The sequence below is a fragment of the Callospermophilus lateralis genome, chromosome 17 (genome assembly GCF_048772815.1).
Source record: "Callospermophilus lateralis isolate mCalLat2 chromosome 17, mCalLat2.hap1, whole genome shotgun sequence".
Taxonomy (NCBI): domain Eukaryota; kingdom Metazoa; phylum Chordata; class Mammalia; order Rodentia; family Sciuridae; genus Callospermophilus; species Callospermophilus lateralis.
In genome coordinates, this window is record NC_135321.1 from 2,295,042 (window position 1) to 2,436,310 (window position 141,269).

Consider the following 141,269-nt stretch of genomic DNA (forward strand, 5'->3'; position numbering starts at 1 on the left):
TCTTTTAAACTCAATACAAATACTTCTGAAACATCTAGTGATGTAAGAAGTATTACTGAGATAGTTTTTGTTTTTTCTTTACCCTGAGTCTTTGAAACTGGTGTGTTCTACACGTGCAGCCCCTGCAGGTGTGGACGAGCTGTGGGCTGCCCTCTGGAGTGATGTTGCCCTGGGTGGCTGTGGCTCACCTGGTGCCTCACCGGGCTCAGGCCGGGCATAGTTGAGTCAAAACCTTCATGCTGCAGATTTCTCTGTTTGTTTCTTGTTTGCTTTCAATCAAAGGGCAAATATATCACTTTTGAAATATCTCAGAATCCTGGGAGACTGCAGGGATGTCTGGAAGCTGGGTCTGACCAAGACCTGCCCTCCTGCCTGCTCTTGGAACAAAGAACCTCCTTCTAAGGTTTCCTTGCTCTGTGCCCAAGCCCACCTCTGGCACAGTGTCTGATAACTTGGATTTCTTGATTCTGGTATTGCAGTTGTGCAAAAACACTCAGCACGGTGGATGCTGCTTCTGGCTCCTGTCCAGCATGCACCCATGCTGTGGCTCTGACCAGTTAGGAGCTGTATACCTTTCACTCCCTCCTTCATAACACAGGACAGGCTGCCCAGTCCGCTGCAGAGGCCAGGATGGATCCCGGGCAGCCCATAACAGCTCTGGATGGCAGCAGGAATTATTGCAACCAAGTGATCACACAGAGCACCTGAATCCCAGGTGCATGTGATGCCCGAGAACTTCAGAAAGCAGGAGGAAAATTATAGTGCTGTGATCATTCTTTTCCTGAACATTTTTTTAAAATTTAATTGGGGACTGAATCCAGGGGTGCTTTACCACCGAGCTGCTCTTGGAACAAAGAACTCTCCTTCTAAGGGTTCCATCTTCTAAGGGAACCTTCTGTCCTTTTCATTTTTAATTTTGAGACAATGTTTGGCTAAGTCTCTGAGGGTCTCGCTAAGTTGCTGAAGATGGCCTCCTGCCTCAGCCTCCCGTGTGGTTGGGATCACAGGCTGGTGCTACTGTGCCTGGCCCTGATCAGTTTTTGTTGTCCTTTGCTGAGAAGGGTGGGTGTGTTCACCAGGACGGCCCTGTTCTGTGCTGGAGCACCAGGTCACCATGCCACCATTCAAACACCCAGAAGTCACATTGCTTAAAATTGTCACCAGGGCCTTGGTTGACAGGTGGAGGGGTCCTAACGATGATTTCACAATTTGAAGTGCGTTAATTTTTCTTGTAATTTGCAAGAAGTAGTTTTGAACCATGGATGTGTGTGTGTGCTGTTTTCATCTGCTCTCGATTTTAGATTCAAAATATAAACCTTATGGGATGTGGTTATTCCTATTTTTTGTAGATGTAAAAACAGTCTGTTGATGTAAGAGTTGAGAATGGTGGTCTAATTCATTTAGATGTTATTTATATTATATGTTGAGCCTTAAACCTGTTTTATTTTTTTAATAATTTGGATGCTTTCATTAACCTTTCAGTATGAAAAGCAACTTTACAAAACATGGGGGACTATAAACTTTGCTTGGACTTGAGGTACACCTGGAGCGGAGACCCCCGGCAGAGCTCATTAAAAAAAAAAATGACTGTAAGCATTGTAATGCATAAATAAATAAACAAGTAAACAAATAAATGAAAAATCACTGTAGACCACAAGTACCACAGCTTGCTCTTCCCCCGAAGGCTCAGCAGTTCTGGTGGTGTGCCCCCCTCTCCATTGTACATGGAGGAGTTGTCACTCTCCTCTGTCCTCTTGGGTCTTGGAAACGTGAAGTACAGTTGTTGGATTAGAAATCAGTGCCTTTCCGTTCTCTGTCGAGTTTGTGAAAATACTTAGGTGCGGGGATCTTACTTAGGGCTCCACTGTGGAACGGCAAGCCTCTGTCGCTTCTCTTCAGATGGCTCTAAAGCAGCGTATGTTCATCAGTCTCCTAAAAATAGGGCATTAAATAATAAAGAGTGGGGACAACGCTGGTCCAGAAAGGCCGCCTCGGAGGACGCGGGGAGCAAGTGACTCAGCGCGTGCAGCTCTGAGAGGCGCAGTGCCGTGCAGTGAGCTCTTGTTCCTTGTCTGGAGCATGTCTGAGTGTTATTTTATTCCTGTGCCACTGGGAATCCTAATGAGATGCCAAGAGGGACATTTCACAGGGCCATGTCCTGAGTGAGCTGGGGTGATGATTTGGAAGCCACATGGAGGGAAGGGGGAGAGGCCTGAGTGGAAAGGGGAAGGGAGCCCCAAGGTGTCAGCCCAGCCATCTTGTGTTGGGACAGGGCTGCTCCAGCCATCTCCCTGTGTCTTAGGACTGGTCGGTTAACTGTGATCTTTTCAAGGTGCAACCTGGATTGCTTCCTCGTCCTGGGGCTGGCCCCGTTCCTGGAAGTAACGTCAGGGTCACCCACTCCTTCTGCTTGTGGATCCAGATGTCCTCGGGGCAGGTTTGTTCTCAGGCTCTGTTCCTTGCTGGATTACTTACGGAAATGCTTCTTTCCAGAGGTGAAGGGCTTTGGGAACAGACTGGGCTGTTAGTTATCTTTTGGAACCACCGTATCAGTGTTCAGAAAACGCATCAGGCCTTTTAGTGTAAAACTGACTAGCACTCGGGTAGAAGAGCACAGTCCAAATCTGTATTGCTCAGCCAGGATGGAAAGTGCTGTTTCTCCTTCTCTGTTTCAGTGGCTCAGCAAACAGCACTGTGCACAGATGCCGTGTAGGCCAAGGACATATTTCTGCCGGAAGGAGAGACGAGGACCCTTACCCTGTGCCATTCGTGAGGGATGGATTGGCAAGTCCACGAGTTACAGTGGGTTGGATTAGAGACGAGGACCCTTACCCTGTGCCATTCGTGAGGGATGGATTGGCAAGTCCACGAGTTACAGTGGGTTGGATTTCATCAGTGGGTCCTTGTCTTGAAGGTGATTTAAGTTTTTAGCCAGTCACCCCTGTTGGCCATACATCTGGGGGTGCAGAGTTTAGACTGTTCCGACCAGTCACGTGAAATTTATGGCTACTCAGTTGCCTTAGGATCTGCTGGTCAGATAGGACCTGAGTATCACAGTAAATCAAAGTGTTCTGATTAAAACATCGCTTTCTTAGACAGACCACAACTTTTTGGAGGTTTAGTGGAAAACAGAACTCTAGGCTTACACAGTTAAGCACGGGGGCAGGGTTTCTTTCACAAGCGTTTGAGAGCCACTTTGTTTAAGACGCTTTAAGATGTCTGAAGCCGGGGCTTAGAAAATGGGCTGTGTCCTATTTTTAAGTGAGAAGTTGCTGTGGCTGAGAACGAGACTGGTCTGTGTCCCTGCAGGTCTGTGAGGTGGACTTTGTTTCTTCTCTAGAATGTCCTTAGCTGGCAGGGGGTTGATCTGAATGCCATTATCCCAGAGAATTAATACGAAGTGACACATTTTAATTATTGGCAGCTGTACCCAGGGTCTTACTGTCTGTTTTTCTTGCCGGAGGGGAGAGAGGTGGAGGTACTTGTTTTTAAGACACAGAAATTTTCAAAGTGAAGTCTAATGTCACAAAATGGCAGGAAGATGCACCACTTTTTCTTTCCTATAGTAAAATGGAACGGTGTTTGGAGTTTGCTGCAGGTAATTCATGACTTGGTTTTCCAACCACAAATTTATTTTGGTAACTTAGTTATAGTTATATAGGGCAGCATCCTCCTTGCCCAAATTAAACTATTTCTTTATAAATAATTATACAAAATGTGGAGGTCATAGACTATAATGACCTCATCATCTTTACTGTCCCCTTTACAATTATTGAAAGGGGAAATTGCGTTTTGAGGAAAAGCAATGTGTTGGATATTTCACAACACGAAGGTGATTTTATGCAGACTGCTTTTTATTTATTGAGTGGCTTTTATGTGCCAGTCACTATATTAGAGGTGTGCATACTTTGGCTTAATGAGTATAGTAAAGTTTTAAATATGTGCACTTTTACTGTAAAAATTAATATAGCACCATGTCATACAATTTTTCTGTAACTTTAAAAAAATAACATGACAACCTACTGTTTTTTAAATTTTTTTTTTTTAAGTTGTCAAGGGACCTTTATTTTATTTGTTTTATCTGTAGTGCTGGGGATCGAACCCAGCGCCAAACACATGCTAGGCCACTCTACCACTGAGCCACAACCCCGGCCCACAGCCTACTGTTTTTAGGGCCCAGTTTTAAAGCTTTCTGTTGTAGGGCACTGTTGTGTGCACACACCCCGTCCGCTCCACATGCCCTCTGCTGTGGCCAGGGCAGACTTGGCCTCGGCAGCCAGGAGGAGGTGCCTGTGCCCTGTCTCTGACTTGTGGGGGACTGCTCTTTTGCCGTGCTCTCTGCGGCTGGTTGCTCCCACTCTTCCCTCGTGGGCAGGGGGCTTTTCTGATTCTCCGCTGGGAGTGCCTGTGGGAATAGTTCTTTATTCTCTGAGGGGGAATGGGCTGTTACCGCCAAACTCCAGGACACGGTCACATCAGGTACCCTTCCTGCAGGAGAAGGGGTGTGAGTTGATGTTATCAGTCTTTTCAGTCTGGCCAGCCCCATGGAGGAAATACCATCACATTTAACAATGATAAGTGATGGCATTTCTTAGTGCTTATTGGTCACGTCTTTCCCTTGAGAATCACCATCCAGTTACTTGGTCCACGTTTCCCTGCGATACTTGCAATATGTTGGTTTATGAGAACGTCTGTTTTTTTGGGGATAATAGCTACCTGCTTCTGTGTTCTAAATATCTGCTTGTTGGGGTCTTTTTTATGTCTTTCTTGATGTATTTTTGCCCCCCAAACATTCAGAGAGCCTGTGTATTTTTTTTTTTTTTTTTTTGTGTGTGTGTGTGTGTGTGTGTGTGTGTTTAAAGGCATGGAAAGTTTTGGGAGTGAACTCTACATTTTTTTATATGACTCCCCATTTGTTTAATTTTTTGTATTTTTGAATACATTTTGGATATTTATATTTCACTAGAAAAATCTATTTTTTTTTTTTTATTCCTTAACAAATGTATTGCTTTCCAGTTTGAGGAATAGTCTTATATGTTCTTGTGGCCTCTGTCTTGGTCACTGGGGCAGTTACAGAGACAGCAATGGGTTTTACCTATCAGTTTTTACTGTTTGTTTTTTTTTCCCAACTTCTTTTACTTTTTAAAACCAAATTGGAGCATTCTTGTTCGTGGTTGTTACTTTGTGGTTTGGTTTGCATTCGGAGGCTGACTTTTCGATACTGTAGCCATCTGAGCTGTTAGCTGTCTTCTGTCCCACAGGTCTTGACATGGGTGGGAGCTTCACTTTGATTTCCTCTGTGTTCCCAGAGTCCCTATGGAGAGTTTAGAATTTCCCTGTGGCTGAACTGTGGGTAGGTTGTCTCTGGGCCCGAGCCAGTGTTGGTGTCCTGGCTGTGCCTCCTGGGCTCCTGGTCTGGGTGGCTTCTGCCGTGCTTTCCCGGGCCTCCCTGGGCAGTGTGGAGGCTAGCCTTCAGTTGCCAGTTTGGAGTCTGATCCTCCCGTGTGAGATAGACCTTGCTTCATTCTTCAGATCCTCTGTTCTTATTATCCTTTGCTTACTTCTCTGCCAGGCTTAAAGAGACCTGTTGGTTTTCCCAGATCCATTTTTCTCTGTTGCTCTATGTATTTAGTGCAGCCGTTGCTTTTTGCAGTTTATTCTGCATTATTTGTGTTATTCCTTGCTGTGTGACCTAAAAGTTTATGACAAGGACATCTTTGTGATTTCATTACCCTTTGTAATTGTAAGATGACCTTTAGTGTAAGTTAGTGCTTTTTCTTTCTTCTTCTTCTCCTTTTTTTAACCAGGAAATACACGTTTAAAAACTTCTTTTTAGTGCCGGGTTTGCATCCCAGGGCCTCCAACGCACTGGTTCCCGCCTCGGGCCCTGGATTAACATTTCCCGGGTGTTTTCATCTTTTGCTCTTGTTTGCATTTTTCTGATATATTTTTGTCTTCTTGCACAGTTTTCTGAGGTCCTTGGTTTGAGGTTTGTCTTTTATAGGGAACAAATAGTTGGGTTTAGTTTTTAACCCTGTCGTGGGGTCTTTTGAGTTTATTCCATGTACACTTATTTCTAAGCAGAGTTACTTGGTCGTCTCTGGTATTAAAAAGCCACTTTGTTTTATATTTCTTTGCCTTTTCCCTTTATTTCCTGTTTGTTGATGATTGACTTTATCTTTCTTTTGACTCTTGAAGCCCCACGGTGTATGGAAAGCATCGTCTTCCTTGTTCCACCAGTGGATATGTTGGAGTTTGTCTTGGATCTGGGTCTCTTGGAGGCACACCTCAGTGGCAGTGTCTCTGATTGTCTGGGAAGCAAAACGCTGGACTCTGTGCCTCCTGTTTAGTCACCCTGCCCCCCCCCCCCCCCCCCCCCCGTAGCTCGGTGCTTTTTGGCTGTTTTATGTCCTATTGTGGACTTATTATTTGTGCAATATATAGCTTTTACTTCGAGAGATGTAGTCATTACTGTTATTCCCTGTGTAGTCGCTTTGGTTTAGACTTGATTCTTTGCTTCTTGGAGTTACTGATTTTTGCTGGCTATTTTTTTCATTTTCATTTTTCTTTACTTGGACTCCTTTTTGTTTGACCAGGTTACTTTCCAAGTGCATTTTTAGGGCATGTTGATGAGGACCTCATGTTCTTGGAGGAATAGAGAAGGGAGCTTAGGTGAGAATCCAAGGAACAGAAACAAAGGTTGGAGCCCAAGAGAGCAAAAGAAATTTTTGGTGTTGCTAGAGTCTAGAAGTGTGTGTGTTCACATCTCCAAGCTTGCATATGTGCAAGTGTGCAACCCATGTATTTAAGTGTGTACAAGTGTGAGTGTATAGTGTGCACAACATGTACATGCAGAGATGGGTAAGTATGTGCAGGTACGTGTGTGCAAGTACATGTGGTTGTGCCCACCTGCACACGCATGTGCACGTAGCGATGTGTTAAGCACAGGTCAGCATGTGCACATGTGTGAGTGCACAAGTGCTGGGCTAGCTGGGCACTGGCACAGCGGCCCAGAGCTGGTGTTTGAGAGGTCGTGAGACCAAGTGCACAGGACGCAGTCATCCTGAGGACCGCTGCGAGGCCGGGAGGGTGCGTTGCTGCATTCCTCAGCCAGCCTGCGCATGCGCCACAGAGGCTGGAGAGAGCCCAGCCAGGCGCCTTCCATGGCCAGGCAGTCCTGGGAAGAGGGTGAGCTTGGGCTAGTGACTGAGACCTGGAGAAAAGCGATGTGACTTGCTCTGGCTTTTGTTGGGAGGAGGAATCCACGTGGTGTGGCCATCTGAGGGTGCCACAGCCGGGGAGGGGCTGAGAGATGCCAGTCTTCTCCCTGGGAGGGACTGCAAGGGTGGCAGTGTCATCGGACACTCGCTCCTGGGGAGACAAGATGAGGGGAGATGTTCTAGGCAGATATATTGGTTGGGGGCCAAAGGACCCTGGATGGCATTGGGGCTGTAGGAGCCTCACTGAGAGTCCCTGGGTGCTGGACCAGGACCCTGTCAATCTCAGGCACGTGGCCAGCATCCCCCATTGACATATGGTGCAGGATCTCATCTCATGAGACCGTTGCAGCCAGAGACCCTACCACTCCTGCCTGGACTGTCCACTGGCTGTGGGCCCACCACAGAGCTTGGGTCAGAAAGATTCCTGTTTTCCTCCACTCTAAATCACTTGTCACAAATGAGGGAGTGAGGGCCACCGAGGCTAAATGATGACTGCACGGCCACACACCTGCTTAGAGAAGCAAGACAGGCCAGAAGGCACTGCCTTCTGAGGAGACTCCGTGGCTGGGGTGGTCGACTGCACCACCATCGCCAGGAGGGCGTGGTGCAGAGCACCCTGAAATCGTGCGTCCTTTCTCCTGTGTTTGAGGATGAATAATAATACTCTGCACGGCCGCCAGCACCTTGCATACTTCTGAAAGGATTCCCTACAGTGTTTCATGTTACTGGTATTTTTATCGATGTTTCTTACTTCCTCTGGCCAATAGGTTGTTGATGTGCATAAAGTATCTGGAAGGTGTTTTCATATTAATCAGCTAATAAAAACACCATCAAAGAACAGGAATTTTAAAATCAAATTAAAAAATCAACTTTATAGAACCAACTTAGAGGTGCACAGTAAGCGTTGCAGTAGGCAGGGCTTTATGGTAAGCCACAAGTAAGAAGTCCACAGTGCTTTTGGCTGAGGGTTGTTGTAAATTATTTGTAACAAAAATCAAATGGAGTATAATTCCCAGAATGAACACAAGAGCACAGAGTAGGGTCTGTGTGGAATTTCCAGGCAGGAAGGACAGACCCATCCCCAGCTGATTTTTGGAAGCCCATTGCATGAAGACCCCGTGTCATTGAAGGCTGCCCCCGATACAGCGGCCCCGAGGTCTCCCAGGCCGTCAGAGCAGCGAGAGGCGTTGAAAGCACGCTGCGCTGGAAGGAAGTGCAGCCCGCGGAGGCCTCTCCTAGGTGTGCGGGGGCCGGGACTGCGTCCTCACCACTCCTGACCGGATCCAGAGCCAGGTTAAAAGTTGGGATGAAAGCAACACTAACACCAAAGGGACGCTCCTTCCAGCTGGCTGGCTCCAAGACCTGAGCAGAGCGAGGCGTGGTCCTTCAGCAGGTGACTCCAGATTGGGGAGCGTGGAAAGGGGCGCTCATCCAAAGAGGTGTTTCCTTTTGCTTTTTCAAACAGTGCATGGTTTTGGGTGAAGGCTTCTGACATCTACAGGTCTGACTATTTGGGATAAAATCAATGTATTTCAGGTAGTACACTTTGTGCAATTTTGATGATGGATTACTTGCTTGGTGTCTTGTAGATGTTATTCCACATTTTATGCTGTGGTGTCTTGGGGAGTTCAATATTAAAGCATTTTAAATGATTTTAAGCATTTAAGTCATAAATTTCTTACTGTGATAAAATGTACAACTTGCCTTTTTAGCCACCTTTGCGTGGACAGTTCTGTGCCAGTGGTACTGTCCTCAGGGACTGTTCGTTAAAGGAAGCCTAGGGCAGCCAGGCCTGGGGTTGCAAGTACAGTGGGTCAGCCTTTCGGATTCCATGGATTTCTAACAGAAGATGAAAATAGAAAGTCAAGTCTATTTACTCCCAACATTAAATTATATTTTCAAAAATTTTGTAGCTTTTGGTCAGAAGACGGAAGTTTCCAGGTCTCTCCCCCCTTGCCCTGCCCAGGACTTTGATTTCTTCTGGTGTTGAAGAAGGTGCTCCTGTTCCCGGGCAGCTGTGGGAACTGGCTGGCCTGGCTGTTTAGCGTAGGGAAAGCCCATAACTGAAGTCCGGGCGTGTGCTTCAGCTGGCCCCGTGCACAGTGCATACATTCAGAGACCAGCATCCAAACTTATTTTTAAAAGCCTCTAAATATAAAGCAATAACGAGTGTGGCTTTTTTAGTCATATAAAAAATAGGACAGCAAGTTCTTAATAATATTAAGTTTGGGTGTAATTTGGACCTGGTGACTTCACCAAGTGCCCAGTTGACTAATCTTACATTTTACTGGGGGAAGGCAGAGTCTAATTTCGGGGAAAGGTCGGCGAGTAGACCCGAGTTGACTGCATCAGAATTTATGCTGGGGCACACAGAGCTGAGCCTGTGGGGACGCTGTGACTTCATTAAAAGAAACAAAACCACTTGAGGATGAACTCTGAAGCCTGGGAAGGTGGCAGGAACTTGCAGCATGGGGCGCCTGCAGGTGCTGTGGCCCTGTCTGAGCACAGTGGTGCGGTTGAGTGGGTCGGGTCCTTCTTCGTCAGAGCGACACACAGGTATGTGGAGGACGATTGTGAAGTCCTCATAATGCAGGCTCTTCCTTCGGAGGACTGAGCCATGATGGAGTGAGCGGGGACTGAGGGATTAGCCTTTCAGGGGGATCCCTGGGAAGGGCGGGTCTCCCCCTGCAGCCTCGTGGCCAACACTGAAGGAGGCTGCCGTCTGTCTCCCTTGGCTGTCTGATTGTCTGTGCAGGAGTTCTCAGTGGCCGCCCTTCTGATCCGTCAGAGGTGGAGAAGCTTCAAGGACCCTTGAACTCAGTGGGCTCGGCTTGCACGGCCAGGAGGGTTGTGTTAGCCACCACAGAATCCACACGTGTTCCTCGATCTCCATGCAGAAGTCTTCTCTGCTAATTACGATCATCTGAGAGGATGTCTGGCACCACAGAGGGCTTGGGAATCAGTAGATGGGGCCTAGAGGCACTGCTGTCTGTTCTCCACGTATTCCTTCATACTTTGTGGCAGCTGCCTTGAGAGGATTAACGTGCATGCTATTATTTTACACCAGAAAATGGATTTATCTGGTAAAAGAAAATCAGGAATTGAATGCACTTACAGTTTGAATGTGTTCGCAGATGCAGGAAATTGCTAAACTTCTGCTTAGAAAATGAGGTTGCCCATGTAGATTACGACACTTTTGAGGCTGGGGCTTTTGAGAGTGGTGGGCCTGTCTTGTCCTGTCCTGTTCGGTTGTGTCCTGTCCTTCTCAGGATCACACTGGGAAGGCGCAGAGTGTGTGTGAACTGGGGTCCTGGCCAGTGCCACCTCTTGGCCCGTCATTTTCTCTGCCACTGAGCACCTACCTGGAGCTTTTGATAAAGACTGGTGTGGGTGGGAAGTGGAGATACCATTTCTACCCCTGACGCGCCTGAACCCTAGTTAGAACTCTAGTTAGGACCAAGCCCTGGAACCCTTGGGGCAGGAGAGGCAGGTCTAGAATCCTGTAAGTTCCTCCTGCTCAGAGATTCTGTGGAGTCCACTGTGCGGGGCCCAAAGTTCCACTGACCTATTTCAGCTTCCGGAGGCCAGAGCCACAGTCCCCACCCCTGCCTCTCCCGCCCTCCCGGCCAGCCTCAGCAGTACTGCCCTGGGTACTTGCTCCTTGGGAGGAAGGCCTGAGGATCTGGGTCTCCAACATCCCCTTCACAGCTCAGGGGGCCACACTCCTGGCCAGGGACTTTGGTGGCTTCCTGTTTCTTTCCCAGTGAATCGTGCAGTGATCTGGTGTGATGGCCCTTGGACTGTGTGTCCCCCGACCCCTCCCTCTGCCTGCCTCGTGTGCTGGTGCCTGTGCTTAGCCACGCCGCTGAGACCCCAGATGTGGGACTCCTGCCGCTCCCTGCCCTCCGGCCCCTCTGGGAGCTGCCTGAGAGCCTCAGCGGAGGACTGGCCCTCAAGATGGTGCCCTCAGCGGAGGACTGGCTCTGGGCCCCTCAAGATGGTGCCCTCCAGCCTGGCTCCGCGTTGAGGGCGTGGGTCAGGGCTGCTCATGAAGCTGTTTCCTCTTCAGTGCTCCCCATGCCCACTTCCGGCTTGATCCTGGTGGACACAGATGCTTGCTGACCAAACATGCAGAGCTGGGTCCCTTGCTGCAGACCATGTCACCTTGCAAGGCTCCGTAGCAGGTGGCTGCTGGGCAGTGGCCATTCGTCTGCTAGAGGAACCCGGGGCGTCCAGGGGAGGAGTGTCAATGGCCAGGAGGTGGAGGTCACAGGGCTCCTGGGGAGCAAGGTCCCGGTCAGTGTGTCCTCTGTCCCTGAATTTGTTGACTGCATCCGGCTGCAGGAGAGGACAGCACCCAGGAGTGTGGGTGCCAGTGGGGTGGGGCTGCTTTGCGGGGCCCCTCACCAGAATAAAGTCTTTAACATTGTGGATAAAACTCCTTGCAGCGCTCGGCTCTTCTCTGCTCCCAGGGCAGCGTGGCGATCTCCAGCGGGGTTTAGAGGACTCACAGGGGATGTTGGAGCAGGGAGGAGGGGGAGTCCTCCCTTGCTGCTGCCCACCCGCTACCTCTTTCCTTCCTTACTTTGCAGCCTCTTTCCAAGTGCATCTTAAACACCCGCGTGTGGACCACCCTCTAAGCACCCCCAACCTGAGTGAAGAGTGAACAGACTCCTTGTCCTCTCCAGCTTGGGTCAGAGGCCCTTGCTTGGCCACTTCTGAGCTGTGTGATGTTGGTTAATGGGCCTGCCCTCTCTGTGCCCATGTTCCTGATTTATGAGTAGGGAGTATAATTGTAATTATTTCCCAGGGAGGTGTGTGGATCCAGTGGATTTTATATGCATCGTGTGTTTAATTTATTTATTTTATTTTTGTGGTGCTGGATGGCAGGAGGGATGCTAGGTAAGTGCTCCACCCCTGAGCTGCGACCCTTACCCACACTTGGTCCAGAACAGCATGCAGCAGCGGGGAGCTCTTGGTGAACTCCAGCTCTTGGTACCTGGACTCTTTGGAGGTGGCTTCCTCTCCAGGGTTTGGGTGGCTGTGAGGACCCCAAGGGAGATGGTATCCTCGTGTCCCTCAGCTGGAACCAGGTGCACAGCCCAGGCTCTCATGTGTGAGCCTGTTCTTTATTCTTTTTTCTGAATTTCCATTTCATTATCATCATTATTTTTTTGGAAATCGGGAGATAGCTTTCTACTCTCTAAGGAAGCATTTTGTGTGACTGATTTCGTGGTTCACCGTGTGCCATGCAGCGTGATTTTAAAATTTTGGGATGATTCCAGATGAGCAGAGGGTGCAGAGTTCCCTTTTCCCGCTCCCCCAGCGTCCCCTCAGGCTGACCTCTGACATTCTGAGCAGCACCTGCCGTGCTTGGCTGTCACCCTGAGCTAAATCCTCAGGTGTCACTCAGAGTTCATCTCTGAGCTGGTCCTGTGACCTTTCTGCCCCGTGGCTGATCCTCAGTCTGTCCCTGGCTTTTGTGGCCTCAGCATTCCTAGGGAGGGGCCCTGGTGTGGACTCTCCCATTCCTGGGGAGGCCCGAGTCGGGTTGGTCCTGGTGAGAGTCGCTCACCGTCTGGCCTCCCAGCGCTCCACCTTGACTCGTACTGCCCAACAGGGTTAAAGGGAGTCTGAGGCTGGCCCCGTTTCTCCCTCTCTTGGTTGGATCTGGAGCTCTTTTCTCGGGGCCTCTGAACGGTCCCAGACGCTCAGTTTCTCTGATGTAGGTCGGTTCCCTTGGCCCGAGGGAATGGTGTGTAGAGTTTTAAAAAAGGCTCTTTCTCCTTCGCTTTTCCTTGACTGACGCCTGCTCCTCCTTGCTGCGGGGGTGAAACCTCCCGTGTTTCTCCTTCCCTGCTCTGCCTGAGACTGCCGCTCTGGAGCTGGGGGTCCAGGGTCAGGAAGTGGCTCTGGCCACACGTGACTCTGGAATGCGGGGTCGGTCTCGGGCCTGTGGATGAGGGGGAACCGTGGCCAGAACACATTGGTGCCTAGACATCGAGTGGCCCTGCTGTGGCGTCTGGAAGGCCTTGGACGGGGTCGTCCTGTCTGTGCAAGGGCAGGGCAGCCTCACGTGGCATGGGGCGTGGCCTGCTGCACACTTCAGGTCTCTGCTGGGACCGTGGCTCCCCGGGGCCTAGGTGAGGAGGGGACGGGTGTCCTCATGTGGCACCTGTTCCAAGTAAATGCAGTTGCAGTTCTCTGCCTGTCCAGGGAGGCTTGGCCAAGTCACCCCTCTCACCTGGCCCTGTCCCAGCCTCCCGAGGGTCTGATGCCACGTCCTCAGGTCTTGCGAGACACCTCGACCACAAGAAGAAAAGGAAATGTTTTAACCTCACGTGAAACACGTCCTGGCTCTCCAGGCCACCGTGCCACGTGGCGCAGCGCTCAGGGGCTCTGCAACCCACCGCTTTATGCAGCCCATGGTCCCTACTGCAGAGACTGCAAGTGCGGAATCACCGAGTGGTCAGGTAGAGTAGGGGATGCTTTGGTGGATCCCTGCATCTTTTATTTCAAAAGAAGTCTGTCTTAAAAACTTACCTGAAAAATTGAATTTAAACGTCTTGTGGCATTGAAGATGGACCTTCATGCACTGCTTATTGCTCATGGGGTGGAGATACTGTCCATCTCACGAGGTGCTATGTGAGTGTCAGTTCTGAAACTCGCTGGCACAGCCACTGGGAGTGACTTTCAGGTCTGGGAGAGTGGCCGCACACCAGTGACAGAGGAGACAGAGGAGTCCAGATTCCAGTGGAATGCAGGTTTAGATGGGCAAGTCAGCTCTTGGCTGCAAGCTACCCCTTGGCCATCGCTCTGCTGTAGGTGGAGGAGCGGGTGGTGCCCTGAGATCCAGGGTTAGGAAGATGGCTGGTGGTGGGATGTGTGCAGGCACATGGGGTGTGGTAGGTGTCCTTGGTGACATTTTGGTGGCCTGGATTGACACCTGCTTGGCTGATCAGAGCTGACACACCAGGAGCCTCCTAGGTGCTCCTATTAGCTTTGGCTGGGCAGTGGGCTGTGTCTGCTGGCTCGGCGGCTCACGCAGATGTGGGATCATCTGACTGTTGTGATTTGCCAGTGGCTGCAATGTGGGGCCTTCGGTTTGTCCCCAGGATGTCTGCTGTGGATCAGGAAGGCCTTGGGCATATGTATCATTACATTTTTCTTAAAGAAAAGCAACAGCAAGCTTTTCTTAAAATGAGATTGCTTTCACACCCAACTTCTGATCGTCTCAGCATCTTAGTGGGGACGCCGAGTGGGTCTTGGTCCTTCTCTGAGCATTGATCTTCTCCTAAGAGCAGTGCTCAGTCCTGGGTCTTGTGCTCCACTGGCCTGTTCACTGGGAGGCATGTTTGGAACAGTGAGAGTACCTCTGTGTTCAGTCTGTGGGGCTCAATCTGTGGGGCTCAGCGTCTCAAACTGGTGTGGCAGTCAAGCTAAAAACAAACGTTTTTACTTGACCTTGGCATAGGATCACTTTCTTACATAGCTAGAAAGACGTCAAAAGGAGTTTGATGATAATTAGAAAAGTTATTAAATAAGAACAGGTCACTGTAAAGCGCCTGCTGCTGGGTTTTCGGGAGGGCTCAGCCCGTGGAGTGCAGGGGTCCCTGGAGCATGTAGGATGGACTTCCTTGGGGGCAACCTGTGGGAAGCTCTGTTTGAAGGTCCTCCTTTGTACAGCAGGAGGATGAACTTCTTTCTCACCAAGTTTGCACGCTGGCTGCTCTCTGGGAAGGGAGCTTTTGCAGTGTAGACGGCTGGTGCTCCCTCCTGGGAGGTGCAGCTTTGGAGTAGGTGTGTGCCTGTAAACAAGGGAGGGTTACGGGTTTTATAGGCAGGTCATTGATAGACCCAACCTGATCTTTTCTTAAAATTGGGAGCAATCTCACCACAAAGCCATGAAAAGATAATTTTGGTTTTACTATAAATTACTGCAAATTCTGAACCTGCTTGGAATGCCTGCCCTGCCTTGAACTCACCCATGCCTGGCTCTCTGACCAGATAGCAGCCCTCTCTGAAACTTTAGTGATGCCTCACAAATCTTGGCCTTCCCTGGCCAGACAGTGACCCTCTCTGAGGCTCTAATGGTCCTCATAAATTCTGATGGTGGGGCCAGCCAAAAATGTCAACTACCATTAGTGTGATGCTCAGAGTTCTGTTATCTGTAACCCCCCTTTGTGTAACTTTCTGGGCTATAAAGCTGGGCTGCAGGAAAGCTGGGGTGCTGTCTTGTTCCCGCCGTTTTGGGAGGGAGAGGCAGCCCGGCTGGTTGAAATAATAAGCTTGCTTTAATTTGATTTTAATTGGAGTCAGTGGTCTTTTCTTGCGTCCTGGTCTAACAGTCATGAGTGCCATGGCCCTGGTCTCGCTCTGCATGCCACTCTGCTGAGACGTGCCTCCACGGTGCCCTGTTCCCACTTGAAGGGACATTCTGGGCATGTGCGTGTGTTAGGCTCCAGTGTCTGAGGAGGCCTGGGAGGTGGCGCACCGTCTCCTGTTCAGCTCTCCCGTGTGCCGTTGCTTGGCTCCAGTGGGGGCACGGATTGGTGGAAGGAGTCTGGTCTTGGAAGCCGAGTGGTGGGTCACAACCTCACTCTGTGGCCCTCTGTGGCCAGGTGCCCTCCAGAACAGTGCACGGCAGGAGGGTGCGCTGGCCTCTGTCACGGTTCAGCTCACCTGAGGCTGCAGAGACACTTTTGTGACAGGTGCTGGGGTGGGAAGTGTTAAACTTAGTGTTCGCCTATGATGTCTCCATGGACCAAGGGGGGAAAAGCAAGCCTGTATGTTTTATCTCAGGATTTGAGTAGGCTCAGAGGTGAGGCCTGGGAATGGGGCCCTTCTTAGCTAGTGGAGAGGCCCGAGTTAGGCAGGACCTGCCCCGGAAGGGGCCCTTTGGTGGAGCTTTGTGCCTGCAGCTGGCCCAGCTCCTGGTGGGCGCTCGAGAGATACCTGTTGAGTCTGGTGACTGGCTCTGGTCTCCTCACCAGCTGAGTGGCCCCGGGGGCTCTGCGTTGGGCTGCAGCACCCACACTGCCCGAGCGCTTGAGGTTCATTTCCTCATTTTGCATTTAGCTTCTGCGATTGTGTAAGTTCACTGTCCTATAAGTCCATTTCTGACAGCTGCAGAACTTGTAGGTGACGCCCCACCCCATTTCATTCAGAGACCACTTTAAAGAGGGTGAGCCAGGTCTTTGGAAAGCCATGTTACTACCCAGAGGGGCCACGGCACATGAGACGCTGGTCCCCATGGCCTTCCTGGTCCTGTGTGGAGTGTAGATGGCCGCAGCTGTGGCCTGGAGGAGGTCCCGTGTTGTTCTGGGACGGGGTCCCCTTGGATGGGGTATCCTCTTGATCACCCAGTTGCCAGAGGGTCGTGAGCACAGTGCCAGGAAGCAGCTGAGTCTCAGCCACAAGAACCTGGTTCAGTCTGTCCTAAAACATCCCCCTGTTACTTCTGGAGAACAAAGAGAGACACCGTCATCCCTCACGCACCAAGGAAGCGGTCACAGAGTGGGACTTCGTGGGTCGGGAGGTTCAGCCTGTGCTGTCACTGCGGCTTTGTCTTGGTGACCTCTGTTGGTGGCGCTCACACAGTGGACATTGCTTCTGCTGCCGCCTGAACTCTCAGCCCTGATGAAGCAGGGCAAAGGGTCTCCTTTCCTTTCCTGAACTACCTGAACTACAGGAATCACTGAGAAAGAGAAAAGCAGTCACCTGCACCTGGTTTCTGTCGCTGGTGGGTGGCTGAGGTGCCAGTGACTCTGACCACGGCTTCTCAGTCCAGGCTCCTGCACTGGGCCTTCGTGGTGGTCCCCGCACACTCAGTGGAGGCCCAAGTTGGCACCCTGCCCTGATGTTCTTCTGTGTTTCGATTGCACCTGTGTGTTGGGCTGCCCCTGAGTGGACCATTCCTGCACCTGGTGGTGGGCTTGGGGACAGGAGGATGGAAAGGAACCAGTGTGTGGCGACGAGGAAGGTGCCCAGATGCTCCACCCTGTGTGTCCTTGTCTAATCGAGGTGCACCCTGGAGAGACTGAGGATTGCCAGTGCGGGCAGACCCCGCTGTCCACGGGCTGTGGGGCTCGCCCTCTGCCAGGCGGTGGGAGTCTGCTCCTGGTTGTGGTTGGTGGATGTGTCCACAGCCATCAGACCCCGTGGGGGACTCAGGTGGTGTTTCTGGGTGGTGTTCCCATTTTGGGTTATTCTGACAGTGGCAGAGGCAAGATGGTGATTTGTGATTTATTTGGACCATGAGACCCACCTGCCCCATGCCAGGGAGCCACCTTTCCATGTGATCACTGCCTGGTTTTTCCTGTCTGCTGCTGTGCCCTGTTTGTAGTGGGCATCTTTATCCCTGTGTTCACGGAACTGCGGCTGCCCCTTGGGTCATTCGAGTTGCCACAGGAGAGCCACCGCTCTCCCAGGAGGTGCCTGTGTGTGTTTCCCCTGCTGCCCATGGCTGCTGCCTCGCCAGGCCCTGCTGCGGCTGAGCGGGGGTGCTGGGCAGCGGTGCCCCTGGCTCTGTTTCAGCCCAAGGAGCTTTATGCTGGGTGTGTCCCAAGTGAGGGTGGGAAGCCTGTGTGTCCACAGTCCTTGGGGTGTGCACGGGGGAGTGCGCTGACCAGGGGACCTTCCCTCTGTGGCAGCCCTCCTCTTGTCCTCCTGAGGGTTTCCCGTCCAGGCTGATTTTCTCTAGGGCTGTGGATACATCAGGAATCGGGGCTGTAAGTAGCGCCTGGCTAAATAAGTGATGCTCCGGGAGAGACGCAGCCTTGCAGGCTTCCCCCCAGGCCTGGTGCAAGAGCCGCCCAGCGTTGGGGTGCTAGGCACCCAGACGGCGTGAGATGTCCCCGGCTCCAGCTGTGGCCAGCATGGCCCAGGAGGAAGCTGTTTCCCGTCAGGTCCAGGGAAGTGGCCACCTTGGTGTGGAGTGTCCTGGCTAGATCCGAGGCTGGTCAGCACGTGCCTGTGGGCTGCCCCGGCACCGTTCTTTGCTGAGGTCCCAGCTGGGTTGTACAGTGGTGTGGTCTTCTGAATCGGGAGGGTTTCCCCTTGTGAAATCTGAGGCATGCTTTGGGATCTCACTTGCCAAGAGAGCAAATAGGATGGAGGCTTCAGTTTGAGAGGAAAAACAGCTCACATGGGTTGCAGTGTGCTTTTCAGGAAGGACATTTGTAAGTGCAGGGAACCAGGTCTGTTTCCCGGGCTGTATGCATGGTATTGTAGGTACATGCATGAAGTTATAGGTTCCCACGAGGCTCAAACATCAGCGCCTGCTGTCTGTATGCCCCACACCCTAGGCTGCCTGCCCCTTTCTTGCCCCCTGTTAACTTAGCTCAGCCAAGGGACAGCCTGAGGCTGCCCATCCTGTGGCTACCAGGGTCACAGACAAAGGGAGCAGGGCCTGATGGAGATGGACTTGCAACTCAGAGTGATTTTGGAAAACAAGACAAAGCAAAAAATTGTAGCATTGAGATTTGTGTTTGGCTGAATAACTACACACAGGAAATTTCTGTGCAGCTCTGAGAAGCCAGTGGTATTCGCATTTAGGGTTGGAGCCCTGACCCTGTACTGACTGAGTGGCCTTTTTGGGGACTGGGGATCTAACCCAGTGGTGCTCCACACTGAGCTGCACCTCCAGCCCTTTTTATTTTATGTCCACTCAGGGTCTCACTAAGTCGGCCAGGCTGGTCTGGAACTTACGACCCTCCTGCCTCAGCCTCCCGAGTAGCTGAATTACAGGTGTGCACCACCATGCCCAGGGCAGTAGTGCACAGCAGCACAAGGGTCAGCTTAAACCCCGTGCTTGGTTCTCTTGGTCCCAGGGAAGATGTGTCACTCATGTACTCCTGGCACACCTGGCTGGCAAGAGCCACTTGAGTCACGGCGGCCTTGAGAATGTCCTGTCGGTCCAGATGCCTGGTGGCTCCTGGTGAGCTGGAAGCTGTGGGCCAGGAGGGCCAGGTGCCCCAGCTGCACCGTGTCACTTGCATGAGGCTACGAGTACTTCAGCTTGAGTTTGTGGATGGTCAGCTCATTGTCTGAGACCTGTGGATGAAAACAGATGAAGGTTCTGGGCCTGTGGTTGAGCCAGGTCTCCTGCATGCTCGTTGCCCGTGGTTCCTAGTCAGAGGTCCAGATTTGCTTTGTAACGAGGTCCTTGAGTGGCTGCAGGGACAGGAAAGCGGGACAGAGCGCTGTTTGAGCAGGCCAAGGAAGGTGGTCAGGCGCAGGAGGGAAAGTGAGCATCTGTGTGTTCCTGTCCACTGGGCTTCTGCCAAGAGGGAGGAGGGGCGGGCCCGTCTCCACCTGAGAAAGGATGGGTTTGGTGGCTGCCCGCCCCGACTGCCCTCCAACGGGAGCCCATTCTTGGGTGGCCCCGGGTGGGTGACAGTGGTCTCTCCCTTGGTCCCAGTTGTGTTTATTAAGGAGTAGTGCGTGGAGCCCCCTCAGGGCCACAGGCCTTAGGAACATGCATCTCTAGGTGTAAAGTGGTGAGTGTGTGAGTGACCTCCATTCACCAGCCAGGAGTTAGTAATGGAGAACATAGAATAGTGTCTGGAGATAAATGTGGGCATCCCAGGCCCTCGCTCCCCACCCGCAGTCCCCACCTTGTTGGACATGCTCTTCCCAGGCTCCTCCTGTCCCCAGCAGCATCTTTAACATGGGACCAGAGCAGGGGTAGGGAGTTGTGTGTGTGCCTGTGTGCTTGGGGGTGCCTGTGTGGTGGGGGACTGGAGCTTGGGGAGTGAGAGGGGGTGGACCATCTGCAGGGCATGGATGCCATCAGTAGACGCTCTGGACAGTCAGGCCTTAATTTAAAATGTGGACCTTGCTGTGACAAAGGGACTATCTAAATGGAGTCACTGATCCGCGGGCCTGGGAGAATGTTTTAAGCATGGTGTGACTGTGGCTCCGGCACTGTGCTCCTGGAAGTGTACACTCTGCTCTGGGTCCAGGCCGGACACTCTGGAATCCAGCAGCCCGCCTGGCTGTGTTTTCTACTGGCTTCCACCCTGCATAGCTGCGGAGTTTCTGTGGCGTGTGATACACCCTGCCTCATTCCAAGAGGTCATGTACCATCACCTCATGTGTAGCAGTGTCACCGCGTCACCATGGGGAGCTCCAGGGCCAGTTTGCCTGCTTATCCTTTTGTGCTTCATGCGAGGACAGCATGGGTGGTCTTCTGTCCTCCAGACTCGGCACCTGCTGCAGCGAATCCTTCCGTGCTCTGCACACTTTTAGGAGGCCCAGCGGGCACTCCTGTGGCCTTGCGACGCCGTGTTCTTTCCAGGAGTGGCTCTTGGTGACCATTCCTGATGGATGGCTGTCCTTCAGCAGCTGAGATGTTCAACGACTTCTGAAAGTGCCAAGTGTCAGTGATGAACCAGGTCCTGTCACACTCGTTGTTGGCAGAGAGCTCTGGAGGCCCAGCCGGGCATGTGCTGGTGCGGGCGGAATCTGGGCACAGTCGTCCTCTGCACTTTTGTTCGTCTCAGAGGATCAGCTGGTGTTGGTGGGGTGGCAGACGCGGTCTCAGGGCAGACGTGCCTTCCAGCTCCCTGCCCAGGTGTGACATTCAGGTGTGCTTGTAGCAGGCGTGCGAGTGCTCACTTAGATCCCAGTAAAATCCATGATGGGATGTTGATTTTCCCCTGTGAGCTCTTAGTGAAGGGGTGTAGGGGCTGCTGTGTGCTACCCAGGACTGCCTGCAAAGGTAATGTTTAACAGACTGTTTTATGGCTTACTGCACATAATTATCTCTCTTTGTATTCCTGGGCACAGTTCTTTCTTTCATTACCTGGTGGGGACTTCTAGGCTATTTCACAAATAGCAGAGGAAAGAGATCCTGTTGGGGAGGTGTTGGTGGGATCTCTTTCTCAGGCTCATAGTAAGTAGGTATTAGTTGGGGTCTGCTTTCTCATGCGCATGCATGTTGGATAGGTGTTTGTGAGATCTGCTTTCTCACGCACACGTTGGGGAGGTGTTGGTCACATTTGTTATACTAGGGACATAAGCTGTTTTTCGGTATGAGTTTGGATGGTAGGACAGTGTTTGTGTTGGTCAGACAGATACTGTTCTCGACTCTTGATTAACATGGCATAAAACACACAACTTGTTTGTATAAGCAGATTTTGGGGGAAAAATTTTGCATTAAGCTACTAGAATTTTAAAAAATGTCTGGTAATAACTAGGAAATGTTCCATGGAAGGGAAACGTGAGTTCTGCACGGTTTTGTTTTCTCTGGTTGCTAATTTATAAAAGAATTTGGGGAAAAAAAAAGTGTTAGACTCTGTGTTGGTACCAGTTTCTGCACGTTCAGGCTCAGTGACACTTTTTATTTTGGAAGGCCTCCTGGTTTTCCATGTTTTAAAAATAGATATTTATGAGTCTTCATCTTTCTGTGTTACCGCCAAGCTTTCAGGGTTTCAGAATTGTGTGCAACGCGGGTGTTCACGTTGGTGGTGCAGGAGGGAAAGAGATGAGAGCAACACCATAGAGCCCACCTGGCGCGTTTCATGGGAGTGTGGGATCTGCCGTGCAGAGCGGCCCCCAGTGGCCCGGGACCCAATTTGGGATGATGTAGGACTGTAGTTCTGGAAATGGGGCTCTAAGATCGGGAAGGTCCCACCAGGCTGCCTGGATTTCCCTCCGCATCCCTCATGCCAGCTCCTGTGGTGGCTGGGGATGAAAACAGCTTATTTAGAGACCATGTGGAGCCGATTTCCCAGTGACAGGTGGTTGGACTCACTTTTCTCTGAGGCATGGGAGGTGCAGGAGTCATTGGCTTTGGGGAGCAGAAGGGAGGTCTGGGGGCCCTGGGCCCTCAAGGCTGTGCCCTGGTGGCCCCACCAGCCCTTTTGCTGCTCCGAGAGTCACCAGAGCCTTTCAGTTTTCAAAGGTGTATTACTAATAGCCGGGGAAGGAAAACCCCTCACCATTCTTGGGCCCTTCTGAAAGTTTTCAATAATTATACCCCCCCCCCCCAATAAGGTCAAGTTTGAGTACCAACCTTCATATTTTAGTAAAAGAACATTTGGGCAGTTTCCATGTGAATGCTGTTTCACGTTTTCTTGGGAAAGACTTTGCTGTGGGATCTTTACTGTTAGTAAATGTTTTTGTCTTACATCTGGAAAATAGAGTCTCTTTAGTTTTCCTGAACCAGGAGTATATGTATGTATTTTTGAGTTTGTGGTAAATAGCTTCTTTAAAGTAACCTACTTGGAAGAATGACATTTAGGTCATATATGTACTTTTGTTATAAATAGACAGTGGCTTTAAGGCCGTGGTCTGAGTGCAGATCTGAATCAGGTCTGAGGGGGCAGAGTCTGGGTGATAAAGCCACAGTGTGGGCATTTCTCTGCATCTGGGGACAAACCTGTTGGCCCTGGCTTGGATTTGTTTGAGGGGTGCAAAATTTTCAAAGGAAGCCTTTGAAGGCAGCGGGTTTTGTCTTCCCCTCTCCCACCACTTCCTTCCTGAAGGAAGCCCCCGTGGGGCCACCTTAACATGAGGCTTGGTGCGAGTCCCGAGCCCACCTCTGGGTGCTCCCGGGCAGGCTGGTGTTGTGCAGCCTCTGCCTCCCAGCCTCGGCTGCACTCTGTGCTCCTGGTCTGTGTCCTTCCCGGGTGGGGCTTTTGTGAATGCAGCCGATTCTGATTCTGGATGCTGCTCGTTCAGTCCTCCTTGCTGGAGTGGAAGTGTGGCTGGTTCATAATGGATTATTGATTGGTCTGAGGACAGCAGCCGCCGCGGGCCTTGTTGTCAGCCCTGCTTGTTCTCCCAGCAGTGAATGCAGTGATGGAGCTCGTGGACCCTGGTCTGGGGATTGTGAGCCTCGATTGTTAATCTCCCTCGGAATGGTTTGTAGGGAGAGGAACTCTTCATTGTTGTTGGGGAACTTCCCCCATTTGTGCAGATAATAGGCCTTTTGTCTCCGTGGTAAGATAAGCTTGTCCAGGATGTTAATGATGTATTTTAATTCCTGGCTCATAATGCTACAGTGTAGCTCGTGAGGCAGATTCATTGTCTGCAGGAGACAAACTGGCACAGTGCGCAGCAGAGCCCGCTGCACCCACTGAGCCACGCCCACCGCAGGGCAGATCCCAGGCCTGGCAGGAGTGCCCTTCCCAGGGTCCCCCAGTGAGGTGCTTGAGAGCAGTTGCCCTTTTCCTTTCATGAAAGGGAAAAACAGGGTCACGTGCCTTCGGAGCCCTGATGCTCCTGGCTGTCGGCCCTGTGGATACCGTAGGCCTTCTGTCTGTGAGAGCTTCTCTTCTGGGGCCTTCCTGGACGGGCTTCGCCTGCCCTCACGAAGCCATCAGATTCCCCTGCAGGCCACTCTCACAGTCTCCGTTCCCAGAGACGGTACCCGTGGCCACGGCCCCTGGACAGGCTGACCTGGAAGTTCAGCTTCTCTGCAAGGGGCCTGCAGGGGAGACAGCCAGGGGCCAGTAGAGCCAGGCAGCTGCAGGAAGCCAGAGCGGTGCCATATCATGCCAGGGCAGTGAGTGCACGAAGACCTGCCTGGAGAGCACTGGGGGTCTCCAGTGCTCCCTTGGGGGAGCAGGACGTGTATGCCTTCAGCTCCACGGGCCCTTTGCTCGTGATGCCTGCAGGAGTCTGACTTGGTGCTTCACTAGTTAAGAGTTGGGCTGTTTTGGAAATTACTCTGTATATTAGAGTTCAGGCTCAGATTCCGACGGTGGTCTTAACGTCACTAGGTTCAGCAAGGGCAGTTCAAGACCCTTCAGCTTTTGTTCTGGTTGAATTCACAGAGTAGAAAACGGTAAGATTTCCTATCCGTTCACAGGCATGCTTATTATGTAAAAATATATTTACGTCTTTCCCTGACGATGCCATTTAACTGGCCAGAAAATCATTGTTTAAAATATGGAAGGAAACCCTTCACAGCCTACTGGTTTTCTATGCTGAGAAGAGGGAAGGGGCCGTGGCGAAGGCCACATGGAACCCGGCTCACTCCTGGGCTGGCGCTCACTGGCCTTCCGAGACGACTTGCAGCTGGGCTCATGGGTGGACCTCTCCACCGTCTCTGGGCGAGTCTTTCAGACGCCAGAACACTGTCTTTAAAGAAGAATCCGTTTGAACAAGTTCTTGTTGGTTGGATTTTTCTTTCTTTGACTTTTGAAAACTAGAATGAATGAAAGGTGGTTTCCCAGCCACCCGCCTTAGGACCCTGGAGCGTCCTGGGCCTGGGTGGGGGTAGGTGTGGGAGGCTGAGCAGCTCTGCTTCCCCTGTTTCGGAGGAGCAAGTGGGGTTCATTTGACTTCTGTGTAAAACTCCCAGATCCTAAAAGTGCAGAGTAGCCGTGGAGCACCAGTGGACACATGCACACTCACCGTGAGGGCCAGCCGCTCTCAGCATGTTGGTGCATTTGCCTCCTGGCTCTATTTTTGTGAGTCACCTCTGAACATTTGATGACACATCTCCAATACTCAGGAGCTTCTGACGTATCCCCAGCTTCACAGAGGAGCCGTGATTCCCAGACGCTGCCGGACACTAGGGCTGTTCAAAAGCTCAGCTTTCATCACAGGCCTCGAGGCCAGGCGTGTTTGAACGTGTCTGATGTGGGTGGTCCCAGTCACATCAAGTCACCTGCCCTGTAAAGGCTCGAGCAGTTTATTTAGATGTTTCTCATTGGCTTCCCAACTGCTACTCTTGTCCCTTTGGATTTATTCAGTCAGATATTGTCAGTGCAGTGACCACCTGTCTTTGAACCCTGCAGACTCTGCGCTCATTTCTTCAGTCACGGCGGAGGGTCCGGAGGCGCTCACGTGTGCCGAGGGCCGTACTTCACATGCATTAACTTAAACCTTTTAGGAGGATTACAATATAGGTCTCGTTCTCTCTTTACATTTTGAGATGAGAAATAGAATGAAGAACAGAGAGGCCATGTGCTCGGGGTCACACAACTGACCTGAGTTGATGGCAGGGCTGGATTTTGATCCAGGTAGTCTGACTACCCCGTACAGCAGTTTTTGGGTACCAATCGTCCATTCGTCTGTCCACTGAATGGTTAAAGTGGGTGGCAAGGCCATACTTGTGATGGTGGGCAGGATGGCCACAGGAGGGTCAGGGTGCGGGGGTGTAGACTGGGGGTGCACACCACGGTGGGGGTTCAGGTCCATTGTAGGTCCGAGTGCAGTGACTGGGCTCATGTTAAGGGTGGGAAGGGATTGGTGGGAGTCTCCAGGAGGTCGGATGGGCCTGGCAAGGGCAGGGAGGGAGGCCGCGGGCACAGGAGACTGCATGCTCACTCATGGTTGCCAGGGGGCGTGCAGCTTCCTGAGTCTATTGTTCAGCCCACACTGGTCTGACTCCCAGACTCCTGCCCTGGAAGGACCTGGCATTCCTTGTAAACACAGCGTTCCTCCCTCCCTGGCCTCCTGGGAGCTTCTCCAGTCTTAGGCATGTGGTGCGTTTATGGTGGCACGTGCACAGGTGCGGTTCCTGCCTGGCCTGGCAGTGACCCGGGAGGCCTGGAGGCTGAGCCTCCTCCTCAGCCTTCCACTCCTCAGCTCCTGCCCTGCTGAGGGAGGGTGAAATGCTCCTGGGGAGGGAGCTCTTGTTTGTGCCTGGTCTGCCTCAGAAGGTGCTGGAGCCGCTGAGAAGCGTCTTTCTACTGGAGCCGGGGTCGCGGAGGAGGCTGCCCGTTGCAGTTGTGCTGTAAACGTCCTGTGGCTGGTCACCGTGCTTTTCCTTCCAGCCTCTGCATCTGAGGTGTCAGCTGTGCGGTGTGCCTGGGGGCTCTGGGAGCCTGTCACCACGGTTGCACTGAGGTGACAGGGCTCTGCCATGCTGGTGCCCAGGCTCTGCGTGCCTGGGGGGAGCTGTTAGTTGGAACATGGGCCCATAAATTCATCCTGGATCCACCGAGTTTCAAGAGTGTCAGGTCGCTTCATCCGTGTGGTCTGGGCAGCGAGAAGGGAAGCAGGCCCGGCTGCGGCATGCGATGGCTGGCCCACGAGGCAGGGCTGCGAGTGGCTGGCCCGCGAGGCAGGGCTGCGGGAAGTGAGCACTTCTTAGTGCTGTGGCATTTCGCCTTCACCTTTTCTGTTTGGTCCTCCCTCTGCCTCTCCTCTACTGCATTGTCATGTATTTTTTTATGTAGCAAAGATACATTTTTCTTAATAAGCATTTTCTTTTTCCCATTTTTTATAAGTGTGATTGAATTACCCAACTTCTTAAAAAATGAAATATGTTAGTTTGAAAATTACACAAAGCATTTTAAAAAAGTATTTTCACACCGTTCGTCCCCTCACCAGAGAAACTCATGCCCACAGAGCAAGAAGTCCACTGGAAATCTATTTTAACTCTCTAATCGGCAAGTCTTTTTATGCCAAAACAATTAAATTACAGCCTCTTCAGCAAGTTCCCAGCATGAGCCTTGGAAAGTTTGTAAGACATCTTACAATGAAACCAAAAAAGAGTTCTTTCCCGTGAGCCCTGTGCTTGGCGTGGTCCCGTGCTTGACATGGTCTCGTTCTTGACGTGGCTCTGTGCCTGGCGTGGCCCTGTGCCTGGTGTGGCCCGTGCCTGGCGTGGCCCTGTGCTTGTGTGCACGTGGGCAGCAGCCTCTGCGGATGCACGCACCCTGCTGTTCTGCTCACACTTGCGTGGCTTCGGGCTTGGGCTCTAGTCTGCTTTGGGTTGCTAGTCGTGTGGACTACTTGTATAAGGTTTGCAGCTGTAGGCCAGCGTGTCTTAGGGAACCCTGGCGAGCAGCTCATGTTGGGCCTGATGGTTTGAGAGGCAGCAGTTGGTGGGGGAGACCTGAGCTGTGCTCTTCACCACAGGGGGCTGCTGTGTGAGCCCCTGGCCCCGAGGGAACAGGCAGAGCTGCTGCAGACCCTCCTGGCCCACTCGGGCCGGGGCCTCGGAGGGCCAGCCAACTGGAATGGGACCGGCATGCCCTTCCAGTGGGTGGCCACCCACGTCATGTCCTTCAGGTGGAAGTTCTCAGGACTGCATTCTTGCGCCTTTTTATTTGGAAGCAATGCCCTGGTCTAGGTAAAAATTTTTTGCCTGAAGCCAAAAGAAAAAAGAGTTTGGAGATCTTGATCTGGCCCTGAGTCACCTGAGGAGGGTTGCCTGCGGGAATTGGTTTCTGGCTGTTTCTTGTCCCTGGTACTGGGCCTCTGAGCGGACACAGCCTGCTTCACAGCAGATCTCCTTAGCAGGAGGGAGCTGGGGATCGAGCTGTTGCTACGCTCTGCACTTCTTCATTAAGCATTTCTGGTTTTTTCCCTGTAGGTGATTGTAAGTGCTTTACAAACTCCTCTGCTGTGATCTCACAGGGGTTTATGGCAGGGCTTGTTCTTGAAAGATGGGGGTGGGAAGAAAGAAAGTAGAGAACCGGGCAGAAGAGGGCTGTGCGTGTATGGGGCCCAGGCCTCCCGTGCGCATTTCCTGGTGAGTCGCGGGGTCCTGCTGGAGTTTGGGCAGAGCTTTAGGCTAGTTTGGGGGAGATCTAATGGACACAGAAACTTTTCCAGGCTCTGGGCGGGGAGGGCAGGTGTCCAGCTCTAGCTCGGTCCATCCAGGCTGTCCTGAGGAAAGGGGCAGGGAGTCTAGGGAACGGAGATGGCAGCACGGGGCCTTCTCCTGTGGGCCCTGGGGAAGGATGGCAGCAGTGCACTCATCCTGTGGCCCAGCTGGGGACCTGGCCGAGGCAGCTGAGCTCAGGCTGTGTGGGACAGGCCTGTGGCCCACTTCTTGAGCAGGCCTGTGGGTGGCAGGGCAGGTGGAGGGGCCTGCTGGGCTGCCAGGGCCTGGTGAAGTCTGTGTCCTCCCCTGGACCTGAGCAGGGCACTGCCAGCAGGTGCAGTGGGGTTTGCAAGAGGGGTGCGTGCAGGGCTGTCGGTGCATGTGATGACCTCAGGTGGTCTCCTGACTCTGCTCCTGAGAGACAGAATGGGCCGAGTGTGTGCAGGCCCCCGTCCCATGAAATGTGCCAGTTAGTGGGGGTCCTGGGGTGGAGCATGGCTGAGTAACTGCGATGCGGAGCTGGGTCTTGAAGGCCACCCAGTAGCTGCTGCTCTGCGCCCTGGAAAGGCAGAGCAGATTGTAGAGCCCCCCTGGGCGATGATCCCTGCAAGTCTGCACCTGAAAGAGTCGCTCTGACTTCCACATGCACTGGGGCTGCTGCTCGGGACCCTGCCCAGTCCAGGCCTTGTGCTCTGGTGCTGGCTTGTGCAGTTCCAGAGGACCCGAGACGCACTGACTAATGTCCTCTGTGGACAGACATCAGTGGTGCAGCAGAGACTACGAAATCACTTCGGAGTTACCCCGGGCTTCAGGTTTTTTTTTTTCCTCCATAAATTTTATTTTTATATAGTTTTTTAAATGTGTAAGATTTTTTATACTGAATTTGGTCAGTAAGTTACATAGAAATAATACATTCAATTCATAATTATATGTATTATGCCTAATCAGCATTTTGGGAGGGTAGTCAAATGAAGTGGGGCTTCGTGAAAATCATTTGCCTTAATAAATCATCATGAAAAATTAAAAAGCCACGCAGAACTTATGTCAAGATCTAAAAGTTTGACAAGTACTTTAACTTAGTGTCTACTGAGTTGCTGTTGAGACAGGGTCGTGGTCCCCATGTGTTTTCCTGGTTAGGACTTTTGCCTTTTGCTCTGCTGTTGGGGTCACTGACTCCGCGGCCCTCTGCTGTTGAATGGCGACTGCTGGTGCGTCCTGGGGTGGCGAGTCCTGTGTGCCTGTTTTCGGATCTGCTACTCACACCTTGTGTTTTTCCTTGGGTACCTTGGCACCTGGTTGGGGGGCTTTCTTGAGACGCTGAGGTCTGTGATTCTCAGTAAGGTTCCCACCTGTGCCTGTGGGCAGAGGCTGGCGTGTGGCATCTGTGCCCTCGTGGGTGGACAGATGCGCTGCCTCCAGAATCCCTGCTCCCTGGAGAATGTCTTGGGGCGCTCCTGTCACAAGCACTGATGTTTAGCAGGTGTTCCCTCAGGATGATCACCAGCATTCCTTTCTGCGTCTGTTTCAGTGAACATGTTGGGTTGGAATGGACAGGGTGACCTGGGGCGCACTGCCTGCGGTTCAGTGGGATGAGAGCTCCGTCTTTGATGGACTTAGGTGTGGGTACACTGATGTGTCCAGTCCTGCACCTTCTGTGAAATGTACATGTGGGTTCTTAGTGCACATGAGGCTGCACCCCTGTGTTGCCCGTTCTGCACTGGACACAGCATGTGGGCCGCCAGGATGGGCTGGCCCTGCCTGTGCATCTAGATCTGGGGCTCAGGGCAGAATCTTCCCCTCTTGCTTGGCAGGCAGATAGATGGGCATGTCAGTGGCAGTGACCACCAGGGGGATGGTGTGTGCAGTCATCGGGATTCTGGTTCCACCTCTGGGAGCAGCCCAGCTTCCCTGGGTGAGCGCTGGGGGAATCTGGCCTCTGGGAGACGGGGATGAGGCTGCACGACCTCATGGTCCAGAGGGACTCTACCCTGGGATGGATTGTGACACGGTCCTGTGGCCGGAGCCTGGAGCTCCCTTTGTAGTGTGTGAGCAGGGGTCCAGGAGGGAAGGTTGCCAAAGGCCAGGCCAGAGAGGCGTGGTACCTGAGGTGTGGGGGAGCTCTGGCCAGCACCCATGTGAGTGGTGCAACCGTGTAACCAGGCAGCGTGGCTTCTGCTCTGGTCCTGGGTAGCGGCTGCACCTGGGAGCTCAGGGGCTGTTTCTATATCAGGTCCTTGCTCCCTCGTCAGCCACCTTTCTTCCCAGCAGAGGCTACTGCTTGACATCTGAGTGGCATGTCGGTAAAGTGCTGCCTGCAGCCTCTGCGGCTCACATCAGAGCCAGCGTCCTTCCCGCCTTCTCCCTGCCTCGGTTTCTCTGCCCTCCTTGTTGAGTAGCCTGGGCCTCTAGTGGTCTACACACTCTTCCCACAGGCTTTCCTTAGAGACTTGGAGTCTTTTTGGGGAAAAAAAATTATAGTTACTTACTTGAATTGCCTAACATAATTAATTACCAATAGTTGCTTAATTAGTGGTTTTTTTTTTTGACGGTACTGGGGCCTCACATGTGCTAGGCAAGTGCTGGACCATTGAGCTGCACCCCAGGGTCTCACCAAGTTTCTCTACTGTAATTACTGATTTTTAAGGAGGCAGAGAGTACCATGTTCATGGGTCTGAATTCTTGTCGGTGTCCATCTCCTTGATTCAGAGAGGCCCGCGCTTCTACGGTTGGCCCCGTGAGGCTGCTGCTCGCCCGCTGCCGCAGGAGCTTTGCTCATGCAGTTTCTGTCTCTTCCAGGTGCTTGCTGTAAGGGCCTCGTTCTCCGCCTGCTCGTGCACTGCCTCCTCGCGGGCCCCTCGCTCATTGCTGGGCAGCAGCAGCCCCTCTGAGGATGGAGAGGTAAGACGTCCCTTCGGGCCTGTGCCACCGACAGATAGCTGCTCCGCCACCACACCCCCATCCTTCCCATGGATCGCAGCAGAGAGGCCGAGATGGAGCTGAGGAGAGGGCCCAGCCCGCCCAGGACCAGCCGGAGCCAGGAGGTGGACGGGGACAGGGCCGCCTGCCATAGCTGCTGCATCTGTGGCAAGAGCTTCCCCTTCCAGAGCTCGCTGTCGCAGCACATGCGCAAGCACACGGGGGAGAAGCCCTACAAGTGCCCCTACTGTGACCACAGGGCCTCCCAGAAGGGCAACCTCAAGATTCACATCCGCAGTCACCGCACAGGGACTCTGATTCAGGGACACGAGCCAGAGGCAGGCGAGACACAGCTGGGCGAGATGCGCGTGTCCGAGGGCCTGGACGGGTGTGCCAGCCCCACCAGAAGCACCTCAGCCTGCAATCGAATGCTGAATGGGGCCGTGCAGGTGGATAGCAGCAAGATCCTGCTGCGGAGCAGCCGGAAGGAGGCCGAGGGGACAGCCGGTGCCCCGGAGGAGGCCGAGGCCGTGGCCCAGTGCTCCTTCTGCAAGAGCCAGTTTGAGCGTCAGAAGGACCTGGAGCTGCACGTCCACCAGGCCCACAAGCCCTTCAAGTGCAGGCTGTGCAGCTACGTGACCTCGCGGGAGGAGTCGCTGCTGAGCCACATCGAGAGGGACCACATCACCGCGCAGGGCCCCAGTGGCAGCGAGGCCTGCGTGGAGAACGGCAAGCCCGAGCTGAGCCCCGGGGAGTTCCCCTGTGAGGTGTGCGGCCAGGCCTTCAGCCAGACCTGGTTCCTGAAGGCGCACATGAAGAAGCACCGGGGCTCCTTCGACCACGGCTGCCACATCTGTGGTCGGAGGTTCAAAGAGCCGTGGTTCCTTAAGAACCACATGAAGGCTCATGGCCCCAAGACTGGGAGCAAGAACAGGCCCAAGAGCGAGCTGGACCCCATTGCCACTATCAACAATGTGGTCCAGGAGGAGGTCATTGTCGCCGGCCTGTCCCTCTATGAAGTCTGCACCAAGTGTGGAAATCTGTTTACAAACCTGGACAGCTTGAACGCCCATAACGCCATACACCGCCAGGTTGAAGCCAGCCGGATGCGAGCCCTGGCCGAGGAGGGGGCTGCAGAGGGCCCCCCGGACACCAAGCAGTTCTTCCTACAGTGCCTGAATCTGAGACCAGCCATGGCTGGTGACATGTCCCCTAGCGGGCAGGCTGGAAGACGGGTGGCTGAGCTGGACCCCGTCAACAGCTACCAGGCATGGCAGCTGGCCACCAGGGGCAAGGTGGCTGAGCCAGCCGAGTACCTCAAGTATGGGGCCTGGGACGAGGCACTGGCGGGGGACGTGGCCTTTGACAAGGACAGGCGTGAGTTTATCCTGGTGAGCCAGGAGAAGCGCAAGCGTGAGCAGGATGCTCCGGCCACACAGGGCCCCCCCAGGAAGAGGGCCAGCATGCCTGGCGACCCCGTGCTTTCCAGCCACCTCGACCCCCGGCCAGCGGCACGCCCCAGCCGCCGGGCCACGGCCACTGCTGGCCAAGGCAAGTCCTCGGAGTGCTTTGAGTGTGGCAAGATCTTCCGAACATACCACCAGATGGTGCTGCACTCGCGTGTGCACCGCCGTGCTCGCCGCGACAGGGGAGCCGATGGGGACAGGGCGGCACGCGCCCGCTGCGGCTCCCTCAGTGAGGGCGACTCGGCCTCCCAGCCCAGCAGCCCCGGCTCGGCCTGCGCCACTGCCGACTCCCCAGGCTCCGGGCTGGCAGACGAGGCAGCGGAGGACAGCGGGGAAGACACTGCGCCGGAGTCTGCAGCAGGTGAGTGAGCACACCCAGGGACCAGGCGCAGGTGCGCCAGCCTCGGGCAGCCTTGCCCCAGGGGCTTGAGCCCAGGTGGCCCCATGCTCAGGGGCCCCTGTGTCTGGGAACCTCATGCCCAGGGATCCCTGCCCGATAGCTCCTGTCCAGAGTCCCGGGTTGGGGTGGCCACGTGCCCAGGTGTCCTGCCCCTAGTGTGTACCTGCAGCCTGAGCTGGCAGATGCAGACACAGGCACCTGGCAGCTCCGCCGCGGCAGCTTTCACTGCTTGTCCTACGGGCTTTCACACAGCATGGACACCTGGGCTTCGTGAGTGGACCGTCTTTCTGGGCATGAGTAGTTTCTAAGCAAGGAACGTAGTCCTGGTGCTCCCAAGATGTGCTTCTCTTTCCCCTTTCCTCTCAGGTCCGTACAGCACATACACAGGCACGCACTGTGCACATAAGTGTGTGTGCAGCACACACACGCGCTTTCCTCCACTCTTCTCTCTCAACACCAGACAGCTGGGTCTAGGTCAACTTGAGTCTGTGTGCGGAGGCGATCAGCCTCCTCAGGTTCAGGTCGACCTATGGGTGTAGACGGTTAATTGGAACAGGTTACTTTCCAAGCAGTTTTCATGTAGAGGTTGAAAGTTGCTTGGTCAACTTTGTTTTCATAATTGTCCACTTTTTATAACTTCTGAACATTTTGATGTTCCCTTTGCTGTTTTCTGCCTGGTGTATTTGTTAACCAAAGGTGACATCACAGTTAGGGAACTTACAAGTCTCTCATGGAGACAGGGCTGTTCACTCTTCTGCCTGTAACCCTGCTTGTTGGTGTTGCTTTTACCTGAAGTTCGAGGATGGTAGAAGTTGGGGCAGAACGGTTGAATTCTGAAGTGAGGACGAGGTGTCCTTCTTTGGGATTAATCAGGAAGCCCTGCCGGCTTCCCTTCTGGGGGGTCGGGCAGGTCAGTCCTTGAGGGTCTGTGTAGTGTGCTGTGTGTGGTCTGCTGCACCCAGAGGCATAAAGACTGCAGCTCTTGGGCAGCAGGGCTTTTCCTGGCCCTGTGAGCCCGGGGTGAGCTCCACACATTGCATGCAGAGGTGAACCCTTACGCACCTCCACCGTATCCCACCTGTCACTCGGTGCCCACCAGGCAGAGCAGCAGAATGTGTGCCCTCTCGGGCAGGGTGTGCTGGGGCTCACTCCTGCTCTGGACCTGACTGCCCAGGTGAAACCCTGGCTGGCTGTTGTGAGGTTCAATTCCTGGTTTCCTTCTCTCAGTTTTGAAGCTCTGGCTCATTTTTACTGGCTGTGTTCTAATAACTCTGACTACTCTGTGGAGTGCTCACTGGTGAAATATTAGGCACGTCCTGTGTCTTTTTATTTTGACTTTGAAGAGAACATTTTTTCTGTTTGGTAGGGCTGTCACCATTGTGACAGCAGGCAGGTGACGTGTGAGTGGGTCCACTGAGCCTTGGTAGTTGAGAGTCTGGGAGCATTAAGTCATTTTCACCATGAAGCAGAGCTTATTCTGTTTTTTCTTCTTGGGTTTATTAAATTTTGGAAACGTGTTGCTTCTTATAGGCACTGTATATATTTTTTCTTTTATTAGAGAAATTCACATATATTTCACATGATTCTATGACAAGATATATATTAATATCTACTTGAATTTAATGCAAATTGGCCATAAAAGAAATAGGATGTTGGAAAGTAGCCTGAAGCCATGCAGAGCCGGGCCCATGAGGTCACCTTGTGATCCCAGGGAGCTTCTTCCTGCAGGTGTGGACCCTTCCCTCAGAGCTGGAGGGTGGGGTCTAAGGTAGATTGGGTGACCAGGTGACGGCTGTTCTTAAGGAGAGAGACCACAGCACATCCATTCAGCTGCTCTCAGCCTGGGCCTGTGGGGTCTGCGCCAGGCCCTTGGAGCAGCTGATTTTGAACAGAGACCAGGTGTCTTGAATGCTGTGTTCTGGTTGGCGTTGTGCCTCAAAGCTTGCACATAGGCCATTTTATATTCTCAGAGTGCTGATGGCACGACTTGGTGCAGTCCTTAGAGCAGGTTTGTAGGAATTGTCGGGCATCGGAGACTGCAGTTCGCATGAGAGTCAGCTGGCCCACGTACAGCAGAGTTGGAAGTTCAGAGCTCAGACTTGTGTGCCCATTCCCGTAATTTCCATGAATCATAATTTTAACTGGGGGGAGAAAAAAGTAGAACTGACTTCTAGGCATCAACATGGAGGCTGTTTTGGGCCCAGGCCTTTGGGAAGTTGTGGTGGGTACATCCCGTCTCCACGAAGGTCCGGTCCACACAGCGCCTTACTGACTCCGTGTGCAGTTGAGTCCGCAGGTAAGTAACTGCAGGTGTGTTGCTGAGCTGGGTATCCACCCCTGCTGAGCAGGCGGCAGATAGCACCGGTGTGGTGTAGGAGACCGTGGAATTCCACGTTTTGACCGGGGAGGAGGAGTGGTGAGAGGACATCGTGAGGTTCTAGAACACACATTTCCTAGGCAGAGCGCAGTGGGGCTCGGAGGGCTGCCCCTAGCAGAGTGGGTGCTGCTCCACAGGTGTGTGTGGGGACACCGTGTGCAGCCAGAAGGGAGCCTGCTCCCAGGGGTCAGAGCACAACAATGGCAGAATCCCAGAGAGGCTGCCAGCAGCATAAGAAGCCGCTTTCCTAGTGACCGTGTGGCCTGAGCCCTCACTTGGGGCTGCCTGGTGTGGCGGCTCTGGGGCTGGGCGCTTGGCATTACTGCACCCTCCCCACCTTAGGTCCGGAGGAATTCCCCTGCCTGCTTTTGTCCATTTCTTGTTATGCTGCCACCAGAGCCCCTGGCACTGCCCTCTGCATCTCTTGGTGCCCATGGGGACTTCGTGGGACCTCCGGGTTCTTGAGGAAGCCCTGGGCAGTCGTGGTGCTCAGACTCAGGGCAGAGGAGAAGCCCTGGCCTCATGGAAGAAGAAGGGCGCAGGTCCAGTGGTACCAGGGGAGAGGTAAGGAGTGCTCAGAAGGAGCGGGGCCCAGGGAGGCCCCAGGTCACCGCAAACAGGCCTCTCACCCTGCCGCCCGCCTCTCCAGGCCAGCACTCCCTCAGGAGCTAACCCTCGCCCGCTGCAGAGGCTGCGCTGAGTGCTCTGCCTGCCTGGTGGCCGCCTGTGTGCAGGAGCCCAGCAGGGCCGCCAGGCCTGCAGCTGCCAGAAGGTTAAGCAGCCGCTCCTGTTTCTTTTTAATAGAGCTCGTCGGCAATTAGCACAGCTTAGGGGGAAAGCGGCTGTGTGTGTCGCCCATTGACATGGGATTGAGGGGGAATCCCGGGAACAAAAGTAAGAATGTGTGAGGCTGGGGTCGCCAGAGCTCTGGTCCAGGGGCAGCCTGCTGGGCCGGGCAGCCTTCTGAGTGTGCTTACTCCAGAGTTTCCTTCGGGGCTCCGCAGAAGGAACTCTCAGGCTCTCAGGAAGCCTTCTCCCCTGACCTGCTGCGAGATGTGGGAAGGTGGCTGAGTCCCGAGCCCTGTGCTCCACCCTGTCTCCACCCTGTTGTCTGGCCCATGGCGGGCCAGGCTCTGCCTTAATGCAGTGCTCCATCACTGGGCCGGCGGAGAGGCTGTGGGAGACAGAGGAAGGGTGTGGACCCAGAGGGGAGAACAGGTTGCTGAGACCAGGGAGGTGCAGCGTGGAGATGAGCTGGGGAGGAACACAGGTGTCTGGAATCCATCCACGTGGGAGCCCTCGATGGGCGACGGTGAGCGTGGGAAGCAGGATTCTGGGCATGGTCAGGTGGGTGCCTGCTCTGCACCAGCCTGCCAAGCTGCGGGGGCCGAGGCGGTTGCACCTCTCTGTGGTTTCCAGGTGGAGCCCAGGGTCTTGCTCAGCGTGGCCCCTCCACCAGGCCGGCCGCTTGAAGGACCCTTTGGGTGTGTTTCATAGGCCCACCGGCGGCGTCATGCCCCAGGTGACAGCCGCTCTCTGGGGTGTTCTCTCTGATGAGGGTGGGACCTGGGCACAGAAACTCTGGCCCATGGAGGTGGTGATGAAGGTTGCTGGGGAGCAGGGGAGGCGTGCAGATAGACACAGAATGGAGGGCGAGGACACTCAAGGGCTGTGTGATCGAGAAGGAAGTGCAAACTGGACCTCCGTTGGGTTCTTAGGCAGTATGGAGACACAGCCTGCTCTTGAGAGGAATGCTCAGGTGTCCTTGGCAGGCAAGGCAGGGCGCCCGGAGGTCAGTGGGCGTCCAGGGCCACGCTCCCCTGAGCAGTGCTGTGCACACAGGGCACGGTGCTGCTTGTTTTGGGTGTGCTGTGTCCGCAGCACTTCAGAATTACGCTGAGAATGGCTTCTCGTAAGTGTGTCTCTTAGGCTGACTCGTTCACCACTGAGGTCTGTGCATGGCCTGCGTGCTGATGTTTGTTTGAACAGAAGACTGTTCCCTGTCCTTCCAGAATAAATTTATTGTGCTGTGAAAGATGCTGCACCCTGGAGCTATACCCTGGTGGTTTCTTGCTGCCAGTCAGGGCATGGGGATGTAGATGCTCAGTAGTCGAAAACACAGCATGCATTTGGTTTGCTGGGAAAATTCAGATGTATGATTTATTCCTGATTCTCCTTTTTGACGCAAGATAGAATCGTAGAATTTTAGAAGTGGGAGGGAACTAAGAGCTGTCTCATCTGTTCTCCTGTTTTGTCCACGGTCAGCTGAGGCACCGGGAGAGTCTCATTCCCGGTGCACATGGGGTAGGCTTTGCTGAAGGTCGGCGTGTTTGTGCACGTGAGCTTGGACTCCACGCTGGGTCTTCACTCCCCACTGCTGCTGAGGACCAGTGTGGACCCCCGAGCTCCTCAGCCCTGCGTCCCCGTGGGTGTGATGTCCTTGCCTCATTTCCTGTACCGGGCCTCACGTCCTGGAGCACAGTCCTCCTGTTGGTGCAGTCTGCCCCAAGCTGGAGCCTGCAGTGCCCAGGTCCTCAGTCCCTGTGCGGGCTTGTCAGGGGGCCCAGAGGCACGTGGCCATGCTATTTCAGTTCTTGCTCTGCTGGACCTCATGTTTCCCAGCCTGTGCTCTGTGTGCTGCTGGATCTCACCTGTGGTTAGACGTCACCTTTGCTGTGTGATCCTGAAGAAGTGGTGCTTCTGACCCTGCCCGGTTCAGGTTTGAGTGGTTCCCTGTTGCTCCTGACTTAGTGGAATGGCCCCTTGTTGTGGGTAAGCAGAGACAGCCCAGGTTGGTTCCTTTCCCACTCCCTTCCTATGAGATGCGGCATTCCACGGAGCAAGGAGGATCGCACCTGGTAGAGAAAGGCTGAAGAGAGCTGTGTGTGTCCTGGTGTCCTCTGAGCTGTCCACTGTTGATCAGCTGGCATGGGGGATGGGGCAGCAGAGCAGCAGGGCTGTGCTGGCCCCGGTGTAGCTGAGGACTCTGCGTGCCTCTGGAAGAGTCCCGGTTGGCTGTGAGGAGTGTGGGAGTCCTGCAGCCCCGTACTCACCCGGGGGGTGGGGGTGGGGCTGTGGTGCGGTGCCTGGGGCAGAGCTGTCTGGGGTCAACACTTTGCCCCTGCCTGTATCCTGTAGTTGTCATTCTGTCTGGGACGTGACACACTGACTGTACCCCTTTGTCACACCCCGTCATGTGTCATGGCACTGGTGCCGTCCAGCTGCCCTCTGTGGCACCTGGGACCCTCCCATGTGAGCAGAGTCTCCACCCTGACAGAACCGCCTGCCTCAGCCCTTCACACACGGAGCGGGCGGGACTCTTTCCTCCCTGGTGCACCCCCTCCAGCTGGGACTGTTACTTCAGGGCAGAATGACCTCTCTGTTCCCAGTTTTCCCCACTCTGCTGTTGGACACCCTCAGTGTGGCCCTCGTTTGTCTAAGTGAAGTCTCCTTCGGGGCACCGGCCACGTCCTCTGGACGCCCTGAGGGGCAGCACCCTGGTGAACCTCTATGAATCATGCTCCACTTTGCTGGATAGGTTCTTCCTCAAAGTCTACGAAGAGCTGGTGGAGAGTTGTGTCGGCAGGGATGATGTTGCCGAGTAGTTGTGGCTCTCAGTGGTCACTTGGATTGACCATCTAGAAGCTGGACATCACGCAGGGTGGTGGCACTGGTGATCGCTAACAGCAGTGACTGTGGCTCTGTTTGTAGTTGGCATTAGCTGTGACGCGTCTCGTTCCTCCAGAGTTTTGGTGGAAGGGGCTGCGTGAGAGGCAGGATCACTGCTATTCACGGTTGGTAGGTGCTTGGTGCTTTTTGAGAGACACCAGACTCATTTGGAGGTTGCCTTTCTCAGCTGTGACTCGTGGTCACTGTGTCCTGGGGCCTTTTCTGTTGAGCCATGCATACTTTGGGCCAGGAGTAGCAAGCAGCTGAGCCTGTCTGTAACACGCCATGGCTGATAGTGCAGAGTCTGCGTAAGACCTCATGCTGGGTCTCGGAGGCCTCTTGGACAGGGGTCATCCGGTCACTGAACTCCCCACTTGGGGTCCAGAGGCTCTGCCTGGTAGCCTGCAGAGGCAGAGGCGGGGGGAAGACCCTGAGAGTGTCACCGTGTGGCCAGAGTGCAGGCGGTGGGCTTTGGGCCCCGGCTGGGCTTTAGTACACCCAGGGTGGTTGTGTGCTCATCCTTCAGCTGGGCGGGACAGCGGGTCTGAGCGTGTCCCATGGCCCTGGTGTCCATGCATGAGGCCGGGGCCTGTGCAGCAGTGAGGGATGCTGGAAGTGCTCCACCCATGGCTTGAGGAGAGCTCTGGGCTCCATATTTCAGGGGCCTCCAGACAGAGCCCAGGGCCTGCTCTTCCCGCGGGGACTCCTCCCTGGGCTGCTGCCCATGCTGCAGACCTTCTGTAAATGCTCTCGTCCATGAGGATGTTCCCGGGACCCTGTAGTCATCTTTAGTCCTCATTGGTTGCTCAGAACAGCAGCCCTGTCCTGTCTCCCCCGCCTCTGGACCCTGGGGGCCGGTGGCCCGCACAGCCCACTGTGGGCAAGCTCAGGCAGGTGCTCTGCCCCCTGAGCTGGGGAAGAACCTCCGGCCAGCCCCCTCCCTCCTCTTTCAGGATGGGGCAGCCTTGCCTGGGGCCGGTCGACTCTCCTTTGATTTGCATCACCTGGTCCTTTTCATGGTGGCTACACTGAATTACCTAGGAGTTTGACTTTCTTTTAGATGCTTGGAGCATTTAGGTTCCCTTTGTGGAGTGTTTGTTGTGTGTTCATCTCTGTTCAAGTTTCATTTGCAAGTTTAGGTTTGTTTGTTTGCTGGTTTGGTGTTTCTTAGGTGATTTCCTGTGCATTGGATCTACTCTGAGACAAGTTTTCCTTGAGGGCTTTGTTTGTAGGCTCCTGAGAGGATCCAGTACTTGCGAACACAATTTGTATAAGCCTTTGCATATTAAAATAATTGCAGTTTTAGATCTGTATTTTACTAGAATTAAAAAAGGCTAGGAATGTTTATCTCTGGATTAAAGGTTGGAAAGTAGTTCTTGCATTACTGGAATTTCGGATTCTGTGTGTGAGATTACGTAGTTAGACCCATGTGAAGAGGCTAGTCCTCTGCTGTATTCACAGAGGCAGCCATTGATTGGAAAGCGGTACTTTCACAGATTAGTAAGACATTTGGGCTGTTAGCTGCCAACTATGTTGCTGTAAAGATGTGCCAAATCTGAGTATTACTCATGTTCTTTCTTTTAACTGCAGAATAATTGCTTTCAGTGTGATAAACTGTATTCCAGATTCATTGTGATCATGGTTTCACATTGGTGTGATCATTGGTTATTAAAAAGTGTCATGTGAATGATAATTCAGATGCCACGTGATGACTTACGTACCTGCTAGGAGCAGATGAAACCTGATGTGAATGGCAGATGCCTTCAAAATCGTAAAATCAGGTTTTTGTTACATGACAGTCCAGCAGATGATTTCAGTTTAGATGTTATTGCAATATTTCTTTAATGGAGTGGGAGTCAGAGAACATTTTCGGTATAGAAATGATGTTCAGGTTTCCAGTCTGGCTTTTAGTCGCTGTGTTTCCTTTGATTGAAAAGGAATCTATAGTGTTACTGGTTTTCAAAAAAACTGATTACTGTGGGATTTATGAGGGTATGATTTATACAGATTATTTTGGTATTAGACTAGAAAGTGGTAAGAGTGGAGTGGATTGAAATTTTTCATTTTTAAGAAATATTGCTTTTTCAAAAATGATGAAAAATGTCAGTCAGAGAGGGCTATAAGGTAGAGTTGGGACACATCCTGCCAGGCTCCTGGATTGGGCAGTTTAACGTGTCTCCTGGAGGTGACGCTGGGAAGTTCCTGAGTTCAGGCAGGAGAAAAACGGTTGCTGAGTGCTGGCGGTAATTTTGGAAGCTCTGAGCAGAAGCTGGAAGCTCTGTAGTTGCCATGGCGATAGCCCGCTCCCTACCTCTGAGCAAGTTTCTTGTGGCTGTTTTGAAACCCTGTCACAAAAGGGTTTGCAGGTTGGTGAGGGATGGAGGGAGCCCGTGTGTAGGCTGTCCTGTGTCTGAGCCGCATCCCGGGGACCTCAGGTCCCTGGTGCCTTTTAGAGAGCCACCGTTCTGTACCTTGGTTTTCCATTCTGGGTACATTTCTTGGTTTTTGAAAATCTTATTTGGATGTGATAATTTTGGGGTATTTATTGCCTTGGGTGTTTGTGGAGGGTCAGGACTGGGCTCAGCAGGTGCATCTGGAGTGGGGGCCAGGAGCTGGTCTTCAGGCAGTCCACACCGTACCCTCCGAGTACACAGTGGGCCACGAGCCCAGCTCCCCACGTCACCTCTGCCTCCGTTCTCCCCGTCACTGTTCTTTCTGGTGTAATGGCATGCTAACACCAGCCGCAGTGGCAGGTCCTGCTGTCAGGGGACAGTGGGTCATTGTATCCTCAAGATGTGGCTCTAGGTCCAGGCATAGAGGGTGCCCAAACTCTCTTATTGTCCCCTGGCCAGAGACAGTCTCAGGCATCGCCTTTGCCTGTATGAGGGCCAGGGGCGGTCATCATGAGCCTGCCCTGCTCATCTGGCACTTGCCATCTGGACCTCAGTAGCCTCTGCCTGGCTCAGGTCTGAATCTGTCCCTTTCTAGCTCCTTCCCGCGTTCTTGGCAGGGCAGGGTCTTCCAGGAGAGGTCAGGGGTTCTTGCCTAGGCCTCCTCACCCTCCGCCTGGCCTTGGAGAGGAGCCGAGGCAGGGTGGCCTGCAGTCCAGGCTCTGCTTGCCTCCTGGGGCCACCATCTGGGTGCAGCCGTGGGAGGGTGAGGCTGCGACTGACATTCCCAGGACAGACCCAGGCTGCCACTGCTGCCCAGAGTGTGTTCCTTTTTTAGCAGGTCCACGGGTGTTCAGGCCTGGCTGTCGCTCCGTGGTCAGGGCTTGCCTGGATGGCTTCCCTGTGCGCGGGCTTTGCACAGGTAACTAAGGTGTAGTTTGTTCTCGACTTGTTAACTTACAGGAATTCTTCATATATGGTGGATTTGAATAGTGCATTGTGCATGTCTCACCTACTTCCTCCTAGTTTCCCATTTTTTTTTTTTTTTTTTACTTATTTATGAATTATTTCATCATAGGTATTCTAGAAAGTCGGAATCATCTTTTCCTCATGGTGGTTGGTTTCACACTTTGGAAAGGCACCCCTCCCCTGCTGTGCAGACCTTTTACTGACTAGTCTGGTTGGTTTTGTTACATCTGCATTGATCCACATGGAACCTCATTTGTATTCCGAGGTGTTTCTTCATTTCCCCACAATGACGTGTGGTTTCTTTCCATCCAGGCCTTGTACCCCTGCTGGATTACTGTTTGGGGACAGGGTGACTGAGTTCTAGGCTGGGGCTTGAACTCCCCTCTGCCTCAGCCTCCCAAGTGCCTGGGATCCGGCTGGTGCTGCTGCTCTGGAGACCTGATAGGTTCACATCTGAGGTGAAACATCAGCCACGCCCAGCACTGGGTGTCCCTGTGGGAGGCGCTTTACGTGCCTCTGTGAGCATTCTGCACAACTCAGGGAGGTGCAGGGATTATTCGTCTCAAAACATTGATGGGGACCCTGAGATTTGGAGGGTCAGGAGACTTCCTCACGACCGCCCCAGCATAGGCACGTGAGCAGCACGTGACCCCAGCGGCAGAGCTTGCTCGGTGCTCTGTAGGGTGGGGCGAGGGGTGGCAGGGTAGCGCGGTGAGTGCTGGGAGTCCCCAGCCCGGGCCCCTCTCGCGGGCCCTAGTCCCCCATCCTTGTCCCCCTCAGCCTCTTCCTAGCTGTGCTCTGCCCCAAAGCCTGGCAGGAGTCCCGAGCAGGGGCTGGGAGGTGGCTGGCTCACAGCCTGTCCAAATGCCCTAACGGGGGCTGCCAGGTTCCAGGACCCTGGCCTGTCTGAAAGGAGCACCCAGAGGCATCAGCCCTCCTCATACTAGGAACGGGTCCCCAGGAACATTTGTGGAGACGTTAGGAAGGGCCCTCTGGTTGGCTGATTTCTTTGCCTTTGCCATGAATATATTCCTCTCAGTAAGTCAGTGATGTGCACATAGATGTGAAATAATCCCTCTTATACATAATGTATGTGTTCACATCAGCTTCACGCATTTCTTGGGTTATGTGTTTAACACAAACGCTTTGCTTGCAGTAACTCATCCAAATAATGTGCTTATTTTGGAAGTTAGGTTTGGCAGGTTTAGTAAATACAAATACAGTACACCTGGTTACATGCAGAGTTTGGCTAAACAGTGAATACTTTCTAGAAGAAAGTGTAAGTATATACTCGTGCAGTATTGGGGTATACTTATGCTAAAAAGTTACTTGTTGTTTACCTGAAGTTGTGTGTGTCCATGGCTGGATGTCCTGGACTTCACCTGGTGCGTGTGTCGGGGTGACTCTTGTGGCGGGGTGTGTTACGGCAGTGCGTGCAGCAGCCTCTAGTCTTGTTGGCTTACTACAGCCTGTTGAGCGGCTCTCCTTGGGCTACGTCAGGGTGGGAGAGGCGTGATCCTCAAGCCAGCAGACATCAGAGGAACAAGTGGGTGAGCTGGACGGGGAAACTTCCCGGCGGCGTCCCCCTCTGTTGGCGGTTTACCCGGCCAGTGCTGCTGGCTCATGCATCAGCTCCGTGGAGGATCCCGGGAACAGTGCAGTGGGGATGGAGGCGGAGAGGGAGGCCGGAGCGTCTTCTGTCTCCTGCTTTGGTAAGAGCTGGCTGTTGGCAGCCCCAGCGCAGTTCCAGAAAGCTTCCTGGACCAGGGCCATTAATGTGTTTCAGTGCAATTCACAGCAGGAAGGAAACTTTAAGTGTCCAAAATTGCAAAGAGGGAAGGGGTGGGCCTGCTCATTGGCCTGGTGTCACCAGCCCAGCAGGAAGCTTCACTGGGCAGGAGTCAGTGTTGAGGTTCTGCTAGAGCCCTTACTCTGACACTGTGTCACCTGGTCGTGACACAGTGCTCTGAGCATCCCTGGCGTGGTGAGGGGCTGCAGCCTTTAGCTTACCTCGTGGGATGCTGGGAGGTGTGTCGCTTCCTCGTCCTGCGCCGGGCCCTGCGGGTTCTCCTGGGCCTGGGGAGGGACTCAGTGGCAGCTTTGCACCTAGACTCGGCAAGGACCCAGACCGGACGGGGCCGTCAGCTCAGGTCAGGCTGTGACAATGTCTCTCAAATCCCAGTGCCCTGACAGGACCTGCCTGTGCTCTTGTCCCATCTCACCTCCACCCTGTGTGTTTCCCGCTCCTTCGTGCAGGGCCCTGGTGAGGCCGTCTGCCATGGTGGCTGAGAGAGAAGCAGTGAGCCCAGCTTTCCCTGCTAGGTGACACATTGGGGTGACCTTTTCAACTTTCAACGTCTGACTCCCTGAACTCCCGCGCCCTCATGCACAGAGCCTGGGACAGAGCCTTCTAATCCATCATCACTGTTCTGTGTTTTGGGTGGATGGTATTACAGATGGCACCCAGGGAGGGCCTTGTGCATGTGGGCAGTGCTCTACCTCAGAGCCACACCCCCGCACACCCCAATTGTCATTTTTAACACTCTAAATATGGGAAATGGCAGGAGAGGGAGTTTCTGGTTACCTTGGTCCCAGAAGCTTTTCCTGCATGTGGTCCTGTGACAGCTTCCCCTGGGAGTCCCAGAATTCGTGATTTCTGAAACACACCCAGTTTTGGGTTTGTTTCTGCTCCTTTCGAAAGATGTCATGGTCTATGGGGATTCAGCTGCACGTGCTGATTCCCTCATGGAGCACCCATGGGTGGCCTGCTGGAGAAGTCACCTGCAGATTTAAAATTTTCTGCACTTTTACTTTTGGACAGTTTAAAAATACATTTAAAAGAAATTAAACATTGGGGAGGACCCCCCCTCATCTGACACATCCGGGTGGAATTAAAGCGGGTAGATGCTGCGAGGGGGACATGCTGCGAGGGGGTTGCCTTTGACTGGAGTGTTTGAATCGTCCCTCTGCTGAGAATATCTAAAAGGTACGCTCTGTAGCAGCCACCGTCTTCCACGACGTCACTCCCCCTCCACTTTCCACATTGGAACGGTCCTCAGGGTGGCATGCGTGTGGCTCTGGACGAGGTGCCTTCCGGGTCAGGTGTTGTGCTGACTCCAGCAGCTGACAGCCAGTGTTGTGGCACTCAGGTGTGTGGTAAGATGACCTGTATGGAAATGGTCAAAACCAGAGGGGAGCGGCCGCAGGTAAGGACTTTGGAGGGATTCGGACGCCAGACAGGCTGTACAGCTTGGAGACCATCGTGTGCGTTCCTTGTGGCTGGAAATGGTCCGCCCTCCCAGCATGCCCTCTCAGCAGTGCCACCCGGACGGCGGGCTCCCGGCAGATTTAAGGTAAGGGTAGGAATAAGTGACTCTGGGGCCTCTCCACTTCTGATGGCATGAAGTCCAGGTAAATGCTTTGTAAGTAGGAGGTGCTCTTACTACACCTGACCGGGCAGACCTCGGGGCTCAGCCCCAGCTACCTGAAACATGCTCGGAACACTTGCTTGGCTCATGGGAGGGCAAGATCCATTACAGCCTCTTTTATAATAAAATGTGCAACATTTTTTTGTGATTTATTGACTGCTGTGCTGAAAGTTAAAAACAGAATGGTGATATGGTACACTTTTGCACCATCAGAGTAAAAAATTGTACTCAGACCTTTGGAAGCCAAAGACAGCCTGTACTGAGAATCCTCAGAAATGCAGGTGTGAAATGCATATTAAGCAAACAGCATCACGGCCCTGGAACGGAGGCAGGAGCCGTCAGATCCCCTGGTACCCAGAGGTGGCTCCAGCGTGGTCACCCGAGCGAGGTCTGTTTTCTTGGCTACATGGGCAGCTAGGGCCTGCCTTGTGGGGCCATGTCCCTGGGGCCTTGCACATAGCAGGCACCCCATGGTGTTTGGGAAAAGAGTGAACACAGAAAGAGCAGTATTTATGAAATGACTGGTATTTTTTTGTGCATATTCTGGCAAACATCTCAGATACAGATGCATTTTCTTTACCTATTATTATGTGCAAGTTAATCATTGTAGAAAATGCAGATAAAGAAAACAAAAACAAATGATAACACTGTTCAGAGAGAACTGTTGTTGATATTTTGGTTCAGCTACATCTGTCTGTACATGTTCTTTGTTTACATGTTTTAACATGTGTCGATTTAATGCATTTTTATCTTGTGTGTGTATACACATAAATTTACATAAATACATAAATTCAGCTAGAAAATGATTTTCCCCTATTTTAAAAATCTAATATATTGTGGATTTTTTGGTTTTCCTGTGTATAACATAACTTTCCAGTGTAGAGTGCTGTGACCATGTCCGGGGGACCCTAGCCCCAGAGAGCAGGACTCGCCCAGACTCTGTCTCCTGCTGTCCTTGGGCATGAGGTGGTTGGACGCGGAAGGGTGGGTCCCAGGGCCCTCTGGGGCCGCTTCTCCTGCACTGCATTTCCTTAGGTCCCTTAAATGGGAAGATACTTTTATTTCCATATATTGGTCGACTGGCTTGGATATCACTTGTTTAATTTTGGCTTCAAACCCAAGTTGGTTACACATTTTAAAGCTGCTGATCCTTTTTTCTTTTGACTTAGCACTGTATTATAGGTTTCCAAAAAAAAAAAATGAGGATTAAAATTTTATTTATAATGAAGTGATTGCTAAAGGTAGGTATTTTTGCTTCCACTTTAATTCTTTTTTCATATTTGAGGCTGGTCCAACAAATACAATCTTTTGATTACTTTTTTTTTTTTTTTTTGGTAATAAATAAATCTCAGGCCAGTTTCCTTCAGCGTGTGACCAGGGTGGGCTGAGGCAGCATGTGACCTGGGTGAAGGATGTGGTGTGTGGAAGTGGAAGACCCCACTGGGGTTTTGCCCAAGGAATGGGCAAGAGAAGTTCTAAAACTACTGTATTTACTGACATGTTCATTCCCAAAACCTCGCTTATAATTTAATGTCAAAATTCCCATTGCTTTTGACCTCCAGGCTGAGCAACCTTTGTAACTAGGTAACTAGCAAAATGGTAGAGTTTTATGTGTGATAGATGGACACTCTTGGCTTTGGATATAAATGCCATTTCCTTCTGAGGTTGAGATGGTTTAATATTTTTTAACTTGGGGCTCTCTGAAATGTCGATACAGAAACTCAATGGCAGAGTCCTTCCACAGGGCATTGTATGTCTATGGAACACTAAGGGCGTCTTCAGTGCCCGGCTTTTCTCTGAGAGCTACCAGGTTAGTGAGTTAATCACATCCCCAAAAAGAGAACCATCCTTTCAAGTTTCATTTTGTTTGGTTTTAAGTAACAGAGAGATACCAGATGTCGATTCTGAAGCAGGCTTTGGGTTTGGGGATTGCGCACCTGTTAAGCGCGTCACCGTGCGTGCCTGTTGGGTGCAAGTGATGGGCCCAGTTGCCTAACGCTTTTGGTAAAGATGAAGCGTCACCCAGGCTGGGTGGAGCAGCAGTGAGCATGGACGAGAGGTGTTCCCTGAGGTCCCGGTGCTGCTCCTGGGGCTCTGATCTCCATGTCTTCATGGTGAACAACCTGTTGAAGCCCCTGCCTCGTGGCAGAGCCCGTTCTCTGAACTGAGCAGAGGGCCTGAGAGCTGGTCGCTGTTCCTGTAGTCGGGCATTCCAAGTTCAAAGGCGTTTCCTCGACCCTTTGCCGAGTCTCACTTCAGAACTTCGCAGCAGCCGTCGCCGGGCTGCAGGCTGAGTGGCATTGTGGAAACCTGTTCACTCCTCGATATCCCGTAGTCCCGGCCTGTATTCTCCGCGTTGTTTATGGAGATCCTGTGGTTGTGTTTGCCAAGCATGAGAACAGCTAAATATTCCTGCATTCAGTTTTCTTCCTCCTTTGTCTGCCTCTGAACAGCAGCGGTAATTTGAGATGAAAGCTCCCCTGCCCTCTTTAATTTGGAAGAGGGAGAGTGGGGCATGAAAGAAGAGCATGTTCTTTTATCTGCAGTCCACCGAGGGAGGAGTGGTACTGAATGTGTATTTCCATTTTCTTTCTTTTGGTTTGGCAATGACAAAATCTCAGTTTTGCCTCATGTGAGACTTTAAACCTTAGTTTCAGCTACTCTCACACTTGGGCATGTGGACGAGCCCTGATGTCCACACTGAGAGGTGCTTAGGTCAGGGTTTTGTGGTGAGTGTTTCAGGAACCACAGGGTCCTGTTCCCCGAGGCCCACCAGAGATCAGTATTGCAATTTCCGGATCCAAATACTGTCTCGGATTCACCTTTACGGTGTGAAACGGGATTAAATATTTGACTATGACCCCAAATCCCCAGAGAGTAGGTTTGGACAACTTACACATCTTCGATATTTGGAAGAGACCACACCTTTGAAGGTCTTCTGAAGCCTGGGCAGCATTGCGGGGCCTGTGGTGTCACATGGATCTGGGTGCTTCCTGGCTTTGCCTAAGAGGCAGAGGCCAAGTGTGACACAGACGGGTGCCTCCTATGGGGAAGTGGCCTCCTTCCAGGGAGCGGACTGCCATTTCCAACTAAGAAGCTTTTATCATTTTCTTAGAACTTCTTAGTGCACAGTGCTTTTCATTACTCAGCAAAAATCTGTGTTTTCTCTGAGTCTCCCCTTCCTTTCACTGAGATTCAGGATTCAGTCCACTGTGCCAGGAGTCGACCTTCTTTTCAGAATAATCGTACATTTAGTATAGAAGGATATATTGTTAGAAACAACTTACTCTGTTAGTATAAATTAACGAATGTGATTTGCAGTTCTTGAAAGTGGCCACTAGCCGTGTATTGACTCATTTGCAAGCTGAGCTAATCGGCAGTTGAGATGGGAGTGACTATTTAAAACCATACCTTTGGCGGTAAGATAGATGTTAATTGTCAAGGAATCACCCTGTCAAAGACTGGGGACTTTGTAACACTTCATGGGAGCTGAGCTTTGGAGACTGGGAGCTGGGATCAGAAGCGTAGAGACTCCAGGGTAGACGTGGTATTTCTACTGCTCTTTCAGCCAGGCTCTCCTTGCAGTTGAAATGGAGAAATAAAATTCCTCCTGAGCTCGTACAGAAGCGTCCTTCCCTGGGCAGGTGAGGTAGCTTGTCCCAGAGGGCCACACAGGCTTTTCCTTCCACCACACTGTGCGAGAGCCCAGCTCCTGGTGTGGCAGCCCTCCTGCTCTGTGGGACCACCCGCAGCCGAACCCTCAGGTGATGCTTTGGAGAGAGACCCTGCCAGCTGACACGGAGGTGGGCAGGTTCCCTTTGTAGGCCATCAACATGAAACCTAGATGTACTTGTAGCCACGCTTGCGGTGGCTGTCACAGCGTTAGGTCATACATGCCAAGGTGGCTTGGTGAGAGCTGCAGGTGACATTGATGCCAGAGATGCTCTTCATCAGGCTCTTTCGAGGGTGTCTCCTCGGCCGCCTCTTGCCTGTTACTGCTCACGGTGGATCCCACCGTTCCACTGGGGAGCGCATGCTGAGTCCTCATGCAGGCACCAACCGCTGACTCTGCTGCAGTAGTGGAAGCCAGATGCACTGTGTTACTCTCAGACCTTTCCTGGGAGCACGAGGAGCAGATGCGTTTTTATGTCATCCTTCTCATGATGTGTCATTTAGGAAATTAAAGACCATAACTTAATGCCAGTATTTATTTTATCTTTCACACAAATGGTACTTCAGTAAACCAGTTTGGAAAAGAAAAGTCCCTTCAGTAGCTCAGTGATACAGAAGTAAGAAACCTTGATGGCTCAAGCCTGGATGGACAGTCATGGGTGCTTTCCTGGGGTCTGTGGGGGACCCCCTTGGGTGCTGAAATCCATGAAGGCCTGAGTCTCTTGGAAAACAGCGTCGTGTCAGTGCACAAGCCCCGGGTCTTCTCCTATTCCTCTCTCTAGGTCACGAGCAGCACCTGACACAGGTAGAGGCCATGTTAGTGTGTTACCATGTGTTCCTCGGGGGATAATGACAGGGAGAAAACTGCACCCTCCGTGCACAGGTGTCTTTTTCCAGATCTTCCATTTGCAGTGGCCAAATCTATATGCAGAGCCCGTGGGTGTATGGCCCACCTGGGGCCATGGACAGGGGGTTGAGGCTCAGATGTTTGACTTAAAGGTCACCACATGTGGCATCCAGCCCCTCTGCCCTGCATGACAGCTAGTGCACATAGGTGTTTGTCTCCTGATGAGCAGCAATTTAAGAATTTAACATTGAATTTTACGAGTACCAGCTTTAAAAAAAAAGATGAGGGAAATCACATGTGCAGTTGGTGTACGAGCTGTGGATAATGTCGTTTTTCAGTGAAATCTTAACTTAAGTGCCTGCTAGTATGCTACTGAAGAGAAAGGAAAATTACTTATTCCAGTATTAAAGATTAATTTTAAACAGCTGGTTTATAAACAATGGCTGGAATGCTGGAAGCCAACAATGAAGGACTTAGGAGTCAGTGTGTCCATGTGTCTTTGGAAATCTTCCAATTTTTCTTAGAAATAACGGTGTTAGAGTGAGGTTTTTCAGAATGAGGGTAAAAGCCTGGTTTGATTGGCATTAGTATTTCTCAAGAATAGAACTTTTTTTCAATGTTTAAAACTCCACGAGAAGGGGGCTGGGTGTGTGTTCAGTGGTAGAGGCCTCGAGGCCTGTGCTACAGCCCCAGCACCTGCATCCCCCAGAAAGTTTCATAAAATCACACCTGTAATCCCAGTGGCTCAGGAGGCTGAGGCAGGAGGATCACGAGTTCAAAGCCAGCCTCAGCAATGGTGAGGTTCTAAGCAACTCAGTGAGGCCCTGTCTCTAAAGAAAATACAAAATAGGGCTGGGGATGTGGCTCAGTGGTCGAGTGCCCCTATCCCCAATACCCCTCAAAACAAAAGTTTCAAAATTTTTTTTTATCTTTTCAGTAAATGCACACACTGTTAAATGTTGTATCAATTTGAGAAAATATTCAGCTAAATATCAAGCAGGGTGTGCGCACTAGGCTTGAGTACATGGAGTGGCTGGACGTCTTCCTGACAATTTTTGCTTGTTTCTTAATATTTTCCTGCGGTATTCTTTAAAGACCTCTTTCACTTTTGGTTTTAAATGGCTCCACTCGAGCTGTGCCAGAAGTGGGATGCATTGAGAAAACATTGCTACCCAAGAGTGAAGTCACTTCTGAGGGATGCAGTGATCTGGGGAAGAGCTGGAGTGGGAGGCGCTGGATGATCTGAGGGGATTACATTGGACCGTCATCCCAGGATTGCTTAGACACACACACGGTATCTTATGAGGACGGTAGCAGAGAGGAGCCTGTTGACTTGTTCTGGGTGGCTTTCCTGGAGCGCACAGACCCTTCATGCCTCCACCCCAGCAGAAGGGCCGGGCACAGAGACACGGAGACTCCCAGAGTTCCAGGGAGCATGAGGGAGCCTGAGGTGACTCCGGCCTCCCTGCTTGCCTGTGACTGTGTCCAGAGTCTCTGGGGGTGGGAGGAGTGCTTTAAGGTGCCCTGTGTCACTGCTGTCACCTGGGGCCACTGTGTGCAGATTCGACTTCCTCTTCTCCTCCAGTGGCATGGCTCCTCGGCCACCCTTCTCCTGCAGTCTCTTAGCAGTGGCCAGAGGTTACGCAGTGTCACACACGTGTCTGTACCGAGCTGAGTCCCGGGCCATGACTCCCACCCCTCCCGGGGTCAGGGCCCTTTCAGGTCTTCCTGTTTGGGGACAGCCGTTCTGGGCACTTTGACCCTCGATACCCAGGCGGGAGCTCGAGTTTCTGTGGGTCAGTGTCCTCCTCTGGAAGTGCTGGCACTGGGAAGTGTAGCTGCCTGTTGGTCCCAGGAATGCAGCCTGATCAGGGACAGGGCCCGTGGGTATTGTCGCCTTTGAAGATAGCTCTGGTATCCAACAGCAACCGCGATGCCACTACCCCCTCCCCCCAGGGTGGGCTGCAGCTGCTCTGCATCTTGCTACCACCACGGAGCAGTCTGGAACCAGCCACGGGGGTGGGGGTGGGCGAGACCTTGGGTTCTGTCATCTGCAGCGGTCTCAGGCCACCTCTTCAGCGCTCCAGACTTCTCAAGATCATCGGAAAATTAGGGAAACACTGGTTTCTTCATCTGAGTGACCGATAAAGAAGGTGGAGGCTGGGGGTGGGCCAGCTCGGTGGGAGAGCTCTTGCTTGGCATGTGCGACCTCCTGGGTTCCAGCCCCAGCACTGCCAGGGAGGAAGGAAGGAAGGAAACAAATAAAGGAAGCAAGCCACACTTTAAATACTTAAAGAGCATCTTCGGCTGCAGGAACGGGACGGGACGGGACGGCCTTTCAAGTGCTGCATGCCCAGGGCCGGAGCTGTTGGGAGGGGCTCACCTCAGAGTGGGTGGAAAGTGTGTTGTCGGTTGCTCAATTTATGGGTGAAAGCAGAGGTCAAGACTAGGTTTCAGGTGCTCTGAGTCCACAATGACACCTTTTCGTAACTCGTTGAGTTTGGTGCTTCCGATGGGGCTGAATTTGGGGCGTCGTCAGTGCTTCTAGTTTCCCTTCCTTTGGTGAAGGCGGGTGAGCACTTGGCCCCCAGCACCCCTGACACGTGTCTGGCAGGTGAGCCGAGGTCAGGGTCTTGTGTGCTGAACTGAGGCCGAGCTCTGCTTCTGGCTGAGTCGTGTTGGTGGGGGCCGAGCCTTGCTGGCTGGGCTTCTGTGTGAGGTGTTGAGGGGACTGTTGATGGCACATTCTGGAAGATTCTCCTCTAGAGCAAGGAAGCAGAGACATCTGGACCTGCAGGCCTGGGTGCTGTCACACACTCTGAGCTGTCACTCCAGTGTCAGGCATGGAGCATGCTTTTTACCCAGGATGGCAAATGGCACCTAAGGCCTCACGGTCCTGTGTGGCATCGCCTCTGGCCAAGTGAGGCTGCCCACAGAGAGGCAGGGTTATGGGCCATTTCTGTGCCTGGGAGGAGCTCTTGGGCAGTACCTGGGGACTTGGAGTGCCACTCACTTGTCGTAGGGGAACAGCTTCTGCCATTGGTGTTTCATAGAGGCAGAGTGGGCTTAGAATCCTAGCTGTCCTTTTATGACATCTGTCTTGGTGGCATCTGAATGTTTCATCTCCTTTGAGGACCCATGATTCTTTTTACTGGTACATTGAGAGTGATAGTGAGCATGCTGCTGTTTCCAGCAGGGCCCCATGTGTGGGTGTGTGGAACCTGACGGGTCACAGAATTCCCAGGGGAGGTTTTGCTGATTAGGCATGTACTGCTTATTAATACCCGCTGAGCATTAGGAGGTCCGGGAGAATCCTGTGCCCCAAATTTCTCTTTCTCTACTTTGTGTCTGACTTAAAAATCACTTTTGGGCTGATTACAGGCACATACCTGTAATCCCAGCAGCTCAGGAGGCTGAGGCAGGAGGATCTCGAGTTTAAAGCCAGCCTCAGTTAGTTGCTTAGCCAGGTGCTAAGCAACTCAGTGAGACCCTGACTCTAGATAAAATACAAATAGGGCTGGGATGTAGCTCAGTGGTCGAGTGTTGCTGTGTTCAATCCCTGGTACCAAAAAATAAAAATAAAACCAGATCACTTTTGGTTTCTTTTTTTGAGTCCCAAAATAAATTTGCCAGAGAGAGTTTTCTGTTCTATCAGGACACTGTGGTTTCCCCCTTGCAAAGTAAGGCAGGCAGTCAGGGTTTTGGGTGGGACAGGAGCCTCGGCAGCCACTCCTGCTGGAGGTGGGCAGTGGGTCCTGTAGCCTCCTGGCTGGTGGAGGGGCCTCTCTGGGCCAGGTCATGAGAGTCCCAGACGGTACAGTGTCGCCCTACCTTGGGCTGACAGGAAGAGGCCAGCGTTCACCAGAACTGCCCTCAGGACAGGCAGGGTACAGACTGCTGACCCACGGCCCCGTCAGGAGTGACCAGGTGGCGCTCTCTGGGCCCTGTTCTGTGATGGCCACCGGGTTGGGGAGAGCCCACTCAGCTCCTGCCCGTGGTCTGCTGGCGGCCTTGGCTCAGGGCCTCTTCTCAGATCCAGCTGCAGGCCACGTGGGACTCGCTCCTTTAGCTTCCCGCGGTCCTGGCCACAGGCTCTGGGCTGCAGGCTTCAGAGAAAGTGGGAGAACCCAGCACCAAGCCAGAGGGTGCCCAGCGCCACCGGGGAGGCTGGCCACTAGGCCCGGGCTAGGTGTGACTGTTTATCTGACCTGCTTTCCTGGTGCTGTCTGTACCAGAAAGGCCGCTTGGCCCGTCGGTCGGCGTTATTGTTCAGTTTCTGGTTAGGTGAGATTCAAGTGCTTGCTTTTTTCATTTTTCTTTTTGCACGATTTAATTTTTACAATTAACTTCAAAATTAGCTTCTTAATTTTTTTTTTCTTTTTGATTTCAGTTGGCAAATTAGTTGTGCCAGTGGCAACATTTTCCAGTCTTTTTGAAGGAAAGGTGAAGAAGTAGAATTTTATTAATTTTAATAATACATTGTAATTAATTTTGATAATGAATTTTTTTGTCATTAAATCTGATAAGAAAATTCAGTCAGCAGAGAGTTCTAGGGTAGTATTTCTGATCCACACACAAAAATACCAGTCTTTATAAACTTATGCAGATACCCAGGCGTAGGATGGGAGCAGCCACATTGAGCACCTGGTTGGCTTTGGTTTCTGGCAGGCTTCAGGGTCCTGAGCAGCGGGCGTGGCTGGTGCTGGGGCTGTGCTCATGGCTGAGTGGGGCGTCCTCCTTTTGCAGATGGTCCCTGGAAGGAGTGGGTGTGCACGAGGCGCTGAGCATCGTCTGGCCTTTGGCAGAGTCCCACCTGCTCATTCTGCTTCTTGGGGACCCAGGAGGGTGCCAGGAGAGGGCAGCACACCTCCTGTGCGGCCTGTGGCACCAGGCAGGTGGCAGAGCACAGCACGGGCCCTGGAGGGGAAGCCGCATGTTTGAGGAGCTGCCCTGCTGGTTAGATGATCCTGCCCCTGGCCACAGGCCACAGGTGGTACCCAGCCAAGGTGGATTGTGTCAGACCCCAGCCGAAGCCTGGGAAAGGGCATGCGTGGTCAGCTCTGCACCCGGCACACATCCGCGAGCTCTTAACTCAGCCTCAGACGGACACGGGGGTGTTTCATGAGGACCCGGAGGGCTCCTCACAGCACAGGTCTGTCCCTGATGGGTGCCCCCGCAGGTTCAGATGGACCAGGAGCAGAACCCATTAGGACCATTTCCATGTGTGGGGAACAGCATTCCGGGAGGCAGAGCCCTTGCCGTCCCAGGGCCACGGAGGGGCCTGCGTGGAGAAGGGCTGGGGGCTTCACGCTTGCTCCTCTGTGGGCCCTTGGGAGCCACATGGAGGTCTCTGGTGCCCCTCCAGCTGTGGGTGGCCACCGTGTGGGCCTGGGTGGTGTGGGGTGACTGCCGGGTGGTCCTTGCCATGCATGCTGCACTGGCTTGGCTGCTTTTCAGTGACATTTGTCACTAGAGATTGGTGCGTACCCACCGGGAGCCTGCAGGAGCCACCTGGGTGGGGGAGCCAGGTCCTCCCAGACACCTGGCAGAGCGAGGCACTGTGGTCCACTCAGGGATGTGACCTCTGCTCTGGTGTGGCATGTGGCAGCTGTGGGAAAGTGCGGCCTGTGGGCCTGTCCCTTTAGGAAGCTGCCACCATGGGCATGGGTGCTTAGGGGCCGTGGGAGACCTCTCTGCCATCTGTGTTCCTTGAAGAAATTGTGACCATTGAAAGTGACTCTGTAATTTCCCCAGATTTTAAAAGCATGGGTTCCGTTTTTTTCAGAAATGTCTTTAACTTTTTATGTGTCATCTTCCTTTTCCATTTTCTTTGTTTTGGTGTTGGGGATTGGTCTAGGGCAGTTAGTGACTGGGCTGCATTCCCAGCCCTTTTTAGTCTTCATCTTGAGGCGGGGTCTCCTAAGTTGCTCAAGCTGGCCTCAAACTTGTAATCCTCCTGCCTCAACCTCCCGGGTCATTGGGATTACAGATGTGCGCCACTGTGCCTGGCATGGTGTGTCGTAAGGTCAGTAGAAGATGAGGAAATGAGATTCTGCTCAGCTCATTGTGCATGTCTGATTTTTCTAAGTTATCAAGGACAAAGATTGGATGCTTGCAGCTTTTAATGTTGCCTGAAAATACACACCCATTTTCTCCCTTTAAGAAGGTGTCTTCTTTGGGTTTTAGCTGGCCTTTTTGTGGCTATGAGATGGCATTCTCAGGGTTTGGGGTTGCCTGTAATGACCTAGCTGGGCAGCCACCGCCCCTGCGCCCCAGCAGCCCAGACCATGCTGCAGCTCTCTAGAGGAAAACCACGGAGACACATGGACTGCTGTGGATGTGACCACCTGTGTGTGGGGCTATGTCACACACCTGCCCTTGAGCTGCGTGTGATGGCACGCATGGTGCATGCGTGTGAGTGCCTGTGAGATTGCACACGTGTGGCTGCGTGTGGAGAGGCGGCCAGTCCAGCCAGCATGGGCAATGGAAGTTCATGGGGATGGCAGTAGAGAGTCACCTGTGGCAGACCAGGTACCTTCCGGGCTGATGACTCGGCAGCAGGTATTGAATGGGGCAGTGCCGCAGCCCGGCTGGCTGGGCAAAATAACCGGGGGGTGACAAACAACTTGTGTACCTTGATACAGCAGGAGTAGGAGCCGTTTCTTGTAAGACAACAGAGGTATTTATACATTCCACACAGACTTGTTTACAGACTCTAACATTTGCCAGGCGCCATCCTGACTTGTTTACAGACTCTAACAGGGTGGGTGGCTCTTGGTCTTGTGCTGGGACTCGTAAGCAATTTCTGGTCCACTTGGTTCTGAACGTGATCCCCAGCACCTTGAGAGAAGTGTAGGTGACTCACTGAGAGTGTGTGTAGAAGTCCCTGGGGTGGCATTTCTTAGATGACCTAACACAGATGTCAAGCATGACGCTGTGGTGTGACGTTGCAGTGTGACGGGTGGCGTGTTGTTGTGGTGGCTCCTGAGTGTTCTTGGTGACAGGACCTATAACCCTTCGGTGGTTCCCTTGTGCTCCCCTGACTGTCCGTAGCTGTCATGTTAACTTGGGGTGTGTTGCCAGGAGTGGGCTCCTTGGCCCTGCAGGGGCCTCTGCACAGTCTGGGTCCTTGCTGGCCTTTGTCCATGGCCTCTCCCTGCATGGGGGTGACAGAGGGGACACAGGTAACATCCATCTAGGAGCTGGGCTGCAGATACGTGAACAGGAAAGTGTTCTTGGGGGAAGATTTCACAGGTCAATCCAAGGGACCTGGGGGAACCTTAGGACCTCTGGCTGGTGGCCAGGGAGGTGCCGTTTCTCCTGATCTGCTCCTCTCTGGAGGGCGGCTGTGCAGACACATCCCAGTGTGCCCTTTGCACTCTCATTCAGCCACAGAAATGGGAGCTGATGGTCCGAATCTGTGTTCAGAGTTGGCCCAGGGGTGTCTTCAGGGAGCCACCCCTGCGGCTGGGTGGGGGGAGTTCCAGCCTGTCACCTGCCCACACGCAGGCACACATGGACACAGACACCCTCACAGCACACACGTGTCATCCTCCTCGTCCAGAGCCACCTTCACAGACTCAGGCCTCACCATGTACCCACTTTCTAGGCTGGGAGGGCTCAGGAGTGCACCCGCCTGGCCCAGGCAGGCCTGTGTGCAGTCCCAGCCCTGCAGGGGAACAAACCTGCTTCCACTGCATCTGCAGAAGGCTGGCTGGGAGCTGGCCCAGGGGAGGGAGTGAGTGGGATCTAATGAAACCACCCGCTCAGCTTCAGACACTGTTCAATCATGGATTCGTGTCCTCGCCTGGCCAGCCAGCTCCTCCTGAGACACAGCCAGAAACACTGCTCCAATGAGAAGAGGACTAAAGGATCGAGAAAAAATACAGTGGTCACACTGTGCTGGGTTGTGACCTGGGAAGACTGGCTTAGATTTTTCAGATTTTTTTTTTTCCTTTAGTACCAAGGATTGAATGCAGGGGCACTTAACCACCAAACTACATCCCGGTTGTGCCCCACCCCCTCCTTTTGTATTTTTTATTTAGAGACAGGGTCTCACTGAATTGCTTAGAGCCTCACTGAGTTGCTGAGGCTGGCTTTGAACTCATGATCCTCCTGCCTCAGCCTCCCAGGCTGCTGGGATTACAGGCTTGCACCACCACACCCAGCCACTTGCTTAGATTTTTAACTAAAATGTAAAATAAATATCAGTATCCATGGTTGAGTGGAACTTCCAAGGTTCAATGTTTATGGAATAGGTGAACTCTGCATGTGTGAGATTTGACAGATCTCTGTTTTATATCCATGTATTTTTTTAACCATGAAATGCTGTAACTCTGTCCCACTTTGTGGTACCAACAGGCCCACTAGCCACACAGGCCACCCTCAGCAATGGCTCCGTAGTGCACACCTCACCAAGCTCTGGCCCAGGGCACTCACAAGATGAGTACACAGAGCCTGAGGAGTGTGGATGTGTAATGAGGCCAGATGGGATGTTCATTTATTTATTTAGCTTCATAAAATAATAAAGTCTTAACTTTGTGGACATTTAGGTAGCAAGTCCTAGCAAGTGCTCAGAAATAGCAGTTCCCAGAGCAGTTCAGTCTGTTTTACCAGAAGACACACATTAGGGTACCCAAGAATGAAAATCATTGTAATGTAAGGTTCTGTTTGTAAAGGACTTGGGGACTAAGGACGTGTCCCCAGGACAAGGGACCCCCCCCCCAGAGCTTCCTCAGGCATATCTTAGGACTCCCCCTCTCCCTTCTCCCAGTGGCTCATTTCACTTCTCTCTGGCAGGGCCCCAGGCCCCCTGTTTACCTTCTTGCTGAGATTTGCTAAAGGAGTGCATTAAGAAAGGGCACCCACAGAGCAGGGGACTCCTTGGTCCAGCTCCACACTCAAAAACCGACAGTCATGATTTCTCTGGGGAATCGGTCCCTCGGTGGGATAAGTGCACCCCTGTCCTGGTGGCCCTAGCACAGCCCCATTGAGGCTGCCGCTTTCTTAACCCTGATCCTGCCTGAGCACTCCTGGTTTTCTGACTTGTTGCTGGACGGTTGTGGCTTGGGCCTGCTGGTGCAGGAATGGTCCAGGGCTGGGTGGAATGGATGGGGACTTTGCCACCGGATATGTGATGGCCCTGGCGCTCAGACCTCATGTCCAGAGGCTGCAGGGAGGCTGACCCCTTAGGCTGTGGAGATGCTCCAGCATATCTGTGCTTTAACTTCATAAGGAGCTACTTTGAAGCAAAGTAATAAAACCTAGTAGAAACCGATTTCAAGTAAGTCACTAAATTAATAGACTATTTAAAGGCAATTGCTACTTCATTATAATTGAATGAATATATTTTCAAAAGATTGTCCATTTTTGAGGTCAGATATGCCATCTGTAACTCCTAATCCAACGCACATGGATATATTACTTTGTTTACATTCATTTTTACCAGATAATTTAAGTATCTTTGAAGACTTGTGTCTTTAGTGTCTGATAATATTGATGAATATGCAAAATAAAATGTAAGATGCTTTAAGAGCTTTGGATAAAGTGCTTTCATCCCCACGATGCATTGCTGTACTGTCAGAGTTGTTTCAGAAGAAACAGACACATTTGAGGATCTTTTAACACAAGCTCTTGGTGTACTTTAGCTAATAAGTGCCTATCTTCAAAGGCGGAGGCACCCACCGTGTTCTAAGCAGGGACCACACATGAGCATCCGGGCAGCAGCAGGTCAGAAATTGGACACAGGCGCCCCCTCGTGGCTGCTCCCATACATTGCGCCGGGTGCCGGGCACTTGGGGCAGCTGCTGAGTGAAGCCGCTGTCCTCTGTCCGGAGAACACAGACCACTTGTGCTATGAAATGGCCTTTGTTGCAGTCCAGACACGTGCTGGATTTTAAATCTGAAGATTCTACTAACAATAATCCTGTTTTTTAAAAAATAAAATACATCAGCATAATTTCTTTATAAAACGCAGCATTTGGTTTTGTGTTTGCGTTCTTACGCATTACCACATCCAAAATGCCTTCTAAGCCACGTAAGCGCGGTATTAATCGTCTGTTGGAGAAAGTGTGCACTGTGGCTCTGCTTGAAGTCCTATTACCTGTTTGCTCCTAAAACATTTTTGGTACAAGAAACATTTTGTGTGCAGGTGGCTGGTGCTGAGGGCGTTCTTTGTGAGGAGTGGCGAGGAGCGATGCCAGCTCCGTTCCCGGGCGGGCGGGCAGGAGGATGGTTCCAGCAGCATGGTGCTCCGGGCTGGCTGGCCCCTGCCTGTGGGCGTCCTCATCTCTACACGTGGCCTTAGCCTTCCTCTCCAGCCATGACTGGGGTGTGTGTGAGGACCCCACCGAGGGCGTGGTGTGTGCTGGCACCGCCTCAGTGTGGGTCCACACATGGGGACGCTGGCTGCTGTCGGTCAGGATGGTGTGGAGAGGTCTTTGAAATTCGTTAGCTTTCTTTGTTCTCACCTTCTCAAATGGACAGATTTTTGGTAGGATTTTTTAGGATTAGGGAGTGAAGGGGGTATTCCGAGGTGTAGCAGCCATGGAAAAAAGGCTGATTCCGTTCACATTCGCATGGATTTGATCTGAGACAAAACAGGAGGCACATTCTCACTGCTGGGTTAAGGAGGCAGTCAATTCTGGGTTTCTAGAGTGTGCTGAGGCTCTAGGGCGTGGTACTGCTGCCTAGTGACCTTAGTGACCAAGAGCTGTTGTGGAAGGTAGGGGTATTTCAGTAACCTTAAAATTGCTGATTTGGTAACTCACTGATGAAGAACAGTTTTGAAAAGTAATTCTGCCTTAGATTTTGAGCTTTAGATTTTCTTGTGGCGCACGGTAAATTCATCCAGCCAGGAATCCTGCGTTGACTCTGGAACTGTTTTTCTTCAAACAGCAAAATATGGCTTCCAAAGGGCCAAGATGTATGCGCAATTTTCTATTAACACGAACAAGTTGGTTGTGCACGTTATTTGGGTCAATAGGTCTTAATTTCACGTTGTAAGTAATCTGTGTGAAAACACACAGGGAAAGCAGGGGAGCGACTTGGGGTAAGATGGGTGTTCCCTTACACGGGTTTCACGGCCATGGAGTCGCTGCTGGAGCCCGCCCCGGTCCCTTTCTTCCTTGACGTGTGCGCGCGCACCCGCTAATCTCCGGGCCTCACCACGGAGGCGCCTGGGGCCCGGCGCTGAGATAACTGCTGGCCCCGGACTGGACTGCAGGGGCAGCTCTTCCTTTGTAGGAAGCGCGCTGCCCCCTCTGGGTTCGCGGGGCCCCTGCCCTTGCGGTGGCCTTCAGCGCGCGCTGGGAGGCCCTGGCCGCCTTCCTGGCGCGTTTGGGGACCACGTGGCCTCCGGGAGGCGTGTCCGTGCAGGCCCTCCCGTGCCCTTCTCTGCCGGAAGTGCCAGCTGCTCTCTCTGGGCGTGTTCCTTTCCTTTTCCGGTGGCTGATGGCGCCACGTTCCCAGCACCCTTTGCTGCGCTTGCGTGCGGCGCGGCCTACGTTGGAGCCCGCGGATGCCCCCGTGCGTCCTCTGCTGGCCAGGGGCGTCCTGCGGAGCCCCTAGCGTTCCCGGATGTGCTGCCTCCGCACGTCCTCTGCTGGCCGGGGGCGTCCGGTGGAGGCCCAGCCTTCCCGGATGTACTGCCCCCCGTGCGTCCTCGGCTGGCCCGCGGCGTCCGGTGGAGGCCCCAGCCTTCCCGCATGCGCAGTGTCCGCGCGTCCCGGGCCTCCGGCGCGTCTCGCCCGGGGTGTTTCACCGTCCGGGTGACCGCGAGCTCCAGCGAGGCCCCGGCCTCTCGTGCGTCCGTCTCGGGCTGGCCTGTCATTCCTCGGCCCAGATGTATTTTGGTCGCCAGCTCTTAAGGACGTTGGGAGCGACAGAGAAGGCTCCTCCCAGAAGAACTATTTAAAAACTGACATTCTTGCTCTCAATTCAAGTTTCTTTCTTTTTTTTTTTTTAAAAAAAATATTTATTTTCTAGTTGGAGGTGGACACAATACCTTTGTTTTATTTATTTTTATGTGGATCGAACCCAGGTCCTTGCACGTGCAAGGCAAGCGCTCTGCCGCTGAGCCCCCACCCCAGCCCCTCAGTTCAAGTTTCTTTAAAAAAAAAACAAATCAGTAATATGTGTTACAAAAGCTACTAGAAATTTATGAATATTGAAATTAGCTGAAAAAAACCTTAAAAATATTTGTGATACAGTAGTCCTCACCCGCAAGCTCTCCTCCTTGGCATCAGGAGGGTCCCTACAAGCCCCTGTGGCTGCAGTCACTGTTCTCGCTTGGACGAAGGCGGCATCTGCGCCAGTCCTAAGTCCTGTCCGCTGCCGGCTGGTACCCGCCTTTCTTGTCCTGTACAGGGAACAGCTAGGGGTGGAGGAAGGAGAGTGGGGCAGTTTCACATCCCCACGCATGTCCACGCTGCACTGTCCACCCTAGGGCATCGCTGGACTCCAGCGGGATCTCATGCCTCCATTATCTCGCACCCTTGCCTCCTGTGGCTCGGGCTGGCTGGGCAAGTCTCACGGTTGTCTGGGCGTGACCAGGGTCAGGGGTGTCCCATGTTGTGGGCCTTTGGAGTGTTTTGTAGAGAAGTTCTGTTCCAGGTTGAGCCCATGGGGGTTCCCAGCTGAAGTCCCTGTGCTCCAGGACCCTGCTCAGCACAGAAGGGGCACAGGCCCCTGCCCTTGGGTCACTGTGGACACCTGCTAAGCCCACCTGGTTCATCTCGCAGTAGCGCTTCCGTGGCTGTCCCTGCACTGCTGCCTGGTTCTCATACACTCCATGGTAAGCACCTGAGACGCTGCGGCAGCTGAGACCTGCTCAGACCAGACATCTTCTGGGGCCACTGAGGCCGTGTGGTCTCCATTGACTGGAGGATCGTCCTGTAACTCAGGGTCCATGAGCGCTGGAGGTTCCTGTCCCACACACCTAGAGCATGGAGTTCACAGACCACGGGGAGAACTCAGGAGCAGGTTTTAGGAGCACCCAGGGGCAGCCCCAGCATGAGGTGGCTAAGGGGGCACCCTTGCAGCTCTGTGCAGGAGTGTTGTACTGTTTGGATGAGTCCCCTTGATTGTTCCTCCGTGAATTGATTGACACTGTACAATTTCTGATCCCCATGGCGGGATGACTCAGTGGGTTTGGTAACCTGGGTTTGTCCTGTACCTGCTCCTTAAGACAGAAGGATCGCTTGGCCCAGACAGCGAGCTCCTTGGTTTGACTGAACCTGGGTCCGTCAAAGACGCCTGGGCCACAGCAGGATGTCTGGATAGCCAGGTGCCAGGGGGCCTTCCAGTCGGGCAGCCCAAAGCAGGCTCCGGCCTGGGGTTTCCACATGAGCCTTTCCCAGACTCTGAGCGCCTGACCTGGCCTTTATTGACTGGTCAGCTGCCGTGTGCCGGACGTGCTGGGAACTGGTGACAAAGTGTTTCCTGACTGATCTGGGGGGTGAGGCCTTCTGTGCGCCTGGAAAGAGTCAGAGGAAGCTGTGTGTGCAAAGGGCCTGAGGTCTCTTAAGTTGGAAGCCCCTCTGCTCTGTTGGCCCCTGGAGATGCTGGATGAAAGCAGATCACCTGGTTGTGCTCAGCGTGTGTTCCATGAGCACGTGGTGGCACTCCACCTGTGCTCCTGTGACTTAGTGTGAGAGACTGTAAGACTCTGCCTGTGGACCCAGCCAGCTCAAGTTGAACAGATGGGCTTTAGAGCGTCTGAGACACACAGCCTTGGAATACTGGATGGGCCGTCCCTGGCCTGGGACCTGCCTTCTTTCTGCCACACTCTCCCCACTGGCCTGCCGGGTAGGTTCCTGTCTCTGCTTAACAGCTAGGGGTCCTCCTTCTGTTTCTCCTGGGAGCCTTGCTGTGTCCTGGAACCCCTTGAAGCCCTGAGCCCACTGCCCAGAGCCTGCTGCCCGTTCGGAGCCTGCCGTTGACAGGAGATTCTAAACCCGTGACTGTTGATAGTGGGTTGCCCTTGGTCTCATAGTTTGTCTCTATCTAGTGGGAAACAGAGTCTTTCCTGCCTGTCCAGAGATGCCCTGCCCTGTTCTGCCAGCCTCCCACTCCAGGGACGGAGAGGAGAGGGTTCCCCGCCCCTGTGCAGGTGGCCCCCTGCAGTGGTTCTCCTGGAATCCTGGCTGAGCCTGCGCCAGTTCTCCCTCCCCTCCTGTACCACCAGTGCCGCTCAGCCTGTCGGGAAGCAGGAGGGGCCTGGTGGAGTTGGGGACCCGTGACTTCCCACCCGCGTGGTTCTCAGGTTCGGCCTCTGGCCACCCGTGGAAGCCTCTGTTCCCTTTTGTTTTTAAGCACAGGTTTCGTGGGTCTGGTGAGGGCTGGAAACCTTGTCCTGGGACTCTGACACGACTGTGTGGGGACAGCGGCTCTGACCCAGGTGCCCTTCGAGGAGTAGGTACAGGTCTGCTGTGGCCTTCAGGACCCAGCTGTTGGCGAGCTTGGGACAGGCGCAGAGTGTGCAGCCCGGTCCCCAGGGGCAGCTGTGGCCCGTTGCCTGGCCATTGTCCTAAGGCGCAAAGCTTTCCTTTCACCTTCTTTTCTCTTTAGTGGCTTGTGGCTTCCCCAGAGATTCCTCTTTGTAGGCCCAGCCCTGCCCAGTGACCTGCTGGGGTCAGCCTCCCTCACCTCCCACCCTCCTGGGGCCTCAGGCGACCTCAGTGTGGCAGCTGTGGCTCATGGGCTGAGGACTGCTGGACTCCTTCTGGGCTCCAGTGCCTGCCAGCCAGATGGTCTCACAGCTGCCTCGTGTCTCAGTCTCCTCATCTACAAAATGGGACAGCAACACCCACTTCCCAGAGCTGTCGAGAGCCGAGGGCTGTGTATGTGCGGGCTCTGCGTGGCTCCTGGCACCTGGGAGGCCGTGGATGTACGGGCTCTGTGTGGCTCCCGTGGATGTGCGGAGCCCCAAGTGGCTCCTGGCACCTGGGAGACTGTGAATGTGCGGGGCCCCACGTGGCTCCTGGCACCTGGGAGGCCATGGACGTGTGGGGTTCCACGTGGCTCCTGGCATCCAGCACACCCAGCACAGGGTGCACTTGGCCTCTGTACGAATCGTATGTGAGGCTGGGAGACCCAGCTTCCCCTCTCCCAGGTGATGGGAGGCCTGGTACTCACCAGCTCCAGCCTGTGAGTCCACGGTCTCCGTCAAAATGCCAGCCACGTGATAGTGCCATGGGTGTGCTGCAGGACAGATGAACCGCCTTGGGCTCCTATCAAGGTCCCTTGTAGCTGATGATTTCTCACTAGGGTGACATCGTGTCAGAATCAGCAGTCTCTGGTTACAGCCCCACTGACCGCTTGAGGAATTGGGAGCTAGGCCAGCAGTTGCCAGAGACTGACAAGCTGGCACTGGAACTCCCCACTCCTGCGCCACTCAGCAAGCGGCGTCCTTGGTGGTGCTTATCATGCGGTGGACAGAGGAACAGAACTGTGGTTGCTCCTCAGAACAGGGACATGTGGGGTGACGAGCATCCGAAGTGATCATTCTGCAGAAATGAAGACTCAGCTGTCCCACAGCTTCCAGGAGGAGTGCTTCGGAAACTAAGGCATGGCTTCTGGTGTGGTTCCCGGTGGATTCACCACGTCACTTAGAGCCATGGGATCCAGGGAGGAGTGGAGGGACCTCCCATAGGTGTCGGGGAGGTGCCTTCTGCTCTGTCTGCAGAGCTGCTGTCCCATCCTGCGCCTGACCTCTCCAGGGACAGGAGGGCGGCTGAGTGCGCCTGGCCTGTTCTGCCAAGCCCTGGCCTCCACTGGTTCTGTGGACCCGCCGAGACGTGACCAGTGCTGTCCGTCCTGGCTGCAGTGTGTGTTACAGGGGCTGTGCTGACTGCTCCCCAAGGGGCCGATTCCTGGCCTGGCCGTGGTGATGTCCCACCTGTGATGGCACAGGCTCCTAACAGCGCCGATGTGCCTGCGGAGCTGCCCTGCCGAGCCCATGTCCTCTGCCCACCCGTTCACACCCTGAGCGGTGTCAGGGCTCTGGCTGCCCCATCTGACAGCACGCCCCATGTTCCTACATCACCCTCCTGTTGGCCCCACTTGCCTGCGCGCCCCTTGCATCCCTCTCCAGTTGCTTGGCTTCCAGAACCAGCCTCCACCCCAGCCCTGAAGGAGGAGCTCTGTGCCTTGGTTGTCCCTGTGTGCTTCTGACCCCGGGCCGGCCCGTGTGGCTGGGGCGTGGAGAGGGCCCTGCCCGCCGCACCCTTCCCTCCTGTGCTGGGCCAGCGTGCTGGCTTTGGGGTCTGATCTTACTCAGGAAAACACAAACCCGATTGTTGTAATCCAATGTTGAAATCACAAAGATTCAAATCCCTAAAGTCTAGAATTCCCCAAATCACAGTCTTGGAAGATTAAGATTCTGAGTGTTGATCCTCAAAGCCAAGTTCCTGAAAGCATAATTCTCATGGGAAGAAAAAGCCAGATTCTGGGAGGGTGGTGGTCTGTTTCCACCATAAAGCAGGGCCGTTGTGCCACAGGAGGTTTCGGTGGAACCTGGGTGAAAACAGAAAGCTCAAAGCTGATTGTTCCTGGTCCTGTGAACATTGAAACCCCTCTGTGGCCACAGCCAGGCAGCGAGCGGACTTGCAGGCTCTAGATACGATGTCCAAACGCAGGCGCAGTGGGTCTCCAAGACCACAGTGGGAACCTGTGAGGGAGGAGGAGCCCCCTGCCCTGACCGCAGCCCAGCAGCCCAGCAGCCCAGAAGCCCCTGCTCCTTTCTGGGGCCTGGGCCTGCCCCCAGCACCCTTCTTCAGAGAGCAGGCCTTCCTCACAGCAAGGGAGCTGGCACAGATGACCAGCAGGCACCACGGGAGTAGGTGCACCTGCCAAGGGGTGAGTCGGCCCTAGAAGGGAAGCCGCTACTCACCAGCGCGAGACTGCGGAACACGGTGATCCTGAGGTTGGCAGCCCTCAGCACTGCCCTGCGCGGGTGCCCGTGATCCCTGGCACAGGCTTTTGCATCTGTCAGATTTTCTTTTCAGTGTTAGTCGTGTTCTTAGTTCTCTCTCTGTTACGGTGGTCCGCGTCATGTGTCTGCAGTCTGCTGTGCTCGGGCTCCATCTTCGAGTTATTCCTGGCGCTGGGGTGGAACCCGACCAAGGCTTGTAGAGTTCTCCTTTGTTTTTTGCAGTTTTGCAAATCTGACTCCAGAAACGTGTCACTGCACTACTGCCTGTGTGTGTGAGCATTGGGCCATGAGAAGACCCAACCTCTGCAGTAAACATGGAGATGGCCTTTCGAACATCTGCATTTGTGAAAGATGAAATTTCTTGAGATCTCTGCTCTGTGCACCTGAGTGTGTGGTGGCTCCCTTACCCTGTGCACATTCCAGGTGACGGCGGTCACAGAGCGCATGTCCAGTGAGCCTCACAGCCGTCTGGCTTGTGGGTTCCACCTCTGGATCTGTCATCTGCAGATGCAGTTGTCTGCTCACACCTTACACACCCGTATGACTGAGGTTAGCACACCTAGTCTTCATGCTTATGGAGGTTCATACGCCACTGTGACTTGTTGTGTGGCTAGTTCTGTCGTGTTTTTATGTTTCTCAAATAAACCCCCCTTTAAATGTTAATAAATGCTCTTAAAGAATTTTTAACAATTATTATTTCTAGAATTAACATCTCCCAGGATTTCAGCTTTCTGGATTTTAGGCTTTAGGAATTTGGACTTCAGAGATGGTGATCTTTCAGATTTCAGCATTTGAGATTATGGTGTTTGGGACTGTGTCTTTCAGGATTGTGGCCCAGCTCTTTCGTCTGATCTTTGTTCTGGGCCCTGTGACTTGCCCTGAGCTGGTGGTCCCCTCAGACCTTGGGGTCATTCCTGTGGCTCTGCTCTTCAGCTGGATGCTCTCTCCTTACACTCTGCTCTCCCTCAGGGGTCTCATCTGTTAGTTCCCAGGTTTCCTTCATTTTGTTGGCGGCTTTTGAATCTTTCTGCTGTTGGGGAGGGGAGGGTCAGCCTTGTTCTGACATGGTGGTCCAGGCTCATTTCCTCACCTGGTTCACTAGTCAAAGTGTCAGTGTGGTCACAGGAGGATGTTGCTGTAGCATTCCCCTGAGGCTGCTCTCCTGGTGGACCTGGGAGTCACCACTCCAGGCAGCGGCTGCAGGTCAGCTCCCAGCTGGCCTCTGAGCTGGGCCACATTCTCCCACCCAAGTTCCAGCTAGGAGTCCTCTCATAGGAGAAAATCAAACCTGGGAGACTGCGTTTCAAAGCCAGAACAGCAAGACGCACAGAATTGCTGTAACCTGTGTTCCTGCAGGTGCCCTGCAAGACACGTTTCTCCCTGTGTCGAGGAGTCTGCAGGCCACCCCTGCGCTGTTCTGCACTGTGCAAGCTCACAGATGTGTGGGGTTGGGAAGCAGAGTGGCGTCGGGTGTCTGAAACCCCGTATGCAGGTAGGCCCGTGACCTTTGTGTCAGGCCAAGTGCCTGCAGGAGACACGTCGGACCTGAGCTTGGGCCCGGGGACAGGACTGCTGTGCTCGTCCTGCTCTGACAACTGATTCGCACACTGTCCTGCCCAGCACCCTGAGTCTAGAGCAGGGCTGGGAGGGCACAGGCCTGTGGAGGGGCTGGCCCGCTGCAGGTGGCCAGGCTTCACCGTGGGTTCTGATCTGGGGCAGCAGGCGTCCAAGCAGACAGTTGGGCCATCGGTGCAGTGGAGAAACTGGGACTTGCTGACCTAGGGGGCCTGCAGGCTTTCCCTGTGTCCTCGGAGGGAAGGGTACAGGTGTGCCTGCTGGTTTCTGTAGCCGGTCTCAGCCACCAAAGTTGCACAACTGCTCTAGATGTTTGGCTGCATGTGAAAAATGCCATGTTTGTGGGGCTGTCACAGTGAGACTGTTGCTCACAGTGAGACTGTCACAGTGAGACACTGAAACTGGAGGATGTTTAAGTCGGGGCCTCCTCTTTTAGAAAGGAGATTATCGTGACGAAGTTAAAGGATGCAGAGCCAAGTAACGGCCTCCCAGGTGACTGTACAGTGTCAGGGACAGGGTCTGTTCACGGCCATCTGGTGGAGCCCTTTCTGTCAGGGAGCAGCTGTGTCCCCACTGCCATGGTCTCTCCATGGTGAACCTCGTCTTCTTCCCAGTCTCAACCTGAAGAGCCGCGGTGCCATTCCCTCCCCGCTTGCTGTCTCCCTCGCCACCTGAGACCTTCAGGGAGGCCCTAGGGAGGCAGTGTTGGCAGCCACCTGCTCTCTTGTCACTTCTCCCTCCCTGTGACATGGACTTCAGGAGCTCAGGGTACAGCCTCTGGCTGCAGACAGGCCCCACCTCCATGCCCCACAGGGCAAAGCACTGAGACCCCCGTTCCACGTGGGACCTTCAGAGAGGCTGGATGGCAGAAGACGCCTTCTGTGGAATTAAGCGTATGTGGTGTCACGCATGGGGATGCCCAGCTGCTTGGGACGATGGCAGGAGCAGAGTGGGAGAACCCCCACCAGATACTCTGGAGGAGGCTGGAAAGGGGAGTGTCTGGGGTGACAGCGTGGGGCAGCGTCCTAGAGAGTGCACACATGTGGGAGGGTGCACACATGTGGGAGGCTGAGAAGCCCAGACCTGGCCCCCCCAGCCTTGAGGCACAGCCGAGTCTCAGCAGCAGCGCATCCCTGGGGAGGGCTTTAAGTGTCAGAGGCCATGCAGAACGCATTGCTGACAGATGCAGAGAGCCCAGCACTGTCCTGACAGCAGCTCCCAGCGGTCGTGGAGGCTGGACATCAGCCTCGCTCAGATGGCAAGTGCTTCAATACGTGGGTTCCACCGCAGTAAAGCCATACAGGGGACGGGGTGATTTCTGCAAAGGCCCTTGGGTGTTTCTGCATTTTTAAGGTGCCTCTCAGAGACCTCAAACAAGCAAGTCTCTGAACCTCGAGGGCTTCTGGGTTTTGCTGTGAAGCTGCCCGTAGAAGGTGGGCCAGGCCTGCCAAAGCCTGATCGGTGCTCTCGTTTTAAGACCTCACACGAGGGAGCAGGAGTCGTCACCCTCCTGGGTTACTGCTGGGTCCAGGAGCCAGGTTGAAGGAGGCCACAGGCCTCTCCCGGCCTCCTGGGGTCCACGTGGGTCAGGCGCTCCGCCCACGTCCGGTGGATATTCCTTTGAGGCATTTTGTCAGTTTCCTCCCATCAGTTACTTTACGGATTTGGGGTTATATTCTTTGCTTAGGGTTATTTATTACTTAGTTTCTTGGTCAGAGGTACTAGAAGTTCTGGGTAATGTTTTATGGTGTTCACTGGAGCGTGAACTCGGGTGACTCTGACCGTTGTGCTCAGAAGGCCCCACATGTGCAGCGTCGGATTTCACAGCCTTGTGTTTCCACTCAGGAACCAACTGGTGGCCTTTGGCCTGTGTTTTCATAAATTCTCAGTCCTTTTAATACGGGGACCCACCCACCGCATGTTCCTCCCTGTGAGCGCTTAGTGATGACTTCGCGTGCTCTGAGCATCCCTGAGCTCAGCACGAGCGAGACCTCCTTTCCTGTTGAAGTCCAAGTGAAGGGCCCTGTTCCTCAAGAAGCGCCTGGTCCTTTTCCTGTCTGAGCAGTGGCTGCTTCTACCCACAACAGATGAGCAGACCTGGCCCTGTGCCAATGCCAGCCCTCTGGGGTGACGAGAGGCAGACGGCTTACTTTTGCTGGTCACCACATCCTAGACACCTTTTTACATGGGCATAATCCTTTAAAAGGGCTTGTGAGTGCGGCTCACCAGCTGCTGTAGGTGGAAAGGGGCATTTGTCCCCTTTCCCTCTGGGCTAGTGCCTCTTGCAGTGGGTGTTCCTACCCTGACTGGGAGCCTTTGGATAGATCGTTGTACTAATAAGGTTGAGTTTCTGAGTCTTGCCTACAAAAATACACCCAGAACGTTTTAAAGGAACATTCTGGGTGAGTAGATGCCTACATTCCACAGAATGTCAAAATCTCAAAGATATTATTTAAAAACCACTGTCATCAGAGCTTCTCAGAAACAGACACCTAAGGTTTTAATCCTCTCCTGAGCAACATGGCTGGGGGAGGAAGGGCCGCTGTGGGCTTTTGGTGATGAAGAATCCCACCTTCTGCAGTTCAGGAAGCTTCACCAGGTCCAGAATGGTGTCCCTCTTGTGAAATTTCTAGGTGTAAATAAATCCAGGGCAGGCGTAGGACAGGCTTCCTGCTCACGTGTGGTGTCTTCCTGGATGAGCTGAGGGCTGTGTTCTCCCCAGGCATGCTCGCCCCAGCTCTCGGGCCCGGCTTCAGGAGCTCCCAGCTCAGCGCTGCACCCAGGGCATGCATGGCTTCCTTGGGGTGGATGACCCCTGGGTGACCAGGCAGACAAGGATAGAATGGCCACCTCTTCACTCACAAGCCTCTGAAGGGAAGGTGGCATCCAGGTTAGGACTTGGAAATTGCCTTCACGGGGAATTTCTTGGGTTGGGCTTCTGCTGGATTAAGCTGCAGTTTGGGGCAGGCCCTGGGTCCTGCAGAGGGACTGAGCCACTGTCAGCCCTCTGTGTGCCTAGGGCCTGCGACTGACTGCTCCGGTGTTCTTAGCCCGGAGTCCACGGGAGCCCTGGTGGAACAGTGGCTGAAAGCCACAGACGTATTGTGTGGTTATAGGTGATTGAGTTCTCTCCCCAACGCTGCACACGTGGGGCACGTTGAGTGAAATGTCACTGTCAGTTGACTAGTAACAGTGGAGATAGGTGCACGTGGCTGGGGACCCAGCTGCTAAGGAGAGAAGCCCTGCATGGCACAGTACCGCCTGCTGCTTGGTGGGCTCCTGCAGAAGTCCTGGGTGCAGGTCCGGAGCAGGAGCCTTCTCTGCGGCCACAGGCGTCTTCGCTGCACCAGGGCCACTGTTGGATTCCTGTCTTGCTGTGTTCTGACTGGAAATGGTAACCTCCCCTTTCACGTTTTGCATCCTCCAGGGGGACAGCCGCGGCGCTGCTGCTCTTCCGAAGAGGTAGCATCGACTGTGCTCTCCAACGGAGACCAGAGTCACAAACCTGGAAATAACCCGCCAGAAAAAGCCGCCAGTGAGTGCCAGGCGGGGGTTGCAGCTTCTGTGTCCATACTTGAAGGCAGTAGCAGAGAGACTTCCAAACGCCCTGAACAACATAGATATTCTATTGACTTAAAGATGCCAGCATTTCACCCCAAGCAGGAGGCGCCCAGCTCTGGCGACGGTGTGGATTTCCCTTCAGTTATGGAAGGAACTGACTTGCAGCCTGCACTGGAGAGCCATGCTGGCCACCCTAAAGAAAAGCTGTCTGATTTGCACAATAAAGAGCATTCTGGGGGAGGAAAAAGGGCGCCCTCTGCAGACCTGATCCCACTGGATTTGAGCATGAGGTCCACCCGGGATGAACCTGGCAGTAAGGAAGCGGTCCCCTCCCTGCAAGCTGCTTTGGTCACTCACCCATGTCCTTACTGCAGCCACAAGACCTACTACCCGGAGGTTCTGTGGATGCATAAGCGTATCTGGCACAGGGTCAGCTACAACGCCATGGCCCCCCAGTGGACGCAGCCCAGTGGCCACAAGAGCATCAGAAACCACTTGGTCTTCCTGGCCCGGAGCGGACGCACGGGCCCTCCACCCGCCCTTGGGGGCAAGGAGTGCCAGCCCCTGCTCCTTGCTCGTTTCACCCGCACTCAGGTGCCAGGGGGTGCGCCAGGACCCAAAGGCAGCTCTTCTCCCCTGGGGGCCACCATGAAAGCCGCTAGCATGCCTAAGAATAAGGAGAGCCATTCCGGGAGCCCCTGTGCACTGTGGGCATCTGGTCCTGATGGGTATCGGCAGGCCAAGCCAGGCCACAGCCAGGAGCCTCCCAGTGCTGCAGGGCAGGGGCCCCCAGCCAAACCCAGGCCGGAGGCCAGCTCCAAGCCAGCGTCTGTCCTGGGCAGTGGGGGCCTCGGCAGAAGTGCCACCCCCACGCCCTCTGTCATAACCCGGGTGGGTGCCCAGCCACTGGCCAACAGCAAGCCCGTGGAGAAGTACGGAGCACCCTCGATGGGGGCTGGCTATGCCCCTTCAAATAAGCACAGTGCCCCTGACTCCCTGAAAGCCAAATTCAGCCCTCAGGGCCCACCTCCTGTGAAAGGTGAAGGGGGCCCTCCACTACCTCCCCGTGAGCCCCCCTCAAAGGCGGCCCAGGAGCCGAGGACTCTGGCCACCGGTGCTGCAGGATCCAGAGGGGACGCAGCGTTGCAGGCCCAGCCAGGAATGGCCGGGGCGCCCCTTGTCTCGCACTCCACCAAACAGGAGTCCGCAGCCGAGGGCCACGAGAAGCGTTTGGACATCCTCAACATCTTTAAGACGTACATTCCAAAGGACTTTGCTACGCTCTACCAGGGCTGGGGCATCAGCAGCCCTGGGCCGGAGCACAGAGGTAAGACTTGTGGGCTCCCTCTTCCCTGGATACCCAGGAGCCCCCAGGAAGGTTTGCAGGTGTGCCATCACATGGCATGCTGTCCTCCTGGCCCTGGCCAGCCGGGAGGATGGGAGCAGCTCCCCCAGTTCCAGGGTGACCCTGTGGAGACTGTGCCAGGCCCGCGGTGGGTGAACCAGCCTCCCTGCTGAGTTTGGAAACCCGGCCCCTTGCTCCACATTGAAATCTGAAGGAGCAGGCTGACCAGAGGACTACCCGCCCCCCTTTTTGTCATCTTAAACAAAGCCTTGGTAGAAGTTGGTTGTCCTTGTTTCTCAAAGGAGGATGTCCATTTGAAGTGGCCATTGAGTCTTACACGTTAACTTCAGAACATCTGAGCAGCCCTCCAAGAGCAGTGGCCCATGAGCTGTAGGACCCCAGAACTGGCTGCTCTGCCGCTCCTGAGCCCGTGTTCCCCGTCCCCGGTCCGGTGGCCCTGGGACCTCTGTGGAGAGCATACGGAGTTGCTGACTGAGCCTCTCTTGGGACCAGAAGGGTTTTGGATTTGGATTTGTTTGGATTTTGGAATCTTTTCATATGTATAATGAGAAATCTTGGGAATGGGATCCAAATATAAAGACAAAATTCATGAAGGTTCATGTGTACGTTATGCCCAGACTCTGAAGGTAATTTTACATAGTGACTTTAATAAGTTTGTACATGAAACGACGTTTGTGTACTTTGACCCATCAGGGCTCAGTTGTGGAGTTTTCTTCTTGTAGTATCATGTGAATCAAAGTATTTTGAATTTTGGAGCATTTCAGATTCTGGGATTTCAGATTAGGTTACTTGGCCAGTACTGACCAGCAGTTTTCCTCATGCCCCGTTGGATATGATACTCTTGCTCTTGAGTGTGAATCAGAGGTCACTCTAACTGACCATCCAGAACACCAGGAAATCTAGACCCTATTGAAACAAAGCGGATAAGCCTGATGTAGCGCTGTCTCCCCGTTTATTACCAGGGTTGTGCCAGTGCTTCTTGGAACAGAATGTCTGTCTTGACCTGCAGTTTCTTAAAGTCGGTCAGTTTTTTAAATGGATCCAGTGCCTCAGATTCTTGGAAGTCAGAAGCACCGTTGGGGCCAGGCCCTGGGCTTAGGGGACCTGCCGAGAGGCCTCCCAGGCCTTGGCATGGCCATGCAAGTGGGCAGGGGTGCTGGCAGGAACGTGGGCTCACCTGCCGGGCACCCTGTGCGTGGAGCTGTGTGCCTCCCTGATCTGGGTTGCCCTTCTGGAGTGGAGTGACACTGAGTCTGCCTGCCCTCTGAGGAGGGCCCCCAAAGTGTTTCTCCAGGGGAGAAGTCTGAAGCGCTCTCCACTCCTGGGGTCTGCAGTGAGGGCCTTGGAGACTGGCCACTGTGCCTGTCCGATACTCCAGATGAGACTGAGGCTCCAGGCACACAGGGCCTGAGGCCTGCCATGCTGACCCTGCTAGCAGAGGGCCGCGGCTAGCACTGTCCTTTTCCGGGTGCAGTTAGGTGACTGGGGTCAGTCCCGTGTGGTCTTGTAGATGGCTGCTATTGGGGCAGTGCTGGTGTGTGGCTGGCCTTGGGTGCAGGCCACCCGTGGTTTTGAGGGTATGAGTTTCCTCTGAAGAGGAGCCTTTGGCACAGGGGAGAGGGCTGCCTTGCTGGTACGGCGTCTTGGCGGCTCCTCACCCCGTCCTCCTCTTCCTCCGCTGAGCTGGGTGTCTGTGCTGGGTCTTGACCACTTTCTCTTAGCCAGCCACACTCCTCGTTTAAGGAGCTGACGGCTGGGGGGCTAGGGTCAAGTATTAAAAGGCCCTGGAGCTCCCCGGAGCCAGGGAAAGACCTGTTGTTCTCATAGAACTGAAGTTAAGGTTTGAGATCTTCAGATGACAGAATTTGAAGTATGAGTAGCAACAAATGTTTTCCTTAAAAGTTAAAAAAAAAAAATGAATGGTTTTAAGGACTTTTTTTTTTTTAAGAAAGAGGTTGAATATTGATCTTTGCAATGTGAAAAATACTCAGTAGTCCATAGAGCAAATGTGTTTTTAGATTATTTATTCTTCTAATGTATACATTGAAACACAGGAATAAACCTGCAGGTTTATGGTCCTCAAGTTCATTCTGATTTTTTTTTTTTTTCCTTAAAGTTTTGGTACTGGACATTGAACCCACTCCTGGTTAACCACTGAGCCATATCCCTAATCCTCGCTTATATTTCAGTTAGGGATAGGATCTCACTAAGTTGCTTAGGGCCTTGCTGAATTGCTGAGGCTGGCTTTGAACTCGTGATCCTCCTGCCTCAGCCTCCTGAACCTCTGGGATGATTTGGGTTTCTTAAGGAAAAATGTTTTAGAATTTTTGGGCTTAAATACACGTATTAACTAGCGCATTTTTAGTATTCTACCTCCCAGCTTTGTAGAAGGGGCTGAGATGAGCTCGCCCAGGTCTCTATCAGTGTGCTTTGAAGTGCCGGCCAGCTTTAGGTCAAGTGCCCTGTGGAAGGACTGGCCGCCCTGGGGACTTGAGCTCTGCTTTCTCCAGTGGTGCCACATTCCTTGGGCTGCTGGCAAGCGGATCGGAGCTCTCCGTGACAGTCCTCTGGGCCCTTGGCCTGCTCTGTCCCTTCCAGAGTGAACATTTTTCCTTGAGCAGTGCGCCCTCTGGGGCTGGACCTTTTGTTTCTCCTTGTTTGTTAACAGTTTCTAAAGCGTGTAATGTGCATGCCGGAGGGAAGCCTGGCAGGCTTGGTGCGTCTGACCCCTGAGAGGTGAGCAGAGTGCGACGCTTCCTGCTGGCCTCTGCGTCTGCCGTGGGGTCTCAGGTGCAGAACAGCTGCACCATGGACGTGCCACCCAACACTGAACACACCTGAGGTTCTGCTTTCCACCTGCTTCTGCTCAGAAGCAAGGCCTGTGTGTGCGTGGGTGGAGGTGGGAGAATGAGGGTGGTTTTGAGTCGTATCGGGACGTGATCTCCTTCCTCCCTAGTCAGCGAGTCATTCTGGTTTACAGCCTGGGGGTGCCAATACTTTCTGACTCTTCTCTCATCCCCCGATGCGTTTGCTGTGTGTCTCCTACAGGTGTGAAGTCCACAGCTTCTCTGTAGGGGGCACCCACTGGACGCACAGCCATGGCAGCACCTGCAGGCAGGGTAGATGCCACCGCTGTGTGTGACATGGCTGAGGACGCCATGCGTGGTTGTGCCACGGGGTGGGTCCCCTGTGTGCAGAGAATGCACCGTGATGCTCCTCAGCCACCATGATGGTTAGGAAGCAGCTTCTCAGAGGAGTTCTGCATGGTTTTCCCTGATGATGCTTCTGTAGGATTGAGTCATCTGGGGGCCCCAGCACAAGAGGAAAGAAATGACTGTCCCTGTCTTCTTGGAAACATGAAGTGTAAAAGCCTCTGCATTTTCTGAGATCTGCTGCAGTGTGACCACCAAGTCTAGAAACATGACTGTAGCACAAGTGGTTCATTGATGCAGGAGTAGTAAAATACCAAGCCACCTGTGTCTCTCCAGACCGCAGGGCCTGCCTGTGTTGTATGATAATGTGGATTTCAGAGCAGAAATGTGAAGATAATGGAATGATGATTCAAAATAAAATAACACGGAAGGTCTTTCTTATTATAACTCTCAAAAAATCGCTCATACCAAGTACACATTAGCATGACGATCGTGTGTGCTCCCTGAGCAAGTTCCAACTCTGCATGTGGAGACTTGCTGGTCTCCCCGTGCGGGCGTGTTGCCTGTGATAGAAGCCATGTGATGAGGCCGTGTGTGCCCGAGGCTGGCTTGGGCCTTCTCTTCACTCTCCAGGTCACCTTCTGTGGGTCAGCGTGCTCAGACTGCTCACCTGCCAGTCATCAGTTCAGGTGAAGTGGCTGACCTTTTGGATGAGCTCACTGTTTTGGCCCAGGCTTAGCATGATGTCATTATCCACAGAGGACAAGCACCCGTCCTTCAGGAGTGGAGAGAAGGTGCTCTGGGAGATGCACGGCAGATCAGTGGTGGGCGTGCTCACGCACACGTGCTTTTTCACGAAGTTCAGGTGGGCTGTGGAAGCACTGATTTTCCTGTTGCTGATTAAGAAGTCATTTCCAGTTAAAATAGTTATGTAGAAAATGATGATGTCGCCATGTTGGATGTCGTGGGTGTTGGTGTCTGCTCATCCGTAGGTTGTGTGCAGCTCGTCGCTGGATCCTGCCCTTAGACGTTGTCCAGACTGTACCGAGGAAAACCCACAGGATCAGGGTGCTGGCTGCAGAGTGCAGACGGAGAAGCTGGGTGGGAGCGCAGTGGTTCTCTGGTGGAGCTTTCCTAAACAGGAACAAGGGGAAGGCCAGCACTCCTGAGCAGCTGAGCGTCAGTCAGTACTGGGCAGGCCGAGTGTGCCCCACAGAGGATGGGCAATCCCGGAAGCTTCCTCGGGGCGGGGGATGCAGCTCAGAGGCTGAACACCTGGCCAGTGCGCATGCGGACCTGGGTTTGCTCCAGCACTGGCAGGGGAAGGGCAGCGTTGGTTCGTGTGTTTTAGGCATGAACCCTTTGCAGACACAGGGTCTGCTGCTTTTCTCGGTTCCTGGGCTGCCACCCCCTTGGTTTCCCTGGCTTGCTTTCTGGGTTTCTAGTTAGATGCAGTCCCATTTGTGCATTTTTGCTTTGGCTGCCTGTGTTTTGGGGGTTATACGCAACAAACCATTGTCCAGACCAAAAGCCTTAGAATCGGGACCGTGAAGCAGTAGCATCATGGGTGCCCAGGACACCTGGGTGGCTCCCGCCTGAACCGCCACCGTCCTTCTATCATGAGCAGGCTCCTGTCCATGCTGGACAGTGGCCTGGGGCTGTAGATGAGTACTGGATAGAAGTTCTCTCCCTGGGCTTTCTCTGTTCCTGAGCAAGGCAGAGAGATGCCTTGGGCTTTGTGGGCAAGTTCTCAGATTTCTCTAAAAATCTTTCTCATGATCTGTCAAATAATAAACTGGACAAGGCTGGGCTTGAGGCTCAGTGACAGAGCGCTGGCCTAGCACATGTGAGGCACTGGGTTCGATTCTCAGCACCACATAAAAATAAATAAAGATCCATTGACAACTTAAAAAATATAAAAAAAAAAATTGGACAAGATCTACCTTGACATCTGTATACTGTGTTCCTAGTTCCCCAGTGTTATGTTGCCTAAGGTGACTTTAGGCTGTTTTTTGATCTGTGGAGCCACTCTGAATTGGGGCAGGAAAAGCAGGTTGAACACGGGCCTTACAGCCGGCTTCACTGTGGGTCTTCGTCTTCCTTGCATTAGCTTTCATAGTCAAACGTCAGACTTTAAGGCAGAAATGCTCACTAAATGATGGTCCTTTTAAGAATTTGTTGCTACAGGCCTGACTTTCTAGTTGGTGTCCCCTCCCTGGAGTTGAGTTCCCATGGGCACCCAGAGGCAGAGGGCAGATTCTTTGGAGCTGCTGTTACATGGAAAGCAGGCTTTTCCACAGCAAGAGCAGGGCAGGAAAGGGGCAGAGAGAGCAAACCCCGGCCCTTTCCTTTCCTCCAAAAGCCAGTGGAGTCTCTTTGGACCTGAGGAAACACAAGCCCAGGGCTCAGGTCCAGCGTAGTCAGTGATCTTCCAGGACAGCTGGGTCTTGTTACCTTTCACCAAAGCTCCTGGGCCACCACCGTGCTTGCCAGGAGCTGCCACCTCTTGCTGGCTGGCTTGGGGGGTCCCATTTGTCCCCTCTCTGCTGGGGCAGCCAGGAAGGAGAGTAGGGGTCTGGCTGCCAAGGGCCGTGCTCACTCAGGCAGGAGCCAGGGGCACTGCTGGGCTCTGGTCCTGGCCACTTCCTGTTGTCTGTATGCATCACCTCTGTCACGCCCTGTCACTCTCATTTGCCCAACAGACATGCCGCTTGACAGCTGAGTGGTGGTGGCCGTGCATCCAGCTGCTCAGAGCCACACGCCCACCACAGCCCAGCAGCCCAGTGGTGCCTCCTGGTCCCCATCCTGTCCTGGAAGCAGTTTTTAATTCCCTGTAATTTATGCACCCTGCAGTCCTGAGCATGCCTGGTCTGTCAGCCGAGCTGAGATGAAGGCTGGCAGTTGTCACCAGGGCCTGGAGGTGGCCTCCCACGCTGATGTGTTAGACAGACTAATGATGTTTTCCTCTTCCCCCCTCTTCCTACCCTCCCGACTCCTCACCTCCATGCCAACCACACCAAATGTGCCACGCCACGCCACGCCATGCCACAGCAGGGACACTGCGGACACAGGCTCGCCCAGGAGACTTCGTGTGTGTCGAATGCGGGAAGAGCTTCCACCAGCCAAGCCACCTCAGGGCCCATGTGCGGGCACACACAGGTACCACCGTCCCCGGGCAGCATGGTGTGGGGGCCGCGTCCACATGTGCGCAAGTGTAGACTGCAGTGCGAGCTCCTCTGTTCAGCACCTAAAGGATCTCCCTCTTTCTTTCATCCCAAGTTGCATGTGGTTTCACTTGAGATAAGGCTGTTTGAAATGTTCTCTTTTAATCAGAGTAGATGCTTCAGAAACGCATATGCTGATAATCACATTGTCCTCAGCACAAATGGAAATCGGAGTGCCCTTCCAGCCCAAACAGGGCCAGCCGTGGCCAGACTGGCTGGACCGTGGATAGGCCCAGAATCCTCTGGTTGGTCAGTGGTGTCCTGCAGAGCCCTCAGCCCTCTGCAGGGAGACCTGACGGGGCAGTAGACAGTGTCAAGACAGAGCAGGAGCCTTAGAGAGATGGGGTTGGCGTGCTTCATCAGGAGTGAGAAGGGCGCACCCGTAAGCAGCCTGATGCAAAGTGATGTGGGCCAGATGTTCAGTAATGCAGGAAGAGGGTCCCTTCACACACACTGGTAATGAGCGTTGTCAGTGAGGGCTTTCTTCTCTAGCAGAGTTGAATTAAAGAGGGCAGTGGCCCCAGGCAGCCATTATCACAGTCTCTTACTGTAAGTGTCACGGTAAATTGGTATTTTCCTGCCACAGGCTAGGCACTGGTGTCTTTTTGTGAGAGTGCTAAATCTGTAGTGGGCTCGTCAGCATGCATGCTCAGGAAGCTTGCCCATCTGCTAACGGACACCTTGTTTCCACAGTGGTGTTTGAGTGTGACGGTCCCCGAGGTTCCGAAGTTCACTCCGCCTCCACGGATGCTCCCAAACAAGTAGGTCCTACACATAATTGAGTGTTTGGGTTTCAGCGTGGTGTTGGGAGGTGCTTAATGGGACACCACCAGAGCACCAAGGGTGTTCCACGAGGGGAGTGGTGGTACTGCTGGCCTCATTCACAACCCGCCCTTGGACAGTCCCCAGGTGATGGGTGAACATCAAGAGGTCAGGGGCACAGGGCTGGGGGGCGATGGTGCTGGGGAGCAGTGGTGCTGGGGATCTTGGAAAACACTAGAAATTCACGCTATTTTTCCCCAAATGGCTGGAGTCTGAGTTCACTTGAGAGTGAATTACATTTAGCCTCCTTTACAAACACGTTTGTGCTTCTCTGTAGGGAGTGTTTGTGGTTAGCACGATGAGCGTGGTGTTTCAGGACTGTGTGCCTTGGTTCTTGTGCTGTGGGCATTGCTTGGCATGGCAACAGTGCATTAGGGTGCCTGTGTATGCGTGCATCCATGTGTGTGCCTGTGTACACCTGTGTGTGTGCACCTGTGCGTGTCCGTGTATGTGAGCACCCGTGTGGGCCCATGTATGCCTCTGTGTATGGGCACATGTGTGCATACGTGTGTGCCTGTGTTCACCTGTGTGTGCATCCATGTGTACACACCTGTTTGTACGTGTACCTGTGTGTACACATTTGTGTACAACTGTGTGCATGAGCACCCATGTGTGTCCCCTGTGTGTGTGCCCCGTGTGTATGCATCTCTGTGTGTGCCTGTGTGCTTGTGCTCCTGTGCGTACACCCATATGCACCTGTGTGCTTCTGTCAGTATGTGGCTCTCACACAGGGGCCAGTGGGTGAGCATAGAAAAGTGACAGAGCCCTGTGTGTGCCTGGTCCCCAGGGTTGCTCCACAGTGTCGGCAGGGCCCCGGGTGTCTCCTGTTACCTCAGGTAGGCAGAGGGCAGGTGCTCTCGGGCTCCGATCCCTTTTTTTTTTACCTCCCCTTGTCTTGTCTGCACATGTGCATTCTCTGTGCAATGTTCCTGCCCTCTGATAAGAAGACTCTGACTGCAGACTCTGCCCTGCGCACAGGTCAGCTTTCTTTCCCACAATAGAGGGGCCCGAGGTGTTCAGTCTGGGCTCAGTGAGCACACCTCTCAGGACCAGCCCCTAGGTTGGATCCCATATTCGAGGTCAGGGCCTCTTGCGGTAGCTCTGTCTTTCCTTTCCTTGACAGTGCTTTTGTTGACCCATTGCTGAACATTCTGGGTCAGTAAGAAAGCTCCATTTTCCTTGAGATACTTTGGAACTGTGTCTTTAAGAATTCCCATGGAGACTTGTGGGCCAGAATAATTGGAAAGCACATCAGTAGTGGGTAGAGGTTTAAATGTTAGGGTTCTTCTTTCTCACTCTGCAGTTCTCATTATTTACAGAAATTACAACTGCAGTGTGGCATAGGATCTGTCCTAGATGTCCCCAATGCTTTTGTAGCTATTCATGTGTAGAATGTGCCTCCTTATACTCATCAGCCTTTCCTCTTTGGGCTTGGAGTGCCCTACTAACATTAATTAATACTTAAATCAAATTCTTTTCCTGTGGGCTTATGAAGCTATAGATCATGGGGGCTTTCTTTTGGATCACATGATGCTGCGTACTCACGTAGTGATCGTATGCTGTGACACAAGATGACATACACTTTTACATTTACATAATAGATGCTCAATTGTCCAGTCGAAACAATCCTTGGAAATTGAGTTTTCTGGTCATCATGTATTCCCCCGTGAACGGGGTTTACTGGGTATCCACTGCAGGTCAAGCTGAGGCTGATGCTTTGCTTTTCCTGCTTCTGTGATTCTTAAGCTCCCATGCTTGGTTTAGACAAGGTCACAGGTGCATTGCCTCACAACAAGGGTGGAGGGTGGACATTCCCAGAGGAGAGCCCAGAATGTGAAAGACCTGAAATGGAAGAGTGTGATCTGTTGGAGGAGCTATCTGAGGGTGAGCAAGTGGGCAGAAGTGAGGGAGAAGGCTGTCCTCACTGGGACACGGAGTGTCCATGCTAGAGCAACGGGTGGAGGGCTGACATCTGCCGACCCAGCCTTGTGGACTTGTGGAGGTTCTGGGCAGGGGGCCGGGCAGCCATTTGCAGACTCTTGAGGTGAGCCCAGTGAGATACTGGGCAGCCCAGTTGGGGGGCTGGAGGAGGAGGGAAAATTCAAGAGAAACTGGGGAGGAGGTGGGGTGCAGGGGTCCTGGCTGCAAGGGAAGGAGAGCGATTGGGCCCACTCAGCGTTCTGAGTGAGGCAGCTACATGGGCCAGCCCCTTCCAGAGCCTGGAAGGAGAAGCAGGGTGGACCCATTTTCAGAGTAATTGTCAAGTTTGAGGTGGCTTTTGGATGAGAAAAAAGGGCATGTCCAGCAGGCAGGGATGCACTGGTTTGGATGGAAAGGAAAGATTCTAATGAGCCTCTTTCTGCTGGATAGCTGTCAGAACTGAGTTCATTCAGGGTCAGCCACTTCCATCCAGAGACCTGAATGGTGTGAAGTGTTAGGACAGCGGCCCTCTCACCTTGATGTCCCCTGGGTTTCCTTTCTGTGGAACAGTGAGGGCACACTTATTGGGCACAGTAAATGAAGAGGTGCAGCACCTGGCGTAGGCATGCATCCAGCCAGGTCTCCTCCCGAGTTGTTCTGGGAATGAGCTGTTTTCCTAGTAACCAGGGAGCACAGTGAGCAACATGCATGCAGGCACATGGGAAGCCACATCTGCACAGCCACCAGCAGGTACTAGGAACCTCCCCCAGGGCCTCTGGTCTCTGCTGGGTGTCCTTGCTTTCGCAGGGCCACCTGGGCTTGTGTGTGCACGTGCCTCATTTAAGAGAAGATTGCTAGTTGTTTGTAAAGGCAGGACACAAGGAAACCCAGCTTGGGAAGAGTTTTGTCTTCTGTCTTCCATTCATGCATCCAGCTGCTAATTGTGGTTCTCACAAGACCCCCAGTTGAGAACGGCTGTTGTTGGGTGTTAGGTGTCCAGCCACGGAAAACTGCCCGACTTTTCATGTTAGTGTTTTCTGAATTAGAAAATTCTAAGAAATCCTAGCACACCGATCTCTAGTGAGCTTCATGTGAATCTATGGAACTGATGTCACTAGTCCCAGGCCGGAATCCAAGTTCTTATCAGCACACATGAACTTTGAGGAAACATGACACAATGCCCTTTGCTGTGTGTCTGGGAGCAGTCTCTCTTCTGCAGCTGTCCCATGTGAGTCTCTTCCACGACAGGCCTGGACTTCCCCAGAGCGGCAGTGAATCCCACTGATGGGCAGGGTGTGGGATGGGCAGTTTAGCCTCTGGAGTTGAAGATAGGGTTTCCAGGAGGTAGCTCATGATCACTACCTCTTGCCTGGATATCTCACTCTTTTGAATTTGTGTGTGTGTGTGTGTGTGTGTGTGTGTGTGTGTGTGTGAAACTAGAAAAACTTAAACGTGTTTAGGCACTGGCAGCAAAGAGCCATCTTTGTTTGTGGGCACCTGTGGGCAGCTCCTCCAAACCAGTGGATGGATATCCTTGTCCACTGGGTGCCTTTCATATTTTTGTTGAAGACAGACCTGTCCACATGGACAGCCAATCCTGGAAGCCACATTCTCACAGAGAGGAGGTGTTTATACATACTGTCTCTTTAAGATGCTTTTCGTGTTTTCACACAATTGTGTGGTCACAGGATGCATTAGAAAGAACATGTTTTGAATGACCTGATGAGAGGAGGTGAGGTGCTCTGAACCTGTGAATGCCCAAGTAAAACTGGGAGGTTTGCTTACTGTTGCAGCAGTGAATTTCTTTAACATTATCATGTTGTCCTTAAACATTAGGGATTAAAATACTTTCTGAAACCAAGAAAGATGAACCTCTCATCCCACTGATTTTGGGTTTTAAAAGACCAAATTGACTATCGAAACATTGAGTCTGGTATTTTGATTTGTTTGAATTTCTTGCTAAAATTTAAATACTATGATTAGTAGTTTATTTCTTATTATTCTAAGTGTTATTTTAAAATAGTTAAGCTGGAGTAATAATTCCATTAATCGAAATAACAGCAAATGAAAAAATAAATGGCAACCTAACTTGTCTCATTTTTAACTATGGATATTATGCTGCAAGTTATGGAGAATCTTGTAGGTTGAGAATTTTGCAGGTTGAGAATCTGGTAGGTTGGTGTATTTGAAGATATATGTGATCTATTTTTAGTATCACTTTTAGGTTCTCAGCATCATATATATCACATTTCAAAATGAAGGTCATTTGTTTACATTTTTCTTATTCATAAAACCAAACGAGCATCTTAGGACTAGTTATTCATTTTCTCTATGTGCTTCCAAAAGTCATGGGCAGCACTGGCACCTTGTCACGAGCCCCTGCTGACCGGCTGTGTGTTGGGGAAGGTCTTGGTCCACAAGCTGGGCTGCGTGCTGGTCCCTGAGCCTGGGTATCCCATCTGCCTGTCTGATACAGGCCCTGTCCTGGAGGCTGAGCACCTCCACGCGTGGCTGGAGCACATTGGGCTTCTTTGCCAACACTTCATTGGCACATACCCATGACTGCATGTCCGTGCCCTCACCTCGGAAAGGAGGGGGAACCAGACCTCACGAGTTTCAGAAGTCAGTCTCTGTCCTGCAACGTGAGCAGCCCTAAGGAGAGTGTCAGCATCACTGAGAAGCTAGGGTCTGTGCCATTATTTTCCCTCCCAGGGGAAAATGCAGCTTGCATGTGGTCAAAATGTTACAGTGTGTCCACTTCATGAAGGTGTTTCTGGGGTTCTGTTGTTCTGTCTTCCATTTATTAAGAACCCTGCAAGACTGCTTTATTGAATAATAAGATGGTGGCCTCAGTGGATCAGTGGTCTAAAATGACTCTAAAATGAGGCATGGGAATGCATCTTTTCAATTATAAAGAGAAAACAGGATCTGGGCATCTGGGTTTATGGACACAACTTAATAGTCTTCTTGGGTTTATCCAAGCTTTGCAGACCTAAAATGAACATTTTAAAACTTCTGAGCCCTGTAGTTTAGCACCCCAGCCCCCTCTTCCATATCCTCTGTTGGGAGTTGTTGGTGCTCATTGTTCATACCTGATACTGTGTCCACTGCAAGTCTTTGTGGTCAGTGCAAAGGTGATTGAAGGCCAGTGCCTCCAGGGCTGCAGTCTGTACAAAGTGTAGACACACAGGACACTGTACATCCACATACATCTTCTCTTTGTGAATGTGCCCTGATAGGTCCTTCTGGGACCTACTGATGGTGAACGTCCCACCGAGCCCCCAAGATCTCTCCCAGCATGATACTGCTGTGCAAAAGTCACTGCAGGAAGTTCACGAGCTACATGAGGGAGTTTTATCACGTCCCCATTGATTTCTGCTTCCCATACCTCAGAGGCACTGCCATCCACACTCTGCCCCCACCCCAACCCCGCGTGTGTTTGCTGAGTATCTTCTGGCTTCCACCGTATGTCAACTGGCAGGTGTGATGAATGCAGACCAGCTTTAAGTAGCAGTTTTCTGAAACTGATAGCTCAAGAAGAGCACTCAATTTGTGATGTCTGCCAGAGCTGCCTTATGTCTAGGGTTCCGTTGGCATAACTGGAGACTGGAACTTTCTGTGAGTGTGGTGGTGTGTGTGCCTGTTAATTTCAAGCAGTCTGTTTCACTTCGTAAGTGTTTTAGTTGGATGTCACTATGGTGTGGTGAGATTAATCTCTCCATGTTGCTTTGTCCTGAGATGGCAAGTGCCACTACTCACATGGTGGCACTTCAGATGTCACTTGTGAGTGCTGCAGGCTCATAATCACACTTGCTTTTACCTTGCGGTTCACCCTAGGATACCACTGCTATTTTTCCAACATGGTAATTATTTACAGAAATTGGTGAAAGCTCTCTCAGGTTCTGACAAACCTACCTGTATGGATGGCCTAGTCGGAGCCATGGGACTGTCATTCCCCCTGGAGTGCTGCCTCCCAGGGCTCCCCACCTCCCCTCCTGCCCCCTTCAGCCTCTTCTCCAGGGCCAGTTGGTTCACCACTTCCTGCAGTCGGTGTGTGCGAACCCTGGAGGAGTCCAGTGAGTCTGGCAGAATCGCTGGGAAGGGTCTGGAGCTGCAGTCGGGCTTTGGCCTGGGAGTGGCCTGGGAGTGAACCTGAACCAGAAGGCTCCAGGAGGGAGGAGGAGGAACTGAGCCGCTCTGTTCTCTTTTTCTCTTGCAGGGGGGAGACCACGCCCACTCCGGCGCTGCGCAGACCCTGCCCCTCAGGAAGGGAACCTAGGACGCCCGCGCCCCGCGCGCCCCCTGGCGGCCCTCGGCGGTGTCCTCCCAGACGTCCTGGCTGCCTCCCCGCTGCGTCCCTGACCATCCAAGGAGGAGCTGGAGGCCTCCCGACCAGACACCTCGGCCGGAGCCACTGCACTGCAGCGGAGCCTGGTGGCGAGGCCTCTCCCCGCTGAGGCTTAGGAAGCGAAGACGCCCAGCCTGGAGCCCATGCAGGCCGCGCCTCTGCCGCCCTCCGGCCACCGCCCGCTGGGCGAGCAGAGGTGCAGCGGGCACGCGGGCTCCAGCGGGGCTCCAGCGGGGCTCCAGACGTCCGCGGCCTCCGAGACAAGATTGAGACACTGGAAAAAAAGAAACTTGTGTGTTGGACGGAGCAGAGAAGCTAAGCACTGTAGTTGGAGCCCAGAGCTCAGCGGGACTGTCGCGTGGTGTCAGGGTGGAGGTGCAGCCGAGGTCGAGGAAGCGATACTACTGCCTCTCCGTGTCTTAGTGGGTGTGGACAGTAGAGAACACGGGAAGGAGGTGGCCTTCAGGTGCCGTGGAGATCGGGTGCGGTGCAGAAGGGGTGAAGGATCCCCACCGCGCAGAGGTCCGCCCCTACCTGCAGGCGGATGCCTGCCTGCGAGCGCGCTCTGCCCACCTTCCTGCAAGTCCAGCGAAGGAAGCACGTCTGTCCGCGGGACGGGGTCGCGCTGCTCTGGGAAGGAGAGCTAGTGGGACACGAGGACAAGCAGGCTTCTTTGTTTAACTCAGGACCTTTTTGTAACAGGGCTACATTCTGCAAACTGCTCACAGAGGAGGGCTGCACGTCTTAACCAGTTACCTAGCCACTGAGTCCTCCCAGTCTGGGCCTGTTGTAGTAATGGCAGAAGAACCCCTGAGCAGAGGGGGCCCTCAGCACTAGGGTGCCGGGCTCCGCGACCTTCTGCTCCCCACCCCACCTCTCCCCTGCACCACCCCAGCAAGTAGGTGTCTTTCCTCTTGGGCCTGGTGACCTCCACAGGGCAAGGAACGGCTCCCGGCCAGTGGGGGTCACCAGACTGCAGGTGGAGACGCTCTATATACCTCTTCCTCGTGGTGCACAGCGAGGGTTGGTGGTGGGGGTTCGGCCCGCGACAGAGGACCTTAGACCATGCAGTGTACGCATCTTAATCGTATTTCACAGATATAAATATTTTCTTTTCCTATTGCCGTGACACTATGTGTGATGGTAATATTTCTGAAAGTTTCAGATTTTTGCACATATGATTTTATGCATTATCAAAAGTTACTGCTGCCTTGAATGAAGATGTTCTGTGAAATTTTTTGCAAAAGCTTTACTAGTTTTTTTTAATTGTGAAATTTTGTAAAGGCAGGAAATGGATTAAAATGAGCATGCTAAATATATTTTTCAAAAAAAGCAATAATTTTACATGTACAGAAATTATCCTAACCTTTAATACTGGTGAGAGCAACAGTTTACTTAATACAGTAATGGATTAGTGCAGTTTTTGTAGAAAATGGGCTTCTGATACAAAGACTTTGTTTAAACACACACACACTCCCAAAGTGTGCTTTCCTGTTCTAATGATTTGTTGGATTATTATATTATTATTATTATTATTTTATTGTTATTGTTAGTTAATGTTTGGGTCTGGATTCTATTTGTTACTGAGTTTAAATTACTTGACAGTTGAGGTGGCGGCCACACTTGCAGACAATGCAACGTAACTGCTAGCTTATGTATATCTATCTATATTATTTTTTTTTACTTATTTTTTCCTGATAATATTACACAGATATGTATGGGAATGATCTGTCTTGGTGTGCTTAGGAATGTCCGCGCGCACGTCGCACGACATCGTGGGGTGTTCTGGGAAGTTACTTGGAGTGAGGTGCTGAGGTGCCTTCCTCTGTCCACCTAAGATGTCAGAACACCCTTCTGTTGGTTTATGTCTGATCATTTTGATAGTTTCCCCAAAGTGATCATTTCTGCGTTTCCTTGGCTTTTATTTTCTTGGCTGAAAGTAAACGGTGACAGGGACGTTTAGGGACTAGCGGTCTGGTCCTGTCTGTTCTCTGTGTTTTAGTTATTAAAAGACCTTCTGTACCCAAAGTGACACACAGGTGTCGTCTGCATTCTTCCTGTTTCAGAGCGACCTGGGAAAGCGCAGATTCACCCGACCTCCTGCCCAGTTGGTCTGGGGGCAGAGGGGTGAGCCTTCCCGCTGTGGGAGGGTGGCCTCTGAGTCTGGCTCCTGGGAGAGCAGTGTGAGGACGGCGGGCTCCAGGCCCTCTGCCTGGCCCCCACTGTGTCCCCCACCACCTGGAGGGCTGGCTCCTTTCTTCCTCTGATCATCAGTATTGTATTGGTTTGTGAGTTTGTTGATGTCAGTTCAACCATAGTATTTAATATGATTTATGATTTCTTATTTATTTAGCCACTGTGTTTTGATCCACTTCTCTGAATGATGGTCTCACACGTTACGCTTCTAAGTCGCCTCTGACTGTTAAACTCTCTACTACCTCTGCTGTCTGCCGTCTCCTTGTGTCCTAACAGATTTACAGTATTGGTCTCGTGTGGCTTGGACAACAAAGGGTTCAGCTGTCCACCCTGCCCTGACCCGTGTGCTTGCTGCTTCCTGGCTCTGCTTGCCTGACCAGCTTTACCCACCACCTTCTCCCTGTCACCTTCCTCCTCCTCGCTCACATCTCCTCCTCCTCTCTGAATTCACATAACACACAAATGATGAGCTTCTAAAAATCCTTCAGGTTATTCACTCATAGTCCTTAATTCAAAGAATGAACATTTAAGTCCTCCCCAGTGCAGATGCTGATTGTCTCTCTGGGGAATTGACCGCTGTACCTGTCCACGTTTCTTCCTAGAGAGGCTTGTTGTGATCTTAGGTGGGTGCATTTCACCCTTGTCAACTCAAGACAGATTTTGAAGCCAAGTGGATTTTTCCTTTTTGGTTCTAAAAAGTATTAAATATTTTAAGATGTGCCCCCGATATTTACTTATTTATTTTTTAACCCAAGGGAAACACTGGTTTTTTAAAAGTAAGGTGCTCTAGGAAACAGCAGCTGGGAGCTGCAGGGGTCACTTGGTAGGACGAGGCCCACTGATGCTGTAACAGGCTTGTTACCCTGCACCTTCTGCCTGGCCTTGGGGCCGCCCTGCTGGGTGCGGGACCCAGGCATCTCTATAAGGCACATGGAGGTCTCAGGGCCTCACACCTCTCAGGGTGCAGCAGGTGGCAAGCCCAGTTTCTCTGGGGCCTCTCGGGTGGTGATTCTGGTCATTTTCTGTTCTTTCAACCAGAAGAGCAAGTGCAGTTGATGGGGCGATTGGGGTGTCTGCCAGATCAAAGGGAGTGGGTGCAGTCCTGTCTGTAGGGAGGAGAGCACCCCTGTATTTACAGCCAGAGGCTTCTCCAGCACCCCTCCAGATGGAGAGCCCACCCGACCAGCCGAGGCTCCCCTAGACAGACAGGAGGCTGCTCTCGGGGCTTCCCCCTTTCCGCCCGGACAGTATCTGAAGGAGCGTTTGTGTTTTACTGCTTTTAGCTTTAGTGACTTATAATTTGCAGATATTTTATTCACTGAGCAAGAAAAACAGAGATCGCAGGTGAGGACTTGGGGCAGTGATGAGGTCCTTGTCTGCCGAGGTCCACACACTCCAGAGCCCTGACTCGCCTCCGGGGAGTGACCCACCCAGGGCCACCCAGCAAGGGAAACGTCCATTCTTCATCAACTTCCTAACTGTACTTTGAGACAGTAAAATGCAAAAGACCATAGAATTTGTATTTCTTTTTTTAAAATACGATTTATAACATTATATTTTGTACTCTTTATATTAGAATTTGTAACTAGATTGCTGTATTTAACTCTATTTCTGAAAAAGTAATTCAGTGTTTCAGTTGTGTGATAAAAATATTTAGATAAAACATATTCATTCTATTGGAATTTGAAATAAATAAAGACATCTTGGAGTTCTTGAGATTTGTAAGACCTTTTACCCTGTTTGAGAAGGTGGCTTAAGTCATTCAACAGCCGGGGTTATTTATTTTTGTTGGCTGAATATAACGAGACCAAAGTGTTAATAATGGTCCTTATTTATATCAACGTAGTAGTTCTAGGATGATTTGGAAGATATTCATCTAAAGAGATGCCAGAAGATCCAGTGTGATTTCGAGTCCTCCGTGGCCTGCAGGAGATGTGTGTGCTCTGAGGGAGGAGGCTTGCTGGCCTCTTCTCCCCGCACACCTCCCAGCACCCCTCTCTGCCTCTCAAGCACACGGGGCTCTGGTGCCACTTGCAACCCCCAGGGGCCACGTGGGAGTGGACATGAACATGGTACAGAATCGGCCATCCCTGAGTAAGACCAGTGTACCAGAAGGTGGGCTCCCTGGGGCTGCTACTGTGCTCTGCTGTGGTTTGCTGACTTCAAAAGCAAGGTGTCAGGCCATCGGGGCAGTGACACTACTAACCGAAAAAAATAGCCTGTGTTGAAGTTAAAGATGCTTGTGTCTCTGGGTGGAGGAGAGGAGAAAGGGGAACCTGAGCATGGCTTTCTACACAATCCTGGGTAGAAAGTTCCAGTGTGGACTGTGCCCGGTCCTCTGTGTGGCAGGGAGCCCTGGGCGTGTCCCTGCTCCACTGAGATGAGTTGCTGTTTGAGGGATTTTTTGAGAGGCCCTGGATCATGCAGACTGCAGCACAGCTCAGGAAAACTGTGCGACCCCCGTCTTTAGAGCCCCACCTGATAGTTGCTGGCTCCTGGAAGAGGGAGATGCCGACGAGGACATGTCAACCAGATTCCTTAAAGGCAGCCGCTTGGCCAACTCACATGACGGCACCTGTGCCGGGCCCGACCCTGGCTGGACCTGTGTCCTTCCCCGGGACTTCCCCAGGGACACTAACGTTTCTGTGTTCACGCCCCAGACACTCAGTCCCACCCCGGGGTGTTGACAGGCTGCCCCACTCCTCCCCAAGACAGCAGCCCCCCACCTCCTGTGCCCTCACCTCCTGTCCACCTCCTGATGGTCAGGTGGTGAGGGCAGGACGAGCTCCGAGAGCCCCCAGCCTGAGCTGTTGGGAATCGGATGGAGGGCCAGGTTGAGAGCTCACTGTGTGAGGTGGATGCAGGACCTGGGTGTGGCCCAGGTCTCACACAAGTGTGCACACGTAATAGCTGTAGAACACTGCAGTGCACCCATGGGTCTGTGACACACCCGCGTGTCCCCCTGATCCTGGGTGGTCTGCAGGCAACGGGGGTGCAGTGCAGGTCTGCGTTACTGATGTTCACAGTCTCGCCTTCATGAAAACAAGGTGGATCTATTCAAGGGACCAGCAAAACTACCAGAAGAGCCATGGAGTGCCCTGGGTTTCCCAGGCCTGCTTTCCTCACGGTCAGCTGGTTCATGAAGCCATAGCATGGATCCAAGGGAGGGGAACCCTGTGGGAATCTGGAGCGTGTAACGGGCACACGGTGCTCTGGCCCCATTCGAGGAGAGGAAAGGAAGTGAAGGTTCCTTGCAGTGAGGCCGAGGCGGGAGGGGAGCTGCCCTGGGTGGCTTGGACCCCGTGATTTTAAGCTTCAGGATTATTGCTCTGGGTCAGTCTGGCCCCAGGAGTCCCAGGGTGAGGTGGCAGCACCCAGAGCTGGCTCTCCGATTCCCAGCTGATGTCTCCTGAGCGTCCCCATGTGGCGGGAGGACTGGCTCACGTCCGTTTCTCACCTCACCTCTCAAAGCCCCCCCTCCACGTGGCCTCAGTGGCCTTAGGTTTCAGCTTGAGTCTAGGGATGGACCTCAGACCATAGAAAACGCTCCTTTTTCCTCAACTGGAGCAGACAGGAGGTCCTCCTTCAAGCCCATTTCCTTGATAGTGGTGGGGCCTTGGCTTGGTGGCCCACAGTGTCCACTGGCATAGAGTGAGGCAGCTCTGCCTCTGTGTCCTGCCTGGCAGAAGGACAGCTTCTGGGCCTCTTCACGGCCTCCACCTTGGGCTGTGCCGAGCTCCCTTCTGGGCATCCGCTGAAGGGGATCTTGAGGCCAGACAGACTGTTTCCAGGACAGGGTCATTGGGTCAGAAGACTGGTGGCCTTGGAGAAAGGCTCACTACTCTGTAAGCTGTTGTGAAATGTCTGGGCCACCGTGGGCCTTCGGAAACTCTGGGCGCAGACCTGAGCTGTGTGCTGGCAGGCTGCTGCCTGTGCAGAACTACCCTGGGAGGTGACCAGCTCCAACTCCACTTCCTGATCATTTCTGAAGACTACAGTATTATAATCCTTGTTCAGGGAACCAGAGAAACATGTAAATCTCACCTTATTGAAAGACTTTCTTAAAAATCATAAAAATCGTGCAGAAGGTTTTTGGTGATGTAAATCTGGCTAATGAGTCACATGCTGTGTGCTGTGTGTTGGGTCTGCCCAGGAAAGAGAACACCATGGAACCTGCGATCTGTACTCACAGCAGAAGAGCGAGGACCATGGGCCCAATCCAGAGGGAGGTGGGTCCTGGTGAGGATGTAGGTAGAAGAGGGATGGGGTCCACCTGGGGCAGAGGTCATGGATACAATAAAATCAAATGACTGCGTGTCACCAGGAGCAGGTGACGTCAACTGAAGCCTTTGCTGAAATGAATTGGGGTGGTCTCCTGGAATTGAAGTGATTTGCCTCTGACATTCACACTGACCCTGCTTGGGTGGTTTCCAATGAGATCTCCATGTGGGAGAGAAAAGTGGCTTTGGAATTTCTGGAAGGGAACGTCTAAAGGGCAGGACTGGGAGTTACCCTGGTGTATGTAGAGCAGGTGAACTGTCGGGTCTGCAGGGACATTGCCATGATGCTTGATGATGTTACTTGGGAGTGAAACAGCAGAGCCTCCCAGCTGCCCAGATACAGGGGTGGTGTGGGGGGAGCAGGGGCAGCACAGCAGCTGGCCACATGTGGTTGGGAGGGAGGGAGTGTGAGCCATTGAAATTCAGGGAAGCAGAGAAAAGCCAGGGTGGGTGACAGAGTGACCGAGGGACACATAAACCTGAGACAGGCCCGGTGAGAAGGTGTAGTTGGGACACAGCTGAGAGGAAGTCCGTAGGAAGGTCATGGTGGACCCTGGTGTGTGCGGCAGTGACCTTGGTGCAGCTCAGGAGACGTGGCTCTAAGCCTCAAGGGGGAGAGAAACAGAACAAAAACTGCCATCTCAAAGGCCGCTCTGTGCCGAACTCGATGCTCACCGTGTCTCGTGTGGTCTCGGTGCTGCTCGAGGCAGACGTTGAGAACTCCCTGGTACAGGAGAGAAGTCCACGTCCCGAGGGCACTGCGAGTCCAGGTGTGTGGGCCTCCGGACCTCTGCTCCTTGACCTGGTGGATGTGGTGCCCAGGTCACATGTGGCTGCCCCCCACGCTGATCCCACTGGTCCCAGCACCCTGCCAGGTGGGGGGAAGGTGCTGTCTGCCTGCTCTGCGTGTGGGCTGGGCCATCCCTGGATCAGAACCAGGGACTAGGGCACGGAGGCTCCCCCGAGTTGCCCTGGTGCGAGTTCAGGACTGGCATGGGGCAGGGAGGCCGGGATTTCTGCTGGCCTGGGGTGAGGCCCAGGGGCCTGCCGTGGACCTGAGCATCCACCGGCCTCTGTCTCCCAGTCTCTCTCTCCTCCAGCGCATCCTCCTGGCTCCTCTGGACATGCTCAAGGCACCCCCCACCACACGTCGGCCACATGCGACCCTTCTGGGCCCTGGGCTCCTCCATATCCTCCAAGGCCGGCCTAAAGCACCTGCCATCCCAGTCTTCCTGCGGGCGCCCACCCTGTGTCCCCGTGTCACCAGCTGAGGGGTCATTAGCCACATTTTATTCTGGCTTTTCTGTGGAAAGTCCCACCTCGCAGGTGCTGCCCACGCACAGACACCACAGCTGCGGCGGTTCCTGGCTGGCCTTTACTGTTTGCCCTGGTGTCTCACGCTGTCCAGCGACTCCACGCTGCAGTCTTCCCACGCACCTCCCAGTGATTGACACGTCACAGCCCTGGAAGTGCGGCATCCCCTCCCTCGCGCCTCCAGCCACAGCTCCTCTCTTCGGTGACCACCTCGTCTTTGTGCCTGTCCCTATGTTGCCACCATGGGAATTTTCTGGATCCCGTGTTAGATCATTTCACACCCTTGATGGAAATCTTTCACTGATTCTCCATCACCTTCAGGAAAACTCCCACCCCCTTGTGCTGTGGAAGTCTTTGCCTTTGGTGTCCACAGCTGCCCATGGACACACGGGACCAGGCCGTTTGCATTTCCTAAAGGTGCTGGCTCCTGTTGACCGACTTTGCCTTTCTTCTGCCCCATACTCGAGCCCAAGACACAGATCTGTGCTGACTGCGCCCTCCTCCGGCACCTCGTCTCTCCTGTCCCAGAGTGGACACATACGTCCCCTCTGGCTTCCTCTGCACAGCAGGTGTATCTGTGTATCTTGCACTTCTCACATCAACCCCGAACAACCCTGTCCGTAGTCTCCCTGAGGACTGCGTTCCACCTCCCACTAGGACGGACATGTTCATTTCACCTCCATGGTCTGCCTGGCCAGGCCATGGTGAACCCCAGGGCAGGCCTCCTGAAGGTGCACGGGCCACCATGCACTGCTCAGCTTCTGCTCACAGGGCAGGTTAACTTATGGCTGCAATTTGCAAAGTGTAATGTAACACATGGATGTGGGTTGGAATTAGTTACAATGTTTCCTTGAATCCTATAAAATTATCAGCAGGTAGCATGATCTTCAGATGCCACCTTTAAGAAATACTGTTGCACTTATAAATCAGGATTTTCTAATACCTATGACATGTGAAACCTAAGTTGTCCTTTGTTGAGAGTTTTTTTTTTTTCTTTTTGTCAAAGGTACAGGTTTCAGGCACACTAGGAGAGTTAGACTGGTGACACCAAATGAGAAAGAATTGTGTCTACCGTTATTTAGCGCCATACAGAAGAGCTGACTGTGGTCTCTGGGTGGGAGTCACCCCACAGAAGCCACAGGGACCTGCTGGGATCTGCACACCTGCTACCTTTGGTGACAGCCTGGGGATGCAGTGACATTGGCTTTCCATAGGTGACTGCAGGAAGAGTCCACTAGTGTCTGAGCCCTTCATGGGTCACGTTATTGTCTCTTTCTAGTACGAGAGGTGTCCGCAGCTGCTTTGGATTTTCCCTGGACATTCTAAAGTGGGTGGAGGTCCTGCAATTGGCCGAGGGACCCTCACTGCCTCTTACAAGAGTTCGGGGGAGGAGGGGCAGTCAGGCCAGAGGGTGCAGTGTGTCTTAGGTGGTGGATGGAGCAAAGGCTACTGAGTCATTGGACATGGCAGGACAAGAGCCCGAGAGCCTGCTGCTGCATGCAGGTCCCTCCATGACCTGAAGTCCAGTGGATACCTGGGACTTGGGAACTACACAGGTGGAGAAGCACTGTTTAGTGCTGTCCATGCTGCTGCGGGGGATTTGCAGTTTGCTGGCCACCTGCAGGACCTGCTCGCCATGTGCTGGAGAGACCTTCAGCTCCTTCACTGGGTCAGGCCCACTCTCCAGGATCTCTTTGTCTTCTTAGCTTTCTAGAAGCTTCTGTTGGCCACAGCACAGGCTAGTGTGTTCTGAATCACATCTTTGATGCAGGATTACCACCCATCAGGGTGAGACGAGATCAAAACACAACCACCATGCAAAGAAACGTCTGAATACCACATGCCTGTTACAAATACACAATCAAGTTTTTGCTAGGGATGTGCCTTAAGTTACCTCAAAAAATCAGAGTTACAAAACCTGCAGAGACCATGTAGTTCCCAATTATTTTTTTTAAGAAATAGTTTTAGTTGTAGATGGACACAATGACTTTATCTATCTATGTGACTATGTGTCTATGTATCTGTGTATTTATGTGTCTATCTATGTATCATCTACTATCCATCTATCTATCTGTTTATGTGGTGCTGAGGATTGAACCCCCAGTGCCTCACCTGTGATAGGCAAGTGCTCTACCACTGAGCTACAACCTCAGCCCCCAAATTCTTGTGAATGTCCATGTCTCCTGGGCACTTCGGTTTTATTACATTTTATATTATTGTTATATAATAAATGTGAGTTTGTCTTCCAGGCTTTGCACGAGAAGCATTTCTTCATTTCCACCACATTTCTCTGCCCTCCTGCCCAGTAAGACATTCTCTGTTCTTCTCAGTTTATTTCAGTCCCCCCCAGTTCTCTCTCTGGTGACTGAGGAGTACAAGCCCACTTTCCCGTGCCTCAGTGTCTGTGCATGTCTGACCCAATAGCATCCCAGGCACGGGGACTTGCTGGGCCATCCCTGGCAGCTGGCTGCCTGGCCTGGACCCCACAGTCTACTGCATGAGAGCTGCTGGGTGTGGGGTTCTCCTCTCACTTGGGGGTTTCTTTTCCTTTGTGTCGGTACTTTTATCCCCTCTGATGACATGCATGATTTGGTGTGGGATCCTCAGAGTATCTGCTACAGGAAGGAAAGAAGAAGGAGCCTGTCAAGCCAGCAGTCAGGGACCATCCAACACCAGATTCCAATTTCCCTGATTTCTTTCCACAATGGTGGTGGTCCTGAAGTTGCCCTCTTTCACCACTAGATGGTAGACAGTGGTCACACATGGATCTAATCCCCAGTCTCCAACTCGTTCACTTCTTTATTTTTTCAGCAAACACCTATTGAGCACCTATTGCATGCCGGGGGGATATGCACAGTCAGGCTGGGGAGTGGCACAGAACCTATTTCAATGATGGCCCGGTCCCATCATTCCAGGAAGTGCCACAGAATATCTGTGGTCTGCTGATCCCAGGCCGGGCTGGGTCAGACTGTGGAGGCCCTGCCATTCTTTTGGGGGATACACACAGTAATTAGATCAGTACATACAGATGCTTTAAAATAAGTGCAGTGAGCAGGGAAAGGCTGCTCCACAAAGAAGAGGGCTTGAGACCCTCACAGGGCCCAGGGTGGTGAGTCCCATCCCCCATGGTGAGTTGGTTCCTCCTCTGAAGGGTCATTTTGAGGCGACTCCTCAGCCAGAAAAGCTCTCCAGGCCTGTGTGATTCCTTCAGCACTGTAAACAATAAGCATGAGAGGAAGATTCTGGAAAGCTGCTCACTGGGAGTCAAAGTTGGGCGGGTTAGACTTGTGAGGCTTTTCTGGAGCCTCACGTTTAGGTATTCTCCAGGATGGAAGCTTGCTGCACCACCCATATACGTCGGTGGTTTAACTGGGGCCAGGCATTGAACTGGGACGGGCTGGGGAAAGCCTGTTTGTTGGGTCCTCCCTGGAAACACCCAGAAGCCCACATCCTGGCCAGCAGACACGCAGCCTGCCTGTGTCCTGGGAAGAGGCTGTGTGATGTGGGGCACGCCCCGGCCCCGTGCCTCTGCCTTGGGAGTGATCCTCCTTCCCTCCCTCCATTCAGGTCTCAGCTCAGGGGCCTCTCCTCCAGACCCTCCCAGCCATTTATCCAAAACGTAGATGCCCCTCATTATCTCTGCTCCCTTACCTGTTGTTCTCTGTGCAGAACATGCCGCCATGGGCCATTCATCTGTGTACTTTATCCTCTGCCCGCCCCCACCATCACAATGTAAATGCCACAGAGGCAGAGATGGCCTTGGTAGCAGCTCCAGTCCTTGCCTAGAGGACAAATATCCACACCGCTGAGGGGTGCAGTGATGGGTCAGGGCTCCTGCCTAGCTGGCTGGGTTTGCTGATATGTGCTTGCCCTGGGCATTGTTCAGCCCTCAGGAGTCAGCTGCGGAGCCTCGAGGTGACGATGCTGATCCTGGCTGAGCCTTCACGTTTTGGGACGCTCAGTGGGGACAACTGTAGCTTTCTGGTCTCGTTCTCTAGCAGGCCAGGCTCTACTATTCTAGTGGCAAAGGAGCACATCCTGTTGGCCAATGAAATTCACAGGGCTGGCTCAGACTCAGGATGGAAAACAGATCCCACCCTGGTGGGAGAGGCTGAGTCACCTTGCAAGTCATTTGAATATGGGAGGATGAATGTGTGGGTCTGTTTTTGCAGTCACTCTACCACAAATAATATGCTAAATGCAGGAGAAGTCTACTCCAAATGCTGGGAGAATGGAGGAGGAACACTCAGCCAAATTTTAGGGTTCAGGGAGGCTTTGGGGAAGCCAAGCATTCCCCATGCCTAATAGCAGACGCTTGCCATGGAGTGATGAGCTCAGAGCAATTTGTGCACAAACTAAGCATGGCTAAGGACCACTGAAGTCTTCCCCTGCTGAGAGGCATGTGCACTTTCATACTGATCTGTTTGGCTCTGGATCTCTTGGGTGACTTCCATGCTGAATCATTTCTATGATTTCTTCACTTTTCATGCAGGATTTCACTTAAACAATGCCTGGATATCAACCCCAACTTCTAAGAGCTAACCAGTGTGAAAATACTAAAGTATTTACTAGAGTTCATGTGTCTCAATTAGACTTGGTGTTCAGTAGTGGTGTCTTTGTGTCGGAGATCAGCGGGCTTATTAGAGTAGGCTTGGCCTTTTCTTTCTTTCACCAAATTATCTTCTGAAAGAGCATATTCTTTTGAGATAGATATTTTTTTCAGAACAAAGCTGATTTTCTGAGGATACTATAATTATCATAATCATTGCTATCACCAACAACATCATTACTCTTTTATTGTGGTCAACACCATTATTACCATTATCACCATCATCATCATTTCTGTAACTGTTACCACCATCACCATTACACCATCATCATCACCATCACCATCATCACCATCTCCATCACCACCATCATCATCACCATCATCATCACCACCACCATCATAACCATCGCTATCTCCATCACCATCATCACCATCATCATCATCACCATCACCATCATCACCATCATCATCATCACCATCACCATCATCACCATCATCATCACCACCACCATCATAACCATCACCATCACCATCACCATCATCACCACCACCATCATAACCATCACCATCACCATCACCATCATCACCACCACCATCATAACCATTGCCATCACCATCACCATCATCACCATCATCATCACCATCACCATCATAATCATCACCATCACCACATCACCATCATCATCATCACCATCTCCATCACCACCATCATCATCACCATCATCATCACCACCATCATAACCATCACCATCACCATCACCATCATCACCACCACCATCATAACCATCACCATCACCATCACCATCATCACCATGACCACCATCACCATCACAATCATCACCATCACCACATCACCATCATCATCATCACCATCTCCATCACCACCATCACCATCACCATCATCATCACCACCACCATCATAACCATCACCATTATCACCACTATCATCACTCCATCACCATCACCACCACTATCATCCCCATCACGTCACCATCATCCCCATCCCCATCACCATCATTACCACCACTACCCTCACTATCACCATCATCCCCATCACCACCACCATTATCACCATCACCATCAACACTATTAATTTTATGATTGCCATTATCCTCATATGTAACTAGTATCCTAAAATTAGCTGGAAGCATAGACCAAAATTTTTAAGAGGAGGAAAAATTGAAAACCAAAATTCATGTGTGACTAGATTCATGAAAAATATAAATATAATAAGTCAAAGCATGAGCAGATGATGATGCTCTTGTAGGAATGATGGAGGAGGAATGTAGCTTGCAATAGGTTTGGACATGGAGCCAGGTGAGGTCAAGGCAGATGTGAGGCTGGATGTGGCTTGGGCTTTGTTGATGTGGGATGGCAGAGTCTCCATGGAGCGGTGGACAGAATTCAGACTGTAGGGTGCCTCACGCTGTAGCCTGCCTGCCTACCACTGAGCTGCCCTTGCTCCTAGGGGCATCCACAGATGTCAGGCCTTTTGCTGGACACATGCTGTGTTTGTAATTAACCAAAGTAAGGAGCCCCTTTCTATAATGTTTGCTCGGAGAACTGGAATTTAAATCTTCACTATTAATAGAAGGGATTTAGCAGCCAATGTAAATCAGTTATGTAATGTTTAAATGGTTTCTTGGAAGAAAGTTGTCAATGGGGATTTCCAGACTGCTTCTTTTTTTAATACTACCACTTTAGGAAATGACAAAGTTTCTGTTATAATGCAAGATTGCAGAGGAGAAAACATAGTGAACTCATCTCAAGAACCATTATGATAAGCCTACAATGTCACGGAAATATTTTCCTACCAACATAATTGCAAGGCAAACAGCAACTGTGAGAGCTGCAGTTGATAAGGCTGTTTGTTTTTAGATGCATTCTAGATTATCCAACCAGAGCTGATGTGTTGGAAATGCTCCTGAGGGTGGGGCCGTGTTTTCTGTCCCTGATCCCTTAGTCTGGCAGGCACTTTAGTGAAAGGTGGGAGGGAACAAGGAGCCTACATTTGGCTTTCTAAATGAAATCTATACATCCACCCCACTCATTAGATGATCAGGTGACATCAGGACATTGCCACCTCCACACTAGGACCAGAACATGCTCTGTGATCCCACTGGGTTTTACTTACACATTCAAACACAAAATTGTCCTCAATCTCAAGATGGCAACCACAGAGCATTGGACACCAAGTGCATGTCCCTGGTCACATGGCCACAAAGCTGGTGCTGGGCACACCCATCTAACTGCTGAGACCCAGGAACATGACTCTGGAATCAGGCTTGGTGCTGGCTCTGCCACTTACTTGCTGTGTGGCCTTGCAAGATGAGGATACATTCAGTTTTTGCCCCCTAGAGCTGTTGTGACAATTAAGTGAGATGCATGCACAGGATCTAGCTCTGGGAGCATTGCATGTACCCATTGATGCTTACCAATATTACTGACTGGAAGCATCCAAGTTCCAGCACCCCAGGGTGCATCCTGCTCAGCTGTGCCTGTGCTTCAAGACCCCCAGGGCTCTTCCAGGCTGAGGGAATCTCATTTTCTGCTCTTCCTGCTCTGGGCTTTGGAGTCTCCCCCAGGGAACCCCCTCTGATGGGCGCTGATGTCTGTGCCAGTGGTCCAGCTTAGCTGCTCCTGGAGTCTCCTCCACAGCACCCAGGTTGTGAGGCATAGTCTTCACCTGTTCCTGGGGCAGCCCACTGGGCTCCCACTCCTCCAGCTCCTGCCTAGAGACCCCCTTCTGAGCCCTTTCAAGAGTTCTTGAGGCGTGGAGGGCATGAATTGCCAAAGCGGGGGTTCTGTGTGTTGTCTTCTGTTTTCACGCTCCTGCTTGGAACCTCTTTTCCCACCAATTCTTTGTGCATGTCCAGTTCAGACTCAGACCTGGACTGTAGTACCCATACGTAACTTGTGGGTCTCTGACCCACTGCATGCTGTGTTCTGGGAGCAGAGAAGATGTGCAGTTCTTGGGTCCCTCTGGTGACCCCTCTTCACTCACCATGGCCCCACTCATGGGCCTTGTGCCTGGATACCTGCACTGCGTGGGTTCCCGGGCACCTGGGAAGGGGGCTTCTTCAGTAACAGTGAGTTAGACTCCCACCAACTCAACTGTGTTCCAGCTGGGACCTGAGTGAGTGATGCTGACCCTGGTCCATACCTGCTCAGCACTCGACGGAGATGGACAGAGTGCAGCTCTTGCCTAGAACCTCTGCTGCAAGCCTTGGGCTGTTCTGACCACCTGTGGCCTTGGCCCACCTCTTTTCAATCTTTCTGTCTTACCACTCCTTCCCCTCGGCCTGACCGGCTGCGGTCCTCTTCCTTGCTCCTGGCCTTTCGCATATTGTCAGAAGTTGTCGCGTTTTTTTGTGCACATGAAAATGGTTTGGTGTCACGTCTGTGGTAGTGAATTCCCTGGCGCTCGGTTCAGCAGAGCTACATGAATCCCCAGGCAGTTGTGGGCTCCTGCTGGCCACGAGGGCCCTTTGGTGTGAGGAGGTGCTGTCCTTGCCTGTGGAGCTGGAGGCCCAGAGGCCCCGGCCTCCTCTGGGGAGGGATGGCCCAGGAGCAGTCTATCCATCCTTGCCTTCTTTTCGAGCCCCCTCCTCTGAACAGCAGTCCCCCTGCAGGTGTCTTGGCAGCAAGTGATTAAAAACAAAGAGTGGGGTCTCCAGTGCTCCGGTGTGCAGAAGGGGCGGCACACCAGCCTGCTTTCAAGGGGCTTCACCTAGAAGGGAGGTCAATGAAGGATGTGCTGCCCACGCAGGAAAGGGCCATCCAAGTGGCCTTCATGTTGAGGTGTCAGCGTGCAGAGCCACCCCAGCCACAGAGCTTTCTGGAGCCTGGCTGCTGCCAGGCAAGAGCCTGGGCCCCTGGGGTGCTGGTGTGAGGCTCCCAGGCTTCCTGGCAAAGGAGCACTGCCTCCCAGCACCTCCCATTCCCAGGTGCTGGTGACGTCACTCGGTGTCACCCTGTGAGAAGCACCTCACCTCACTTAGCAGGCTTCACCCTGTCCCACCGGCGGTGGTCCCCTGCATTCGTGAGTGGCCCTGGCCTTCTCACACCCCTGTTTGTTTTAAGGATCTGTCACGGTGGCCCCCCCCCCCGCCCCCGTCTAATGGATGACTGCCATCTGGGCAGGCTCGCCTCAGCTGAGATTCAGTCACACTGTCCTTTTAAAGGCATTGGTAGGAAACAATCAATGGGTAGCCTATCGTGGGACCTGCTTCTCCAGCTAATGATGACCATTAAATCCTTGGAGTGTGGCTTCCAAAGTCAAGTACCCTCCCCTGTAGTCTCTTGCCTCACGGCGGGACTTTGGTATTTTTAGGGATTTTGTTGAGACGGAAGGAGGCCGTGACAGTGCTTGCTTCTGCGTGTTGGGAGCTATTGAACCTGACTGTCGGGCTGCAGGAGGAAACCGCGGGTGGATCGAGGGTGTTTCCGTTTCCTCTGCTGGGGTCTCGGGTCTTCCTCCCCATCCTCCTCTACTTCGGCTTCTTCATTTGGCGGAGTGTCAAGCACTTCTTTAATGTCACATTCTTTATTCCAAAGAGTTCTCCTTTAATGTTCGACTAAGCATGTGCTTAAGGAAAAAAAAAAAAAAAAAAAAAGGCAAGTAAGCACAAACAGAGCCATCTGAAGTCCTGCGCAGGAGAGAGCCCTGCCTACTCACCTGTGCCTGGGACTCCAGGTGGCTCCTTTCCAGGCCGCCACCCACACCCGCACTCCTAGATGATGTCATATTTGCATACTCTTTTATGATCCTTTGATTTGATTTGATTATATGCTAAAAAGCATTATTTTTAATAGTTGCAACCAATTTGTTTTGTGGATCTATTACTTACTTAACCAATTTGGCCTCGAGGGGCCTGTGAGTGACTTTCTGTTTCTTAGAGAATCGACAGCACAGCTCTGACGGGCATTCTGTTCACCCCGACTGTGCACATTCGGTTCTTTCCCCGTGTGCACACGGATGTGCCAGGGCTGCCCTCTAGACGGCCTCCTGAACGGCCTGTCCTAGGCCGGGGGCTGGGTCTCACCTCACATTCCCACCCATCTCCTTCGGAAGCAGGCTGCTTCTTTTAAGTTGGCACTAGCCGTCTCCATTGTGGTCTACTGGCCTTTCTCGTTCTGGTCCGAGTCTCATCTCTGACTGGAAACGTGAGAGAAGAGCTCCGAAGCTGCCCCACCTCTGGGTGGAGCCTGCAACCTGTCCTCCTGATCCTCCTCCCAGCCGTGGGGCCCCACAGCTCCTGGGATTCTGACACTCGCAAGCTGCGCGGTGAGTGGTGCCTCTGAGCGCAGCGCAGGGCAGGAGAAGCCTGGTCACCAGGCGTGCTCTGTGTGGGGTTCTGTGCGGGGCCATGTGCTGCCGTCACCTTGCCAGCATGGTGGGGCCTGGGCTTTGTGCCAGTCCCTTCCTGGGCGTTTCCAGGGTTTTCCTGCAGGTGTTAAGGCACATGATGTAGTAGACATTTGTCAGTATCCCATAATTTGTTTAGCTCTTTTGAAATAAAGATTTCATGAAATAAAAAAAAGGTTTATTTGTTTTGACAAGTTCATGTGGTACCTTTGTATTGTGCCACAAACATGTCATAATATAAAGTGGTCCCTGCAATTAGCTCGGTGGTACTATGACTTTAAAAATGGCTGCTTTATAATTCTTGACAATTTGAAACTCAACCAAAGTGCTCCCTATAAACACCCTGAGTTGTGAGATGACGTTTCTTCGGCTTCAATGGGGCAGGAGCCCAGACACAGCCACCATCCCTCAAGATCACCAGCAGTAATGAGCAGAACGAGCCCCTTGGCGTCCAGACCCAGAGCGGGCGAGGTGGGGAACGGGACAGGACCCTGGCCCTCTGGTCCCTGGGCTCCTAATGCACATGTGTCTGTCAGGAGTGGAGCAGGGGTCCTTGTGCATGGTGAAGCATCGTGGGGCTGCCTGGCCCTCCCAGCAGAGCCTCTTTTGTTTCTTGGCCTGGACTAGTGGAAAGCACAGACTTATTGCTATTTCTAATCATTTCCTCCAGGATTCAGTTTTTCTTTTCTTTTTTGTTTTGGTTGTTATTTCTCTACAGTTCTGGTGCCACTCTAACGTTGATTGCAACAGAATCCATTCCTTTAGCTGATGAAAAGACCCCTTCTCTTTGTTCCTAGTGTTTTCTCTGGGTTTTTGGGACCGTGCAGGTTACCACTAACTGACTTTGCCAACCTACCCAGTACGGAGAAGTAGCAGCAGCAACAAGAATCCTCTTGCTCTAGAACAAAACCAGAGCACCTTGCTTGCAGGTTTCCTAGGAGGCTTGTCCTCTGTGATTGTCAAGTAAAAATAGAGACCGTGTTATTGTCTGTGTTTGGCAAAACGTCTTACTCACTTAACATGCTTTATAAATAATAACATCAGTAATAGTGCAGCTGAGTCGTTAACTGTCTCCCACTTCTTTTCCCACCGAGTTCAAAGCTGGCTCCCTCTCTCTCCTCTTCCCACGTCGATGCTTCCAGTGGCATTTTAATGAGTTATTTTGGTCTAAACACAACACATCACAGTGCTCTTCATATACGCATCTTATTTATATCCACTAACAACCACTTAAAGGACGATTTTATTATCTGCACTTAGTGGATCTGGAGATGCTCAGGTTGCCACTCTGGGGCTGAGACAGGTTAATTAACTTATCAAGGGTGGCACAGTTAAGAAATGGCGGAACCAGGATTTGAACTTGGGCCATGTGGCTCCAGGGTCTGATTGTTCCCACTGTAGCAGCCACAGTACCACCGTGGCTCTGGGCCCCAGGTGCACACAGCTCATCCGTGGAGGAGGGTCCTCTGCTGTGGAGCTGCTCACCCTCTGCCTGGTGGTCATGCCTGACCATCTCAGGTGTGAGTGTCACATGTTGGAAATAAAATTCGCTGTTAGCCAATTCAGGGACCGTGAGCCGTGTTCCTCATCTGTTGTGCTAACCTGTTCTGTGAGTCACTGCCAGGTGCCGGTGTGCTGCTGGGAGCTGGGCTGGGGAGTCCCTCTGGGTGGTGGAAAGGGTCTTCCTCATTCTCTGAGGCCCAACCAGACAAGGGGTTCTGTCCTCGTGGAGCCCAGGTCTGAGGGACAGTGAATGTGTGCTGAGGGTAGGAGGAGATGCTGGAGCCCCTGGCCCACCAAGGCCCAGGGAGGCCTTCTGCAGAGGCCAGGCGGGTGAGCAGGAGCACCCAGCTGAGTGGGAGTCAGCTCTGGCAAGAAGGGCACCACCTGCACCCCTGCCGCTGGTTCTCCTTCCCACCCGCTGAGAGCCTGCCCCGCGCACTGCACTCCTGCCCACTGGCCTGACTTGAGGGGACAGCGGGCAGCTCTTACTGAACCAGCTGCACCTCCAGAAAGCAGATGACAGGAAAGGGCTCGAAAAGGCGCTGAGGACTGCTGCTTCCACGTGCGTCCGGGGCCGCCCCACAGCCTGGGTTCCCCTAAGTGGCCAGAATGTGAACGAAGCCCCTCTCCCACCCCTCTCCTCCTCCTCTTCTCCACTTCCCTCTGCAAGACGATTCTGAGTCAGGGAACCTGAATCATTGAGAAGACTCGTCACTCCAAATCCGTCATCTGGATCTAAAGTGAGGGTCGGCGAGTGCATTGCTGACAGGTGTTCTTCTGCATAGACTTGACCTTGGGCTGCATTTGTCTTCTGTGAAACTGAGCAAAGTCAGGTGCTCACGAATGTCAGGGCCTACGCTCTTACTAGTACGTTGGGTGGTCAACCCAAACGGCCAGGTCGTGGGCCTGTGACCTCTCATGCAGCCCAGGGAAAGGTCAGGAAGAGCATACTGCCCTGGTGTTCTCATTGCTTGATCTAACTAGGCCTGCTTCCTAAATAGTGAAGCCCAACAGAAACACAACCGGGTATGGCTACATATGCCCAGGGTACATACAAAGTGCACAGAGCTCTGCCTCTCCCTGGACCTGCACCTGCAGTGAGACCTAAATCCACGTCTGTGTCCAGACACAGGTGGAATGTGTAGGCTGGAGAATCAAGAATCCATGGAGGAGAGACCTCACAAGCTGTGCAGCAGTTAAGTCTATGCATTTGAGGGTGAAGCCGAGTTTTTGTGTTCACTTTCACTGTATTCAGGATATGATGCAGGTGAATGTGTATGATGCGACCTTGGAGACGGCTCTGTGCTCCTCTGTGTGTCCTCCCCTAGATGGAGCTGGTGGGCTACCAGGACCTCCCAGGTCCGGGTCCCATAAACCTAGTGGCCCTGCACGCTTGCAGGACACTTTGGCTTCCCCCTTTGGGCATGTCCTGTCAGACCTCTGTTTGTGTCAGATCACATGAGCGTTACGGGAAGACTGGCGATTCTTGGCCTTCTCCACTTTCTCTTCCATTCCTGAAGCAGGTTGCTGCTCAAAAGGAGTCAGAACAAAACGAGGACAAGCACCTCCTGTTTGTCCAGGCTCCTCTAGTGGAAGAAAGCCCTGGGCAGCACAATGCTCCTGCCCCAGGGCAGCCGTGAGCCAGAGTGTGTGTGGAGGGAAGGGGTCAGCAGCAGGGTTATTCGCGAACCTGTGGGTGGATGTAGCAGTGCACACCTCAGCAGCACCGCGAGGTGAACGGGAGTGTATGAGGAACGCCGCGCTCCACGCGGAGCCTCGGGCGGTGACATCTGGTTATTAGTGGCAGTCGGAGCTGGCAGGCTGCTCAGCCTCCGTGCCAGCCTTCACACCTCACTGAGAGCCCTGTTCAGACCGGCATGTGAGACCCCTCGACCTCCAGCTCCCTCATTTCCCCCCTCTGGCGGGATGTAGTATCCCAACAGCTCCCTTCCTGGTAATGGAGTGCAGAGCCTGGCTTGGCCCTCTTCTTATTTCTGTGTTCTGTGGACGCCACCTGCTTCTATCTCATGCCTACCTGCCTCGAGAACTAGGCGAAGTATTTATCCCCAAGAAACCTCCCCTGTGGACACGCTGCGGGGTGGAGCTGTCTTCTTGGCCGTTCAGAGGCTCGGGGGCACCACTGCAGTAGATGCTCCTAGCGGCCCAGCGGCCTGCAACCTGCTCCTGTCACCCACTTCCCCTCTTTACCTGGCCACCTAGGGACTGTCCCTCCAGACACCGGTCCACTTTGCCACAGAAGTGTATTCCAAGAACAAAGGAGTTGGGGGCAGGCCTGAGAAGAGGCTAAGATGCAGCACGCTAGCTAGCTACAGACGAGGCTAAACCATCTGTGGAGAAGAATCGTCTTTTATATGGTGCCACAGGGACAGGACTCAGATCCCGAGCACAGGACCAAGGCAGGACCACCCCCTCTCACTGGGCGGAGGGCGGGATTTTCTCTTATTTTTATTGTAGTTCTTTTGTATTTAATATACAAGAGTTTGACAAAGTACTACAGAATAATCATCTAATAATATCCATTTTACCCCATAAAATTATTATATCCAGTCTTAAAATGTTAAATATGTCACTATTAGAAGAGTGTAACATAAAACTCAGTTTATAATATTAAAAATCGTAACATGACACAATGTTATCAATCACATTCCCTGGTAATATTAAACTTTCCTCATTTTTCTTTAATTTTGCATTTTTAGTGTAACAAATTGAGATTGAAGGAGCAGGCTTTTGTTCCCAGTTTCCTGGCAATGAGTGGCAGGAACGTGATCTGCGCAGTGAAGACAAAACGTACCTCGGGAACTCCTGGTACTTAAGACTGTTTGGAGTAGAGTACCGAGGTTCCAGCTCCCACCTGTAGCCAGTGCAGGACTGGCCAGGACGTGCCGGCAATTATACAATCTTTGCATTTGACCACTTTGAATACACTGGACAACTAGAGAAAGGCCTGAATAAAGTTGTGTATCCTGGAAGAAATGGAGATATTGCTCTTCAGAGGTCTCTGTTTTCTCCTGGCGGTTTCTTATGAACTCTGAATATCTTACTTTAAAGGCAGAGCAACCCGTCAAATTTGGAGTTTCTATTTTTTTTTTAATAAACATGTTAATATCGCTTAGCACAACTGCCTGTCTCTCTGAACATGTCCTGGAAGATTTTTTTTTTTTTGTAAAGATTATTTTTTAGTTGTGGTTGGACATGATACATTTATTTCATTTATTTATTTTTATGTGGTGCTGAGGATCAAACTCAGGGCCTCCCCTGTGCTAGGTGAGTGCTCTACGGCTGAGCACAGCCCCAGCCCTGCCCTGGAAGATTTAAATGGCACAAGCTTTCCCGTGAGTGTTGGAGATGTCTTGGTGTGCTGACTCACTGTTGTTAAGAGAATGGAGCTGTGACAATGCGAGTAAAGTCACTGTTCTTTTACACAGAAGCAGAGGGTCATCTTCTTACAAGCTTTCACCTAGGGATGGATGAAGACTGCTTCCGTGAGGTTCTCAGGACTCGCAGCTGTCCTGAGCCTGGCTCCCCTTGGCAGAGAACCCTGAACTCCACTGTGGCATTGCTTCCAAGCTGTCCCCTAGTTCCGGGGTGGAGCTGTCCAGGCTGCTGAGCCAGGGAGCACCTAGCTTCCCAGGAGAAAGGCCCTCTTTGGCAGGTGTGGGTGGGTCTCTGGTGGGTGCAGCTCTGATCCCTTCTGCTCATGCCCCAGAATGAATGCGCTTCAGCTCCCCGTGCGGGAGGAGCCCCCTCATTGCAAGGTCTGTGTCAGGCCTTCTTCCCTCACTTCTTGTATGCACCGTGCCCTCGGGAGGCTGGTTCCTGGTGTGTCCTTGAGGTTTTCACTGCTGTTTGCAGCTGTCTGAGGGTTAGCTGTGGAGGCCCAGTGAGCTCTCCTCCATTGCTGACAGTTCTTCTGCAGAGAGGCTCTGTCCCTAGAAACTCTAGTTGTGGCACAGGCCTGCATGGGGACAGCGACCTCTCTTTTATAATTGGATTGGAACGTCTTAAGGCACAGGGACCCAGGTGGCCTGCCTTTCTGGAGAAAGTGTCCCCTCTGGAAACTGGCCATGAGCCCTGAAGGACTTGGACTGTTGCACAGATTCACTGGGTACCTACTAGCACCAGCATCACTGTTGGACAAGGGAGAGGGATGACAAAGGGGCCACTGCCTTTCACATAGTGAGGGTGCTGCCTTGTCCATGAAGAAGGGGTGGTTTTACTTTGGGGATGCAGAGGGAGAGGCCTTGACTCGACAGGGAGGGGCAGTGTGTGTCTGCAGAGCTGTGAAGGAGGGCATGGGTGACCCAAGAGGTGTGACAAACTGAGGCGTGGTGTGGGTGTGGAACTTAACTGAGACCTGTTGTGTTGGGGACACCGGCAGCATCCTCCCACAACCCTTAGGTGCACCACCTCGTGGAACCCTCTGGACGGTGGTGTTTTCAGTGGTGGGCTGAGGGTGCTGGGTTCAGATCAGCTCCTGGCTTCTCCTGACTCTGAGTTTCTAATCTACCACATTTGAGTTCACGACCTAGTTCATGAATTCAGGGCCTAATTCATGAGAAGCCATTGATAACTCTGGGGAAGGGTTTGCCTTAATGAAACCAGTCCAGACTGCAGGTTAAAAACCATGTTCCCCTTGCACCCGCCCAGGGGGACATGATGGGCAGTTCAGTTGGCTCAGCCTGTGGAGCGAGGGGGTATGGATTGCTCCCCATTTTCTGGTACAAATGCTTCAGAACTGAGAACAGTCAATCAGAGAAAGGCTGTCTGGCACCAGGTGAGCTGTCTGTGGCCAGGGAAGAAGGGGAAGTTGAGTGGCCAGCCCAAAATGGGGCTCATGACCTCTCCCAGGTGGTTTGCTCAAGATAACTAGTCCAGTCAACTAGTGAAAGGCACAATAACCACCCAGGCTTGGAATTCAATTTGGGTATAAAAATTATATTCATGGCTCTCCTTGTGCATTTTATGGGCTATTTGATCATAAAGTAGAGTTATTTCATGGAATTCTCAAAGGGCTATTTTATATCTTTTGTGCACACAAAGCCAACGAAAGACAAGACGAAACAGTATCCACTGAATGTACTATGTGATAGTTCTGTGATTCCACACTGGTTATTTCCTCTCTGGATGTGAGAGGTTTTTTCTTTTTATTTATTTTCCCTTTTTGAGAAGGGGAAGGAGGTAAGGGTGCTTTGGGTACAGTAGTGTAACTATTGTTGTCACCATGCTTGCATTCGCTCAGCAAACATCTGAGTGTGTAGGGAATGAGATGAGCCTGCCTTCTAACCAGATCTTTACCCCACTGCTACCACAGACCTAAAATAATGTTTATTTACATTTAATTTTAAAAATTGCCTCAGCATATGTTGGCAGGGCAATTCTAATGAAGGCAGTCTTTTCATAGGATTTGGGGCATGGTCTTTGATGGCAAATATTTCAAGTGGGTGACGAAGTGTTGGTCCAAAATCTATCTGCATAGGACTTCTCCCAATGTGCTCAGCCAAAAGCAGCACTGAGCCACTGCTTAAATCATCCTAACGAGTTAAGGATAGTATGTGGCTTTGTTTTCTGAAGAAAATGCATTTGTATCTGTTTCTAAAACTGTCAGGGATCAGTCAAGTAAATATTCCCATGGAAGAAAAGAATACACGTTCGTAAGACTCCATGGGACTTATTTCTCTCTGTGATGAGACGGGATGCCCAGGACAAAGCTGTGGTACAGAATTGAATTTCTTTTTGAGCGCCGTTCCCACCAGAGTCCTAACTGATGTGGGAAATAAATAACCCCTCCTCCCTTTCTGAGTCAGGGCACAGACACCTTCGTCAAGCCCACATGCTGTGCAGCATGGGCCACTTTCCATCTGCAGGCTAGGCTACCAGCAGTTAGACTCTCCACCACGAGACCTGACTGGGCTCCTGAAGGAAGAGACAAGGGTCCCACCTCGAGTGGGGGTGACTGGGAGGTGCCTGGGGGAAGGCTGTCCCAGGCTGCGGAGCACAGCCTCGTCTGCAAGCTGAGCCTCGAATCCACTGCCGCAAGGAGCTCTGGGTGACGGTGCTGCTCCATTGGCCCCTGGGCTCTCTCCGCTCGGGGCCCTGCAACATTGGCTTCTTTTCTCTGCCCTCTGCACCCTCCCCCGCTACGCAACTTTACTGACCATGATGGAGGCATTTTTTTTTTTTCTTTTAAGCAAATGTTAGAGATTCACTTTTATGTCTAAGAAAACAAAACAGCACAATTTCATGCATGTATTCTCAGGACAGCATGTCTTTGGGCTTGTGATGGAAGCTGAACTTCGGTCTACGTCTCTTAGTCCCTCAGCAGAGAGGACGGCTCCCCCAGGTCCTTGCCTGCTTTCGTAGGGTGATGCTGGTGGGCGAGGTTTCTGGGCCCCGTCCTCTCAGTGTGCCCGCAGCCTGTCTTGGAAAGCGGCTTTGTTGTGGATGTCCTCCTGAGAGGAGCTGTGCTGGGACTGCATGTTGACAGGGCCACAGGTGGCTGGCTAGGACAAGGTCCTGTGTCTTGGTCTTGGTTTGCTAATTTGGCCAGATACTTATTATGATTCTTTGCATGAACATTTTCTATGATGTGATGCCCCACTGTTCTAGAAGTTCTCTGTGGGGTGGAGAATCCCGAATGGTGGATAATCCTCAGGCTGTTTGTGTGTTTTTTCCTGAGTTTTTAGGAGGTCCAGGAAGACCACAGATCAGATAACTAAGAAGACACAGCCAGTCTGTTTCACATGAGCAGGGAATCGGCTTTTCCACGGTCTGTTCTCGGCCTTTGCCTTCCGCAGGCCAGGGCAGGGTGAGGCTCTGTGGCACTAGCTCCTCTTCAGAACGAGCCAATCTCCTGTGTAGTCCACAGAGCCAGGAGGCAGACATGAGCTCAGAAGAGGAGAGAGGAGAGACCATCTTTAACCTCCTCATGACTTAGAGCTTTGGCTGGGGCAGACCCAAGTTCAGATTCCTCTCTGCAGTACTACGTGGTCCTGCGTTAGGCAGGCTAATTTCTGTCCCTGAGCATTGGGATCCCGGCAGTGGTGGACGTCACTTACACTGCTCAATGGTAGCATACAGTGGGGGCTAACACATGGTAGCTGCTTTTACTCTGCAAACCTGCTTTCCGACTGCAGCTAATATGCAGAAGTTAAAAGACAGTCTGAATGCTTCTTCTGCCAAGGTGAAGACCCCCTTCCAAGGTCATTGGTCTTATTTCAACCATGCTGGTTTCTCCAACTAAGCTCAAAGATTCCCATCTTCTAGATGCTAGGAAGACAGGGCGACTCATCAACTCGTACCTGCAGCTCTCTGTTCCGTGGGATGGAGAACAATATGGTGTTGCTTTGGCGAATCATTTGTTCACAAGGGTCTGGGTGGATGATGGGTCTGAAGCATGGAAGAGTTTTTGAGAAAAGAGGAACAATATTGGAAGATGAGGACAAAGAAATGACAGGTGACAGAGAAGAAGCAGGTCACGAGGAAGGACTGAAGAGGAGAGTGAGGGGAACAGTGGAGTATGTGTTGGTTCTGTGTCGGGAGGAGGTGTGAGTGGCAGCAGTGCTGCATTCCACAGGCCACACCCACTGCCTCTGCCAGCCCGGCTCTGCTCTCACTCTGGGGGCATCTGCCCCGTCACTGTCACGTGCAGAGAGTGGAATCACACACTCCACCTTCAGGCAGAGTACACAGCTTAAAAATATGACACAGAATGCACCCTTAAAAAAGCTCACTCTCACGAGACACCTCTCTCAACCAAACATATTCTAAGTGATGTTCAAAAATTTGGGATGGGAATCAGGCTAAGGGGAAATGCTTTCTGAAATTCGAAGTTTGCTAGCTGCCCATGCGTCCAGCCTCACGGAGGAAATGAGTTTTGGAAGAAGAAAACAACGATACGTGCGTCTTTCCAAACCGCAGTGCAATGCAAGTATCGACTAAGGGAGATCCGTAAACTCACGTGCTCCTGGATCTTAGTGGCCCAGGAACCCATAAGAAGGCAGGGGTCCACTCCCTGGCATGCCTGGGCCATAGCTCATGGGCCGGTGTGCTAGGTTGAATTTTATTTAGCCTCTCTGTCGTGGTGAGCCAACAGATTGTTGAACCACTGCTAACACTGAGGTGGGGCCTGTACTCAGGGCCCAGTCGGCTAGGCCGGGTGAGACTCGGCACAGAAGTCTCAATCAGAGGAGTAACATGATCCGTCGAACTAAGAGAAGAAAACAGAAACTGATCATGCAGTGCCAACAGGAGATGCTCCCTTATTGTTGGAGATCATGATTGGTGGTCTCTTCCTATAAGGCGGTGATACAATAATTCAGCGATGTTTTTAAAACTTCCGGGAAATTTCCATCATTTCAAATCCTACTGAGGCCATTAAGTCAAGACTAATTTGGACATGGATATTTGTCTTCTACAGAAAAATATAAATGGGATCAGACGGTCAAGGTAGTTCAAGTAAGTGGCAGCTATTAATTTCACTGGGAGGCCCTCCCTCCGTTGGCGCTCCTGGTTTGAAAGGCTGGTCCTTCTCCGGGGGTTAACTGGCATCCTGCTAATGGAAACACTGCTGCCAGACAGGGCGGTGGGGTTTAATGCACCCTGCTTTGCATGCAGAGTTCACGAACAGTCTAGACTAAAGGCAGATGAATTCACAGCCCCTCCTGGGTTTCCAGGGAGGGCCGCTCCCACTGCAGCCTGTGGGTAAATAGGGTGCTCACCAGAGGCTCCCCACTAATGTGGGGGTGTAGGTGTACACTGAGGCCCTTTGAATGACAGGGAACGTGGAGTGCTTTGCATGAAAAATGACCTCCAATAAGAGCCCCTGCTCTTTTCTATCCCAGTGATGACGGTGATGAAGGGTGCACGTGGGTGTATCCACACCTGGTCAGAGCCGCGCAGGGGAGCAGGCTTCCTTCAGGAAGAGGAAGCGGAAGCGTCCGTCTCAGAGCAGTTTCTTCTTCTTCTCTTCTGGGCTTCCCAGTGAGATCCAAATAGAAGGCAGAGGGTGGAGTGTCTCTCAGAGGCCCAGGCCGCAGCCCTCAGAGGCGTCTCTTCACCGGGCCGTGATTTCCTGGCGTCTCCTCCAGAGCCTGTCTCAGAGGGCTGTTCCTGCTGCAGGGCTGGGGCCCCGGGAATCTGAAGCAGCGGGAAGGACCCCTGATCAAGTCAGGAAGAGCTCAGACGTGCCACGCCGAGTGACAGGCGGAGGGAAAGGGGCACTCTCAAGGGAGAGACAGGGTCCTCTCAGAGAGGAGAGGGACAGAGTGCCTCTCCTGCACTCCAGCTTTATTGGAGATCCCAGGGAAGTTTCCAGAGAGTCCCGCCCACGTCCACCTCTTGACTTTTGACTGACAGCCGGATGACATCAGGCGTTCAATTCCCCTCTGCCCTGACAACCATGGGTCACTTTGACCCATGCTGACTGGTTCTAACTGGACTTTTTAACCATACATTTGTGCAGATTTTATGGTTAGAAGGAATCTTCCTTATCTCCCTGAGTTTTGGGACCTGGTCTGTGAAAAGGGTCAAAGTCTCCCGCTTCAGGGTGGTGTGGTTTTTTCTATGCACATTATTTTGGGCCTGCATTTCTCCTGCAGGTAACAGTTTGCTGAGGAAATGTGGCTGCAGGTAAATTGTTTCTAGGCATGAAAGCATGCGGGTGTCAGCACAGTGGGCCATTTTACAGAGCTATTCCCTTAACCTCAGGTTCCCGCCATAAGCACCTGTCTGTCCCCTATCACTTCCACAGTGTGGGAGTCTGTTGTGTGATCAGATCAAACAGGGCCAAGAGGGCAAGGTGTGTCCTCAGCCAGCACAGATCCCCCCCCCCCACACACACACCCAGCAGGGAAACGCCCTTCCACACGGTCTAGTTTTGAATCCCAGCAATCTCAACGTGTGTTAGGAAAGGAGTGATCCTGGGTGTTCTGCTACCCAGATCATGTGGCCAGCGCCTTGTTCTGTCTCCCAGGGTTCAAAGCCACACCACTCCTGGGCCCAGGATCACACTTGACAGTTTCCGAGGAAGGCTCTTGTGGCATTGGGCCTAAATCTCTGCAATTTAAATCTCACTGCTACCCAGTACAGCCCTTTGACACTCTGGGATTGATCTCCAATGAACGATTCTGCTTGGGCTGTGCATTTACACCCCAGTCCTTGCACACACCCCTTCCTGCTGTGGGTCTGAATGTCCGGGGCTTGCCTTTTTCCTAGTGAGAGTCTCTCTACACATCCACCTGCTCTTGTTCTCGCTGAGTGGCTGCTGTGCTTGTTAAACTTACTGTTTGAATTAAAAGGCCTTCTTTTATGTAGTTAGCAAAACGCTGTGTGTTTCTTGCCTGAAACCACCCTCAAGGGTCTGGGACCTATCTGGAAGAGAGACTACTGAAGGTGGCGATGATGGGTGCTGGGGCTCTGGGTAACGACACAGGCCTTTTGGTAAATGGTGGCCTTGGAGCCGGAGGATGGGGTGGGAAGAAGGAACCCAAAGGTCGGGTTTCCTTAGGGTGCTACCTCAGAAGTCTCAGAGGCACTCTCCTAAGCACCCGGGCACCAGGCAGCCCTGATGGCCACCGTGCATCCTGACCTGTCTCCGATGTGCACAGCCTCCAGCAGCCGCCTCTGGCCAGCCCCCAGCTCACCTCCCTCTGCCGCCCGCCAGCATGGTGTCTGCAATGCAGATCTAACCCTCCTGCTACCCCAGTGGTACCGTCTAGCTTTAAGGTTAAGTCCTGGCTCTTTCCTGCAGTGAAAGCATCATTAATCATAAGGCATTAGCCTGCTGTGTAGACGAATCTCCTCTGGCCTTCCCAGTGAGATTCAGGATCCCACTGTATTCTCCCCAAATGCAATTCTCTCAGCTGGCTCTAGTTGTTTTCCAACCGCTAACCGGAGAATTCCTTGCTTGTTTTCAAAAGCCAAACCAAACACTGCCATCTTCATCAATATCTTCCATGAAGGGTGACCCATCCCAACTCCAGAGCCGACCCCGAGGAGAACCAGGTGGGGCTGTGGCCCCTCAGCATGTCACTTGAATCCTTCGGGAGCACACGAGTGTCTTTAAGGATGGCAGTTTGGGGTTTGGCTGTTCCGTTCCTCACGGGGTCGGCCATGTCTGCAGGGTGGGAGCTCCGGCAACCGTGGCTCCAGCATCCGTTTGGCACCAGCATTGCTGTTTCGGGGAGGCTTGGCGATGCTCTGGGGTCCATGGAACTGGGGTTATACCGTGCTACCAAATGACACCAACCCAACCCCACTGCCAGGATCTCCCAGCCGACCACACAGCCGTCCAGACATGCTGCGATTCGAGCCTCCCCTGAAGTGGTGGTCTGCAAGGCAGCATGGTTGTCCACGCACAGCTGGGGGCGAGAAGCCTGAGCCTCTGTTCCTTCCAGCCCTTGGTGCTGGAGCACAGCCGGGCCTCTGCATCCCGGTGACCTGGCGTCTCTGTGGCCCGGCCACCCCCACAGCTCTCCTCAGAGGCACATCCCTGTGACAGCACCGCAGGCGAGATTGATGTGGCACTGTCTCTACGAGGGCTATGCACCTCCCGGTTCCTGTGCTCTGTGGTTGGTGGCTTAGCCCCAGGGCCACCCCAGGGCCTCCCCAGAGCGTTGCACCCCTCCCACTTCTGACGTCAGATGTGGTCAGTGAGGACTCGGTGGCTGGGATGGAGACCAGTGAGCCATGGAGGCTGGTGTCCATGTGGGATGGAGGCGAGTGGGCTGTGGGAGGCTGGTTTCCATGTGGGATGGAGGCGAGTGGGCTGTGGGAGGCTGGTTTCCATGGGGGGAACTGGAGGTCACTGAGCTGTGGAGGCCGAGGTGCAGCAGACTGGCTCCTCGATGGTAAAGCAGTCTACCCAGCCAGGGGGCTGCTGCCCTGTTTTGTCTCCAGGGCTCCCCTCCTCAGCTCCATCTGCACAGCAGAAAGTCACCAAAGTCACCACAGTGTCCTCACTGTATGCATGGATGGAGAACCACCGTCAGCCTTGGCTCCAGAGGTGTGGGGCCCGCAGAGGCTCCCCTGTGCACCAGGGCTACACGTGCTCCTGTCCTGGTCAGTGACGCTGTAGTTGTGGGCTCCTCGGGAGAGGAGTCAGGTCCCCAGCCTCGAGGGAGCCCAGGAGACAGCAGTTGGCTTCCCAGCTGAAGCTGTGCTGCAGTGACGTCGGAGCAGACGCATCGCGGTCATCCGCAGGACCTGTCAGCAGGCACTGTGTGCCCCCGGGGGCTTGGAGGCTGCTTTGACACCAACCACTTTCCTGGGTCTGGTCACACCAAAACAAGTGTGGCCTGCAGATGCCAGAGGTCTGTGCCAAGAGGTGGGGCTGCATGAGGTGGCCCGTGTGGGATGCAGCGGGCACGGGGCAGAGTGAGGCCAGGACCTCTCTCCTGAGAGCTGGAGTGCTGGACTTGGGCAGCACCTCAAGAGGCATTAAAACCCAAAGCCACTCAACATTTGGCTTGAACAGACCAATGCAGGGAGTGTGATTTGCAGCAAAGGGTGGCCACTTCTCTGCTGGACAGTGAACAGCAGCCCTAGAGGTTCTGGAGGGCAGTGGGTGCATTTTGGTGGAGCATCCAGAAGCCACAAGTGGCACTTGGGCTGGACATTCCAAACACTTTCTGTCACTACCCAGGTTTGGTGGTGGACTTGTGACTGCTGGTTCTTTAGCCCCCGTCCCCTCCACCAGGCACATGACATCTGCGCCCTTCCTCCCCTCCTCGCACTAGGCACGTACTGGGCTGCCCACCTCCATCCTGAAGCTCGGCACCAGTCCCGGGTGTCCTGGGCCAGGTCACCCTAGGGGTAAGTGGGTGTGAGGCACCAGACCCAGGAGCCCGCTGCTTTCCAGGGCTGGCCTGTGTGGTTGCCACGTCCCTTTCCCCAGGCACACGCAGACCTTGGGGCTGTGGGGTCAGGCCGGGAGGGTTTCCCACCCTGGAAAGCAGATTTTGGTGGGGTTTCTCTCTTGCTGTTTTTCTCAGCAAATTGGCCAGTTATCCTCCCAAATGTGAACCATATTAAATAAACCATGTTTTTCTCCACTTATTTGAAGTCTAGTTTTTGATTCTGAGACCTCTGAGAAACTTCCCAGCTCAGGCAGAAAGAGTGGCAGAGAAGGCAAACATGGAGATGTCCCCAAGGTGCAGGCTCTGCCATTGTCTCACCTGCCTGGGAATTGACATTGCTATGAAATGATGAGCTGAACACCCCCCACCCCGGAACCCAAGCCCTGCCCGCTGTTTCCCGTTCTGAACCAAGTGATTGAAACACAGGTAAGGAGTGGGAGGGGGAGGGGAACGGGAGCCTCTCTGCTGTCCCCTATTTCAGTGAGAAAACTCCTCCCGGCATCTGGATAGGAGCCCCAAAGTCCTCATGGTGTCCCCATGTGCAGTCCCATCCACAAGCAGGAGAGGACCAGCTGTGAGCCACTAGGCCCTGTCTTGAGCCTCGGTAAGTTTCTGTGAACGCTCCCCAGGTCTCCTGCCAGGCTGGGCCCAGCCAAGCACCCTGAGCGGGGTCAGCAATGAGCTGCCTTTGTGGTGAAGTCAGACCTCGATTCCAGATGTGGCGGGTGGGGAAAGATCATGGAATCATGGTAGGAAACTATTTAGATGTTGATTTAGCCTCCACCTTTCACAGTGAATACATCTGTGTTTTGTTTGTCCTATTTATAAGACTCACTTGAGTCTACTGGTAGAACATCATAATATATAATATTCCTAACTTGCATATTTAACACTTTCAAGGTGTCTGAAACACTCTTCTGCTTCTGCACATGGATAAACTTTCTGTGGTTTCCACTGGGCACAGTGCTTCTCTCAGCCCGAGATTTTGCACTCAGTGTACTTTGGGGGAATGTCTATTTTGGGATAATGCAAGTCAGTTTTAACAATAGCTTGAGCAAAACTTAATTTTTATGGTCTATCTACTTAAAAATCAGTATAATACAATTTTAGAACACACAGTTGGTGATTGTGCATATGTACCTTCCTTTTTGAAGAGTTATGAATTGATCAAGTATATTGACTTGATCAATTATTTTGCATAAGAAATTCTCTCTATGCATAATCTATTTATTCTCCAGTGCTGATATTTGTTTTATTATGTTTCTTCACTCCTCCTTAATCCAAACAATGATGTAGTTTACTTTCTTATAACTACTTGGATACAAGAGCTGTCTCAGATTTATATTTTCTCTCAGCTCTTTCTTCTATACGTAGAACTGCTTCTCATGGAGCTAGAAATTCTCAAGTTTATGAACAAACTGTTGAGTGAGATGATTAGCAAGAAGATTTACCTTGGTTGTAAAGGCATAGGAGTCCCTCTTCCAGAACTAGCAGCAAACTGATTATGCCCAGAGATATTAAAGGTGCCTCCTGCACAGGTGTGCCTCTGATTGTATTTGGTTCTTGGTGGCAAAGTAACCCCCGATTGAGACTACACTCTTAAATCAAGGAAGAATGAGGAGTCTGGCACGTTCCAGGTGATGGATTCTTTTTAGCTGGGATTGAAAGGCAAAGTTGATCAGAGATCAGCAGAACTACAGCAGACCCACAGTGGCACGTTCGTTCCATGACCAGTAAGTGTGCTTCTGCTGTAAGCTGGGGAGATTTCCGTCTATTTGTCATGAGCTATGACCTAGCAGAGCTGACAGGTCCAAGTGGGCGGCACAGCCCCGCATCAGCTCAGTGTGTAGAATTGCAATGCTAAGAACGGGGGTGGACAGGGGCAGGACTTCTGGAAACGGCAGGGAGGACCTCCTTAAATCTGCTGTGGTGGGCAGAATAACGGCTCCCCAGGAACGGCCCTGTCCTAGTTCCAGAGCCTGTGAATGTGTTGCCTTCTGTGGCAAAGGGACTGCGCAGGCATGGTGGAGTCGAGGACCCTGAGATGGGAGAGCATCCTGGATCAGCCAGGTGCCACTGTCAGGCAGCGTCCTTCAGACTGGCACAGGGAGGCAGGGGGCCAGAGTCAGGGAAGAGGGGGCCAGGGAAGCAGAGGTTGGAGAGGCGTGGCTGTCCACCGCGGCCATGAAGAAGCTGGGCGAGGCAGGAAGGGCTGTCCTGTGGAGCCTGCAGACTGCTGGACCTCAGTCCTGTAAAGCTCATTTCAGACTCTCCATCTCCAGAACTGAAGCATGAACCAAAGGTTTGTAACAATCTACGAAACATTTACTAAAGGAGAACTGCAGTGTCTCCATTAAGACAGGGCCTGGGGTGCTCCAACACGGCGACCCCAGCCGTCTCTCAAGCTCTGCTGCACCCTTGAGAACCAGCAGCCACCAAGGAAACTGCAGCCTCATAGCACTGCAGGAGGCAGAACAGGTCTGGAGGGCCCTCAAGGCACATGCACCCATGGCTGGCCTCACAGCTCCCTGGGAAAGCAGCTGGCTGTTGTCATTTGACTGGACTCAGAGCTCACTCTGCAGGGACATCTCTGTTCCCAGGGCATTTGCTGCGAACATCAGCTATAATTGTTTCCTCTCAGTTTGCAGATGCCATTTGGTGTAAGAGAACCTGGCCAGAATCCTGAAAGGAAGGTCTGGGGAAGGAAATGTCCACAGGAGGCTTTGAAAGGTGCTGACTTATTCCTGGTAATTAACACAGGTCCACGCACGTGCAGGATTGTGAGTCTTCCCAGGAGAGACCTGAGAAGGCACCAGTCTTTCACCTCTGAATGGCCTGGAAGGATACAGACCAACATCCTTCATGAATCTAAATGCAAAAGCCTCATTGGAAGATTAGCAACCAAGTCCAACAGCGTCTCATAAAGATTATATGCCGCGACCAGGCCAAGGAATTCAAGGTTGGTTTAACAGCAAAACATCCTCGAAGATGATAGACAATGGACACAAGATAGATGCAGAAAAACTCTCTGACAAATCACAGCCATGTTCAGAACAAAGCCCTTCAATGCACCTGGAGGAGAAGGGACTCCCCCTTGACCTGCCAAAGGCTTCTGTGTGTGCGGTGAAGCCAGACCTCAGCCCACAGCACCCTGGGTGGTGAGGAGAAACTGCTCCTACGTCCAGATCCAAGGTGGGATATGGGCTCTCGCTCCTTTTTTTTCCCACCAGCAGAAGGTCCTAACCAGCACAATCAGGTAAGAAAAAGAACTAAAAGCCACAACAACCAAGAAGTCAGAAACACTTCATTCTCAGAGGATGGGAAAATCCCAAGAAATCTTCCATTGTAGCTCACACTGAGCACTGATAAACAGGGCAGCAAGGCCACAGCACACAAGGGCAAGGCCAAGGGCAGGAGCAGCTGCCAGTGCAGAAAGGGCACAGTTCCACTCTCAGCAGCATCCAGAGGATAACATGGGCAGAAGTGCATTTACCAAAGGAAGCACAGGACCCTGCATGAAAACTACAGAGCCACGAAGGAAGTCAGAGGAGATCTAGATACACAGAGACGTGGCCGACTCACGGACGGGAGAGTCACTATTGCTAATGGGGCCCTTCTCCCAAACTGACCCGTCCACTCAGAATTTCACCAGTTTTCTTTTTTGTGGTGTTTTTTTTTTTTTTATGAAAATGTCAGGCAAATGCTGAATATAGTAATGCTAAGCTCATTAATTAGCCCAAACAATTTTGAAACATAAGAATTTTTGAGGATTTTCACTTCTGAATTTCAAAACATTCAATAAAGCCATGTTTTTAAAGACAGTGGTAATGTGGCGTACAGGCAGACCTCTAGGTAGACAGGACAAAACAGAGTCCAGAGGTAAATCTCATACTTCCAGTCAGTTGGTCTCTGACGAGGTACAGAGCCACTGACTTGAGAGAAAGAGGCAGGGGGAAGCCCTGTGCCCTGGAGAGTGCTTAGATCCTCCCTTGACCCAGCACAGAAATCAACCCAGGCAAGAACTTTCAAAACAAGACAGAAAAGTTGTTAAGACCTTAATAAGGCAAAGCTTCCTTAGAGATTGCACCAAGAACATGGTCCATGAAAAAGCAAAAGCAAAAACTGTAGGTGAACCAGACCTGAGCACCGTTTAAGACCTTCTCCTTCCAAAGACCCCAGTAAGAAAACCCAGGCCAAGCAAGAGACTTAGAGAAAATGCTAAATATCATCTGATAAAGGTCTTGAACCCAGAATTTACAAAAGTATCTTAAAACTCAATTAGAAAAAGACAAACAACCCAATTAAAGAAATCAACAAAAATAACTGACATTTCACCAAGGAAGGTGCATGAGGGACTATAAAGCACACAGAAAGACGCTCAATGCTGAGGCCTGTAGAGAGGGGCATGCAAAGCTCCTGTCTCAGCCGGCTGTGATCAGTAGGACAGAGGATCACAAGTGCTGGGAGGGAGTGTGGGGTGGGAGCTCTCACACGTCCTGCTAAGGGATGTGAAGTAGGGCAGCTGCTTGGAAAAACGGTTTGGAAATTGTAAAAAATTTAAAGCATACGCTACCCTATGACCCAGCATCACCCACCAGGGAGAAACGGGACGTGCCCACAGAAAAGACCAGCATGGGACGCTCCTGGCTGCGTCGTTTTCAATGTCACTGAAGTCGTCCAGGTGTGCACCCAAGGTGGGTGATTCTGGGACATGTGGGAACACCTCAATAACATGATCTCTGGCAAAAAAGCTGGCGAGGGCGGGGCGGGGTCCCTTGTGGAAGCAAAGCTATATTGTCCAGGCCCCAGTCCACCGGAATTCCATGTTTCTCCAGAAGTTTCTGAACTGCTGTCTATATGTTTTTTTCTCTTTTGAATAAAACACGTTCTGTTCTTTTTATTTTTCTTTGTATTCACTTCAGCTGGGGCCATATTTACATTTACATAGAAGCAAGAAGAGTTATCTTTAGCCATTTATCCTGATGTTTGAAATCTGCTGTTAGAAAGTCATTTCAAGTCCAGTTTCCAACGGGGATCAATTGTTCTTGGCTGGAAGTTTGCCACTGGACTTTCCCTCAGGAGGGGTGACTTTGGGCTGGGCCAGGGGCAAATTCCAGGGCAGGTCTGTGGTCTTGGTTTGGAACAAGGACCCCACCACACCACCACATGCCTCCCACCAGCACCGCAGCCTTCACTGGACGCTGTGCCGGGGCCCGCTCTCCTTCTCACACCTGGTGCTCTGGTCCAGATAGCCCATTTGGGTCTCCTGAAGACCATCCCAGTGAAATGAGATTGGCTGATGTTGGAGCCCAGGTTTGCTTACTGTGGTGAACGCAGAGCGCAGGAGAGTTTTAAGGGTGCAACCAAAGTGTGTGTGGGGTGGCCGCCATGCCTGCATGACGGCATGTGGACAGTTGTTCATTTTTAAGAAAGTTTGTTTTTACAGCGTTTGTTGCTGTGAACACTCATTTCACACCCATGCCTTTGCTCTTTTAAGGTAGGCCATCAGAATTCCAAGGTCTGATCTTGAAGCGTCTTAATAAATGGGCCAGAAAAGGACTCGACTAATGAGAGCCCCACACAGTGGTGGCAGGCATGTGACTTCACAGCATTCCACCTGAAAACTCCTGCAAGTAAAACTTGAATCGTATTTCCTGTGTTTCTAAAGTTTGTGATTTGTTATTTTTAGGTATCTAAATTTTAAGATATTCAGAACTTACTGAAAAATTGAAGAACTTTGTAAGTGACTTCTGGATAACTTCTAGGCAGATCACCTGTTCTAGATCACAGGGGTCATTGATATGTTCTACGTTGTTGGTGTGTTCTAGATCACAGGGGTCATTGGTATGGTCTGGGTTGTTGGTGTGTTCTAGATCGCAGGGGTTATTGGTCTGTTATTGGTCTGTTCTTCCAGTCTGACTGGCCTGCTCATTTCTCAGTGGTGGTGAGCGGATGCGTCTGTCTTGCTGAAGCTGTTTGGTCTCCTTTGTCTTGTGGACTCAGGTTTCTACAGTCCAGCAGAGGGACTCTTCTCCTTTCTCCAGATCTGAGGGTATTTTCCTCTAGACCATTGATTATTAGCTTTTATGATTAGATATGTGCTGCTTCTCAGATTAGTTTTTGTGCGTAGTGTCAGGTAGGGCTTGAGGGTCCTTCCTTATCCACAGTTTCACCTGCTGAAGATTTAGTTACCCAACTGTGGGCTGAAAATATCAAGCCCAAGAGTCCAAAAACAATCCATAAGTTTTGAATAGCTATCATGACAGGCACGTTATTCTGCACTTGGCCTATTTCATTACTAGTTGTTGATTTCTTGTGCCTATTTTATCCTAGGCAGTGTGAACTGGCCCTAGCAAATGGAGGACTCCGTACTCCCAGAGGGTTGAGCACCTGCTGAAGGTCTTGGAACAGCCCCTGCACATAAGAAGGATGACTGTATTCACACTTTTCAGAACCGTTTATTTAAAAAGACTTCTTTTCCCCAACATTGAGTTGCTCTGATGTCTTTTTTCCAAGACCACTTGATCATGTAAGTGTGAGTCTATATCTGGAATCTTTAGGTTAAGTAATCTTTTGCTTTATTTATGCCAATACCATACTCTCTTAATTACTATAGCTTCATAATAATATTTGAGGTTAGGTACTCTGAGACTTCAACTTTCTTTTTTTTTAAGGCTGGGATTGAGACTGAGAATGGATGAACCTATGTTAGAATTTTAGAAACTGATACCTTCACAATTCAAATTCATGAACATTTCATATTTCTATTTTTTACATAATTCTGGATTTAACTTGTTCATATTGTGTTAGTAATTTTTATGTCTATGTTCAATGAAAGATATTGGTCTGTAATTTTTTTTCCTATTATAACGTCGGTGTCAAGTTTGTTATACTGATCTTAGCCACAGAAATGCACCAGGAAAAGATCCTTCCCATTCCATTTCTGAAAGTCCTTATGTAGAATTGGAATGATTTCTTTCTCAAATGTTTGATAGAGTTCACTAATAAAATAATCTGACTTCAGAATTTCTGTAGGAGAACTTTTTGATAATGAATTAAATGTCTTTAATACATGCAGGGCTGTTTTATTTCTCCTTCTGAATGTTGGGTGAGTTGTGTTTCAAGAATTTTGTTCATTTTATCTAACTTATCAAATTTAATGGCATAACACATTTTTGAGACTCTATTTTTAAAATACTATTTTTTAGAGTAGTTTTAGGTCACAGCAACGTTGCACAAGAACTAGACATCCTGCCCCTTGCCCAGCCCCCCTCCTTGTTGTGGGAGAGGACTCCAGTGACCATCACTAACACCCAAAGTCTGGAGTTTCATTAGATCTCACCCTTTGTGGGGAACGTTCCATGGGCTTTGGAAATAAAGTTTTAATATTTCCTAATTATGCTTTCCATTTTGTAGGAGTTGGAGTGAGATCATTGCTTTTACTCCTGTTGTTAGTCATTTGTGTTTTGCTTGATTTTCTTGATCAATTTTATTAACCTTTTCAAAGAACCAAAGAACCAATCTTGGCTCTATTAAATTTCTCAATTTTGTATGTCACGGATTCTCCTTTTACTCTTTACCCTTTCCCTCCTACCTATTTAATTATGAATCTGCTCTTCCTTTCACAGCTTCTTCAAGTGGAAGGTGCGGCCACTTGCTTCAAACCTTTCTTTCCTTTTTTTTTTTTTTAATGTTTATTTGGTTGTAGATGAACACACAGTAACTTTATTTTTATGTGATGCTGAGGATGAACCCAGTGCCTCATTCATGCGAGGCAAGCACTTTACCACTGAGCTACAGCCTCAGCCCCTCTAAACCTCTCTTTTTGAACGAAAACCTTTCAATCTCTAAATTTTCCACTATGCAATGACTTTTGATATGTTGTATTTTTGTTATCATTTAGTTCAAAATATTTTCTATTTTCCCTTATGTTCACACTTAGTCCTGCTGTTGTTGAGAAGTGTGCTGGAGTGCATTTCTCACTGTAGCAGTTAGAATTCTCTAGAGGACCTGAACCGACAGGGTGTGGGGGCACCCGTGTGTGCAAAGAGGATTCTGATAAGGGATTGGCTCGCAGCAGTGTGACGGGTGGCAAGGAACAAGTCGATGTGGGTGGCAGCACCCTGGAGCTGGGGGAGCTGAGCTGACTCCAGAGCAGGCTGCAGGGGTGGCGGGGTCCCGGCACAGGGTCTCAGCCCCTGGGCAGCCCGACTCTAGGGGAGCCGGTCCCTCTGGGGAGCAGTCAGCTTTGTCCAGATTTCACCAATTCAGATATAAATGTCAAAACTACCTTCACAGAACCATCCAGAACATACTTGACAGAACACTGAGTACCAGAACCCAGAAAAGTTGACACACTGCCCTTCCAAGCCTCAGGCTGTCGAGGCACTGGCTGATCTTTAACTTGGTGACTCTGGTCTGAGAACTCACACTGTTCCTGTGGTCCCTCGGGTGCATTCAGACCTGTCCCACGGCCCAGTGCGTGCTCCAGGCGAGGGGCTTCCCGGTGCAGTGGACAGGACTCCCCGAGGCTGGTGTCAGGCTGTCAGGTTGCCCCCCCCCCCCCCGAGTTCCCGGGGTGGGCTGGTGTCCGCACGGTCCCCAGGCAGGTGTCTGCTCCTCGGTGAGTCTCTGCTTTGGGGATTTCAGCATTCCTTTGTCAGGTGTGTCCAGGGTCAGCGTGGCTCTGTGTTCCTGAGGACGCGTCCTGTACCTTGATGGACGGTGTTCCTTCTTGTCTCTGACCATATGTCTTGCCTCGAGGTCTGATTTTTTTTTTGTTTTTTATATTAAGGTAGCCATTGTGGTCATTTTGAGATATATATATTCCATCTCTTTACTTTCAACCTGTATGCTTATGATTTTGAACTCTATTTGTATTCACAGGCATCTCTAGTAGCCAGCACATAGTTGGGTCTTGTCATTTGTTAACCAGTCTCACAGACTCTGTCTTTTGCTTGGAGTGATAATTACTTGGATCCAACATAATTATCAACATAGTCTAGCTGAGGCTCAGTCTTTTTATCTTTGGTTTTCTTTTTCTTTTTCTTTTTTCTCTTTTCCTGTCTTAAACTATTCTACGGAGCAATAGTATCAAAAACAGCATGGTATTGGTACCCAAAACAGACGGGCAGACCAACGGTGCAGAATAGAGGACACGGAGACAAACCCACAAAATTACAATCATCTTATATTAGACAAAGGTCCTGTCCTGTTTTGGGTTATTCAAATATTCTTTGAAGACAAAGGCGGACGTGTTGGTGAGGAGGCAGGGAAAAGGGAGCCCTGTCCCCCACTGGCAGCGAGTGGCAGGGCCATTGTGGAAAACTGGAAATACACAGAGCAGCGTGTGGTGGGCGCCAGCAGCCCCACCAGCGGGCAAACGTCCAGATAAAGGAAATGTCAAGAGATGGGCACACGCGGCTCGGGGCAGCCTGTGCCCAGGAGTCAGCACGGAGTGAGCCCAAGGTCCATCAGCGGACGCGAGGGTAAGGAGAGCCTGGGCCGTGTGCACAGTGGAGTACTGTTCACCCACAGAAGGACAAAACCCGTCACTTGGAACCGCGTGGATAAGCCTGGAGGACAGAACGTTAGCGATGCAAGCAAGGCACAGAAAACGAGCCCACAGACCTCAAGCCTCTGCGGAATCTAGTGGGGCCTCACCCACGGATGTCACAGCCGCTCATCGCAGGGTGGTGGTGCCAGAGGCCGGGTGGTGGAGAGGAGAGGAGATGCCGGTCCCCAGCGTGAGGTGGGCAGGAGGAGGAGACCCTAGGGCGTGGGAGGGGCTGTGACGATGTGCTCTGTCGTGAATGGGCAGAGGGGATGTCGCATGTCCCTGCCTCGGACATGACAGCTACGTGACACAGCACCCTTGTCCACTGGCTGATTCAACCAGCCCACGGTGTACACGGGCTTCAAAATGTCCCACTGTTCATGATGAACACCGTAACTTTCAACTGAAAAATAAATACCCACCAAAGATCAGGATCCAGTGAGGCCCCCTGCCGATGGCCGTGTGACTCTGGGTCTGTGGCACTGCACTTTGTGTCATTTGTTACTGGCCACTCTCAAATTTACTGCATCTCTGACAGCACTCTGCTTCGGGCTGGTGCTAGGCTACGCACATGAGTAAGAAACGCACAGTCCAGCTATTGTCCCCATGTGGCCCTGGGCTAGTGTCCCCATGTGGCCTGGGCTACTGTCACATGTGTGGCCATGGAGTGTGTCATTGTGCAGTGCGACAGTGCAGTGCTACTGAATAGTCACATGCCTTGGATGCACTACATAAAATCTCAACTTCTAGTAACCCACACGATCGCCCTTTCTGGGACTCTTCTTTCCTTCTGAGCAATTTATCTGGCGTTATTTACCACGAACCTGAGAAACCTGTTGAGCACGTCTTTTAGGCAGGTGTATCAAGCAGGAAGTAAGTGCTTCTGTGCATGCTCGCTGAGAAGAGGGTGTTTGCCTGATGAAGACTTCTTTCCCGGCAGGCACTTCGGCGGTCGCCCTGTTGAGTCCTCTGGGGAGCACACCTCCTTTCTCCGGTTCCTGTTCAGCTCTTCTGTCCCTTCAGTTGGGACTGGAGCTTCCTCAAGCATCTGAGTACCCTACCCTGACCTCTGGAGGCCGGGCCTTCCCCACCTGAGTCCGGGCCTTGTGCCCTGCGGTGCCGCCCGCCGTCTGCCCGCGGGGGCTGCTCAGCAGCAGAAGAGCCCCTCCAGGCCACAGCCTGTCATTTCTGTCTCCTTTGGATCAATTTCTATCTTATGTTTCCTGGTTTGCATTTCTTAATTGTAGGAGGTTACCAGGAACAGGATTTATGGTCTCATTTACTCACAAGTTTGATTCTCGGTGTTACTGAGCACATTTTCATAAACGTTGTGCAGTTTGAGCCTTTAGGTGGAAAACTTATTTATACACGTTGCCCATCAGCGCGGCTCTTCTCACTGGTTTGAAGGAGCTCTTTGTATGTTATAGACATTGATATTGGTTTATTTTCACTATTATCAGTATTTTTTACTCTATTTTATCTTCATTTATGATTTATTTCCTTAGTAAAATTATAGAAAGGGAGAAAATATCAACATAGCCAGTTTGGGAACCAAACAAACAAATGTAAAATCAAACTTCATAGCAATTTAGCTTCAAGTTGCTTGGTTTTTCTGTCCTTGAACAAGCATTGACTTTGAGCAATTTTAGAAGATAAGAGAAACGCCCACACACGCTTTTTCTCTGTAAAAGCCGAGGTGACTATGTGGCAGGAGAACTCTCATATCAGTGACAATGTGGAATCCCTGATTCACAGGCAGCAGTGCCCGCTGTTATCAGCCTCGTTCTACCTGGATGGTGGCTGATGGGGCGTGTCTGCCCATCAGTACAGCAGTGGGGCCCCCAGGTCCAGGGTTGGCCAGGGAAACTACAGTGGTGGCACTTGTCTCCCCCATAAGATGGGAGCAGAGCTAATTAACTGACAGGGTCATAATGACCATTAGCAGTGTGTTCGCTACATGCGGACGTAACGCATGATTCAAGATGGATCAGCCCCTCAGCGCCTGGATCCCAGACAGAGCAGAGGCTTCGTGCCCACGTGCAGCTCTTCACACACCCGGCCTCTAGCTGAGGGCTGTGGACGCTGACCCTGGTCTGCCCGAAGCCCTCCACTGCACATTGGCACTGCAGCGACCTTCTAAGACCCCCAGAGCTGAGGAAATGGTTTCAGGGGACCCCCAAGGAGCAGGTGCTCTCTGCCCGCGGAGTGTGAGGACAGCCCGAGGTGACCCGGTCAGCTGGCTCGCTTGTTAGGGCCATCCCAAGGCTTTCTCACGATGATGGAAATCAACCAGACACAAAGTCTTAGTTATAGGGGAACAGAAAGGGTGCCCTGGGAACATTGACTGTCAGTGAGGCGGGGACTGTCACGGGGGACGTGTAAGATAGCCTCTCCAGGGATCATCTGGGAGGATGCCACCGCTTGTACACCTGGATGGTTAGTGTCCTCGAACCCTAGAATCTTGAAAAGAGGGAAAGGTGCATCAAACAAGCCCAGACCTCCTTCCATGGGCCTGGATTTCCACTGAAAGGCCCAAGGGAGCAGCAACCCTCGAGGACATGCTGGCTCCAGGCAGCCCTTCTGTGTCCTCGCGGCCTCTTCTCTGCTTTTCTCCTGCTGTCTAGGTGGCCAGGCCTTCCTCCTCAGCTGCCTGGCATCCACTGCTGGATGCACACTGTGGATGCACCGTGGAAACAGTTCTCGCCTGAGCACCTGTTCACAAGGTCTTCCCTGGGAAGAGACAAAATCACAGCTTCTGAAGAATTCTAAAAATGGTGCTGGTGGCGTCCTGGTCGCGTCCCTGATGAGGAACGAGGAAGGGTGGGAAGGTCAGTGTGCAGAACTGCTTGTCCCCTCGGGTCTGCTGTTCGCCGTGAAGGGGTTTCCTGAATGTCCTCAGCCCCAGGACGGGCGGGAGGCAGCCTGACACACCTTTGTCCACTTACTTGACCAAAGATGAAGATGAGTCTGAAGGTCCTTCCCTCTTTTCAGGATTCTAGAGTCCAGGGGTTTTGCCGATGTCATCAACTTCCTTTAAGCGAGGGAGCGTGCCCTGGCGGGCCTGGTTTAATCAGGAGAAGCCCTGTCCAGAGGGCTCTGGTGCCACTCAAGCAGACCCCAAATCACAGTAGGTGCTCTCTGCTATCCTCCCTGAACGCACCCTTCCTGGGAGCCTGCTGCAGACCTTGAATCCGCTCATCCAGCCCCACAATCACTTGGGGGCGACTCTTGTCGCAGGTTTCTCAGTGTCTCCAGCTCTGTCTCCTCTGCTGGCTTCCGTCTGGCTGACCTGCTGCTGCAGCTCACAGCCCAGCGGCTCCTCAGCCCAGCAGCCAGGCGGGTGCTGAGTGTGGGAACAGTTCCGGCAGGAGCAGAAGCAGACAGACTGCCAGCCGCGCTGGCCCTCCAGGACGGGATCAGACTCCCAGCCACAGGCTCGCCGTCACGGCCACGCCTGTGGAGCTCTTCCCGTGGCGCAGTGGCCGGCCTTCCTCCCACTGATCACAGCCCTGGAGGAAGCCTGAGAAAGGAGCCGGTGGCTCAGTGACCTTGACCCCGGGGAGGACCCAGCAGCTGCCGCTGTCTGGCTTGTGAGTTCCAGCGTGGAGCGGAGGGCACCCAGGAGCCAGGAACACCAATGTGTTCAGATTCAAGAGCCAGAAGACCTGCTCCCTGTTGGCAGAGGAGGGAGGGAAGCAGAGCCCAGGCCAGAAACTCGAGCATGGCAGCCACTGTCCTCAGCCAATCACGACACAAACTGTCCCCCAACCAGGGAAGGCTGGGGGCTCCCCTTCTGTGTCCAGAGGGGGTGGTGTCAGGGGAGCTGCCCGGGGGGGGGGCCAGGCCGGTCCTCCTGCCACGTACTGAACCACGTTGGCATGCGGCAGCCTGGGCTCCAGGGTGGCGGTGCTGGGGACAGCGCCCTCAGGGAGGTCACTGGGGAAACGAGGAAGGTGCCACCCGTGCCTGCCCTGCCCTCAGGTGCCTGCACTGCTCAGGGGAGCCGCACCTGCTGAGTGAGCCACGTCCTGGGCGTCGTAGGACCCTGTGCTTTCCAGGCCTCTCCCCGCTCCACTGGCTTGGTGCAGAGTCGACCTCCTAAGAGATAAGAAGTTCCCGCTGCCCAGGGGTGACAAGGCCACTCTTCACGTGACAGTGGAGGCTGTCAGGGCGCTCACCGGCACCCTCCCTGTTGGAGGAGTGTCTGCGCAGGCAGAGAGGTGGCAGAGCACCCCTGGGGACAGCCACCCACTAATAATGGAGTGCTTCTGAGGCCCACCTGGCACTGGTGCAGGGGGAGGAAGAGGGGGCCCACTGGAGCATGTCAGAGGGAGCTGCCGTCACGGGCTTAGGGACGATCCAGAGCCAGGAACACAATGTCCCCGTGTCCAGGTGGCAACCAAAACCACCTGACCTGTCAAGATCAGGCAGCTCTCAAGCTGCATGGACAGAGGCTGCCAACAGAGGCCAGAGGCTGCAGCAGAGGCAGAGGCAGACAATGGAGGCCAGAGGCAGTGAAAGAAGGCCAGAGGCGGGCAGCGGAGTCCAGGGCCCGAGGCAGAGCGGCTGGAAGGTCTCCAGTGATTGGAATAAGTGTCCACCAAACCTGGATCCACATGGATGTGCTCAAAATGAGGGGAAGGTAGAAAATCTGAGGAAACAAACAGCCTAGCAGAGAGACAGGAGGGCCAGCGGACAGCAGGAGACCAGGAAGCAGGAGGAGGGTCAGAAGAACACACTCCGTGGGTGGACCCCAGGGGAAGAGAGCCGGGCCAGAGGGGGGATCAGCCAACCAGGGCCAGAAACCAAGGAGACAGTTCACTGGGAACAGGTGACAAGTCAGCCACCGACATGTCACCCAGAGGGCCTAGATGGCAGAGGGCATACCCTTAGTGACCAGGCAAATGCAGACCCCCGAGGGACGTCTGCATATTTATCAAAGTGGCCAAAATTTTAAGAAGTGCCAGAATCAACTGCTGGTGAAGATGCAGAGAGACCATCGCTCGGGCATTGTTGGTCAGAGTGTGAATGCTCAGCTACGGGGCAGGTGTGATGTTCAGCCACACACTCTCCACACAGTCCAGCGGTCACACTCAGCTCCACAGGGACATTGTCACAGGGACACTGTGAGTAGAGGGTCACAGCAGCTTTATCCATAGTGATCCTGAACCAGAAAGAACGCGTTGCCTGTCAGGAGGTGAGTGATTGACACTCGGGGTGGAGCTGGGCGTGGGCCCCACTGAGCACCAAGACTGAACTCACTGACCCCCAGAGGCCTCCTGAGCAGGGACATGACGGGAGCCATGAAGCCAGGCCTGCTACCCCTGCCTGACTCCCTGGTGTGGTTTCTTAGAGTGGCTCAGAAACACAGAACAGATCCGTGGCTGCCCTGGTGACCTGGCACGGGTGAGGCTCTACAGGATAGAGGAGGGACCTGGTGGTTGTGTTGTCCTGCTGCTGACCCTCCGCTACTGCCCAGGAAGGCTTGGGTAAGGGGGACGGGACCCCAGCGTCATTGCTCACCACCACATCCAGCCTACCGCTATGGCAGGAGAAGACGGTGGAGAACAGCGGCCACTCAGGTGCTGAGTGTCCACCCGCTGCGCTGCGGCAGGACTGCCCACCACTCCCTGCTTCCTTCTGCTGTCACGCAGCTCCCTGGGCCAGGGAGGGGCTGCGGTGGACGGAATTTCCCCTCCTGATCGGGCGACCCCTGGCCGCTGGTGGACCTCGACGCCTGCTTCCCCACAGGTCCTCTGTCAGCCTGTGCGGCCCACGAGGCCAGCGGCTCCGGGCTGGGAGGAAGCCTCCGTGTCTCCACAGAACCTGGCTGGGCTGTGAGTGGTGTCGTGGGGGCAGACGCTGGCTGCCATGGGCAGTTCCATAGAGTTTCCAGTCACTCCAGCTTCACCTCTGTGCGGCCACAGGGCAGAGCGGGCAGGGGAAATTCCAACGTCCACAGATGGGTGGACCTGGTGTGGCCTCAGTGGTGTGAGAAGCCCCTGGGACAAACTTGGGAGCCGGCCTCGTGGAGGCTGAGTGGGGTTCAGGGCCCATCACAGGCTTTGCTGGTCTAGTTACTGGTCCAGTGGGAGGTTCCAGGGCATGAAGGCCACCTGGGGGATCCCAGGACATCTGAAGCAGGACAGCTCAGGGCCTTTCCACTGGAGGTGGCCTCTCTGCCTGTCGAGGCCCTTGCTCCCTGGAACTCCGGCTGTTCCGTCTGGCCAGTGGGGAGTCCTTTCTCCTGTTGACGGCATCTGTTAGATGCCAGCCGAGGCCCCTGACCTGCGGCTATCAAGGTCTCCTGTACAAACATCCAGACTCGTATGGAGGACTTGAGTTTTGGATGACTGTCATCCCAACATATCCAATAAGAAGACGCAGACGAAACCTGCATTCACACCTTCCCCACGGGACCCGCCTCGCTGCGCAATGCTGTCACTTTCAAATGAGGTGTTTCTGTCTCCCAGAAGCCTTCTGTCTCCGTGAACATTAGCATTCCTTTTGCTTTTTATCCTCCGTGGGGCTGGGTCCATCATTCTCGAATTTAACATAGACGGAGATGTTTGTACCAAAAAATATTGCAGGGATTATAAAGTACTCGCTCTGAATGCTTTTGTCCATGGCTATATGCAGTTTCTTTTTTGTGTAAAAGTTTTTATTCTGTGAAATCATTTTTTTTTTTTTTATCTTTGGATTTTAGTGTCCAATTTAATCCTCTTCCCCCTAGTTTTTGTCCACATATTTTGCTCCTTCTTGGGGAAAACTTATTGAAGTTGAAGTGCCATTTCTCTCACCCTCCTGCAGAATTCGTCATGTGAGCGATGCTAATGAGATTTGACTGAGCAAGGGTGCACAGGTGTATTATCCGGCTCAGATTGGCAAGTCTCTCATAGACACACACGGGCACACACGCACACACGCACACATACTCCGAGAGCTGTGCCTGATCAAAGGCTTCCATTTGGTTGAACTTGGCAATGATTTTGAAATGTTGACAACTGTCAAATTAAGATCACCCAAGCCATTTCACAGGCTCAAATTTGGATGCAGGTCTCAGAACAGAAGGAGATAGCTACTGGCTACAGCCCAAGTGACTTCACCATCTATCATTCAGTTAGCTGTGCTTCAGCCCGGAGCTGGGGGAGGTCAGCAGCCAGGGCTGGAGCCGGCTCCCCCTTGTCTTCCCTGGAAGGAAGAGCAGAGATTATCCCTTATTTTAAACGTGCAATCAGGAGCATGGTCAGGTGTGCTGAGCTTCTCTTCATTCCCTCCCTCCCCACTTCTCTCTCTTCTCCGCTCCCCCAGGGAGAAGCATCCATCTTGCAGAGCCGCGGGTGGGGGTGGGACTTCCTTCCCCTCCTGCAGAGCCGCGTTCTGCATTTGGACACGCTGATGTTGTTGTTGCTCTGTTTCAAGGTGATCCCCCGTTCTCGCTGCCAGTCCTGGTTAAAAGTTCATGTATTTATCGTCCTCTCCGTCATTTCAAGCTTTTTAAGAGCAAGGATACCATTGCCTCACTTTTAGCACCCAGAGCAGCATCCTGAGTATGTCAGGCCTGCGTGAGTGGTGCCAAGGCACTGAGGAGGCACAGACGATGTTGACGTCTGAGAAACAAACATCATTGTTTGGAGTTGTCATCACTATCGGAACTGACAGCAGAAGAGAGAAGTTAAATTGTTTTCAGAAAACTTTGTAATGTTTGATTAATTTTCTATCAGCAAATTACTCTGCTAACATTGTCACTGAGCCCTTGTAGTTAAAAGATGGGCTGTCCAGTCTCCAAAACGTACCACAGTGGCTTGGGGGTCCAGGGACTGGCAGCGTGGTGCGTGGGGCGCCTCTGGTGCATAATATCAGCATTTAGAGGGCTGCCCTGGAAAGAACGCGATGGGCAACTTCTCAGCCTCATCCCAGGGCGTCATTTCAGCTTATTGGTAGATTTACATCTAGGAGCAGAAAGAAATCAGACTGCAGCTACCTTCTGGGTCTGCTGCAAATGTAACAAAGTAGCTAAGGTCAAAGCAAGAGCTGGTCTGAGGGCACCGTCAATGCGCTGCGAGGCTGGTCTCTAAGGTCCTGAAAGGCAGCCTGTGGTGGACGGCCTGCGGCAGGACAGGAGGCTGCGGGCAGACTGTGTGCACGAAGCAACAGCGTACTGCAGAATGTTAGGGTTTCTTCTGTAGCTGTGGACTACACCTCTGTAGAGCTTCTCCTGTGATGTACCAGCTCCTGCTCCTCTCCATGCAGAACGGATTCACCAAAGAGTGGGGCAGCATCACCCTCAGGATGCAGACAGAGAGGGAGAGAGGACTTGACTTAGGGGACGGTGCTGGTCTGTAGTTTTTAATGTATCTCTAATTGTGTGCTTTGGAGGAAAACACATTCTTTCTTTTCTAGCGTACTCAGTTGAAAAAATGATTCTGGTGATATCTCCAATTACGACGTTGAAAGATTATCTAAAAGGCACATTGAGTATAGCCAGGGAAACCCTAGAGGGGTCAACTTGGCACCACAGGACCGGCTTCACCTACCCCTCTGTGAGTAGGGAGCCCCGCGAGTGGCGGCGGGCAAGCAGATTGGGTGAAGATGGCGGCCCGCACCCCCCCACAGCAGGTGTGTTGGCATTCAGTACCCAGTGGTGCTATGCTGGACGGACGGGCTCTTAAGGAAGCCCGCCGTTCACTTCGATTAAGTGATTTTACACTGCACTGTGCATCGATGGTTTGGAAAGTATCCAGACCCAGAAAAAAAAGACCCTTCAAACTAATTTGGATAAAATGTAAGTTCAAGGGAAAAAATGACGAGAGGGAGACGCGGAAGACCTAGAGGTCCCTTTCATGTGCCAATTCCCTGTGGCCCCGCATCAGTCTGTGCCTGGGAAAGATCAGGCTTCCACGTTGCTCAGAGGACGCATTCTAAATCACTGGGCTGGCTCCCTGAATGTTTCCGGTAGTTTCTCATTATGGGCTCAAGGTTCACAAATATTGCCGACAGCTACACTGGAAAAGAATCTTTTTGTATGAATTTAACCAAAGGGTACAACTGTGATTTAACAGGAAACCAATCATTGTCCCAATCCAAGGGCTTTTGGTGTGTGAAGGAGCTGTGCCTGTGAGGATCAGCCAAGGAGAGAGAGAGAAAGTTCTAGTGGGTGCATTAGCAGATCCTGGAAGCAGTTATCAAAGTCCCAGATGTCTCTTTGCTGATGTATGAGTAATGACAGGGCTTGGTGCTGGAGGAAGCTTGTGCAAGCTCTGCGAAGGCGCGAGGTACGGCTGTCAGCAGCTCCAGCCACAAGGTGTCACTAGCGCTGCTTGGTGCCTGATGTGCATCGACCACATGGCTGCTCAGCCCAGGAGTCTGGCTGCCTCTCATTTTTCCTTATGAATTTCTGCAGCATCTTCATGGAAGGTGATGATGCAGGGTGAATATGGCCCTTTCTGGTTAAGCTCCTCACGGCTCCAATACAAGGAGCAGGGAGCACGTGGACTGGGGGCGGCCAGAGAGAAGCCTGCACTGGACACCAGGGGAGCTGGGTGGTGGGTGATGGACATCGAGCTCGGAGGGAGCAAAGTCCATTTTTGAAAGTGTGGCCTCATCCAGGGACAGTGCAGATGCCCAGGGGAAGGGAATAGCGACTTCGGCAGGGGGCGGAGTTGGACCCAGGAGCGGGAAGAGTCGTCCGACAGTGTGTGAGTAGGCTGGGACGGAGGTCCACTTACAGAGTGGACATGTGGAAGACTGTGACCAAGACCAGCACACACGATAAAAGAATGGGTGGGTAGGAGAGGCAGGCTTCAGGGATAACAGAGGAGAGGGCTTCAGGAAGAACCATGTGGCCAACTGTGTCCACGCATGTGTGGGCCAGTGCACCAGCTGGCCTAGGAACAACAGGTATTCAAGTCTCTCCTGTATTTAGAGTTGCCATACCTGGGCCTCATGGTGCTAGGGAGGCAACTGAGTTCCAGCTGTAGGTGAGTGTGCGGGCATCCACTGCAACATGCGGTGCCCTTGGAAAATGGGTTGAGAGGAAACATTATTGGAAGTACTGAGGGCAGATACTGAATTTTGATCACTTTTAAAATTATTTAAATACATAATGAAAATACATGAATATGTATATCTGCATATATATTTGATGAAGAACTGGGAAAAGTGGAATTTGACGGCTCTAACCATAAGGAAACGACTGGCAGGAAAGGAGACTGGAAGGTGGTTACCCAGCATTTGGTCACCACACATTGTGTGCTTGCATTTAACTATCGTGTTGTACCCTTCAGGACATACGGGTATTATGTGTCAATTAAACAGACAATAGCAGAAGTATAAAGACAAAGACAAGTCCTGGCCTTGGCCGCTGGCTGGGAGACCCCGGGCAATTTGTTGTCTCCTCTGTAGCACATCCACGGAGAACGCCAGCCACCTTCACTCAGCAAAGTGGTAGAGTCTGGCTTTTTATCGTATCCACAGTCAATTCTAACTAAAATGAAAAACACTTGTTGCCCTGTGTGGGGGACATCTTTGAGGGACATGGGGGACACACTAAAGTCCCCATGGTGTCGAGAAGGTAATGGAGACTCAGGCAGATTCACCCACCTTCTCCCTTCTCCTAGGGGCAGGTGCTGCCCCCTGAGTCAGGTGGCTTCTGAATCTATTTCTTCAGGGCCTGGGTTTCCTTGATCCGGCCTACCTGATGCTTTTGGACTTGGCTGTGTAGACAACGATGCTCACTGAAAGCCCAGAGGCATGGGTCCCTGTTGGATCTGGAACTTCTGCTCATCCAACTCCCTCCCAACCTGAAACCCTCTGCGGTGCATGTTCCCTTCAGGACGCCTCCTTCTCCCAATTCCACTTCAGAGTGGCGCTTCCCCTCTGTGTCTGTGGACTCTCGGTTGCCATCGTGTGGACCACATTTCTGTGAGAGGGTTTTGCATGCAGAATGCTAGCCAGACACTGATGGTTCGTGGCCCCTCTGTCTGGAAGGCCCTCTGGTTCTGCTCTGTGGAACACAGCTTCTATACTTACTGGACTTCTATGCCCTGAACTCGCAGGGCTCCCAGTGGTTAACCCCCTGTCGGGGGGTTTGGTGAGAACTGCTTGGTGAGGAACCCATGCCCAATTCTGGCCTAGCCCTGTGTGCTGGGCCATATCCAGGAAGCAGGAAGTTTCAGGAGACCCCTGGGTGCCAGTGAAGGAGGGTGACGAGCAAGGGCCCTGTGGAAACCCTTCACGAGGGAGCCGTGTTCACAGGACCCAAGCTTGTCTGACAACATTGGAAGAATTCAGACTTCGGTGAATTCTGGATGCTCCAAAATCACCTTAGGGCCAAGAGCACAACAAAAATATCTTCTCTGAGTACATGTTTCATTTTTCTTTTTTTTTTTTTTTATAGATAAAACTACCACCACAACATAGAAACCAAACCAAAAGTGAGCAAACAGAACAATACGGACTCTGGCCCTGCACATCCCAGGAGGCGCTCCCTCCCTCCTGCCCCCCTTCTCCCCCGCTTTCCTGCCTGTTTCATCAGACCCACATGAAACCACATTGACCTGGACATTTCACGGCCTCCTTCCTCTCCGAGCTGCAGGAAGGATCAGTTCCTTGCTGAGGCTGGGCTTGGGTGTGGTGGGCGGGCTGCGCAGGAGGGTGAGGCCACCAGGAGGGGTCCTCATGCTCATAAGGGTGAGCCCCACTGCAGGTCCCTCCATCCCGCCCAGGACCGGTGGGTGCTGAGGGCCAAGTGGGCACTCTCCACCAGCGGCCCTGCCCAGCTTGTTCTGTGGGATTTCATGGGATGTTGTTCCAGATGCAGCCCCAGGTAGCACAGAAATATCTTTTTCCCCTTGAAAACGCCTTTCCTCCTCTCTGCTGCCCTAATCCAGTTCCTCATCCTCTCAGTGCCCAGCGGCAGTGCTTCCGAGGAGGAACAAAGTCTCGTGGACAAGTGTTCTTCAGGCAATGTTCCCGACACTCTGTTTGGAAAATAGTTTTTTCTTTTGGTTAAGAGAACGCATAACGTGCCCATACGACAGATGCACTGCCACCTTCCTCTCTGGCTGCAGTAGGTGTCAGAGTCCAGCCACAGCACTGGCCTGCCTGGATCTCCACAGGCCTGCCTTTGCACCTGCGGGAAACTGGAGAGGATCGGGATGCAAGCTGAGAGGGCAGCCTCCATGGGCTCCGCCTCTCCTGCCATCCGATGCCACTCTCGTTATTTCTCTTCAAGTAACACTTTAAAAAGTAGTCTCTGTAAAAGGCTCTTTTCTGCCCAGTGACTCTCTTAACAAACCAGCAAACAAGGTTCCCAACTCCAAATTCTGTCTGCAAAAGAAACCATCCAACAAGCAAAAGCACAAAATGGAAGGGAATTTAATCCTTAAAGGTTTCTGTAACCAGCCCATGCACAGCCGGAGAGTCCCGACCACCCGGAGCGCAGACCCTTCAGATGAGGAACCCCGAACAGCTCGGTAACTGGGTAAGACGGTTCCCAGGCACGGTGGCTGCTGGTGTCCGGAATGCAGGGACAGCTGCGTGCCCACAAGGACCTCCTCTGCACCCTGCACTGCTGCGGCTCCGAGGTCCTACTGACAGCAGTTTTCAAGAGGGGTTTTTTGCCCCCATTCTTGGCCCAAGAATGGATTTGGGTGAAACGGCTATTTCTTATACACGTAGTGTGTGAAGGGCTGATGGTGGTTTTCACTTGGATTCTTTTGGAGTACCTTGGCCGAAGTCTATGAGGAGAAGTTTCTGGAAGATGAGCCTGGTTTGACCCAATTCAGTGTTTACTGTGAACCCCTATTGCATGATGCAGCCTTTGGACTTTGCTTTCTAAGCCCTGGGACAGGACAC

At 52.4% G+C, this 141,269-nt stretch overlaps 1 protein-coding gene across 2 annotated transcripts; it reads left to right on the forward strand.

Annotated features, from left to right (window-relative positions):
- Window positions 1-30,593: 30,593 nt before the first annotated feature.
- Znf516 (zinc finger protein 516) lies at window positions 30,594-90,506 on the forward strand. Of its 2 annotated transcripts, none has more exons than XM_076837006.2 (5): window positions 30,594-32,478; window positions 71,805-73,265; window positions 79,508-79,615; window positions 80,374-80,441; window positions 86,642-90,506. In XM_076837006.2, exons 1-5 carry the CDS (start codon window positions 30,702-30,704, stop codon window positions 86,699-86,701), a joined length of 3,474 nt encoding a protein of 1,157 aa, XP_076693121.2. In that variant the 5' UTR covers window positions 30,594-30,701; the 3' UTR covers window positions 86,702-90,506. The 2 variants fall into 2 exon arrangements, with proteins under 2 accessions (XP_076693121.2, XP_076693122.2); XM_076837007.2 differs by having other exon boundaries at window positions 79,511-79,615.
- Window positions 90,507-141,269: the final 50,763 nt, after the last annotated feature.

What these genes read in the sequence shown, in the direction of transcription:
- Znf516 (XM_076837006.2), top strand. Translation starts at nt 30,702, where the DNA reads ATGGATCGCAGCAGAGAGGCCGAGATGGAGCTGAGGAGAGGGCCCAGC. An exon ending in CCCTGGGCCGGAGCACAGAG is followed by an intron (nt 73,266 to 79,507) that starts GTAAGACTTGTG and finishes GCCATGCCACAG; the next exon opens with CAGGGACACTGCGGACACAG. An exon ending in CCATGTGCGGGCACACACAG is followed by an intron (nt 79,616 to 80,373) that starts GTACCACCGTCC and finishes TTGTTTCCACAG; the next exon opens with TGGTGTTTGAGTGTGACGGT.